At 43.2% G+C, this 116,586-nt stretch overlaps 4 protein-coding genes and 1 long non-coding RNA gene across 32 annotated transcripts; 3 read left to right on the top strand and 2 right to left on the bottom strand.

Annotated features, from left to right (window-relative positions):
• Positions 1–5,296: 5,296 nt before the first annotated feature.
• Positions 5,297–70,031, bottom strand: CANX (calnexin). Of its 3 annotated transcripts, none has more exons than XM_075068164.1 (15): positions 69,754–70,031; positions 25,218–25,403; positions 24,689–24,762; positions 24,052–24,110; positions 23,488–23,629; positions 22,535–22,616; positions 20,659–20,851; positions 18,036–18,225; positions 15,619–15,732; positions 13,651–13,807; positions 12,910–13,125; positions 12,034–12,153; positions 11,792–11,930; positions 11,506–11,606; positions 5,297–8,789 (listed from the first exon to the last, which is right to left on the bottom strand). In XM_075068164.1, the coding sequence occupies exons 2-15, from the start codon at positions 25,398–25,400 to the stop codon at positions 8,754–8,756; spliced, it is 1,806 nt and encodes a 601-aa protein (XP_074924265.1). In that variant the 5' UTR covers positions 25,401–25,403; positions 69,754–70,031; the 3' UTR covers positions 5,297–8,753. The 3 variants fall into 3 exon arrangements, with proteins under 3 accessions (XP_074924265.1, XP_032628159.1, XP_074924264.1); XM_032772268.2 differs by lacking the exon at positions 69,754–70,031 and adding an exon at positions 38,340–38,518; XM_075068163.1 differs by lacking the exon at positions 69,754–70,031 and adding an exon at positions 36,896–37,062.
• LOC116820064 (leukotriene C4 synthase-like) lies at positions 58,208–64,898 on the top strand. Its single transcript, XM_032772279.2, has 5 exons — positions 58,208–58,399; positions 61,957–62,056; positions 63,350–63,420; positions 63,682–63,763; positions 64,410–64,898. The coding sequence occupies exons 1-5, from the start codon at positions 58,342–58,344 to the stop codon at positions 64,534–64,536; spliced, it is 438 nt and encodes a 145-aa protein (XP_032628170.1). The 5' UTR covers positions 58,208–58,341; the 3' UTR covers positions 64,537–64,898.
• CBY3 (chibby family member 3) lies at positions 62,029–83,692 on the top strand. 2 transcript variants are annotated; one of them, XM_075068183.1, is made up of 3 exons: positions 62,029–62,056; positions 63,350–63,763; positions 83,168–83,692. In XM_075068183.1, the coding sequence occupies exon 3, from the start codon at positions 83,207–83,209 to the stop codon at positions 83,690–83,692; it is 486 nt and encodes a 161-aa protein (XP_074924284.1). In that variant the 5' UTR covers positions 62,029–62,056; positions 63,350–63,763; positions 83,168–83,206. The 2 variants fall into 2 exon arrangements, with proteins under 2 accessions (XP_074924284.1, XP_032628169.1); XM_032772278.2 differs by lacking the exon at positions 62,029–62,056 and having other exon boundaries at positions 62,078–63,763.
• LOC142047131 (uncharacterized) lies at positions 76,446–85,368 on the bottom strand. 2 transcript variants are annotated; one of them, XR_012656317.1, is made up of 3 exons: positions 85,260–85,368; positions 83,552–83,744; positions 76,446–81,872 (listed from the first exon to the last, which is right to left on the bottom strand). It is a non-coding gene; the product is annotated as an uncharacterized LOC142047131 (long non-coding RNA). The 2 variants fall into 2 exon arrangements; XR_012656318.1 differs by having other exon boundaries at positions 76,446–81,858.
• Positions 85,369–85,524: 156 nt separating this feature from the next.
• Positions 85,525–108,447, top strand: HNRNPH1 (heterogeneous nuclear ribonucleoprotein H1). 24 transcript variants are annotated; one of them, XM_032772273.2, is made up of 16 exons: positions 85,525–85,652; positions 86,501–86,615; positions 90,915–90,992; positions 95,312–95,347; positions 99,505–99,639; positions 100,527–100,682; positions 100,884–101,027; positions 102,648–102,786; positions 103,854–104,032; positions 104,228–104,299; positions 104,400–104,512; positions 104,610–104,745; positions 105,153–105,236; positions 105,371–105,421; positions 106,875–106,961; positions 107,655–108,447. In XM_032772273.2, the coding sequence occupies exons 2-16, from the start codon at positions 86,567–86,569 to the stop codon at positions 107,771–107,773; spliced, it is 1,578 nt and encodes a 525-aa protein (XP_032628164.1). In that variant the 5' UTR covers positions 85,525–85,652; positions 86,501–86,566; the 3' UTR covers positions 107,774–108,447. The 24 variants fall into 24 exon arrangements, with proteins under 24 accessions (XP_032628164.1, XP_032628163.1, XP_032628161.1 ...); XM_032772272.2 differs by having other exon boundaries at positions 104,379–104,512; XM_032772270.2 differs by having other exon boundaries at positions 104,373–104,512.
• Positions 108,448–116,586: the final 8,139 nt, after the last annotated feature.

The following is a 116,586-nucleotide window of genomic DNA, read 5'->3' as shown; positions in this document are numbered from 1 at the left end:
ATATGCTCCTTAGATGCATAAAGCAGGGAAACCTAAGAGAAGAGATTGCACCTCTATTTGGCATGAATACAACCACGGCTGGAATACTATTACCAGTTCTAGTGTCCACAGTTCACATAGGATATTGAAAGAGTAGGGTGAGGTTCAGAGAAGAGTCACAAGAAGGATTAAAAGGATTAGAAAACACCTTACGATGACTGAGCTTTGGGTCATCCACTGATCAGGTTTTAAGTACCCCTAGAGAGAACAAATATTTGATAATAAGCTCTTAAATCTAGCAGACATTTTGTACTTGTGAAGAACACACCCATTCAAAAAGATGTCCATCCAAATAGCATATCCTGAGGGGAAGCATGCATGGATCAGGATGGCTGATGCTGCCATGGTGTCAGTAGAGCAAGGGAAGGGAATTGGGGGGCATGCAGACATGTGACGGAGATTGGGAAACCAAAACTGTCCAGGCCAGTGTGGAGCTATCAGGATAACTGTGTGTGTCCTGTTTGACCTTGTGTGGTACCCACAGTATCAGCAGGAGAGGAGGGAAGACAACTGAATCGATCTAACCAGGGTAGGATGAGAGCATCACACTAAGGGCTGCTCCAGACCTCCACTTGAGCAATATGCATTCACAAAAGGATGCAAACAAGTCTCTGGTCAGAGTTCCACATTTGTTGAAGATGGCTTGTAGTACGCTGTCGTGGAGTTCCCCATGTAGTTGTTCACGAACTGTTTGCTAAGCCAGTCTGCAATCACTTCAGTGTCCCTGGGGGAGAGGCTGTAGACTAGATTATCTTGTGGTCGATACCCCAGTTCCAAAGGGTGATTGCTTATGAACACAGAACTGGTGACCTCATACTCAGTTTGTTGATGTAGCACACTGTCGTGGTATTGTCCAACACAGTAAAAATATGGTGGGAACAAATGCGAGGGAGAAGGGCTTGGCATGCCTTTCTTACATCTTAGCACTCCAGAATGTTGATGTGCATCCTGGATTTCCAAAGGGTCCATGTTCTGAGTCATAAGTCCATCCATATGTGCTCCCCACTCTAAAAAGGGAGGCATCTGTGATAATAGTCCTTTCCAGGAAGGTGGGGTGGGGTGGGGGGGAGAAGGGAACTCCTCCTTCACAGACCTGATGAGGTTCCCACCACCACTGGAGGGATGAGAGTACCTTTGTGGGAGGAGGAAGCTGTGAGCTGGAGATCCACAGTATCATGAATGACAAGTAAACCTTCTGGTGCCACATCCTGAGGTTGTGAAAAAGTGAAGATGAGCAAAGGCGGTGAGATGTGCACAAGGCCATGTAATCCAAGAGGGAGAGGAAAGTCCTGGCCATGACTGACATGGTTCAGTTCTTGCAGAGTTATGAGTTCTTGCAGAATCTGGAACCTGTCCCATGGTAGGTAGGCTTGAGCTGTGACCGAGTTGATTGTGGCCCTTACAAAGTGTAGGCGCTGGTAAGTTTTAAGGTTGACTTTTCTGTTTTGATACTGACCCCTACGGAAGAAAGGAAGCCCAGCAACAGAGGTTGAGGCCTGAGCTTCTTGTCTGGACTGCGCTGCCAGAAGCCAGCTGTCGAAATGCAGGAATACAATAAGTCCGTAACGTCTTATGTGAGCTGCCACTGAGAAAAGCTCGGTGAACACTCTGGGAGCCATCATGAGTCCAAAGGGGAGTATTCTGTACTGGAAATGTGAGCCCACCATAAATCTGAGGAACCATTTGTGGGACAGATAAACGTCTATGTGAAAGCAGGCATCCTGCATATCAAAAGCTGTAAACCACAGGCCTTTTTCTAATGAGGATGATTTCAGATGGTAATACTAGCAGCAATCTTAGCTTCAGGATGAATTGACTGAGAAAACAAAGATCCATGATAGCCAAGAAAAAGGGCGGATGGAGACCTATCAGGAAGTAAGTTGAACAGAACCCTGTTCCTCGATATTCCAGAGGGATATGCTGTTTTGTTCCTCTCTGTTGTAAGGAGCATACCTCCTGGGTGAAGGTGCTGTTGTGAGATTGATCCCAGAAGAGGGATCAGGACGGGGGGCTGTGGATGAGGTAGCATGCTGACCTCTATCATATAGCCATGGTGGATGACATTTAGCACTCGTCTGTTATTGCACTCCAAACTGAGAAGAATACAGATGACTCCCAAAGGGCTAGGGTGCTTGTATGCAGTAGGCATTGTGTGATTTACTGCTCTCTCTAGTTTTTCTGAAGTACTGTCTCTCTGGTGGTTCCATTTGGGAAGCAGAAGAATGCAAAGGTAGTCCCAGAGGGTGTGATCTGAGTTTTCTGATGCTTGCGTGGCAGTTCATAGGACCTCTGATGGAAGAGCTGCTTCGTCCTGTTGCATTGTGGAGGTGGAGGTGGGTGGTAGAACCGGCACTTCCATGCAGGCGTGTACATACCCAGGGTATGCACTGTAGCTCTGGAATCCTTGAAGGTATGCAAGGAATAGTATTTTTGGGTTAAAAAGATGGGATTTGTTGAAAGGGAGATCTTAGATGATATTTTGTACCTCCCTGTGTAAATTAGAGGTATGGAGCCACAATTCCTGCCACAAACTATACCCATGGCCATGGACCATGCAGAAGTGTCCACTTCAATCAGCTGAGGATGCAGCAAAGTCCTCACCAGTAGTTTACCCTCTTCTATGATCACTTGGAGTAGGTGTACACACGGCTGATGTGTGCCAAGCTGTCCTAGGCGGCTTAAGCAAAGTGTCGTTGATGAGTAGCTCAACTTTACCCAGTGCCAATGAATAAAGGATCTCCAGGAGCTGGTGTTGGGTATCCTGTACCTCCTCCAGTGGGATGTAAAGCTCTCCTGCCACCCTCCTTAGGAGATCCTGAAACTGGCAGAAGTATTCAAGGAATGAAAAGGACACCGAAGCAAGTGCCACATCCAGAGAGGAAGATTGAAATCTCTCTTGCTGTGTTGGTCGGAACCAGGCTGAGCAGCTATTCCTCTATCCCCGGTTCTGAGTGTCTTCTGGAAGGCACGCAGGACAGGAAAACTGGAGAAATATATCTCTTGCCAAATGTGTGGATTCTGACGATGAGTATTGTGGCCCCAATAGGGCTAGTATGACTGATCCCAAGGGTGTTGAAAAGGACCCCCATGGAGTGGGAAACCAATGACTCTGAAGCAGCTGCAGCCGAGGATATAGTGCCACAGCGTAGATGGCTTCCTTCAGGAGTCCTGATAGCAGTATGTGATGGACAGGCATGCCCCTTATCTCACTCATCTGAAGAAGAGAACTCTAAAACAAGTTCTTTAGGTGGCACCATCAGAAGCATGTGGATTGCTGGAGTGGGAGGTGAGTGATAGGCCAAGTGTGGCATGTCTATAGGGGAAGGTACAGTCTCCTAGAAGAGGAGGGTCTGGACAGGCATGGAGAGATTAGGTCTCCCAGTGCAAACGTGTCCTGGGGTTCTGGTGCCCTCCCCAGGAGGGTGTCCCAGGTGTCCAGGTGTCCAGGTGTCCCAGGAGTTAAGGGCACTCTCTCGATACTTGGTGGACTTCCCCACAGCGGAAAGGTATCATCTTACGGGGCGCTAATGCTGTTGGCGTCAGTTCTATCCCTGGTACCAGCAGATCAGTCCTCCTGTGGGACCTCTTCTCATGCTTATGAGGCTTGGCGCATGCTTTTTCACCATGACTGGAAGAAGTGGAAGGAGTGTCTCCTTTCTTGGCCTTGAAGGAATGCTTATGACTGTACTTCTTTGCCCCTTGAGTAGGCCCCAGCATAGGATCCATAGTGCTGGTACCGCTGGTCCCGGACTCGGATTTCGTAGCAGCAGAGGCACTCCACTGTCTCAGGCCAACGTACAGGGAGGTTCCCCAACCTGATTCCAAGGCCTCATGGCAACTTCCGTCTTTAGGTGGAGAGTCAGCCTTCAGGTACAGCTTGAACCTAGATGCAACATGGCCCTCTCCCAAGCAGTAGAGGCACAGTTGGTATTTGTCGCTGACTGAGAAGGAACATGGGCAGGAGGCAGAGATTTTTAAGACCACGGGGTGTTCAGCAGAGTCCAGTACACCTGCGTATGGGTACAGAGACAAAAGAAAGGCCCCCAAACAACTCTACTCTAGAACTACTAGAAACTACCTAAAAACAACAGTAAAAATCTGTAAAAAACTATATACAATTTTAAAAAGTGTGTCACAAGCAAATGGATACCACTCATTCTGACCAAGGCCACGTGGCAGTGAGAAGGAACGGGAGTTGCAGTCAGTCCACCCTGGCCCTTCTGACTTCGGACTAAACCATGAGGGGAGTTCAGAGCCCATGCACAGACTAATGGACACTACTACTTTTAAATTCTCTGGCTCCGGACATATGGTGTTCATGTGTAAACCCTCAGTGGAAAACAACAGGGACCACCACTTGAAGAACCATACATATGAAAGAATATTGCTGAATTAAAAGTGAACTCAGTTGTAAGCAAGCTGTTAGTTTGTGTAGGAGAAATATACAAGTACAGCAGGTTAACTGCATGTGCAAGGTGGAAAGATGAGGTTGTACTACTTTCCAAGTCCAAGGCTTGGAGCAGTCCAAATCACACTGCTTATTAAAATGCAATGAGACTGCAGGCTCTGGCTATTAAAAAACAGTCAACTGGTGGAGTTAGGCAATAAGGTTGGAACAACTTAAATGCACAACACAAGGGGCACATCTGAATTTTTAACAGATTTCCAGAGATACCAAATCCTTGGATTCAGTTTATTATCTAGCTTTAAACTAACAATTTACACACCAAAGATTTTACTTTTACCATCTTAAAAATATAATTTACAGACTTCATTTCAATGTTTAGGATTCACAGCTTTTAGCAATGAATGCAATGTTTAAAGCAGAGCTGGCAGATATCATGGGCTGCCTATGCCCTGCAGTTAAGAGCATAAATAAAATGTTAGTATTTTATTCAAAATTAAAAAAACAAAAAACAAGACAAGACTAATTTACTTTCATGATCCAGTGCTAAAAATAGTTAAACATATCCAAGGCTTCTGGGCCAAATCATAGCTACTGGCTTCATGACGACACAACATTTACTAGCTTTTCTAATCAGATTGTGGGCCTATAACAAATCCCATTTGGCATTCAGCTCCAATAGCTACCCCTTTCTCCAGGTGTTCTGTAGAACCTCCTGAAGGCACTGTGGCCCTTTGCTCAGTTGTCAGAGTAGCCATTAAGCAAGGCTGCAGCTCCCTTCACCTCAATACTGAAAACCCAGAGATAAAAGCCTTTAGCTATTTTTTAGGCAATTAGACAAAGAAAGCTGTATAGATTTAAGTTTCTTTATTAATCAGAGTAAACTTACATTTATAACTTATCCAATATATTTATATATGCATACTGCATCTACAATTATCCTTTTTCAAACAGACAGATAGGACTTTTCTGTGAGAGAAGTCACAATTCTCATTTAGCAACACTTGAGGATTTTGCTTTTGAAACCATTTATGGAGGCAATACTGGCATTTAGAGATAAGTGCATATGGGGATAGCAGAGGGGTGCAGAGAAACTAGTCACTGGCACCATGTTTGCTGCCACAGGTTGAGTGGAGCCATATGTAGAGGAGATAAAACTTCTTTACCAGTAATGAATATTTGTAAGAATACCCTCTCCATCCCAGAGATCCAAATCTTAGAGACACTGTCAAATACATTTTAAAATCCACATTCTCAAGTTCTATTAATTCACTGGATAACCAAACACTTTGAAAGACCAGTTTACATCCCCACTTACTTCTTACTAAGAAAATATCAGAAAGTTTGCTATGTTTCCTTTACCGCCTTTCATTGATTACAATTCCAAGATGACTATTTTTCAGTCTTTCCAAAATACTCTTTACTATTTCAGATATTAAAAATGCCAAGTGAACAGTGACACTCAAATCTATGGTAGAGTCTGTTGGCTCTGTAGAACCAGTTATCTAACACATTTCTTCATTAAAAAGGAGAGAGAATTTTTGCTATATAAAGACCAAAAGATCCTTTACAAGAAGTCCATTTACCACTGCACTTATGTGCAGTCAAACTGCATTCCACTTACTAAAATGCAGACTTCTTTCCAAGTACTTTTAAGAGTCACTAACTGTTCAAGTCACAGGTGGGAGACAACTGAAACTTCAGGTAGTCAGAAAATACTGTTAGCCTTAATATATTCTCCTTTTACCTGGAAGTGGATAGCTAACAATGACAACCCTTTTAATGAAATTGGCATTTTATCCTTTTATCTATTCAAAAGAGGCTTACCGTTTAAACACTGGGGGCAAAGTTAGATGCCATGACAAAAATTAAAACTCAAGTTTTCTATCCATTGTGGAGATTCACCATTTAATGTAGTGACTATTTAAAAAATTTACACTATGGGACCAAAGAAAGCCATCACATGCAAACAGGAGACCCTTTCAAAGAGGCCCAGTAGAAGCAGAAAGACTTGTACATTCAGCTTTAATGCAATACCATTTAATAGCTGATGTCTGAAAAGCATTTCAGAATTTCACTTCTAGTAGTGTCTTGGAAGAGAGGGTGTCTGTAGGAGAAAGTACTGGAAATTAAGGCAGTTTGAAGATAAAAACAGAAGATAAAAACAGTTTGAAGATAAAAACAGAAGATAAAAACAGTTTGAAGATAAAAACAGCATTAAGTGAATTGCATTAAAATAGGTTTGTAAATTGTGCCTGAGATGGTAGCTGAACACCAAAGGCCATCTATGAATTGGCAAACCTACCTACACCTATTTTTATCTGGGAGGGACTAAGTCAGGAGTAGTACCGCTCCTCTATAAAAGCTATCTGGAGAGCCAAGAAGAATTAAATTAAAAGCAGTGCCTATAAAACATGACAGCTTCCAACAGCAGGGCAGAAGCTATTTTGGAGAGGCTAAGATGAGGTGTTTAAAAAAAAAGTGAAGAGATGTCCCATTTCTAGAAGTAAGTTTAAACAGAAGTCTAAATTTACCATGTTCTATTTGCACACTACAGAGCAGTCAAGCAATCCTGCTACGCATTTACGATCACTAGTATTAAAACAAACCAAACCACCAACTCTCTTGGTTAAGGACAGGCAGCCAGAGTTTTTGTTTTTAAATGTTATACATTGGTAAGATGGTTTTAAAAAACTGGGGTAATGTTTTTTTCTAGAATTGTTCTTCACTTTCTATCCTACCCTAAATAAAAATACAAATGGAACATGGAGTGTTTCTGTTCAGTGCAAGGAGAGCAATTTAGGACATTTAAAGTTATTTTGAACAAAGGGCAAAAAGCTAGTCTATGTAGACATTAACCTTCCCTCTTTAATACATTTTGGTACACTAATGAAAGCATCAGAGTTTACCATCCTAGAGGTATGCTCTGGTGGTGGTCACTTGCATTCCACAAACAAACAAAAACAAAAAAAAAAAAACTTTTAGAACAACAGTATAATATACTAGACGTGACTTTTTTTAAAAAAAATTTTATTTAACTGGATTTGGAACCCCCTATATTCACAATATAATTTAGAATGCAACTGTTACATGAAAAGCAGATGAAAGACTCAAATGGTTACACATACCAAGTAGGTTATTCCATGTGCTTCTTGCCCATCTACAAATACTGACATCTTTGCTTCTGATATGAGTCTTTAGGTCTACTTGTCTATTCTTTTCTCACCTCCCTGTCTCTATGCAGGAGTTTACATATAGGGCAACAATAAGGAGATTAGGGACACTGTCGTATCCAGTGTTTGGACCCTGGAAAGAAGTAGGTGTAGCTTAAAAAACAAAAACACACCCTTTTGCCCCACAAAACACACAAACAAAAAAACCCAACACACCTATAAAAGTTTGATAGTGAGCCAAGCATAAAGTAGTTTTCAGCAATGGAGGCCAACCTACACTCTGAAGAAGCTGCATAGTAGCAGAGAAAGCTAGGGCCGGAGGAAGGGAAAAGTATTTAAAAAAAAAAACAAAAAAAAAAAACCCCCCAAACAACCACTGCCTACTGTGAAGAGCTCAGGAACTAAAGAAATCAGACATCCGGCCTCTTTGAGTCTTGCAAGACTAAGTACCGTAGTTAAACCTACCCCCACTGCCTTAAGCCAATTGTGAACACTTAGTGGGCAACAGCCATGGGCAACATGCTTATTTCATTGCTTACCTATGCTTCTCCCTCAACAAGTAAATGAGAGGCCTTCTTGGGAATATCAACACATCTTAGATAGTTTCTGGGACTTTAACTTCCTTCCCATCCCTAATTTCCTTATTTGAGAGGGTTTTTATTAAAAAAAAAAAAAAAAAGTGTCAATGTAGCCACTGACCACCAAATTTAAGGGATATACAGGCATTGCCAGTAATTTCCATGTTTATAAAAAAAAGTTATAAAAACTGCATTTCATCAACTAGCATTTTTCTAGATCTGTTATTTTTCATTGATCAATTAATACATTAAATTAAGCTAAGGTTGAGAGACTGGCAAAGTTCTACCAATCTATTTAAAAACAAAAATAAAAGGTTAGTTTTGTTACATTCCAAAATCCACAGCCCATTACATTAAATGCATCTTTCTACAGGAATGGCGTTCTTTTTAAAGAGATGATTGCAAATATTTTACTGCTAGACACTCAGTTACATTGGATAGTGTGACTGGAACCTGCGGATGGTGAAGTCTTGAGGTTTGTCTGAGTTTCAACATAAAGGTATCCAAGGTCCTCTCCCAGAACCATGTTGGGGGAAAACAGAATCATAGTTGAAGTTCTTATGATTTTTTCAATCTATTCATGCTTTCTTCCTCCTGCAATGTTAAAAGAAAGTGAAAGTGTGGTTATAAAAAAAAAACAAAACAAAAAAAAAAAAAAACAGAGTCTGGTCTTCTCTTCTGAATTTGCTATTAAGGTAGGAAATACTCTAAAGCTAATTTACAAATTAGCAGTTGTAAACTACTGCAATACTACATTGGAAATAGAATGAACTTTTCACAAAAACAACAACAGCAAAGCTTCCACTTTGTTTTTTTCCCCTGTAACTGCTGACATACTAACCCACTCTTCAGGGCTGATCTACAGTATTTACTCTGAAGTTTAGATGAACTGATCTTTTGTTTTCACAATGAAAGTTCACTTTAAAATTTGGTTCTTATACTACGATGCATTCTAAGAGGAAAATAAATACTTTGCTACCATGAATGCACGCACTCCAAATTCCCTATGACTACAGCAGAAAGTGTGTGTCATCTTTTCTTGGCTTACTGGTTTTATGCTCTGACATTTGTCTTTTACTGTAATTGTGCCAACCACAATTTCTTGTTCTCTCTACAGGGCAGCTACTTACTAACAGACTTCTAATTTCTGCAGGCTGCTGCCATTATTACAGTCCACCTCTTTGCAATATTAAAGGATAAGTTACATTACTCTACAGATCAGATATTTGGGTACCAATGTAGCTTTTAGTCAGATATTAAATACAACTGCCACATAAACAAATAGGCTAATGAGCAAGTGTATGAGCCAACCCCCCCCAACATGGTTAGGCAAAAAATAGCAAAAACTGTATGACCCTTTCATAAGCCGGCTCTGTATTTCAGGGGCTGGCAAACTTTGGCTCCTGGCTCGTCATGGTAAACTGCTAGTGGCTTGGGACGTTTTGTTTACCTGGAGCATTCACAGGCATGGAGCCCCTCAGCTTCCAGCGGCCGCGGTTTGCCCTTCAGCTGGGAATGGCAAACCACAGCCACTGGGAGCTGAGGGGCTCCATGCCTGCGAATGCTCCAGGTACACAAAACAACAACGTACTAGATATTCAATTCAATGATTCCACAGGGTTTTAAATCAAATTTTGGTGTAGACCTGTTTATAAGCCGACCCCCACTCTTTGATGCATCACTTTTTTACCAAAAATATTTGGCTTATGAACGAGTATATACAGTACTTCAAAAAGCCACTGTAGCAGTAGGAATCCTTGCTGGTTGCCTGAGTACAGCAGCAAGATGGTTGAGGGCAAGATTTTCCAGAGTGTTCAATGGAGTTAACTACTTCCACTGTCTTCAGTGGGAGTCTTACCATAGATTCAGTACACTCCACACCTACTATATGGCAGCAGTCAGGCTAATAAGGAGTGCTTTTGAAAAAAGCCACCCAAACACACTGTATACGAAGGCTCAACGTTCTTTCACCTCTAGAAAAGGTCCCTCCCAAAACAGGAATGAAACATATTGGTACGGTAGTGCTTTGCTGCTGCTCTGTATAAATTGGAGGATTTCATTCCACATATGAACATTAGTCCAGGGGTTCTCAAACTGGGGGTTGGGACCCCTGAGCGGGGTCACGAGGTTATTACATAGGAGGCGGCAAGCTGCCAGCCTCCACCCCAAACCCTGCTTCGCCTCCAGCATTTACAATAGTGTTAAATATATTTTTTAAAAAGTGCTTTTATCAGGGGGTTGCATTCAGAGGCTTGCTATATGAAAGGGGTCACCAGTACAAAAAAGTTTGAGAACCACTGCACTAGTGATTCTGGTACTGTTCAAAATTGCAAAGTTTATATAAGATTTAAGGACCAATATTGGATCATCTTGTCCATCCCAGTGCCACTGTTACAGATTACTGGATTTTGTACTAGCCAAATCATGAACACCTCAAAAAACTGCACCCCATGAGTACTGGAACCCCCTGCCCAATAGAGTCCACCTCCTGAACCTGGTCCTTCACTTCCTCTGTGCAGGCTCTATCTAGCAGAAGACGTTGATGATCCCAGGCTGAAGGGCTGGAAGAGGTACAGATTGTGTCAGTACTCCTTGGGTGCACCCTCTGGCTCTCTGCTTGTGGACTACCCGTGCCCTTCCTAGCAGAGGAGCTTAACTATCAGCTGGGTAGCTGTGGCAGTGGATGAGTGAGCAGGGCAGGGAGCTTGGCCTGACCCCTGCAGTGAGGTCACCCACACAAAGAATTAACTGTTTAAACTTGTCAGACAAAGCCCCTTCCCCTTCACAGCAGTCCCATAAGGTCCTTGCTCCCCCAATAACCTCATTGTGCTGCTCCTGTGGGGGGCATGCCCCTCCTGTTTGGGAAACTGATATATGTAAGTACAAGAGCTTTATAAGTTTACCCATGTTCTCATATCCTGCCCCATCACTGTAGTAGTGCAGTGACTCTAGGCAAGTGTCCCCGCTTATGGCTTCTCCAATATTTCAGACAAAGCCCATTAGAACCCATTTTACTATAGAAACTAGTATAGACCAGGACACAGGGGTTATTCCCTTTCCTCTGTTTTCATATCCTTAGTCTCAAATTCTTATATTAGCACTGCCTCAAACTTCAGAGTATCCATCAGAATTTTTTAAATCATCATGGACTAAGCTCAACTACACTTTTGTCACATGCCAGTGGAGTTGGATCATGTGTTTTAAAAGTTGCTTCACTTTTTTTAAGCAAGCTATGCAATCATTAAATATCACTAGCGGACCACCTATATGATCACTTCTACTTAGAAGAGCACCAAAATGTTGCTTTTACCTCTGATCTGGGTTTTCCATCTTCTTCTTCTTCCTCCTCCTCCTCCTCCTCCTCCTCCTGACTAGCACTTCCAACATCAGCATCACTCTTTTGCTTCTCTTCTAACCAAGCAAACATCAAGAATTAAATTAATTTATATTCTGTTGTCTAGGGAGAAATGATTCACCTTAAGTTCTCCACTGACTTCAGTCTAGCTCTACCAATAGTACTACCCTCACTTTCTACATGAAAAAGTAAATCAATTCCAAGTTTCTACTCCATTTCAAGACACCTCCATTTTGCTTACCCTGCTTGTCCTCATTTGATTCCGCTTCCTCCTCCTCTTCCTCCTCTTCCTCTGCCTTGTCTTTTCCCTCCTCTTTCTCCTCATTCACATCAGGCTGAGGAGCATCAGTCTTTTTGTACTCTGCAGCACTTGGCTGTTTCTAGAATTTGTCAGAAGAGTCCCACAATAAACCACTGCCCGTTTCAGGTTCTTGTACAATCCCATTTTGACTATTTCTAGGTATTTCAGAAGGAAATTCATACCTTTCCAGAACAGCAGAAGAGGACAACAAGGAACACAGGAAGAGCCACAGTTAGGATGTACACCACCCACAGCCAGGGACGCTCTTCAGCAGCTGCCATCATCTGGCCCACAACACCAGGCTAGAAGATAAATTGAATCCTGAAGGCTTGTGTATTTAGCTCTCTTACTCCTGTACACAGCAAGTTTCATGGCTACTGGTGGGGACTGGTAACTGTCTCCAATCATACTTAGTGAGGACAGCCTCATAATATACAGAATTAGTCTGTTATTGCAAAAGCTAATTATTTGCTTTGCTGTAGCACCTAGGAGCCCTAAATCATGAACCAGAACAACACTGTGCTTGCCACTGTTCAAACAGATGGTCCCTGCCCCAAGCTTAGTCTTCAATGAATGATTTTAGTTTTCTGAAGTCAGAAAAGTATGTGGAACAATATTTGACAATCTAAAATAAAAATTAAAAACATGCAACAGTAGGCTATGAGGGTGGTCATTTGTCATGGGCAAGATGAAAAAAAGTTATGTTCCCAATAGTAAAAAGACAGGAAAAGGAGGAGTCCAGCATTCGATGAAGGCAGCATGCCCCACAAAAATTTTTTTTTAAAAAATTTACTAAAATACATTACATTTGAACAGGAAAAATCCATAAGAGGTATTTATGTAGCCTGGTTTTGGCAGAGAAGATTATATCCTTCAATTTGAAAGCTTGTATCAGTTCATGTTTGGGAAAAAAAAAAAGTTATCTTTAAACAAGGACTAGCAGCATAGTTTTTTTTTTTTAAGAGCGAAAACTAGAGGAGTTTGAAGCTCTTCTAGACAGGAAACAGATACCATTGTTTAATGTTAGAGGTATACAAAAATAAACTTTTGCTCCTCACCTCAGCAGCACCATCAGCTGCCTTTTTTAGACCCCAACCATCATTGGCCCAATCTTCTGCCACAGCTCGGTCTGTACAGATGATAAAGTTGTCAAAGAAGATGTCAGAGGTCATTGACCATAGTTCAAGGCCCACAGCAGTGAAGGGAGTCATTTTGAAAGGTTCTAGATCTTCAAAGAAATCTGGGTTTGGGATCTTCCTGGGCTTCCAGATTCCCTGGAGAAGGCAAAGAATACTCAGCATCATGCACCACACAAAATTTGTTTTTCTATTTGGGTCAAAAAACTTGGGAGAGGAAAAAAAGTTAGTTTCCCCACACCTGTAACAAAAAAGTTGCATTCCTGATTACAATGGCTAGTCAGTTTAGGTAAATCTTTATTATGTAAAGAGGTTTACAAACCAACTACAAATCTTCTTGGGAAAAATATTTAGAAGAGCTTCTCCTCCACTCCATCCCCATTTAAAGATTCCCCTGCCACAGCAGCTGTGAGCTTCATTTTTTTTTGGCTTTCATGGGTAAGTTGTGACATTTGTTTAGTAAGGGGAATAAAAAGCTGAACCAGTCCCCTTAGTGTGCACAAGGATTGAGGTTATGGGATTTGCATTCCTGGCTATGCCATCACTTTACGGAGACTACGAGAAGTCTCTTGTCTTTCTGTATTGCTTAGTAAACTGGTATACCCTAAAAAGGAGCAGTGTTCTGATTCTGGCCAGCAAGTTACCTAGAAGCATGAGACCTACCTGGTAGTTGGGGTTATCAATCATAGGAGGCTTCCATTTGCCTTTGTAGTTGGGATTGTCAATCATAGGTCGTTGCCACGTACCACAGCCAGGGGCTGACTCACATTTGGGATTGGCAATCTGCGGTGCCTCCCATTCTCCATCCATATCCTCATCCCTGGAAAAGCAAACTCATTAGGGGAAAGAGGGGTTTTTGTTTGTTTTTTTTTAGACCTAGAACAAGAGGTGTGGGGGTGACTCCTCACCATTTCTACATTGTAAAGTATCATCCCCATCTCCAAAGTAAAGTAGTAAAGAGTTCTATGGATGGAAAGCAATGTGAGGGCTAAGCATTAGTCATGTTTTAAGAGTACAGTTATTGGCATTATAACCACACCTAAGAGCCTCAGTCATGGACCAGGATACCACTGTGCCAGAACCAAAAGATGATCCTGCCCCAAAGAGACCACAGAAGGATACAGATGGAGCACAAGAAAACTAAACACTGACTATATGTTCTGTTCCTGCTACTCAGATCTGTCTTACTCCAGCACAAACATAATTAGCAACTGTGACACAATGTGCCCACAAATGACACTCTGCACCCCATATTCACCATAGTGATATAATTATCATGTATCTTGTACAAAATGTGTCACATGAGGTGTCAACGGAAAAAAGTTATGGTTTGCGGAATATTATCCTATTTGTATGGATGTATAATTTTTGTATCTGGAGTTATGAATATTGACTATGCATCTGTATTTCAAATGTGCTTGCTCTTGGGTAACTCCCACAAGTTAGTTTACATTCAGTCTAGCCAGCACATTGGGAGTGGAGTATTCAAGATAATGACCCACTGATGAACACAATGGGCCATGGGAAAAGCTTATTTTCACTTGATGGACTTCCCTGTGAATGCTTCAGCCAGTATATGATTAATGGCTGCTATGACTCATCGAAGCATGTAAGGGCATGTGACTAAATCATGTGATTCTGGACTCCATCTTGTGCCTGTACTTTTCCACAAACCATGCAGGGAGATTTGCTTGGAAATTGGAATAAAAGTTCCCTCCACATGGAAGATGCTATAAAGGGGAAGGTGACATCACCACTGGGGCTCACTCTCCCTACAAGTCAACACCTGGAAACACCTTAGGAACAAAAACTGAACTGAGGAAGGTAGTCCCAGGCAGGAAAGAAGGAATCCCAGCCCAAATATGAAAGATCTGTAAACTGCTTGTACTATCAGAGTGAGATACTACTCGATTCAAATCTTGTCTAGTGTATAGAATTTAGATTGCAATTTTGTTTATTTTTTAGGTAACAAACTTTGATCTGTATGCTATTACTTATAATTGCTTACAATCTTTCTGTAGGTAATAAATCTGTTTTATATTTTTATCTAAAACAGTGTGTTTGAAGTACAAAAAGGGAAATCTGCTCAAGAGCAGAGGCTGGTGCATTGTCCTCCCCATATTAGGGGGGTGGGGGCAGGAGATACAGGGGGGACGACTGGGAAATAAACTTACACTGGTCAGGCTTTTGACCAGAGCAAGACAGTACAGCTCTGGGGTCTTAGGCTGGGGAGGGGGATTGGATGGAGCCTCTATTGTTAGCTCATTAGTGGCTAGGAAAAACATTTGTGTAACTGCAGCTAGGGGTGTCCCTGCCTATGAATGTTTGTGTAACAGCAGGATCTGGAGGAGTCTGCAGCTTGTCACAGCATCACACTGAGTGACGGAACCCAGGATGGTGAGACAGAGGGCTCAGTGGTACCTCAGTTCCAGGATGCACCCTAGGGAAGTCCATCACAGCAACACTTTCCCATAACAGTTTATGTCTGGTCCATGCTAGCTCAAGTGTTGCATTATACCCCTGAAACCCAGTCAGTGCCTTTGGGTCACAAAGTGAGTATCTGATAAACTGACGCACAGTAATTACTGCTTTCATACAAGCTAGACAACTGGAAGTCTAGTAACAGCATACCAGTCCTCTGGTTTCTCTGCATCAGGATCAGCTACATATTCTGGCTCATCATCCAGCCAACCTTCTGGCTTCACAGCATCATCATCTGAAATCTTCGCAGGAGCATCCTCATCCCTTGGGAAAGAGATACAAGGCTGCTATTATATATTCCTGCCAAAAAGATTTGGCACCAACAAAAAACAAAAAACAAAAAACACCCCCGCAACCCATAAGGCTTAAGACATTGTTGCACTAGACACAGATCCTCATCTAGCCTCATTCCTAAGACAATGAGTATATGAAGAGGACTACCAACTGACTGAGCAATTATGTTTTGAATATGAAAGGCTAAGTACTAACTGTGGGAGGCTTTTTGCTGCCCCACCACGTTAGTCAGAGGACGCTCCTATTCCTTTATCTGTCTCAGGGCACATTCCTCCCAACACAATGGAGAGAAGTGATAACATTTCATGTATCCTCAGAAGGAAGCAGCCAGAGAAAGCATGTTAATGAGCAAATAGGTGATGTATTGTACCCAGTAAAAACATGTTCTCTCTCAGGAACAAATTCTATTACCCCTGAACTTTTAATTATTTACCATATCTCTAGTCAAATTGACAAGGGAACACTAGTCAAAATTCAGTTGTGTTGATTTAGCATTTTATGACTATCAAGAACAGAAGACAACATACCCCCTTTGATTTGGATAACAGTGAGGTGGCAAAGTTTGCAGATGATACAAAGCTAACTACAAAGAGTTACAACAGGATCTCACAAAACCGGGTGACTGGCCAACAAAATGGCACACTTAATTTAATATTAAATGGATAACAATCCCAACTATGCACACAAAATGATGGGGTCTAAATTAGCTGTTACTACTGAAGAAAGATTTTTGGAGTTATCATGGATGTTTTCAGAAAACATCTGTTCAATGTGCAGTGGCAGTCAAAAAAGCTAACAATGGTAAGATCCACTAGGAAAGGGACAGATAAAATAGAAATCATAATACCATTATATAAATCCATGGTACGCTCACATCTTGAATACAGAAAAGGGCAACAAAAACGATCGGTATGGAACAGCTTCCATACGAGAAGAGAAGTAAAAAACTGGGACTGTTCAGCTTAGAAAAGAGATGGCAGTCTATAAAATCATGAATGGTGTGGAGAAAGTAATACGGAAGTATTATTTATCCCTCCCCAAACACAAGAACCAGGGGTCACCAAATGAAATTCACAGGCAGCAGGTTAAAGACAAGAACATAAATACTTCTTCACAACAACATGCAGCAAACCTGTGGAACTAGTTGCCAGGGGATGTTGTGAAGACCAAAAGCATAACTGAGTTAAAAAAGGAACTAGATAAATTCATGCAGGAGAGGTCCACTTATGGCTATCAGCCAAGACAGTCAGGAATGCAGCCCCATGCTCTGGGTTTCCCTGAACCTCTAACTACCAGTAGATGCATCTCTCAATAACTGCCATGTTATGTTCATAGCATTTAAACCATCTGGCACTGTCCACTGTCAGAAGACAAGATTCTAGGCTAGATGGAACTTTGACCCAGTATGGCCACTCATGTTCATAACTGTCAATCTTTCAATGGCTATCTGGATTGAAGGTGTCAGATTTCAAACTATCCATTTGATCCCCATCACAAGACCTTTTTTGCCAAAATAAGCTCCAGGTATTCTTTACTTAAGAGTTCTAGCACTTGATCCTATGCTTGATCAGACATCAAATGAAGCACATCTATGGCTAAGCAAGGAACTTCATGTAAATGTTACTTGGCTTGCCAATATTAATTAGTGCTGAACTTCATTCTGACACTTATTCAAGTGCAAGGGCATGGAATCAATCTGTAGTCTACTACCAGTCAGATACTATGGTTAGGCTTGGAATAACTCATTTTTTACATGTAACTATCTAAATAAAACATTTACCATGCACACAAACTGACAAAAATATATTCCAATCAAAATAGAGATAGACAAAGAAAAATGTTGCTTCAGAACTTAAAGTAAATAGGCATAAATTAATGTATGTTTTGATGTGTGTTAACAGTTACAGCATTAACCTTTTCAATCTCAGTGTCTACTCATTAAATAATTGTCTGCCCCCATAATTTCCACAAATTGTGAAAACTGAAATACAAATTAAAAGAAAAAAGTCTTTAAAATAACCATTCACCCAAATTATAAAAAATATAAAAATTGAGTTCTGCCAAGCTTAGCTATAGTTTAAACAGATAAATAGCTTAACACACAAATGACTGCATATCCAGTGTCAGATTGGTCAAAACTAGCCAGTTAACTTGAGTACAGGGGACTAAAAAATAAAAATAAAATGGACAAATGATTAGCTAAGAACTGTTTTAGACCAGCACTAGGTTATCTAACAACAGCTTTCCCCAATTCCACCACCCAAGCTACTCACCAATCTTCTGGTTTAACAGCATCTGGGTCTGGGATCTTGGGTCTCTCATCCCAGTCCTCTGGTTTCTGGTCATCTGGGTCCTCAATCTCTCGGGGTGGATTCACAGCAGGAGTCACATCATTTAGGAGATTCCCACTATTCACCACAGTCTGATCAACCAGGATTTCAAAACTATTATCAGGATTCAAGACTGGATGAACAGGGACAGGGAGAAAGAGTTAATGGAGCCTTTTTGGCTAATATAAGGAGAAAATTGAGCTCCACAGAATCTCATTGCCACTTTCTATTCTACTGCCCTTTTCTAAACCTCAAAACTATTACAATCATCCTTCTAGCTGAAGTTACCTCCACAGTAAACACTAATGCCCAAATGGGGTTGCCAAGGGGAAACAAATACCTATTTAGTCTTGTGTCAAGGAATAAAAAGACAAAAGATTTTTATAGAGGGTCCTACTCTGGATACCCAATAGGCATGAGTATTACATAGCCCCCTCAAATCAATTACATCTGGAAAAAAGTTCTGCTCTATACACACCTCAGACCTGTTACCCTAATTATAAAGAGAAGAACCTAGAATAGTGAGATTTATCAGGCCCCCCCCCCCCCCAAAAGTGGCTTTGCCACTTCTAGTTTCTTAACAGAAAGGACAGGAACTTTAAAGACTGAGAAGTGTAAGTCCTTATTTACTTGAAAAGTAACTGTGGCAAAAACCTGCACCGCTCTTAATGGATCTGCTCTGTATAAATTCAGGGCCCCATCTCTGGCCTTTGTGAAATTAAAAAGCTTTTTACTCCTTTTAGCCTTGCACAGTCATCACATGTAAAACTAGCAGAACTGTGGATTCTATTCTGCCCCATCCATCAACAGAACTGTTTAACAAGTTCCCAACTGTCAATGGGAAGGGGTGGGGGAGGATTGATAAATTCACCAAGGATATCTTTATTACTGGTAATGATGCATGAAGTTAGACAAACCCAGTTTCAATCTGGACCAGCAATCAGAGTCCTTTTTATACATATATCCTTCACATTTGATAAAGAAATAATTGAGACCACAATACACTGGACCCCATTATGCCTTTATTTTTTTTAAAGTCACTTTTAAGACTAGATCCCACACCTGCCCACACTGCTTAAAAAGCTCCCCCTGCAATTAGTCAGCCTCAGAGCACAACTCCACGTTCTATTCTGCACAAAGAAGAAATGCAGAAAAACCAAAACTCGGTGTTTAATCTTAAAACCAGTCAGACAGCAGCTCAGAGTTTCTATACTGCTTTTATTCATGAATTCAGGAGCCTTGTTTCATTACTAGCCACATCCAGATCTAGCAGCAAAATATCTAGAAAAGCTGATGCTAAAGGAGAAGATTCGGCTGTGCAGTTGTAAGAGTCAGAGCTCCAAAGCCAATAGCTACCTAGCAGAGTGTAGGCCCAAGCTAAGAGTGTAAGATCTTAGCAAAAAGAACAGGAGTCCTTGTGGCACCTTAGAGACTAAAATTTATTTGAGCATAGATTCTATGCATCCGATGAAGTGGGCTGTAGCCCACAAAAGCTTATGCTCAAATAAATTTGTTAGCCTCCAAGGTGCCACAAGGACTCCTGTTCTTTTTACGGATACAGACTAACATGGCCGCTACTCTGAAACCTAAGATCTTAGCAGGATTCAGTATTCATATGGCCAATAAGAACATTCAGAATTAGGATAACAGGACTAAGAACTAAACCAAGAGTTCTGAAAGGAGTAACTCCTTCATAGTTAAGGGCATAAGCTAGCTTTCAACAGATAGGTGTTAGGAAGAGACTGTCCCTATAAGGTAAGTTATTTCTACTGCAGGGCCCCTTGAACATTTCTCTGGGGCTTCTGAGGAGCCCCAGCTGTAAACAGAATATTGTACCACAACCACTAATCTTATCTAGTGTGGCAATTCTTATGCTCCTACCTATCACTATTTTAACCATGAGTGTGACCAGCCTTCACTCTCCAATGCATTTTCCCTATCTGACTTTTTCAGCTCTGAAAACCTCAGTGGAACAGCCAGTGAAAATGAAAGCCAATTAAAGTGACATATTGAAACAGATGACTGAAAGGAGGGCTTCTAACACTTTTTCTCAGGGAGACACAGCATTGCTATTTCCTCCATATAGTTTAGAGCCTACTGTCCCAAAAAATTAAAGAAAGGATAGCTATGCACGCAACTAGAGAGCACGTGAAATCCCAAGTCAGTAACGGAATGCATGTAATTATACTATAAGTTAAGGTATTTAAGACCATATTTGGAAAGCCAATTTTCCTTCACCTACCAAGTTCAGAGTCCCATATTTTCCCTGCAAGAGTTAAGACTCAAAGCAATGCATGCTCCTTTATCAGATTTCTTGCACAGAAGAATAGAACAAAGAACAAACAATTTCTGCATGAGGATTTAGAACGTATTTTTTAGTTGCATGAAGTCCACGTACATAGTATATTCAGTTACTGTTTTAGGACTCCTTTCCATTTCTCTTGCACCAAAGACACAAAATAAATTTCCACCCTCAAACTTTGAGATCTGCACCTTGTTTTAAAAACAAAAACAAACAAAACAAAAAAAAAAACACTCCCCTCCCCCAAGTTTATGGTTGCTTTACCCAGAGAATAGAGGTGGGTCTTCTTATCAGTAAAGTAGGTCTTCAGATCTGCATCTGGACGCTTTGCATGCTTCTCTTCGTATTTCCCCGTTTTGGGGTTCTTGTGCCGAAAGATGAAGTGTAATTTATAATCTTCTCCACATTTATCAGGACCAAACATGATTGTGTAGGCAGTTTTGTCATGAAACTGATCCTTTAAAGAGTACAGTTGGAATAAATCATTCTAGAGTTCAGGTTTAGACAACACAGTGTTCACTGCAAATGCACTTCACTCATTAAGCTGCCTAATTATATTTGAGATCAAAACCAGCAACAGTTGGTTGATACAGTCACAGAAATTTGAAGTGGAAGAGGCCAGTTAAGACAATCCAATCCATCTCCCTACTACTGCTTAGCTGGGCCCTGCATTTTCCATCATCCTGTCCAACTGTCTTTACTTTTCTTTCATTAGTAGGCCATTTTCAAGAGTGACAGGTAAAATTAAAAGCATTAAGCCATAAAGTTGCACAAATGTAAAATAACCTGTTGGAATTTTTTTAATTGATGTCTAGCTAATCTAAGTCACAGAAACCCCACAATGCAAAAAATTTTTGTTTTTAAAACAAAGTTATTGTCAACAGCCATTATCAGCACTGAAAGAAACTGAAATCTTTACTGTGCATTTGACATTGCTGTGTCTAGTCAGTCTCACAGTTTCCCAGTCTGGGTAGTTCTCTCTCACAACAGGGAACATAAGAGGCATTAACAGAGTAAACTCAGCTGAAAAAGCACAAAAGTTAGTACCAAGCATAGGGCTGATGTATTATATGAAGCTTTTAAGAATTAACTAGATGTCTGATAATGCCATCCCTTCAACAAAAATCATTGCAAGCAAGCTTGTCTACACTCACTGACCCTATTCACGCATTCAGTTCAAAAAGAACTGAAGAAGTGATTGCACAATCATTAAGTGGCCTTTCACATCTTGAATGGCATATCCTGGTCAGATGTGGATCTGTATCAAGAAAGACTCTGACAAAACAGTGAAGGGGAAAGAGTCGGGACAACAGTTTTGACTTCTGTTTCCATGAGGGGAAGCCTACGGAAAACTGAAGGGCTTTGATCAAAAATATCCAGTAGCTGCTGTACACAAAATTCTCTCCATTTTATCTCTTTCAGATAATACTACTGGAATAGTGGCCCATGGGCCAGGTACAAGATGTGTTTAGTCCAAGACATTTACTGAACATAGTACATCCTGCTAGCCCATCCTGCTAGCAGCAAGTCTCTAGTACTTCAGACACCACACTCCTTACAAGCACATTGAAATGTAAGAAGTCTGGTGTAGAGAAATATGATTAGGATCATCTTAGTCTATTTCTCTTTGCAGACTCTCTCTGGAACTCACTTTAGAAGACAATTGTCTAAACCCAGTCAGTCAGCTTCCCTCCACATAAAGAGCATAGTTTAATTGTGGAAGGGCTAAAGTGAAATTTACAAGATATACAGTTTAGCGTGCCCTCTACAGACCTCCCATATGAGATGGCTCCTCTTATAGTAAGGGGGGAGGGAGGGGAGAAAGACATCCCAGAAGTGTGTGGCAGTTAATAAAAAAAATGTTGTGGATTCTTATGGGGGAGGAGCAGGAATGCTCACCACCTACAGCATCCCAGAGAGTCAATTGTGGTAACTAAATTTTCAGAAGAATTCAGCATCCATCTGCTCCCATTCAGGACAATGCAAGCTTCTGGGTGCAGACTACTTTAGCAAGTCTGCCCCTAAACACGAACAACTGCCTTCAGGCCATTAGGATCATAAGAGTTTCTTTGCGGAGGAGCAAGACAAAGACAGGCTTGTCTTTGGGGAGGAGTAACTAAACAGCATGCACACCACTCACCAGGTTCAGCTCGGTGGTTTTAGAAAGCAGCTTCACATAGGCACCGCCACACTCAATCCCATTTTGGAAATTCACTTCATACCTGATTTTCATTTTGGGCAGAGAAGCAGAGGGCACATTATAGTACATGGAATGAAGTAGACAACATTCCCTTCATACAAGGATGTAACAGAGCTTCCATACAAATTAGAAAGGTTTTTTAAATGAGTGTTTCCTACATTTCATAATGGACCTTAGGCAGATACATATGAACCACAAAGTAAACAGCTAGGCAACCGGCAGAATGCATGAGATAATGAGTTAATCAAACTGATGAGCTGATTACCCTCCTTTCTTGCTGGGAAAGTCCCACAGATCAACTACTCCCAATAAATCTGGATTCTTATATGTCTGCCATGACCAATCTAACAACTGTTGCTAAATTGGACAAGCTTTGTGTGTCCCATGGCAAAAGAGCTGAATCAGCTGAAGACCACTAACAAGCTAGGTTTGCCTTGCTACCAGGGAAAGAGAAAGGACAATTTGCTGGAAAAAAATCTATTCACTCATGAATTGTCTTTACACAGTCCCTGCTAACTGTTTGACTCCTCCTGTAAATCACAACAGAGAAGTCAGTTCACTAGGCCGTTGCTATTATAGCTTTAGCATAGAAGTGGAAACAACCGTAGCTGGCAGTGTCACACTGCAAGGAAAGGCTAATTTCCAGAAATTCAGACAGCTAGTTTATTCAGATGGAAAAAGCAGCATCTCCAAGAATTTGAAATGGAAAGTTACTGTACACTAAAATACCCCTTTATTTATTTGCACAGAAGAGTGGTAGCCAATATTCTGTGTGGTAATGGGCTACCATGCTTTACTACGGTTTGGTCAACCAAACTATGTAATTCTGGAACAAGCCGCTAACAGCCACCTGCCCTTTCTGGTGCAGTAAACATTAGTTATTTTCCACTTACTGTACAATGAGGGGTTTGGTATTAAATACGAAGGGTTTTGTCAGTTTGGCAGAGATCGCATGATGCTTAGCCCGGGAAACCAGTACAAGTCCTTTGTCCCCTGGAAGTTTAGTGTCCTTCATTTCCTCTACTTCCCATTTACCTGCAAGGAACATACACCATTTCATTACTATTAGAACCCACAATTCCTTGTTTTCTTATTTTAATGAACTTTAACAAGAAACTAAAAATTGTTATTCTATACAATATGGGTTATAGCAGCATTTCCAGACGTCACATTCAGTTATATTACTCAAGTTAGAAATTGGTGTACAGACTAGCCTTCAAAAGATGAAATTTTAATTAGGAACGGAACACATTTCAACACTCAGGAGGACTTGCTGCAAAAGCCACAGCTCACTGGACGTCAGTAGGAAGAAACAACACCCAAATGCCCACCCACTTTTCATATGTAGGATATTCTCATGTGTGTTTAGTCAGGGTAAGATTTGCACCTTAAGTCTAGCTCTGCAGTACAGACAACCAAAAAATATACCTTCTGAACAAAAGCTAGATGGCACTCACCATCATATTTTGCAATTTCATCATCTGTGTCATCCTTCTTGGCCTTGGAAAGAACCCATCTGAAATGATATCCCCAGCAGAGGTAAGGGACAGCCATATAGTTACAGACTTTTATACAAAGTCAGTTCTAAAGAAACACCCAGCCACTGCAACTACCCTTTAACTAGACCCTACTGTATTCTGAACCCCATCATTGATCAGTCTCTTTGGGAGTTCTGCGCTAAGTTCTCCAACACATGAAGCAAATTCAGAAGTAGGCAAAGTGGCTTTGTACCAGTGTTCCTATTATCAGTACTCCACTAGGGCTAGTGCTTGTAGCGCCATTATCTCCATCTTGTCATATTACCAAGAGAGGCTACTGAAAACCAGCTTACGTGATTCTATATGTATACATGGTACATTGCCCCTCTTAATGGGCACCTAACAAATGCTTATTTGAACATCCTTCAAGGTTTCAAGAGATATGAAGGTTAGGAGAAATGTACAGTAAGGTGGTTATATATGGGATCATTTGAACTCTAGTCATATTAACAATAGCTATTCAAGAATGGGTGCTCTGGAAAGGTATTTCATTACACCTTACTGAAGGTCCAAACTGACTAATTCATTTATATTAAATCTTGAAGATTACACTTACCCTTCCAGGGTTCCCTTATCAAAGTTTTCCACAAAATAAACCTCTCCTGTTGGTACTGGGGGCTTATAGGTAACCTATTGGAGGAGGAAAAAAAGTTTACACAGACCTTTAAACATCTTTGCTGCCCTAGGAAACTACAAGGCTTTGAGTTCATCCCACTTTTCCTGACTCAGACAAGTTTTCTACTTGAACCATCTTAAGTTATTTACACTCCCCAAAATCTGGATGCCATTGCTTGAAAGTTATAATTTTATTTTGAAGATAAAAATACCAAAGTCTAAGAGGACTAGTACTGCTAAATCCTGGTATCACATCACAAGATTCAAACGGCCTTAAAGAAATTTTCCTATGGAAGAAGTGCAGCTCAAGTGCCTTTGCAATGCTTCTTTAAAATGAATGCAATTACTCTGTTGGCATATTGAGTTTTTATGCTCAAGATAGTCTCCAGATCAGACCAAGATGGGACAGGTTACAATAAACACACTACCCAAGTATAATTCTGTTTTATCATTGTAAATTTAAGTTAAACCTTTGGGGATGGAGGAGGGCTGCTGGCTTCAGGCTTTGTCTCTTCTACGTCCTCAACACCATCTTCCAAGTCATCCTCAATATCGATTACATCATCACCATGGTCATCTTCCTCATCATGTGTCTGGACATCAACTAATCCAAGTATCAGCAATGTCGCACACAGCAGCCACTTTAGTTCCATGGTCTGTACACACAGGAAAGATCAAACATTATAACCCTATACTCACTAGCGAGATAAAGGGTACGGTCTTCCGCAGTTCAGTGACAAGTACGCAATCGCAAATGAGCAAGTGCAGTACAGAAGAGAACTTCATGTTACATTTCTCAAGTCTCTGTACTTTGTAAGCCTATTAAATTTTCTCTCTCAGTACACTATGTTGCTTTTATCTTAGCGCTGTGCATATCCTGTTCTGTATATGGCTTGTAGCAGTGTTAATGAGACAAAACATCTGGAGTATACTGTATGAAATGCTACAGAAGCAGCAATTGGTATGTAGGGATTACACATACTCTTCTACAGCATGAAAATAGGAGCCATAGACACCTGCCTGCTAAACGCTATTTTCTTCTTCCTGCCTCCTCTATGAAAGTTGCAGGCCTTGATCAACTGACCAATCACAGTATATTCAGGATCACTCTTGAAAAAGATACTTTCTTTCTCTAGGATGATGCACTGTGGACTGCTCTGCAGCTCAGATCTCACAAGCAGTTTCATGTTTTAACTATTGCTTACACCACCACCTAACAAGGTGGTTAAAAAGACAAAAAAATTTAAAAGTACAGATTTTTTTTTAAAAAAATCAAATTTTTAAATAGATTTAAGTTCTGATAACCTATGTTAAGGCCTAAACTTACTATAATAGATTAGTGACAAGCAAAAAAATTAAAATACTAAGCAGCACATGTTGACTGCCAAGTTTTAAAAGGAACTCAAATGACTGAACTGGTGAAAGTCACTGGCTAAACATGTGGAACCAGAATTTGAAGTACTAAGCCAACTTTTGACTCCAATAGCCTCTTCTGCAGGTGCACAGAATCAATTTTTTCTTTTCACATATTCAGCTAGTTCAATTCAATGACTTGCTGATTCAAAGTTAAGAAATCAATTGGGAGTTTTAAAAGTTTTTTTTGCTTTTTCTCTCCAATATATGCATAAAAACTAGGCATAAGATGATGAGATCTACTAGTTCTAAAAATCTTAAATGACATGGTGATCAGAAACAAAATCAGTGAGTTTAACTACATATGCTTCCTTAGTTTGAAATCTAAAGAAAAGTGTGTTTTGGTAAGCTTTTCTTTCCTATGTATCAAGAACATTGAATGTCATTTTATTTAATAAAAGCATTTTAAAGTGCTGTTTTTGCACATAAGTGAATTTTAATTTACATCACAATTAGAAATATTAATCTAGTAAATAAGTTAATCCACCATTTTCAAACAAATAATGTAAATATTAAGGATTTTAAGTGAGACAAGATGGTTAAGGTAAAATCTTTTACTGGACCAACTTCTGTTGGTGAGACGCTCTCCAGCTTGCAGAGCTCTTCAAGTCAACACACCCCTTGAAGGCCTGAAGAAGAGCTCTGTGACAGCTCAAAAACTTGTCTCTCTCACCAACAGAAGTTGGTCCAATAAAAGATATCACCTTAATCACCTTTATTGGTGCATAACCTTTCATGGGCTAAATCCCACTTCATCAGATGCATGGAGTGGAAAATACAGTAGAGAGGTATAAATACACAGCATATGAAAAGATGGGCGTTCCCTTACCAAGTGGGGGGGTCAGTGCTAAGGAGACAATTCAATTAAGGTGGAAGTGGGCTATTCTCAACAGTTGACAGGAAGGGAGGAAATTCACTTTTGTAGTGCTAATGAGTTCAATGTAATCAAGGTGTCCCATTTAAAACAGCTGACAAGAAGGTGTGAGTATCAGCAGGGGGAAATTAGTTTTTGTAGTGACCCATCCACTGTGGCCTTGGTTACACTGGAGAGTTGCAGCGCTGGTAGTGGCTTTACAGCCTGGCAATTTATTCCCCATCCACACTGGCAAGGCACATATAGCACTGTATCTCCCTGGCTACAGCGCTGGTTGTACTCTTTATTCCTCTCATCCATGTGAACAACGCTAGTGCTGCAGCGCTGGAGTGCTAGCGTAAACAGTGATTAATCTTACTACGCTGTAACTGACCTCTGCAATCTTCCCATAATGCTTTTAACTAAAGAACTCTGTTTTGTTATGATGCCTCTCTTTGTTTTGTTGTGAACTCGGGGCTCCCAGAGCTGCTTATCTAAAAAAAAACACACCTACTGTTTGCTCGAACAGAGGCAGGCAGGGAATGTCCACAGCTAGTGTTTGCTTGAGGAGACAAACAGCACGGCGGGGGGGCAGGAGTCCGTGGGAGCAGCTGCTTATCTGGTCTGAAGGCTATTTGCCCTCACGTTCCCTGTCACACTCCACCCCACCCCCCTCTTTTGAAAAGCATGCTGCAGCCACTTGAACACTGGGATAGCTGCCCATAATGCACCACTCCCAACACAGCTGCAAATGTGGCCACACTGCAGCGCTGGTAGCTGTCAGTGTGGCCACACTGCAGCGCTTTCCCTACACGGCTGTATGAAGACAGCTTTAACTCCCAGCGCTGTACAGCTGCAAGTGTAGCCAAACCCTCAGTCTTTATTTAGACCTAATTTGATGGTGTCCAGATTGCAAATTAATTCCAGTTGTGTAGTTTCTCACTGGAGTCTGTTTTTGAAGCTTTTTTGTTGAAAAATATCTACCAATGTGATGTATGCCATCATGTGCCAACAATGTCCCTCTGCCATGTATATGGGCCAAACTGGACAATCTCTACGCAAAAGAATAAATGGTAACAAATCGGACATTAAGAATTATAACACTTCAATTTCCCTGGACACTGAACAGACTTAAAAGTGGCAATTCTTCAAGAAAAAACTTCAAAAGACAGACAGACTCCAATGAGAAACTGCAGAGCATAAGATAAAGACCAATGTTTGCTAGACTCTCAGAGCTGTAGTTCAAAGGATCTTACTGGTTGAGAAGGATATTTTGGGGTGTTGTAAGTATTGTTTTACTTCTTGAACAGAAGAAACAGGGATGGAGAATGTGCAGTTCCCAGGTAAGTAGACTGACACAGGGAGTTGATGGCAAATCCCTGACAACTCTATATTAACAGGTGGCCAAGAGTTATCCATCCCAACCCATCACTATGGTGCCTAAGTGCAAAGCGGAAAAGTATTCCTTTTAGGTAGTCTTACTACATTGTGTTTTTACTAGGTGTTCTCCGAGTCTAGATAAAGATTCCAACTTCAACTATAAATCCTGCCTTATCCCCCAGTCTCCCCCCAAAAAGCTTGTAACTTTCTGCAGCTCACATACAAAAGCATCTCCCACAGCAGACACTATTGTTTCTTTGAATCAAGGACATGGAATGTCTCCCTGCATAGAAGGATACCGCTACTTCAAAAAACTATGTTTATATAAAGTTGACAGATCATTCTGAAGACAGATACAAGGCAGATGAACATTTTGCATTGCCATCATCATCTGCAGGTATTCCATTACAGGAACAGTAGATTTTGAGCTTAAAATGCATTCCTATGCACAAGTACAGCAATTTAAATTTTTTTTTTTTTTTAAAAATCCCATCCCTCCTCCCTCAACAAAAATCAACACTTGAGTCATTGCAGAAAGCTAAACCAGTTACTTGTTTGAACAAGTCTGCAAAGCTACATCAATGAGTTTGTTGGCCTGCAAAAACCCAAGACAAAAAGCAAATCAAGAGATTTTGCAGTTCTAAATATGACAGTACTGTAGCACTGCCAGGCATTTTGTAGGTCATCATTGTCACATCACAAAAGATTCAAAGGACAAGTTTCAGCATAATGTCATTTGTTGATTGCTCATACAATACCTGTTACACTGTGCACTTGTTTACTTACACTAAGTTATGTCTCAGCTTCCTTCTAAAATTAAGCTGCAATTGCAAGGCCAAAGAGACCACAATTAAATTCTTCTAAAAATGTGCTGTTCCATATTGAAAAGTCTTATATGTGGGCAATTTGACAGCATGCTTGTAAACAATGTTATCTGGTGCACATATATGCTTGAGAACAAAATGTTGCAACTTTCTAAATAAAGTCTTGAGAACATCAAGTCTTTTCAAGGGGGAAAAACTGAAGTTCAGATTTTACTATTATATGCAACATTTAGAGAGTCTGATCAGAAAAAAAGCAGGGTAGACTCTTTAAGCAAAAATGGAAAGGGAATCTCTAAGACTATAGCAATGTTGTATTTCTACAGTCCTGCACTAAATCCATCTTCAGCTTGTATTATATGCTTTCTACCTATAGCAACATACCATCCAGACAGCTGCTGCACCAAGCAGCTCTGTGCTAAGCAGGATTCAGTTCATCCAACAACTAAAAGGTAGAAGACATTATGCATCACTATGCAACAGCCAGATTTTGTGTTTGTTTATTTTTTCTGAGCTATGCATAAACCACACTCAGAATCTCAGAGAGGTCACTGACCTCATAGGGCAAGGGTAGTCAACAGGTGGACTGACTGCAGGCCAACTCCAGACCACCAGACTTTTTTTGAACAGACCATTAGATCTATTTATTTATTATTATGGGGGGTGGTTTTTATTTTTTTATTTCTTGTCTGTACCCTAAGAAATCTGGACCTTGATAAAAAATAATAATTGACTACCCCTGTCATACAGTATGCCTACGCTGTAATTGAACACCCATGGCTAGCCTGTGTCTGCTGACTGGTTTGGGGGACTCGGGCTATGGGGTTGTTTAACTGCAATGCAGATGTTCAGGCTCCACCTGAAGCCTGGGTTCTGGGACCATGCAAGGGTATTACTTGGTAGGCGCACAACCTGAGTCAAGTGTCTGTCTTGTGACTGAAGAACCACAATATGAAATCAGAGGAACAGAGTTTATAAACCCACAACCACAAAGCAAACACTGCTATCCTTAAAAGCTCAAGCTCTGTTTTTGGTAAGCAATCTGGTCTCTGTGCTAACTCACTGGCCACTGTTGGGAGTGAGTGCCCAACAGGATTTTACAGAGCATACTGCCCAGTAGAGAAGCAAGAGCCTCCAACATTTCATTTGGAATGCTGGACTGAACATCAGCAGGTGACTAGAGAGTTTACAGGGAAATGCTTCGCTGATCAGACCAAGAGTTACCAGGAGTCAAATTCTGCCTTGACTCATTGTCTGCTACGGCATTTAAAATTAATGCATTTGTCTGAGGTATAAGTCAGGCCAAATTTTAGCTCTCAAGTTTCCACCTCAGGTATAATCATTCCAATTTCAATATTTTCAGAGTTGAATTATGATGAAGTCCCTACTTAAAAGATGCCCAACAGGGTGGATAAAAATCAATGATTTAAAAAAAGATTTTATTTAAATCAGATTTTTGATAAAATGCTTTTCGAGGAAAAAGCAGTCTAAAGATAAAGATACATTATACCTCATATTTCATAATGGAATAGGGATTATACATTCTAATTCTATAGTATGACACAACATATTCACGTAATGTTTAAGGAAAGTTTTGTAAATTAGTTCCAATAGTTCATGGATTAGGGACCCAATCTTATGGCGTTCCAGGTGTTTCTGTATAGAAAGATCAGCCTAAATAAGCTATCTACCCAATGGGACTCAGTGCTCAGTCTAGAAGATACCATCAGAGATGCTTAGTTTTGCAGTTCTCAAACTGTAGATTTGTGTCTCCAGAGGTAACATGCTTGTTAATAGCAAAAAAAGTTTTTAAATAAATATATGGAGGTGAGAAATAACAGACCTCAACCCTATTGTCCTTCTGCAAATTTGTGTACAGAGTCAACCCTTACCTCTTTCTAAAAGTGCAAAGTTTCAAAAAGTTCAACGAATAGAAGATTGTTGGAGGCAGAATAGATCTGGACAAGGAGAAGACTGGAGATAAATTTGAGAAGGAAGGGACAGGCAGTAGAAACAAAAGTGAAGCTGTCTGAGCAGCATATTCCAGAAGTCTTGAGGTCTTTCTGAGTGTAGCCTTCATTGATTTGAGATCTACCATACCATTCTTTCACTAGAAGGGAAAACAATAGCAGCAGGCCATAAAAGAAACCCAGTTTGGGAATATTTTAATGAAGTTCCTCTACTTGTGAAGAATATGTATTAAGGTAATAACAACCAACAAGAATGCACTTTTATGTAGAAATCCATGATTAAATCTAGTCTTCCTGACTAGTGATTTAAACCAATTTAAATCAAATCCACCCTGATGCCCAATTTAAAAAGGTACATGGTTGTCAAGCACAAGACTGCCTACCTATTTTGGGAAAGGTCACAGTTCTTTATACTTCCCTCCCAACCACCTCCTGTAAGAAAAAACAGTGGCTCCCGGTTGGAGGTGCAGCGTAGCTGCCACTAAGGCAGGCTCCCTGCCTACCCCAGCCCCACACCGCTCCCAGAAGGGACCAACACTCCCCTGCAGCCCGTGGGGGCAGGCAGCACATAGCTCTGCATGCTGCCATCACAGCTCCCATTGACAACAGCCCCCTGTTCATGGCCAATGAGAGTGGCAGGGGCAGCGTTTGCAGGCCAGGGCAGCCCCTGTCCCGCCCCCAGGGTGCGCTCCCCCACCCCCAGCACTGTCCCTGCAGCTCCCATTGGCCGGAAAGCAGCCAATGGGAGCTGCAGGGACAGCGCTTGCAGGCGCAGGCAGCACACAGAGACCCCCTGCACCTCTCCCCCCCCCGGGGCTGAAGAGACTTGCCCCATCTAACCACCTCTTCGCCCTGACCGCCCCCAGACCTCCCCTCCCTTAACTACCCACCACCACCCCCTCCTTCCTGACTACACCCACTGCCCCATCCACCCCCAGTCTCCTTGTCCCCTGACCGCCCCTGGAACCCCCACCCCTGACTGCCCCATCCAGTCCCTCCTCTCATTCCTGACTGCCCCTCCGGGACACTTGCTTCATCCAACCACCCCTTCTCCCTGACCACCCCTGCTCCCATTCAATCCCCGTTCCCCACCCTCTGACCATCCACAGCCCCAGCCCCTGATCGCCCACCGAACTCCCCTGCCCTTTATCCCAACCCCCCTCCCTGTCATCTTACTGCACTGCCTGGAGCACTGGTGGCTGGCGGCACAGCTGCACCAGGACAGGCAACTGTGCCACCCAGCTGGAGCCAGCCACGCACCACAGAGCACCGGATCAGGCTGGGCTCTGCAGCTGTGCTACCCCAGGAGCTCACAGCCCTGCTGCCCAGAGCACTGCATTGAGGCCGCGGGAGAGGAAGGACAGTGGGGGAGGGGCTGAGGGCTAGCCTCCTGGGCCAGGAGCTCAGGGGTCAGGCAGAATGGTCCTGCGGGCTGGATGCAGCCCGTAGTTTGCCCACCTCTGGTCTAGAAGATATACACAAACAGACACGCATGCAAGCTTTGAAATGCATGCACATCTGAACATACTAATGAATTTTGTGCCCAGCAAGTACACATTTCAAGCTGTCAGCAGATAACTGTTTAAAGATTTTACACACTAAGACAGGAAGAAAGTGAAAATGTGTTTCAGAACACAAGTATTTGAAAGTTTAAAAAAACAGGAAGGATGAAGTTTAGTGTATGTGCTGCAAATGGTGTGTCCCAATTATTAATGTAAATATTTGTAGGGTAATAGTTTTAAGTCTACAACAGTAAACTGTTTAATCAAAGGAAAAGTCTTATGTGGGGATTAGAGATACTGTTTTCTTAAACGCAGAGGTGGCATTGTTTTCAGTTGTTTTAGTTCTGCAGCAAACCATACTAAATTCCATTCATCAAAGCCTTAATCTACTGAATACTTCCCCTCCTAAGTCCATCAAAATAAGCCCTGATATTTACCCAGAGAAATTAAGATTTTTGCACCAATTTTCACCTGTTACTGTAGTAATAAGCACTGATAAATTCCTGGGAAAAACTAAATAAAATAAAAACTGAAAATGAAGGGCTCTGGGTATGCTGGATTATTAACTTGTTGACTGACAGTCCCCCAGCAGCCCTAATGTTTCTTAAATAGAGGCTTTACAAAAATTCTTGTAATACACATTTGAAATAAAAACATCCCTGATGACCTACATTAGCCCCATCATGAAAGTCTTGTTTTCCTAACCAGGAAAACATTCTTAAAACCATTATGACAATCCATGAGGGAATCTGTCTTTAGTATCAAGACTCAGTATTATGTGCAGTTAAGATACCTAAAGAATGAATGCATATAAATATTAAAGTGTTAATAGCTTTGCCTTCATAGTCTGTTCCATAACGATGAATTTTAAACCACAGCAAATTATAGTAACACCATAAAAGGAGTTCCAATCCTTGATGATCCCTCACAGCTGAATGACTGACTGTGTAAGTAGAAATAGGAACAGTAGGAAGAACTTCAAAAGGGAGTCAGGGTGCCATAATGCAGGAGTTCTCATACTGGGAGTCAGGACCCCTCAGGAGGTTGAGAGGTTATTACATGGGGTGTCACAAGAGGTCAGCCTCCACCCCAAACCTTACTTTGCCTCCAGCATTTATAATGATGTTAAAATGGTTTTAATTTGAAGGGGCGATTACACTCAGAGGCTTGCTATTTGAAAGGGGTCACCAGTACAGAAGTTTGAGAACTACTGCCATAATGGAAATACTGACCAGTTGGTGTAGTTAAAATGAAACCATGTGGACATGCAGAGGAAAGTACTACTCCAGAACTCAAAGCAGTAGGGCTTTCTCTTAAGCTATGTACATAAAACAAGGACACCTGATAAAGCCGTTTGCTGAACTCCTCAAAAAGCCCGCAGACTCAAGGTAACACTGATCCCAGAAAAAGAAGACCAATAGAACAGAATTTATTTGTGTCAAGTTTACAGTGATCACATAATTGAAAGCTTCAAGTTGAAAGCCATCCTAAATTAAATGCCATCCTAAGTCAAAATTCAGCTGATTTGGTTAATTGTCAGTGGGGGACACTGGTCAGCCTCTGCCTTAGTTCAATTTTCTTCCTACTTTTCCTCCTCAGCAATCTGCCTTATGGAACACCACTCAAGTCTTTGTTGTCTTGCATGTATGAGACCATAAGCTCTTCAGAGCAAGGAATATTTTTATAAATGTACATGAAGTTTTACAACACTAAAAATGGTTAATAGCCCCAGAATTTTCCCTGTTACAAGGCATCTGCACTTATTTACTGGCTGCCCAAAGTTCTGCCCATTTGATACAGCATTTCTTTTTACAACCAAGTCAAGAAGAGCTGATAACAAGTGAAGTTTTGGCCTATAATCAGCTTAATCACTGCTTAGTATCCTTTGCATGTGTAGCCTATAAAAAAGGAGGAAAGATGACTATTGTTGTGGCATCAGATTGGGACTCATGAGACCTACATTCCACAGCAAAGTTGGGAATGGACTTCTCACAAGACCTATGCCAAGACTTGCTCTCTTGGCCTCAGTTTCCCCATCTATAAAATGGGGACACATTTTCCACTCTTCCACCCTTTGCTCATTGTGTTTATTTAGATTGTCTCCCTATTTCCTAATATAGCACATAATATGATTGGGCCCAGACTTCAGCTGGGGCTTCTGGGGGCTACAATAATAAGTAACCCCCAGACTACTTGACTTAATGCAAAGAACATGTAATGTTGATTAGTTGTATGAACATTCAGATTTATTCCAAAAGACACTGATGACAAATGCAGAAATCACATGTACTTAGCTGCAGAGAAGAGCAATCAATCAACCATGACAGAAGGGTGAGAGAGTTAAGTGATGGTATGAGAAGAATTATGGCACAGTATTTTGCCTTTGTATAGTACTTTGAGTGTTCAAACATTCAAAACTCTGCAATTATAGGATATCACACACAGTAAACATACTCATGGGTAGACAGACATACCCTGCTTCCACCTGCTTTGTACAAAAATCTGAACCCAGGAATCAGGTAAGTTAAATTTTCTCTCTTAAATTTTGTTTAATGGAGTCTCTTTCCTACAATAGGCCACAGATTGGCAATCTCCACCTAGCATGTGTTTTGGAGCCGTTCTGCTCCAATAAACTTCACAACTATTGCCAGGTATCCAGAGCTTTGCTTGGAATCTTCAAAGATATTTCCCTTGAAGAAGAGTAGTCTTCAAATTTGTGCCATCATGAGCCTAACAATTAGTTCAGAAATGACTCTTAAAAAGAAAGTGACAACACCCAATTAAAGCCTGTTTTTAGTAAGAGTGTTTCAGATACATCAGCTTCCAAAAATAAACTGCATCAATGGAGATATAGGAAGGGAAAGGAATTCTGCACTACTGCATCAGCAAAACAAGTAATTCATGCATATCTGGAAGCCCTTAGAGATCAGTGGCAGAACTGCAGACTTTTTGACCATTAAATCAAGGCAGATAGGCTTGTAGTGCTTATAAAAAAAATTATGGAGATACCTCAAGATACAAGAATTCTTTAGTGGGAAAAGCACACTTAGTAGTGTTGCTGTCATGTTCACAAACCAACTTGAATTTGCCTTGGGATCAAAAGCAACAGCTTTCCTTCCAAATACAGAGTTCCTCCAGTATGTGGCCAAGTTAAATGGATGAAGATAAGCACTGAAGAAACAAGAGGATGAATGCCAAGATTTTGGGCAGGGGAGCAGTGGGAGTGACAAAGTTAACAGTCTATTTGGGAAAGATTAAATATATGTTACATTGGATTCTTAAGAGCAGAAATCTGTTGAAATGGGAAGGTTTTAAAACTAATGCAGGGATGCTGTCACATTATGGAGTACTTTTGAAAGATTCTTAGACCTGCTAAGAAAGATTGGTGTTTGTATTTACCATTACTCATCTTAAAATGAGAAACCAAGGCAGCTTTACTTAACATCTCAGACCCTACCCCATTCCTGTAGTATTTGGATTACAAAAGCTGCAGAGAAATTTTAATATGTTTTATTTTGCACGCCACATTTCTATTGAGTCTCTTTAAGAAGTTTATACATACATCCTGAATCTGGGTCCAAATTGCTTTAAAATTATGTTAAAGTGCTTTGGCTAAATCCAGGTGATATTACGGCTGGATTCCAATTGCAGTATCTTTGGAAGAGACCATTATGAGAGTTCTGCAAGTCAATTCTAATTGACTGCGTTCAGTCTGACGGAAATATTTCATTGTTCTCAATGGCTGTTATTCAGAAAAAAATGTATTATCCTACACAGTGTCACCTCTCCAATTTCACTAGAGCACAGCTGGTCACTGACATTCTGCCTACAAAGCATCCCTTAAGTGCTTTGGGGCACCACACCCGGAGGCGGAGAACAATATTATTGCCAAAACAGAGTAAATACACACACTCTTCTATTCAAGAACACTCCTAAGCCTGATTTTCAAGTGCACACAAATATCTTCATACTAGAATGATTTGCAGTTTAATACAACCCACATGGAAAGAATATGTGCAGCAACTAAAGAGCACTGTTAACAGAGATACGCCAATTACCTTCCACGTTTTAGTCAATATTTACTATTACTGCCTGGTATTTGCAATGAGAAATTAATTCATGTTATATCTAGACAAGACACTTAAAGGCAGTTGTCAACTTAGCTAAAGCTCCAAAAGCAGATGGCTGCTTACTCCACAATCCAATCACCTGCAGCATTTCTTGTTGTAGGGTCCAGAGAACTCCACCTCAACTCTGAATGGGAAAGTTTGTTCTTTTCAGAATGATTGGCAGGGAGTAAGATAGAAAGCATCAGCTTCAATCCAAGGTTTGTATGAGGGCATATCCAATGTTGAACAAGGGCTAAGGTCCCAGTTACATACTATTTTGAAAGAGATGATAACAGCCAATAAAGTTGTTTAAGTTCAGGAAGTATACATTTTAAGTTTGCAAAATGTTAAGGAGGTGCTGTTGAATAGTCTGCACTTTGTAAGTCACCTTTGTTCTCCCATGCTTTTTACTAAGTATATTGTTTAATTTCTGTTTCCTCCTCCACACCTGATGGCTCTTACGGCTCATTTGAACTCTTCCCTTCCAGTAACTTGCAACTGCTTCCCTCCTCACCCTAGCTCCATTCATATTGCTATAATCTTGATATTATCTTTTATCCTCCACATCCCCCTCTGCAGAACTGTCTGTTCAGAAGAGCCATTTCTGAACATCCTGATTTTTACAATGAGCTAATACTAGTGACTTTACCTCCCACATTCAAACAATATTAAAACCCCACCAACTCTGCATCCATCTTACATCCCTCTCACCCAAACCCATAATCTTTTTCCCATATCACCCTGGGATGACTAAATGCCACATTAGCTTCTCCCTGGATGGTCTGTGTCAGTCACATTGTCTACTCACCCCACCCATGAGATCAGGCAATCTCAGAATCTACCAGAATGGACTAGCTGTTCTCAGCCACAATTGTTTTAAGTCTAACAGCGTTTAATAAAAGCGCATGGGTCACTTACGCTGCTTACAGAGAGTCCTGTGGGCACAATGGACTCGGCTACCTGTGCTAAGATCATCGTTCCGCTCATGTTTCTGGGCTCCCAATTCAGCCTAGCCTCTCCCTGGCTCAGTCAGTGTGTACCCAACCACTGCACTCCCACTTGGGCGTACCCCTCCCCCGGGGGATGTCCTCGGACACCCTCACCACACCGCCCAGGGCTCCATGCTTCCAGGGCTGAACCACACCGACTCACCAACCCCCGGGCCTAGCCACACCCCGCACCCCCGTTACAGGCCCAGCCCCCCCGCACCCCAACAGTTTTCTAAGGGGCCTAGACCCACCCAAGCTAAGTCTCACCTACCTCCCACCCCAACCTATGCTCTGCCTTTCACACACACCCCCAATGCGCCCCCCCATCCCAGGCCCTGCTACGCCCCACCCCTTCCAGTCGCTGCCTGCCCCACTAACACAACCCCCTCCCCAAACACTCAGGCCTCCGTGCCCTCACCCCGCCAATACCCCAGCATGCCCCGCGGGCATGTTCTTTCCCTCAGCCCCCGCGGCCGTTGCCCAGCCTCCCGACGGGCTTGGAGGAAAGGCGGGCCCTGCCCCCCACTTCTACCGGGCGGGGGTTACAACACTCACCTCGCCGCGCGCCCCCCACAGCCGCCGTCCACAGCCCCGACTCCCCCGTCACGTGTCCTAGCCAGAACTGGTCAGCCACCCGCCCGCCTATCTACCGCGCGCCAGCTGCGCCCCACCCCGACGTGCCCATTGACTGAGCGATCAACAGACCTCCCGCGCCAGAGCTTATGGCGCATTCCGATTGGCCAGCGGCACTGCCACTCGCCTGTTCTCCCGCCTTAAACCACGCCCCAACGGCGCTGCCTTTCGTGGAGCGCAGCGATAGGCTGGCCGGCTACGCAGGAAGTGTGCTCTGACTGGCTAACAGGAGAGAGGCCCTGGAGTGTGAGCAAGAAAGAATCAGATTCCTGCATAAGGAAGCGTTGCGCTTCTTAAAGGAGCAGTGCCTGAGTTCCCCCCCCAACTTTAAAATACCCCAATTTAAAAAACGTAGTAAGAGAACGAGAGAAGAGCCACCATAGTTAAACAACTTAAAGTAAAAGACGCAGTGAGAGGCAAAAAGGATAAATCCTAATGAGGAAAATAGAAAACTCTATTAAACTTTTGCAAATGAAGTGTAAAAATATAATTAGCCCAAAAAAGAATTTGAGGAACAGCTAGCCAAAGACTCCAAAAGTAATAGAAATTTTTTTTTAAATACATCAGAAGCAGAAAGCCTGCTAAACAACCCGTGGGGCCTCTGGACGGTCAAGATGCTAAAGGAGCGCTCAAAAATGATAAGGCCATTGCAGAGAAACTAAATTCTTTCCATTGGTCTTCACTGTTGAGGATATGAGGGAGATTCCTAAACCTGAGCCATTCTTTTTGGGTGACAGATCTGAGGAACTGTCTAAAATTGAGGTGTCATTAGAGGAGGTTTTGGAACAAATTGATAAACTAAATTGTAATAAGTCTCCAGGACCTGATGGCATTCATCCAAGAGTTCTGAAGGAACTCGAATGTGAAATTGAGGACTATTAACTGTCATCTGGAACCTATCATTTAAATCAGCTTCTGTATCAAATGACTGGAGGATAGCTAATGCAATGCCATTATTTAAAAAGGGCTCCAGAGGCGAGCCTCGTAACTGCAGGCCAGTAAGCCTCACTTCAGTACCAGACAAATAGGTTGAAACTATTGTAAAGAACAAAATTGTCAGCAGAGCCGTAACAAGGAATTTTTGCCCCCAAGGCAAGGGTTGGCTCCAGGCTCTTCGGTGGCAATTCGGCGGCATGTCCCTGAGTCCCTCTCGGAGGGAAGGACCCACCACTGAACTGCTGCCGAAGAATTAATGAAGCGGCAGCGGCAATTCAGTGGCAGGTCCTTCTGTCCAAGAGGGACTCAGGGCCCGTTGCCGAAGAAGCGGTAGCGGTAGAGCTGCCACCGAAGCACCGCTGATCGCAGTAAAGATACGCCTTTCCGTTTTGTGCACCCAATGCAAGTGCCTCACTTGCCTCGCCCTTGTTACAACACTGTCAGACACATAGATGAACATAATTTGTTGGGAAATAGTCAACATTATTTTTGTAAAGGGAAATCATGCCTCACCAATCTACTAGAATTCTTTGAGGGGCTCAACAAGCATGCGGATAAAGGAGATCCAATGGATATAGTGTATTTCGATTTTCAGAAAGCCTTTGACAAGGTCCCTCACCAAAGGCTCTTAAGCAAAATAAACAGTCATCGGATACGAGGTAAGGTTCTCTCATGGACTGGTGATTGGTTAAAAGATAGGAATCAAAGGGTAGGAATAAATGGTCAGTTTTCAGAATGGAGAGAGGTAAATAGTGGTGTCCCCCAGGGATCTGTCCTGGCCCCAGTCCTATTTAACATATTCATAAATGATCTGGAAAAAGGGGTAAACAGCGAGGTGGCAAAATTTGCAGATGATACAAAACTACTCAAGATAGTTAAGTCCCTGGCAGTCTTCAAAGAGCTACAAAAGGATCTCACAAAACTGGGTGACTGGGCAACAAAATGGCAGATGAAATTTAATGTTGATAAATGCAAGGTAATGCATATTGGAAAACATAATCTTAACTCTCTATATACATAAATTAGCTGTTACCACTCAAGAAAGAAATCTAGGAGTCATTGTGGATAGTTCTCTGAAATCATCCACTCAATGTGCAGCTGCAGTCAAAAAAGCAAACAAAATGTTGGGAATCATAAGAAAGGGATAGATAATAAGACAGAAAATATCATATTGGCTCTATATAAATCCATGGTACGCCCACACCTTGAATACTGTGTAGAGATGTGGTCAGGGCCGGCACTTCCATTTAGGCGACCTAGATGGTCAACTAGGGCACCAGGATTTAGGAAGGCGGCATTTTGCTGACCTTGGCGGCGGGGGGTCCTTCCGCGCTCTGGGTCATCGTCAGCAATTCACTCCACTCGCTCCGGGACCCGCCACCGAAGTGCCCCGAAGACCGGGAGCGCGGAAGGACTAGCCCTGCTGCAGAATTGCTACCAACGACTGGGAGCGCGGAAAGACCCCCGCCTAGGGCGCCAAAAACGCTGGTGCTGCTCCTGGATATGGTCGCCCCATATCAAAAAAGATACATTGGAATTGGAAAAGGTTCATAAAAGAGCAACAAAAATGATTAGGAATATAGAATGGCTTCTATATGAGACTGGGACTTTTCGGCTTGGAAAAGAGATGACTAAGGGGGGATATGATAGAGGTCTATAAAATCATGAGTGGTATAGAGCAACAAAGAGTCCTGTGGCACCTTATAGACTAACAGACGTATTGGAGCATAAGCTTTCGTGGGTGAATACCCACTTTGTCGGAGTATATGCATGGGGCCAGTACTGAGAGGGGTGGGGGGGGCTAACAGAGGCTAGCAGGGCTGGATTAACCTTTTGTGGGACCTCATAGAGGCAATGGAGCATGACGCAGGGAGATCAGTGCCCAAAGTGAGGGACCAGCCAGAGATAATGGGGCATGGCATGGCAGGGGAAGCCCCGCTCTGCCCAATGCAAGGACACTATTTACAAACTGGCAGTTGCCAGACACACAGTGGCCTGCCCAGCCCTATGCTGCCAGCGTGTCCCTTCCCCTCGGGGGCAGGCCCATGCCACACCACACAGCCCCTCCTCACCCCATCCAACACCCCCCAATTCCCTATGGCTAGAGGCCCCCTAGACCCACCCACAAATGCACAGTGCCGTGCACAACACCACCCCTGCCCACACCCCACCACAACTGCCCAGCACCCCCCACAGAACCCGTACTATAGGGGCCACTTCTGGAAGGCATGGGAGGGTTGGCAGAGGCCAGCACAGGAGCCAGGGGCAGGGGGATTGGTAGAGGCCAGCATAAGGGCTAATGCTTGGGGAGGGACAACCAAGCAACCAGTTACATCCATGGTCTATTCCCTCAGCCCAAGTCTGCCCCCCTATAACTGCAGGACAGTTATAGCAGCTTGATAACACACCTCTCATTGCATCTTTCACACCCTCCCCTTCCATCCTGAGCACTGTACCTGGCCCAGGAGCCACCCATCAACACATAGCGCTGTGACCAATGGTGAGAACAAGACTGAAAAGAGGATGTGCACTATCTAGGCAGGCCATTCATTCAGTTTTAAGCCAGACAGTCCTGTGTTCAGCACTGACAGGTGATCATGCTCTTTAAAATGGTGTCCTCTGTGCAGCATAAGTTAGCACACACTGTGCTTGAGAGGTCATGCTGGCGCAGGGCTGGCCCACAGTATTCTGGAAGTACCTAGATGGCCAGTATTCTGGGGATCTGACAGTGGTCATCCTAGAACTACACCTGAGGCCTGGGTATGATTTTTTTTAAATGGAATTTTTATACCTGCAAATATTACCAGATTTGGCAACACTGTCACTCCACATGTATCATTGTGCTGCACACTACTTAGGACTTTACTGCAACAGCAAGGACAGAATTCCCACCCTTCTGTTCCACATAGGGTGACCAGACAGCAAGTGTGAAAAATCGGGATGGGGATGAGGGGTAATAGTAGCCTATATAAGAAAAAGACTCCAAAATAGAGACTGTCCCTATAAAATTAGGACATCTGGTTACTCTAGTTCCAGAAGTATGAACTAAAAGAAGAATCTAGCAGAGCACAGGGTCTGTGACACACAGTTGAGCAGTTCTGATTCTATCCAGTAGATGGCAGTGACGTACATACACAGGCTTGTTTATTATAGTAATGAGTGCCATTGAGACAGTGCTGATGTAAAACAAACTCTTGCTGGTTGCTTAGATAGGTTTTGCTGAATGATATAAAAAATAAGCAATGTTGTATTAATTTCTCTGAAACAAGGTGACACTGCAGATGTAAAATGTTTTGTTAATGCTAAATATGTTGCAAATATGAGCTTCATAATTCTCCTCCCAATGCTGTGAAGTGGGGGAAGTACAGTCACCCGTTGTTTAGACTGGGAAACAGAGGCACTGAGCAGGTAAGCAGTTTGCACAAGATCACACAACAAATTATTGGCACAGCAAGGATGAAAACCAAGAAGTCTCTGGCTCCTATTCCCTCTCCATAACTTATAACAAGGTCAGTGTAGGCCAGGGGCAAATAGAGATCTCAAATTAGGGAGAGCTGAGACAGACTGCTAGTATCATTAATCCTTTTAGGCGGTGTGATGGGGAAGGCCAGATGGCTACAGTAAAGCACTGAGGAACAGGTATGTTAGCCCCGGCTAACCAAATCCCTAGGACTATTGTAACCAAATGGCAGTTGCTCCAGGTTAATCAAGACACCTGGGGCCAATTAAGATCTTTCTAGAAGGCAGCGGAGATAGCTACATTGATTGAGCCACCTGAAGCCAATCAAGGGCTGGCAGGAACTAGTTAAAAGTCTCCCAGTCAGTCAGCAAGTTTGGTGTGTGTGAGGAGCTGGGAGCAAGAGGTACAAAGAGCTCAGAGTGAACTGCTGGAGGACTGAGGAGGATAAGCATTATCAGACACCAGGAGGCAGGTCCTGTGGTGAGGATAAAGAAGGTGTTTGGAGGAGGCCATGGGGAAGTAGCCCAGGGAGTTGTAACTGTTACAGGAGGCACTATAGACAGCTGCAATCCACAGGGCCCTGGGCTGGAACCTGGAGTAGAGGGTGGGCCTGGGTTCCCTCCCAACTCTTGATCTGACACAGGAGGAGTTGACCCAGACTGTAGGTTCCACCAGAGGGGAAGATCACTAAGGTAAGCAAAGCTGCTAATAAGCACAGGACCCACCAAGGTAGAGGAGGAACTTTGTCACAGCAGATACTACTTAATGACCTATTCTAACAAAGTCTGGGTTCTAGACTAGCAGTATTGGATTTTATGGCCCAGGTGAGCCTGTAACAGGATTTTTTAATGTAAAAGTGTTTTAGGATGACATGATGAATGTTACTAGGGAAACAATTCCACAACACTGAGCAAAGGCCCAATACCAGGTTCTCTAGAAAGGCACTAACATGGCTTCAAACCTCATTGTGGTTAGTCCCAGAGACTGAATACACATTGTGGCTAGGTGTGCAGAGGAACAACAGCAAACAATTAACACAAATATGATTGCTTTTGAGATTAGGGGGCCTTAAATGCCAAAAAAAACCTTCCAGCTCAATACTTCTAGCACAAGGTAGAAGGGAACACCCAACAGAATCATCTGAGAAGTCACAAATCCTCAGAGACCTCCCAAGACATAATAGTGGAGAGACTGGAGTTTAGGTAAGATTGATGCACAGTAGACAAACCAGAGGGAGGGGAAACAGAAGCACACACCAGAGTTTTGGCTGATTTGGTGGTTAAGCAAGCACAGGGTATTGAGATCAGCCCAAAAAATACAAGGGAGAAGCGTGGTGGAAAAAAAGACCACAGGGCAAACACGACTTTGTGACAGGAGGCTGTTGTCTGTGTGCTTAAATGCTTCCATCAGGAAGGTTACCTGTGTTCACTGATAAACTGTTGTCTAAAGGAATAATTGCTGGCTTTGAAAGTAAATTATAAGGACTGTAACACCACAATGTGGTGAGGGGAGATGAGCACAACTGATGATGAGTTAGAGTTCAGAATCTTCCTGTAAATGCATGAAATTCAAAAGCAAGAAGAGATTAGCCAGCCCCTGGAATAACTGGTTCTCCATCTGATGCTACTTCTTCTCTAGCACTACCTCAAGATCAGATACAGAGCGGCAGCACCTCTTTTCCTCCAGCTACCTCCCATTTTCAGTTCTCTCTGGATCACTAACAGTGAAAATTTCCTGTGTCCTGCCCACCATCTGCAATACCATTGCTACACCCCCACAGACTTTGAGCTCTGTTTTCACTCCAACTGACAGAAACAAAGCTGCCTGGATGCATTCACTCCATTGCTAATCGGCAGGCAGCAAATGAAAAATAAATCAGACCAAGAGCTGTGGGGCCATCAATGGCTCTGTGCACTGACAGGCAGCAGGAAGTAAATACAACTGAACAGGAGGTGAAAATTGACTTTTGCTCACTTGAACTTTGCTCTGGGAGAGCGAAGAAAAGCCCCTTTCCATGTGTTGGGCAATAATCATAAGCTCCGCCAACCATTCTGTTGGTGTCACTAAGGATAATCCTAAGTAACTTAAAAGGTAAAAGGCAATAAGGATATACAGTCTCCCTGTTTAGGCCTCAGATGAGCAAAAGTTCTTCCATGTTTAAATTCTAATTGACCTAACAGGCCAATAAATAGAAAAGGCCAGCTGCAATGTCCCTTATCAGTTGCCATACAGTTCTAACTGGTCTAAAGCAGAAATAATAAGGCCTGTGCACCTTTAGCAGAAGGACAAGATAACTTGCAGAAGGAAAACTTACTAATGAGCTGCTGTGGCCAAGATTACTTAATGCACCTGCGCTTACGTAACTGCTACAGGGGGAGGAAGGAGGAGATGGAGGGGGAAGACAAAGAAGTGTGTGAGAAAAGAATGCTGAAGCTGGACAGAAGAGGGAGGGGAAACGGGGGGGCTTGCTAGTCAGCAAGAAAAGTTCTCATAGATATAAAGGAACAGACTGCTTGTTTTAGGTGTGCTGGATTTGAGGCATGTCAAGTCTCCCAGCACCACTTTGAGAGATCAAATAAACTTGTGTTTTGTTTCTCCACCCCGGTGCGTTCCCAGCGTGCACCACGCCAATGCAACGGACCCCCCTGCTGTTGCCCCCCTCGGGCACTTTGTGCTGGCAACAGTTCCATGTAGAATAATGCATGACATGCTATTTCTGTAAAGAAGTTAGGCAAATACAGAGACAGCTCCTTGCAAGAAGAGGGTAGAGATCTAGGAAGGCAGAGAAAGATAAGGAATTTTATAGATTAGTTCTAATGAATGGAGGAGGGAAAGGGGTAGGTGTTAAAAGGAAGAGGCAACTGAGGTCCAAGGTCAAACCAGCAGTGAACAGAAAAGAGGAGACAGGGAAAAGCAGCAGTCAACTGCAGCTGGGTGGAGATAGGGGACTCCTGTCTAAAAATACCTGGAATTAAAGGAACCCCCCTCTCCCCAAGAATAACAACTTTACAGCCCAGAGCACATTAAGCTCATAAAGCTTCAGACTCACCCAAGCAGAGGGGAGAGAGATGGGATCAGTTCCTATGAGAATATCACCATTTGCTACCTTTTTAATATCCTCAACCTGCCCACAACACCCCTTCACAGGAGCTGCAGCTCTCTGAACACACATTCAGATATAGCCACTGGCTGGATGAGGAGGAACACAGTTGCTACAACACCCATACCCTGAAGTTAGACGTCTCCACTGCAGTTAACATGAAACTGGCAGCTCCTTGAAACTCAAGCAGCATGAGAGCTTGAAATAAACAATGGGGTCAAGTTGTTGTATTAAACAATCCTATATGCTTCCAAACATAGAGATAAGGAAGGGAGTTTATCCTGGCACAGACACTCTGGCTAGCATAGGGACAGAGTTGAGGGGGCTGCCTTGTGCCTGTCTGAATCTGTATCTACCTGGGGCCAGTTTGACCCAGGCAATTGCGAAGTCAGTCCTGAACGCTCCCCTAAATTACACCCTAGCTTTCATGACTCGTATGGGCATTGTGGCTGCATGGGATTAGCCAAGGTACTGGATTGCTCCGCCCATGTCCTTCCCACTTCCTCTGGCCCTTGTTCTGCTCCAGAATGCCCTCTGGGCCAGTGGTATTCACTGTGAGAGCCTTATGCCTGCATTACTGTACTTTTGTACTAGTATGTTTATCATAAGAGGTCAGAGACAAGCATAAATCAGTCTTCTGCTAAAATCTGATTTACTGTGAACTCTGCTCTGGAAATCCAAGGAAATGCAGTGCTGGATTCCCCCTTGGGTACAAACACAGTAGGAGTCCTCAACTGAGAGAAGCAAGAGACATCCAGATATAAATAATATTATTACTTATTTGTTTATAGTGCTTTTGATTAGTAGATCTCAAAATGCTTTACAAAGGAGGTTAGTATCATCCCCATTTTACAGATGGGGAAACTGGGGCACAGAGCAGGGACATGACTTGTAGTGGGAGTCTCTGAGCTAAAGAGAATGATGTGACGAGACAGTCTTTCAGTGTTAGCTCACTAGTTCCAGTTTGGCCCAGGCTGATAATGACTGACAGATGCTGCCATCTGACAGCTGTTCAGTAGCTTAGGTGGAATGAACTGGTGGTCTCACTGTAGTTTCTAGGAAACTAGTGTCTGCATCAAAGAGCACCACCACAAGTTGTACCCTGCTGTTGCCTGGAGAGCTGGCTCAAAATATTGTGTTGAGAATATTTGAAAATTGAAATTTTCTCCAGATAAGCTTCCTTTCTTATTGAGAAAATGGAAACGTTCTTTTTTTCCTGACCAAATATCAAAATGTCTCAATTTCTGACAACTAAAAACATTTGGTTTTAGAAGTCCAAAAAAAAAAAAAAATCACTGAAGACCCAAAACATGCAGAGTGGTTGTGCGGGGAGGGGGAACTGAACTGTTTCCCTCTCCTGAAAATAAAAACATTTCAAAACCAGCTCTATAGTGAACAGGTGCACAGACCGAACTACTGGCTTCACTACAAGCGGTTGACCCAGGTCATGGCCAAGTCACATTAGCAGGACTGTGTGATCAAACCAGTCCCACTGTCAGGGTAGTGCCAGGGCTGCTCCCTAACTTTAGAGTCTCTGCTGCAGAAGTTGAAAACTCAGAGCCAAGTTCATTTCTGGTGTAAGTCATTGACTTCAGTATGATATCATCCTTCAGCAGTTGTCTGTCTGCCCTACCTCATCCAGTACTTAGAAGCAAGTAGGGGTCCATGTTAGAGCAGCTGCATTAATTTCATACTATGTAATGAACACAGACATTACCCTGTACCCCCAACCTATCCTAGTCCTGCCCTGCAGCACACAATAAACAATTGGACAATTTACAGTGCTAATACACTGAACTCTTTCCAAACTCTGAGCTGTTTTCATTAGACCTAATCCTGGAGCTGGACAGGCCATATGTAGGCTGTGTCTACACTGCCACTTTCAGTGCTAAAACTTAGCTGTTCATGAAAAAACACACTCCTGAGTGACAAATGTTTTAGCACTGAAAAGCATCAGTATAGACAGCGCTTCTCCCAGAATAAAGCTACCACACCTCGTCTAGGGTGGTTATTTTTTTTATTGCCGGGAGAGCTCTTCCCTGGCGATAAAGTGTGACTACACTGCCCACGTCACAGTGCTGCCACGGTCGCGCTGTAACATGGGCAGTGTAGACATACTCTACACTGGCAAGTTTCTGCACAACAAATTATACCACTTTTATTAAAGCGCTGGAATTAAACGGCTGTTGCATGTCCATACTGTGCTGCTTGAGATGGTGGAGCGCATCCCTATTAGCAGCTCTTGCAATGGCAAAGAGAACAGTGCATTGTGGTTGCTATCCCACTGTGCAACTGGCCACAGGGTGCTTTGGGAAAGGTTTGCAATGCCTCATGGGGCAGGCACAGCATCACATGATGCAGGTTTCCCAATCTCATTGTTCCATAGGCATCCTACTACATTGCCAGCTGCTTTTCAACTGAAGAGGGGGTGGGTGGCAAAGTGGGTGACAGGGAGTGTGTGTGTGTGTGTACAGGGGTGGGTGGGTGGGAGAGACAGTGTTTTGGGGGAACAGAGTGTGTCAGCATGCTGTCTTGTAAGTTCAGACAGCGGCAGGAAGCAACCAGTCCTGAGGCAGGGGAACGGGGAAACCCCAGCATCAGTCCTCGCCTCCCTCCCCAGCTCTCTGCACAGCAGTCTGTCTTTCTCTCTCACACACAGGCTTGCCTCTCTGTTCAACAGCAGGAGCATTCCACATTAATGGTTTGCCTTGTGTTCCTGAGCAGATCAGCACAGCACCCAGAAACGAGCTTTGAAAGCACTGGAATGGGTTACCTAGGGAAGTGGTGAATCTCCATCTTTAGGGGTTTTTAAGGCCCCACTTGACAAAGTCCTGGCTGGGATGATTTAGTTGGTGTTGGTCGTACTTTGAGCAGGGAGTTGGACTAGATGACCTCCCGAGGTCTCTTCCAACCCTAATCTTTTATGATTCTATTAAAGGGGAGGGGCACATGTCTCCAGGGCAGCCAAGTTCAAACAAATGAGCAGAGTGTCCACTTGTGGGATTATGGGACACTTCCGGAGGCTGATTGATTGGTTTCTGCGCAGTAATGTGTTTACACAGCCAATACAGTGTTGGAGCCTCTGCGCTTTAAGGCTTACGACTCTCATCGAGGTGGCTTTTTTGCAACGCTGCAACTGAGGAGTTTCTGCACACAAAGTGGCTTGGCAGTGTGTACACCTTGGGAGTTACACTGCAGAACGCTGCTTTACTTCACATTAGCTTGCCAGTGTAGACAAGGCCTTAGAGGGAACTTAAAGATTTGAATAGTTCCCCTGAACCTTCCACGTAACATAGCTCTCTCTGACAAATCAAAATCTTGCCAACCACTTCCTCCTTCTAAAGAGGACAGACAACCAAATGTGGCTAGTGCTGGAGGATGAAAGAGAGGTTTCTGAGGCTCTGCAGTGGTTCATTTTGGACGCATAGTAAGTCACTAATGTGAAGAAGGGACTCAGTTCCAATGAAGTGGACCTTATAGGCCACAGAATTTGAAGCTTCACACTCCTATTCCCCACCAAGCGTGAGATTCAACGAAGGACACAATTTACATTTTCTAGCATATACATTTGGCCAGGGCACTTCAAGTCCATCTAGAGGAGGTTTCAGTAGCTGAAGTGAAAGACTGAATTTGGGTGGGTTCTTTTAACTTGATTAAAGTTCTGGCCATCCCCAAGGAAATTTGTTTATTTGCATTTTGTATCTAACGTTATTATATTTTAATATTTCCTGGTGAAGAGGTGCAAATATTTGCTTGCAAATCAGAATTGTTAAAGAATGATTGGCAGTCTTTGGGTATGGCTACACTTGAAATTTCAAAGCACTGCCGCGGCAGCGCTTTGAAGTGTGAGTGTGGTTGGAGCTCCAGCGCTAGGAGAGAGCTCTCCCAGCGCTGCATGTAAACCACATCCTCTACGGGTGTAGCGTGCTGCGCTGGGAGCCATGCTCCCAGCGCTGCAGCACTGATTACACTGAGGCTTTATAGCTCTGTATCTTGCAGCGCTCAGGGGGGTGTTTTTTCACACCCCTGAGTGCGAAAGTTGCAGCGCTGTAAAGTGCCAGTGTAGCCGTACCCTTTTATTTTTAACTAGCATCACCTAGCCAGTATCATTGTTGTGGTCACAAAGGTGAAAGAGGGCGGGAAAGCTCTTCCTGGTGCTATGCAATCCATCCCCCATCCCTGGGCAGAGTTTTTGTTTTCCAGTGCCTTGTTAGGCTTACTTTTAAATGCCTAAGTGGTGGGTGTTGTCTTCATTCCGTTCCACTACTTTGGGTGTGTCACCTGAATTAATCTAGTCGAAGGGAAGGTCCCAGTGCACTAAGTGTAATATCATTTTGCTCTGACTGGTGGCCACATCATCTTTGGAAAGATTGTTACAGGCTAGGATTCCCTCCCTATTCAAGCAATTCATAATTTACTACCCCCTCTGGAGCTGCAATGTACACAAGCTAGAAGCATATTGCAGAGGGTTTTACTGGGCTTAGCACATCTTGCCCCCTGCAGCTTTTGTCTGTGAGATAAAGCAGATCACTGTGGCATTTGGACATATAGGGTCAGAAATGCCCAATCTAGATTTACAAGGCAGGAACTATGCATTTAATTGCCCCAGGAGGCTCTTTTACAGTTACTTATCAAACAACAATAAAAAAAGTTATCTCTGTAAACTACAACCCGTAGTAGTTATTGATGGGTTTTCGAGGGGTGTTCTGGAAAATGAGGGATTGAACCGGGGAAAAATACAAGGGCAAGTGTGATGGAGTGAATGGCCTTCACCTGTTCCTAACATTTCTCCATTAGGGAATCAGCATGAAACTGGTTCTGCTACAGCTCCCAAATGTTTTCAATTTGCAGCCCCTTACTGCTTTCTGGTATCAAGAATGTGTCAGTGTCTCCCTACCAGAGCAGCTTCCCCCCACCCAGTATTTGCTACTGCTTAAGCTTCACTATGTGGTTTTGGGCCAAATTCTGCCTTCTTTGACAGTGTTGAGTGGCCCTTTACTCCTCAAGGAGTTTAATTATTTGCAAAAAAGGCACTGTTCAATGTGAGTTAGAGGAATATGGGCAGCATCAAGACTTTTTATTTGTATATTCTAAGGATCCCAACCTGCCCTCTGTCTCTGTGGGTGCCAAGGATAAGAACCCAGCAGAATTGGGTACAGAGTGCAGAAGAATGTCTCCCTAATATTGCATTTGCAGGTAAAACTGGCTACTTTGTATTGTTTATCAAGTCCATCGATTCATTTACATTTCTTCAGTTAAACACAAACATTGCATTTTGTACCTGTGATAAAAACATACCTAACTGATATCAGACTCTGCTATTGCCTCAGTTTCCCCATCTTGGGGTTCTCAAGAGACTGTCCCCAGACTCTTGTACAAATAACACCCTTTTGTGGGGTCTGGTTTATTAAAACAATACAGTTTAATTGACAACTTAAACCAAAACCAGTCTTTCCCCAGCTCCACAGTTTCTTCAGCTCCTGGCTGGGCTCAACAGTTCTTTCCCCAAATCACAGGTGCTGCTGCCTGACAATTCCTTAAGCCTCTTCAGGCTATTTCTCTTCATACAGTTTCTGTTGCTGCCCTTCACTGCATGTCACTCTAGCTAGGCATTTTCATCTGGCTGGCATAGAGAGCCCCATTTTCTCTACCCCAAAGTCCCATGCAGGTTTTTCTCCTCTCAGTGATGGAGTAGGCTCCCTCTCACAGGAAGTCCCACCCATTAGGCCATCAGGTGATCCTGGTCACTTGACCCAACCACTGTCCTCTGGGGCCAGAAAACTAGCTACCCATGTTGGGCTGAGCCCAACTCCCTAATAGGGTTAGCCCACCCTGTGACAGTAACCCATGAGCTTAGTGATGTTTAAGCACATGCTCCAAGCATAACTTTGAACTAACTAACACATCTATGTCCACAACTCCTCCCAGTACAGAGCCACAATGGTTTTGGGACTGAAAGTCTTGTTGAACGTTCATGGCAAACCTGAAACGCTATCTCCTTCTAACAGAGCCTAATGATGGCATACACAGCTGCTTGCACAATCTCTCAGGCATTTTCTCATGGTCCCATGCAATTTCTGTCCCTGACTTCTGAACACTTCGTTCATTACATTACAAGAACCTACCTTAAAATCTCACCTTAAACCACCCCCTTCTACCTCGCCTACACCTTCTAATTCCCACCTACTCCCTCTGTATAAGAACTTGTTATTCTCAAAAGTCACCCTTTACTGACTGCTGCAGCCTTATTATTTCACTCTATAGTGCATTTTGAGAGTGCAGTTTGCGTGGGAGAAGCTGTCAAAGACAAAAGTTAAATTCTTCAGCAGGATGCTTCACTGTATTGATAATACAATAATAATTAAAAAGCTGTTGCCTTTCATTTCCACTACAACATATCACTAAAAATTATGCAGATGCATTTTAACTATATTGCTGGGTGTTTCTTCCTAGCCAGAAATGTTGCTGCCATTGTGTTATTTTTTGGTTTGCTCTCTCTGGTACCTACTGAAAAAGCAATAGGAAAATTGGCAAAACAAAGGGAAAAAAGATGTCCTATATACACATAAAACCCTCTTGATAGCACAACAACTTTGGCTTTTTTAAAAGCTTTGAATGGGGAACATTGTTTTTACTGTATGTCTCAAAGGATGTAGATAATCCACCTTTCATAACCTATGTAAGTAACTTCAACATTGTATTTTGACTTTTTAGCCATGTTATGTGCAGGCAGTGTGGGGTTCTATTCATTGTATTGTCTCATGAAATACACAAAGCATACTTTATTCCACAGTCTTTTACTGTCCAGGAACTCCTCACTTAATGTTGTGGTTATATTCCTGAAAAATGCGACTTTAAGTGAAATGATGTTAAGTGAATCCAATTTCCCCATAAGAATTTATGTAAATGAGGGGGTTAGGTTCCAAGGAAATTTTTTTCCACCAGACAAAAGACTAATATATATATACACACAAACGCACAGAATATAATTTTTTTAAACAAACAATTTAATACTGGTACACAGTGATGATGATTGTGAAGCTTGGTTGAGGTGGAGGAGTCAGAGGGTGGGATATTTCCCAGGGAATGCCTTACTGCTAAATGAACTAGCAATTGACTGAGCCCTCAAGGTTAACTCTCATAACACTCTACAAGGCAGCAGGAAAGGAGGGAGGGCAGACAGAGATGCACACCCTGTGTGTGAGAGAAAAAATGCACATTTCCCCTTTAAATAGCTGACCCCAGGCTTAAGTATTCTGCCTTGTTAATTAAATTAGCTTGAGGCAGCTACTGCCTAGAAGCTCCCTCCCTTCATCGGGTGTCCCCCCTGCTCTATGGAAGATGGGGTAAGCAGGGTACAGGAGTAGGGGGGAAGGGGAGACACCCTAACATTAACCCCCTTTTTGCCCCTTCCCCCTGTACAGCAGGCAGGAGTCTCTGGGAGCAGCTCCAAGACAGAGGGCAGGAGCAGCACATGGCAGTGGGGGAAGGGACAGCTGCTGCACGGGGAACTTAGGGAGCTGATAGAGGGGGCTCCTGGTCCACCCTGGTTCCAGCCAACCACCAGCTTGCTGTAACAAGCTGCTCTTCCTGCAAGCAGTGGACAAAATAGGCAGCTGCCAAATAATGTTAGAAGGGAGCATTTCACAACTTTAAACAAGCATGTTCCCTAATTGATCAGCAACTTAATATCGAATCAATGTTAACTGTGAGGACTTTAAGTGAGGAGTTCCTGTAGTGAAGTCGTCCTAGTTTTCCTGCAGAAAGACTTGTTGGGTGTTTTCTAGGTTTTTGTTTTGTGTTGTTTTTGTAACCATTTTAGCTTTTATTTAAAGAGGAACAATAACTTTGATAACTCAGATGCCTTAATTAAACAAACACCTGCTTGAATTAAATGCACTTTGAGCCTGAATATTATCTGTCTTTTTAATTTCATATCATTCCCCCCCTCTCCCTGTTCTACCTTGTATAATGCTCCACATCCTTACTCATGAATGGGATTAGAATAATACATGTACATTTTAACTAACAAGCCTCTTCTTTTACACTTTTATTTATTATCTGAGCCATTCTCTTATAAGAAATTGTATAAAACTTGTTTTACAGCATAGTATATACACACAAATTGGCCTAAGGAACTTTCTAATATTGTATTGATTAAACTGGTTATTGGTGACTTTCTTCAAGTTTATCATATTGATCACATATTGTGTGGTTGACACTTTTCTACTCTTCATCTTTTGTCTTCTCAGTTGACCGTGTCGGTCTGAATCTTTCATAATCTCATGTTTAGGTCCAAACTTCTGCTTTTCTTATACATCTACATGTAGCCTATTTATTAGTTGACCTATCAAAACTCTGCGTAATATTATGCTTTTGTCCTTTTTCCTCTCATCTAGTTTCATTAGTTTTATATCTTAAATTTTAGTTTAATTTTGATTATTACTGAAGATGTTTCTCCTTTCCTTAGTATTCAAAAGAAGTTCTAAACAAATCAGGTTTGGTAGCGGGTGGTGACCATCTTCTAGCAAACTCTAAAAAGTTCCTCCAGATTTCTTAGTAGTTATCATTTGGCCTTCTCTCCTTTAAAGCTGACTTGATAAGTTAATTTTTCTAGTACCGGAATTTCCCACACTTTTGGATAGCCGTCAGTAGCTTTAGGGGAGTCACTCCTCTTCCACAACCTTGCTATAGTAATTTTAGCAGCAACTACGAGATAAGCCATAAATTCTTTATGGGGTTTTTTAAGACACTGAGTTTTCTGGACAATTTAATTCAAATACCAAAGGGTTATCTGACAGTTGACACCCTGTTATCTCCCTTATGGACCCCAACAGCTTTCCAAAATGTCTTAGTTTTGGACCCATCTACCATATATAGAGAAATCCTCCCAATTTCATCACATTCTCTCCAGCATTTAGCAATCCTGTACCATAAATGTATTTAATTTTAAGGGGAGTTAAGGCCCACTGATAAAGAAATTTTAACATAATTTTATTTTATTAATGTATTTATTGAGATGTAGGGGGCCATTGCTCCATATGTTCTCACATTGTTCAGTTTTGCTTGTCTATGCCCAGGTCAACTTTCCTTCTTTTCATAACCATAGGTTGTCTTCTCTAAGTAACAGAGATGACTTTTTGTATAGAATGGACAGGAAGCCTTTCTGTTTCATGGATGTAGGGAGTCGTTTCTCAAATTCTTTCAACTTTCTGCCTTTTTGTAGGGGTGGGATGAAAAGTGTCTCAATGGTAGGTATTGATATACTGCAATTTCAATGTCTTTTGTGAGCTGTTGTATTTCATCAACTGATCTATATGGATTGTCTCTAAATAGTTGCCCAAAGTTTGATATCCCTATACATTCCCACACTGCAGAGGGAGGCAAAAAACAAACAGACCAAAACAACAACAAAAAATTCCAATGTCACTGCCAGTCTGATCTGAGGGAAAAATTCCTTCCTGACCCTACATATGATGTTCAGTTAGACTCTGAGCATGTGAGCAAGAACCAGCCAGCCAAGCACCTGAGAGAGAGAGAATGCTTGGTGCCACCTCAGAGCCCTGGCCCACCCTGCCCAATGTCCCGTCTCCAGCCGTGGCTGGCCCTGATGCTTTAGAAGGAGATGAAAAACCCTCCAACAATACATTGGGGTGGAAAGGAAGGGAATTCCTTCCTGACCCCTGGTGGTGGCTGACTGAAATCCTGAAGCAAGAACTTTAGGAACGTAAGAAGTAAGCCCCAGGGCTGTTGAGCCCTGCCATCTACCATCATACAACCCCATCATACAATTTAATTAATAAATTTGTTTAGCTCTCTTCAAACTAATTGTTTGCACTCACAACTCCCATTGGGAGACTGTTCCAGAATCTCACCCCTCTAATGGTGAGAAACCTTCTAATTTCCAGCCTGAATTTGTTCATGACCAGTTTATATCCACTTGTTCTTGTACCAACAATGTCCTTTATTTTAGATAGCTCTTCACCCTCTCTGGTATTTTATCTCCTGAGATGATTTCTCTCTATAAACGCATCTCCTCTTGGCCTTCTATTTGCTAGACTAAACAATCCAAGCTTTTCCAGTCTCCTCTCATAAGGCCTCCATTCCCCGATCATCCTTGTAGCTCTTCTCTGCACCTGTTTCATTTATCTTTCTCTAACATGGGCGACCAGAACTGTACACAACAGTCCAAATGAAGTCCTATCAGTGGTTTGTACAATTACATTAATACTTCCCCTTCTACTGGAAATGTCTCGCCTACTAGCCCCTAGGATCGCATTTACCCTTTTCACAGCCACATCGCGTTGGTGGCTCACAGTCATCCTGTGATCACCTACGCACCCAGGTCGCTCTCCTCCTTTTTCTTTTCCAAGGGATGACCCCCAGTTTGTAGCGGAAATTGTTATTAGCCCCATATGCATGACCCTTGCACTTTGTACTATTGAATTGTACAGTGAGAATTGAAAAAACCTTTAGCATTTTATTCTATCTGCATAGGGAAGAAAGGGGTAATGCCCATTATGAGGCTAAAGGTGGCCTGAAGAATTTTGGCTACTCAGAAATGTATTGATTGATTTTGCTTCTGTTTAATATTAAAATATCAGACCCTGTTTTTGTTGGATGACTGGACAATTGGAAGGATTATGATGTCACATGATATTGAAAGGTTTTTTTAATTCTTTAAAACTCTTCACACCTGATTCTCTTCTCATTTACACTGAATTTATACTTGTAGAACTCCACTGATTGCAGTGCATATTGTTGTGATTTTACAACAAAGCAAGTGAGAGAGGAACCAGGGCTCTGATTTTTGTTTGCTTGTTTTTATTTCCTGTTGTTAATAGACTCCAACCCGATTAACAGTTGGTAGAAACATTCTTTTTAAAGATTAAAAGACTCCAACCCCTTGGACTGAGGTCTGAGAACTCCTACTACCCTTCTTGTTTCCTCAAGAAAAGCCAGAGATTAGAAGACAATATTCCTAATACTTCTAAATTAAAACAAACAAGCAAGGACATTCCTCTGGTATTCTTATCCCTCATAAAGCAGCAAAAAAGGGCACCAGTTTATCTGCTTCCTTTGCAGTTCTATCATTAAAAATATATATATTAGAAAATGAGAAGCCTGTTCATGTTACTTGATCTTTTGTTTAATTCCTGTCAGCTAGATTGGGTTGGCCTTGTTTTCTTCCATAGTCACATTTAATGATCGTGTTATCTTATTCCTCTCTCCTTTTCTGTGTTTGGATTGAAGGGAAACTACTCAGCAATAGCATGGAGGAAGGAAACAAAGGGCTGAATTAAGCTCACATATGCCAATTTTACATTAGCAGGAGGATATTCATTTCAGTGGAGTTGTTCCTGATTTACAGAGGTGGAAATGGCAGCAAGAATCAGTGGGATTTTTTGCTATGTCCTAATGCATCCTGCAACCTTCACTCGGATAGAACTCCCACTGATGTCAATGGGAGCTTTGCCAAAAGTGTAAAAACTGTGGGTGAGAATTCCAAAGCCGACTGGAGGATTGAGGTGCATGACTGACTCCCATTTGTTTCACTGGGAATTGTGTGTCTAGAGCTTGTTGGTGTCTTTGAAAATCTCAGCCTGCAAGATTTAACAGAATCACAGAAATGTAGGGCTGGAAGGGACCTCAAGAAGCCATTTAGTCCACACGCACCCTGCACTTAGACAGGACCAAAGTAAAGTATTACCCTGCAAAATAGATTCTGTTTGTCTTTGAACTTCCCTCACCATCCAATGCCACCATTATGGCAGAATCATCACATGGGAACTTTATTTATTAATTATTATTATTTTGATGTCACAACCATTAGTAAGTTCTTGTTTTGACAGTTATTTTTGAGGATGAGTAATCTGAAATTAATTAGTATTATGAAAATACACTGGCAGTGTTGCATCACTATTATCCAATAAGCTGCAAGATACATGCACACTGGATCTCAAGGAGAGTGGTGTTTTCATCTGCGATACCAGTAGGAAAAGCATCTTTTGGCCATCCCTGGGTATATATGTGAGAGTGGTCAGGACTTTTAGTTTTAATCAGACATCTTCTAGGCAGCTGATTGTTGGGATGGTAGTGCTTATCTTCCGGTCCCAGCTGCTGGTCCACACCTTCCCCCATTTCCCTACCATACATTCCCAAAAGGAAGAGAGTAGGGATGGAAACTCTGAGCTGGTTAAAGACTCCTATCACATCCTGTTGCTTCACTTTGCGTGTTGTGTGTGTCAAAAGGAAAGGCAGCAACTGCCCAGTTGGTAGTATCAATCTCTGGAGCTTGCATAAGATGGCTAGGAGCCAATCTTTCCTGCTTTCTATAGCACATACTGCCCACCTGATCAGAGGAGAGTGAAATTAACTAGCAGACCATTCTAGCACAAAACAGACACCCCTAGTCTGGAAGAGACAACATGCTGGATCAGATTCACTTGCTGGCTGCTGTGACAGTCCTGGGAGTCCTGGAGCAAGGTATAGTGATTGAATATACATTCCCCACAATTGGATCAGCCAGTTTACATCCTTGCTGTTCTCCTCCTTTTATTTGCATGAATTGATAGCTCCTGTGATGGGGTGGCTACCTCACCAAAGGAGAATTAATGTTAGTCTGCACCTGGAGGAAACCCAGGGCTAGGTCTTAATTGCTGGTGAAGTCCAGGTTGGGGAGGAGCTGGGCAGGATCTATAAAGAAAGGAAGCCGATAGGCTGAGGGAGTAGGAAGATCCGCAGCTATACTCCTTGATGCAAGGGGGCAAGAGTAGGAAGTGGTAATGATGGCCTACGAAGCAGGCCAAGGAAGGAACAGTAAGGGCTGGAAGAGTAAAAACTGAGAGCTGCTGGATTGAGGGTCCCTGGACTGAAACCTGTTGTAGAAAAGGTTGCCAACTTTCTAATTGCACAAAACAGAACACCCCTGGCCCGCCCCTTCTGTAAGGCCCTGCTCCCCACTCACTCCATCTCCCTCCCCCCTGTTACTTGCTCTCCCCCACCCTCACTCACTTTCACTGGTCTGGGGCATGGGGTTAGGGTGCAGGAGGGGGGGGTGAGGGCTCTGACTGGGGGTGTGGACTACAGGGTTGGACCAGAAATGAGGGGTTCAGGGTGCGGGAGGGGGCTATGGGCTGGGGAAGGGGGTTGGTTGTGGGAGGTGATGTGGGCTTTGGAGTGGCACTGGGGATGAGTGGTTTGGGGTGCAGGAGGGGATTCTGGATTGGGGTCAAGGGGTTTGGAGTGTGGGAGCAGGTTCAGGGGTGGTGCAACAGGGGGTGCAGTCTCCTGCTGGGGGTCTGGGCTCTGGGGTGAGGCTGGGGATGAGAGGTTTGGGGTGTAAGAGGGAGCTCAGGGATAGGGCAAGGGGTTGGGGTGTGGAAGGGGGTGAAGGCTCTGGGAAGGAGTTTAGCTATGGGAGGCTAGGGTAGGGGACTGGGGATGAGGGGGCTCCGGGCTGGGGATGAGGGGTTTAGAATACATGAGCAGCCTCAGGGCAGGGAGTTGGGGTGAGGGAGGGGGCACAGGCTCCAGCTGGGGGTGCAGGCTCTGGGGTTGGGCTGGAGATGAAGGGTTTGGGGTTTCGGCGGCAGGCCCTTCAGTCGCTCCACATCTTCGGCAGCACCGAAGGGCCTCCTGCCGCCGAAATGCTGCTGAAGACCCAGACCGCCGCCGGGCCAGGGCTCGCAGGGCCCCTGCAGGGCCTGGGGCAAATTGCCCCATCCCCGGGTGCCTGGAAGGAATTCCCTAGATCTGGTTATGCACTGCTGGTAAAACCAAGTGGCTGATAAGGTTTTCAGAAATCAGCGTGCATGGTTTTCTGGCAGGTCCGACTTGTGCTTGCACAGTACACAGGATTATCTGATGACATTGCCATTTTTACATGCTTTCTAATGACCCTAGCTACAATGGCTCCTACATAGGATACACACATGCACATTACTTCTTCCTAAATCCAGCTCACTAGATCCAGGGTTAGAAAGTCTGATGTGTGTGGTTGCATGGTGTGATCAAACAGGAGTGAAAGTAATAGTGTGTTCCATCAGATTCCTCAGTACTAGGAACTCTGGACTTCAAAATCTCTTTTCTTTCCTTGGAAAATAAAAGGCCTGTATATAATATCACACTTTGCTCTGAGTATAAGTAGATTGTAATGAGTCCCCTTTGTCAACATAGTTAACTTGATGGTGGCCAGGCTGATTGTCTAAGAGTAATTGATCTACATGGTGTTTTGTGCTGTGTAGATGGGGCCACTTATCCATGCTGTGTAGTTGGGTTCACTTCCTTCATAATGAAGGGCAGGGCTTGGATGTCCTCAGTGCTTTACGAATTCCGTTGTATGAACAGGCCAGACTTTGTAAAGGCAGCTATGTAGTGGCTGCCCATGATTCTAAGACTGCCTCAAATTCAGGTGACCTTTTCTAGGGAGTTTCTCACAGTGTGAGGTATTTGGATTAGAGATAAGGATGGGACTGAGTCTGCTGGTTCTTCCTGTTACATAGGTACTGTCTAACATAACTGAACATAGGGAGTGAGTCCTGGAGAATCTGATTTCTGTTGAGCCTTGACACATAGTGCTAAGCACTTTGTATCTCACAGACGTGGAGGAAGGGCATGTGGACCCAATTATGAGACATAGGAGGTCTATCTATGTTGCAGAAGAACAGAGCAAAGACAGTCTCACTTATTCAGAAAATGGATTAATTACTTACATAAATTACACTATAGCCTTGGTCGCAAAGTCTGAGCATCGTGTAGCCCACCTCATTGTGAACCATCCATTACCATGTTTTTATACATAGATGTGCATCATGATGGTAATCAGCCAGTTAGAACAGGTGACACACATGGCAAAATTATAGCCAAACAGACAATCACCGGAAATTATGCCCTCAGACCTCACAATGGACAAGTCTGATAGAGGACCTGTCCTAAAAATGTTGGTCCATTGATCATTCTAAGTAAAAATCCATACAGAAATGAAGAGAGTGTTGTCTAGAGCAGAGTGGGGTAGTCAGAAGATGCGGTGAAATTGGGCTGGAGTGTATTACAGGTCTGAAACTGGAGAAAGGGGAAGTTTGGACATAAGAACCTCTTCCTAGAGTGATTAGGCAAAGGAACAGCCACCAAGAGCATGCGAATAGTCAAAGGACTTATTATATGGGTTTGGACTTTATGTATAGGAAATTCCTTCCAGATTTGTCATTGATATGTTGCAAACTTCAGTGTGGATCACCAAAAAATTGGGCCTGATTTTATTTACACTAAAACCAATTTACTCCACGTTTATCGGAAAGGGTCTTGTAGCCACTTTAAGGTTAAGTTGGATATAAGTCCCTTTCCAGAAAGCGGGCGACGGATGGTTTCCAGTAAATGGAGTCGGTCTCTTCATTCTTTGTGAAACACTTGTTCAAGAGGTGCAAGTGTCCAGAAGGAAGGATGAAGGATTAGGAATTGATTTGTCTTCCATTTTAAAATATTGTTTTCATCCTCAGAACAAGATGGGGAGAGATGACCATGGGTAATGACACTATATCAAGTGCACAAGCTGGAAAATTTGTATTATATTTGTTCCTGAAATTAGACAATATGGCTAGTGTAGCATAAGTCTGTCACTTCGCTGCTCTGGCGGCCCGCAGGTTTTTTTGTTTGTTTTTTGCTTGGGTGGCAAAAAGCCGAGCCGGCCTGGTGGAGCTTGTCAGAGCTGGAGATATCTCTCTTGGAAACTCTTGAAAATATTCACTAGTGGAGAATCTGGTCCCTTCTAAAGGCATCGCTTTTTTTTTTTTCTCTTCAGAACTATTTGTCTGAGTCCTGGGACCATAATTATTTTATGGTAGAGATAATATAACAATAGCGGCATAAGGTGTGGAGGGAATGACTCCACTGCATGCAGGGACATTACACCAACCTTTTCTTTCATGTAATGGTGGAATGTTAACAAGCCCTTGTATCACAACACTGAGGTCCATCATCTGTGACAGTCTCCTGGTCTCCATGAAAGCTGCTAGGATCATGGTTTCTTGTTTCTTTCTTTGCAGCTTACTTCTCCCTCCAGGTGATCTATGCCAGACGGGCGTACGGGATCTCTCCTCCAAAAGTCTCAGGGCCACCTGATTTTGAGAGGGTCTTTCGAGCACAGTAAGACTTTTTTTTTTTTTTTTTTTAAATGACCTGCTCCATGGGGCCAAGAGTAGCCTCCTATGTCATCTTTGCTGGCAGAGTTTGATCAGTTTGCTCACAAGACTTCCTCCCAGAATGCAGGTGGTTACAGTATTGGGAGGCCAGAGAGAGGGAGCTGTAGGAGCTATATGGCTGACAGAATGGCAATGACTAGTCACGCTGCCCATCCCCCTGCTCTATCAGCCTGCTGTCTTGGTGGAAAGCTTGTTGTGTTTTAAACAGAGGGGACTGATTATTGGTATAAATCCCTCCTACTCTGGCTGGTTCAGTCTGGCACTGATGCCAGAGTTCCATTGCAGGGAGGACCCCACAATGCCAGAGTCACATGGATGTATTAGTGTCGATGTTAGGACTGCTCAGAAGTTAGCCACTATGGCTCAGTTTAAGACTTTCACTTATACACCTTTCAGCTACAGATGGCAGAAACCAGCCTTGGGCACAGCACATGGAATGGAGTAGGGAGGATGATGGGGATTCAGATCTAGATCTCTGACCCCAGACTGGTTTTATGCCAACCCTGACAAAGTTTAGAGTAGCCTAATTGTAGCTCTAAACTCCATCAGCTGGTAACAGTTCCCAAGAAGAGATTGTCAGCTGGGAATAGCCAGAGTACAGTGCCCCTTTGCCAGGTACTGTCATGGGAAGAGACAATGGCCTAGGAGGCTCTATGCTCATTGGTATAATCCCTAGTTAAGGAGACGTGGCCAGTTTCCATCTCCTTTGCATCACCAGAGCAGGGCTGCATGATCTGATCCTATACATGGAAAAAACCTACTGGATCATTTATTCCATTTCCGTGACAGTGCAGGAGATAGTCCTCAGATCTGTAATCTCAGACTAGATCATTAGTGAAGATGGCTGCAATGGCTAACAGAACACACAACCACAACTTGTAACCAAAGTTGCCAAGGAAAACATAAGGGAAGGTGAGGAGGAGGATGCATATATCAGGAACCAGGCTCACCACTGCCCATGGTGCTGGGTGAGAGAAAAGTACTCTGAAAACTAATGGGAAGAAACCACAGTAATTTAATATTATGGCCCACATTCTGCTCTGAGTTACTTCATAGAACCCCATTAGCTGGGGTTAGATAGGAGATTTATTCTGGAGACCGGGACAGGAAAGGAATGGGTGCAAGCCACTGAGCATTGCTTTACAGAGAAGCAGTCTGTGGAAAAGCAGAAGCCCGGAGCCACTGGAAAGCCTCAGAGGCACAGAATGCTGACCCTATTCTTCCTCTTTTCCTCCAGGGTGAATTGCTCTGAGTATTTCCCCATTTTCTTGGCTATTCTCTGGCAGGCTGGCCTATTCTTCCATCAAGGTGAGACTGGGTGGTTAGTTGCTTAAACAGGGCGGGGGAAATGCTGGATCTGTTCAGCTCCATGTGTTTATGTGCTGGCCCAGTGGGCAGAGTCAACAGGACTTGCTTCCTCAGCTCTCTGGCAAGATTGCACCCGCAATAGAGAGGGAATGGTCAGGATCTTCCCTGGAGGCTTTCGCCTTAGAGAGACAGGCTGGTCAAATAGTTGCAAAAAGCTTTTGGTGTCTGCTACTGTAATTTGTCTCCTCCTCTCAATTTCAGGTCTGACTGCTGCCTTGGGCCTGCTGTATCTCTACTCTCGCTACCAGTATTTTATGGGGTATAAGGAGTCCTCCTCGGGAAGGTAATGGAGCGCTGCTATGGTTGGGCTTGGATTTTTTGGGGTGTATTTGGCATGGGATTTAAAGCACTTGGGGTGTGGAAGAGTTTGGTTTCTGAGACTCCTGTCCTTCTGCCTATTCAGGATGCAGTAGGATCCCTACATCTGTTAGAAAGATCAGCATGAATCAGGACTGCCAAGAGTTCTCTTCCTGGAATATAAAAATACAGTTAGATTAAGGGCTGATTAAGGGAATTAGAGCCCGCAGAAATTTATAGGGGCCTCTTTAACATCACGATGTCACAGCAGGTGTTTGAGTACAATGTTAAATATTACAGGGAGCCAGTAGTCATTAATATGGGCTTGGGTATAGGAGTAGGGCTAAGTGTACAGAAGAACACAAGGAGAGTTTTCTGCTTCCTGGGGTTCTGAGTTTCCTCTGATCATATGGGGTATTTGTGTGTGTGCATGCACACACCTGGGGTGAGCTAGAACAAAGGGAAGGGACTTAGTACAGATGGGAGAGTTCTAACCTAGGGGGCATAGGGAGGTGGGAATGGGAGACTGATGGGTTTCACTGTACCCTCTCCCCACTTCTCTCTCTTGGGGTATATTACTCCTCTTGTAAGAGGCCAGTGCTTCTAAGTCTGAGCACTCTGTCTCCCTCCAGGTTAGCCCCAATGTATTTCAGTGCTGGAGTTCTCTGGATTCTTATCGGACTCGCAGCAGTTGGGATCTTGCATTTCTTGCTCTCTCACTATGTGGGGATTAATGTCCTTCTATTCACTAGCTTGTGAAAGGAGCGTCTCCTTGGACAACACCCTCCTTCTTGGCCCTTCTGTATGTGTCCCCTTTCATTAGGTCCACGTAGCCTGTCTCCTGCAGGCAGTGGTGAGCTGGAGCTGGTTCGCACTGGTTCGTGCGGACCAGTTGTTAAATTTTGAAGCAGTTTTAGAACTGGTTGTTAACCTGCTTCTCTGTGAGGGGTCGCTGTGGCTTTGATGGGCTCCGGCCAGAAAGTGATGGGGCGGGGCGCTGTGCTGCGGGAGCCATGTGGGCCACTGCCTGGCCCTGGGCACAGGCCCTGTTGCTGCTGCTGCTCCACCGACCTCTGGCCCTAGGGCTCCTGCTGCTGCCTGGTGGGTCCCTGGCTGCTCTGCTGGGCCTGGTCTGCGTCCTGCTGCTCGGGCTGCTCCGAGCCGCTCTTCCCAGGAGTACCCTCCACCCTGCCTGGAGCCAGCCCCTGTCTCCTGCCAGCCCTGCACCCCCTGCCCTGCCCTAGGGTGACCAGATTACATGAACAAAATATTGGGACACATGGGGGCAGGTCTGGAGCGCCACCAAAGCGTCCCCCCCCACAAAAAAAGCCAAGCCGGAGACCCGCACCCCCTGCCCTGCCTGAACTGGAGCCCCGCACCTCCCTGCCCTGCCTGCAGCCAACCCCTGCCGCACCCTCCCTGCAGCCCTGCCCTGCTTGAAGCCAGCCCCTACCTCCAGCCAGCCCCACACACCCCGCTTCCACCCAGCTCTGCACTCCCCGCCCTGCCCACAGCCAGCCCCACACCCACTGCCTCCAGCTAGCCCTGCCCTATGCCCCTGTCTGCAGCCGGCCCCACGTCCACTAGTGCCCTGCAGTTCCCAGGGTAACCCTGCACACCTGCTTCAGTGAGGGGGGCAGGGAGCAGCTGAGATCCACACATATGCACACCCTAGGGTGACCAGACAGGAAGTGTGAAAAATTGGGACGGGGTGGGGGGTAATAGGAGCCTATATGAGAAAGAGACCTAAAAATCGTTGAAAATACGGATATATGGTAACCCTATTGGTACAAAAAATAAATACTGTGGCACATCCCTTAAATCAGAACTTTTTATAGGGAACCGGTTAAGATTTTGGCAGCTCATCGCTGCCTGCATGCCTCATATGCCTGCTAAGAGAATGGCTGTGCATAGCACTGCCCTCTAGTGGTGTAACATTGGACACACTCGGTGTCTGCATTCTAAGCACTTCACTTTCCTGACCAGAGCCCAGTCCTGCTCCTACTGAAGTCAGTGGAAGTTTGTTACTAATGTCCATGGCAGCTGAGCCCAGGTGGCAAGGGAATGGAGCTACTTTGTTTCCCTGTTTGTGGCAGCTAATGGTCATGGCTGCATTCTGCATCATGGGTGTGTCTATGCTTTGAGCTGGGGATGCGATTCCTAGCTTGAGGAGACATACCCATACTAGTGCACTAAAAAGTAGCCAGGGTGGTGCAAACAGCAGGAGGAACTAGTTATCCTGAGTGTGTGTCCATCAGAGACCATAGCTATGTCCCCATGATGGCTGACTTCTCCCATTGCTCACACTGTGGCAGCTATTCTCTAATTCTAGCGTGCTGGCTTGATCAGATCTACCACAGGTATGTCTCCTGGACCTGGGAGTCTCACCCCCCAGCTCCAGGGTGAAAACACCCTGTGGGGGTAGCTGAGGATGGTAATGGCTGCAACCGCAGATGGCTATGTGCCTACAGTCTCGTATATCGGGTACAGTGCTCTTCTGTTTTGGGTCTAGTTCACCAAATCCACTGCTATTTTGGAAGCTGTTTGGGATCCTTTTCCATTGTGGAGGTTTCTCCAGAGGTGGTTCAGTCTTGAGGACTTCGAGATATCAAGTCCCAATGTCTTGTCCCAGGGGAAAATAGTTTATTCTCCTCAGGTGTATTTTCTCATAAACAAAATGGAGCTATTGCCTAAAATGTACTTAGTTAATATTTGTGCAGTGCTTTAAAAACATAAAGCACTGTCTAAGTGCTACCTGTTACTCACTACCTAAAAACTCACTAGTTCAGAGTAGCTGGCTGGCCATGCTCGTACCCTTCCTGAGCGTTGAGTAGACCTATATTTAAACTCTGAAAACTAGCCCGTAGAGAACTATGGTACACACCAACCCCAGCTCCACCCACACAACCTTAATTCTGCCCCTTGAAGCTGACAAGATTCACTGGAGATATACTTTAAGTAGGCTTCAGCCAGGGCAGCTCTATAATAAGTAGATGTGAGGAATGATAGAGGAATGTGGTATGGTGTCCTACAGAAGTGTATTCACTCATTCAGTTGCAGGCACTCCCCAGCTTCCCTTCAGTGTTAGGGACAGCTCTAAAGACTGGTGCAAGGAGTACATTGCAGCAGCGTGATACAGTGCTGCGGTGTCTAGGGCACCACTCAGAGAGCACAGACTTAAATTTGTGGGGCAGGGGCTGGTATGTATCTTAACTCTGTATTCTCTGGTTTTCAGAGGTGCACTCAATGCCTGGAAGGGTGGGAGGTGCTGCCCGTCACCCTTAACTCCACGTGAATAAAAGATTTTTGGACAATGAATTTCCCCCTTTTTGACAGCCGATTTTTCTAAGTGCTCTAAAACCCACATGCTTACTTTGAGTGCCTTGAAAATTGCTGTCAGTCAGTTGCAGGTTACTAGAGAGATGAGGTAGGTGAGGTAATGTATTTTATTGGACCAGCTACTGTAGGTGAGAGACACAAGACATTACCTCAGCAGCCTTGTTACTCTGGCTCATCCGCTTGGCCTGAGCCACACTCTAGATCCAACTTCTACCCTGAATAACTTCTAAAATATTGCTTCCCCAAAGGGGCAGTGGGTGCCAGATGCAAGCTGAGATCAGCCTTAGGAGGGTGATCTCCGCTGGCATATGTTTGGGGAAGATCAGAGCCATAGGTGAGCCCTAGTTGTATGCAAAAAATATTAAATCCAGAGAGATCTAATGACTGCATTCCTGTATGTCTCTCTAAACAAAAGCTCACTGCTGTAATGTTGTTTTGGTTAATATATATATGGCAAGGATTTGTAAACTTATTAATACTTCCTTACTAAATAAATAATATAGAAAGTGTGTGTATATATAAAAACTATAGATAATTTTGGATGTCACTTGATTTAAGTAAAGTTTTTATATCAGGAAACCTTTGTTCTAACAATCTAAACTGTGTACCACTAACTCCATCCTGGACCTTGGTGAAGAACAGCAATTTTCAAGGCAGTCAAAGTAAGCATGTGGATTTTAGAGCACTTAGAAAAATTGGCTGTCAAAAAGTAAACTAAGCTCAACCGTACTTCCAGTGGTGCTGCTGCCGCCACCCCACCGTAATAACCATTATAGTACATTCTCGCTCCTCTGCTAAGGCTGTCACTTGACTGTTTTTTTAGTTAGGCATTTACTGTTTCATATCTTGAGAGCCACGCTGTCTCACAGGACCACACTTGAGAAAGGTATTCTCCTTGTGGTCACTGAATGGCTTTTCTTTTTTCTGGAAAATGCCTTGGTTCACAGATTTAAAAAAGGCTTGTGTGCTCATAAGAAAAATCTACATTGAACAGTTCAGGTGGTGATCGGCATCTTTATGGCTGTGAAATAGTCTGGCCAGAACTTTGATAGAACACCCTCTCCTTGTACAGATCAGGAGACCAAAGGAGAGTTTACAAATATCCCCCTAAAGGGACAATAACCCTATCAGTTAATAATCTTGTCCCCGAGTGGGATGGTCTGTAAATCAGACTGAGTAACTCTATAGCAATTTTGTTGTGTTTATTTCAAACATTACCATGCAACCATATGTATGTAAACCAGCTGCAATAAAAATACAGGAGGAGGAAAAAAAATAATTTGTGATGCATTCTTCGAGTCCACCTGAAGCACAGAATAATACAACTAGACTGTCTGGTCTTGGGCAAAACATATGAGGTCTCTGCCTCCCTTTTTCCTACCTGAAAACAGGGCTACTTTTTACCTCCAAAGGAGGGGTTTTGTGATGCTTTATAAATTTGAGCCTGATTGCCAGATGCCCTGAGCACCTGCAGCTATTGACGTCATCTGGAGTTCTGGAGGCACAGCCCCTCTGAAAGACAACCCCAAAGGATCAGATTTTGGAGAGCTCAGCAATCATGCTTGAGGCCAGATTTTCAAAAGAATTCAGCATCCAGTGTGCTGAGCTCCTTTTGAAAACCAGATCCTGAATCTCAATACTGTAGCTTTAAAAAACAAATGCACTATAGATGTGTTAATATTAGTTACACGGGGGACTCCACCTCATTTCCCCAGTGCAAAAAACCATTAACATAGCATGCTGTCAAATAATAAATCTTACTTAAAACCCACTTTCCTGCCTGTGTAACATGTAACACCTAAGATTATGAAACTCAAAAGGTTTTTTTTAAATGACTCATTTCACAATTTTTCTAGGCCCTGCTTTCTTGTATTTCACTCAGCTTGAACAGTAAAACTGACTCACTTTAGAGAGACCTGGTGTGTGAGGTGATATCTTTTATTGGACTCACTTTTACTGGTGAGAGAGACAAGCTTTTGAGCTGCTTCAGAAGAGCTCTGTGTGGCTTGAAAGTGCTCTCTCTAATAGCCATGGACCAACATGGTTATAACAACGCTGCATACAACAATGGAAGATGATAAATCACTTTCACTTTCTGGCTTTCATGCGCCTCCTTGCAGTGTCTGGGGTAGCAAACACTTGCAGAACAAGGTTCAAATGCAGATAATAACAGCTGCACAATGACCTAACACAATATCCCATCCTGACAGAGATCACTGGGTGGGACTGCAATAGAAACAACAAAATAGTTTTCTTCTAATAGTTTTTATAAAAATCTTAAACAAGACGGACATTGACATTAACACTGACAGTATCTTTTTAACTTAAGTGATGAACAGATATTTTACATCATCTGTCACCTAGTGAGATGTTTCTTAATTCTTTATACCAACAAATGACATATTTTAAACTTTATCCCACCCCCTGTTGTAACCAAAATAACCTACCAGTTCTAGCATTAAAACAAAATAGCCAATTCCAGACTGCCACTGCAGCTCTCCTTTCTTTGTTCAAAGTATTGCTGCCTGATTTAAATTCAATGTGTGGTGCTCACCACTCCTCCAGAGGCCAGTTCCATCTTTCACATAATCAGCCAGTTTTACAGCCCAGCCATCTCAGTCTGCAGATGCTACCCACCTTGAGTTCTCCTGCTTGTCTTTTCCTGGTTTGTCAGACACAGCTGCAGAATGACTCAGCAAAAAGAAGTTAATGACTCAGCAATATGAAGCACTACAGCAAGCTTTCTTCTTCTCCTCTCTTGCTTTGTGGGAACATAAGAAGCACAGCATGGAGCTGAGGGGCTTTGACACCAGCTACAGTGTGTCTCTGAATCCCATGGAAACACCTTCTAACCCATTCTCCCTTTAAAGGTGCTGTGACTTAAAATTTGTGTCTTACTGTCCTGTGTATTAAGTACCCCGTGCAAACCAAAAGCTCCTCCCCCTAACAGGGCTACCACTCTGAAACCTGACATCCAGTGATGTTTCATCCCAGTGCTGCTTAATGATCTTTAATCAAACGACAGGACTCAGCATGAGACTGAGACACAATCTAAAAGCATAACAGGCACCATGGCGATAGATGTAAAAGAACAATCAATGCAACACAGTCTCCTTGCAATCATGTAACCAATATGTGTTTTAATGCCATCCACAAGCTACTCCAGTGTCTCCTGTCCCATTCATTTCAGGAGCAACAGCCCACATCCTCAAAGGTGTTTAGGCATCTATGTGGACCTTTCTGCCTGTCTGAGCACCTCTCAGTCTTTAATGTACTGATCCCATTTTACAGATGGGGAACTGAGGCACAGAGGGTCAGAGCCTCATAAGTATTTAGGCACCTAACTCCCCTGAAAACAATGGGAGTTAGGTGCCTAAATACCTTTGGGGATCTGGGCCAGAGAGAATAAGGCCTTATCTACTCAAAAAAATTGTACTAATTGGTAAAGTTGAAGCAGTAAAACCCCTGCATGTGTTCACATAGTTATAGCACTAAAAAGATGTGTTATATCAATATAATTGCACACACACTCAGGGTTTTTCACATAAAACTATTTCAGTAACCAAAATAGTTATACCAGTACAATCAGCATGCAGTGATCAGGTCTAAGTGATTTGCCCACAGTCCCATAGGAAATCTGTCACAAATCAGGGAATTCAGGCTAGCTCTTCCATGTCCCAGATGAACATTCTCCCCACTTCACCATCCTTCTACAGTTTAAAATGTTTTTACAGCATGCATCCTGTCTCTTTCCTGCTTCCCTCAGCTCGTCTGTTGCCAGTCTCCCCTCTCTCCCTTCTTGTGATACCTTCATCTTTGTTGGGGCAAAAGTTTTCTCCCCTGCAGTTCCTGACACAAGTTAGCTGGAAGACAACTTTCTTGTATCTCTCCGCCTCACTGAGTTCTTCTTTTGAGAATAGAGAGGCCATACAGCCTAGTGGTTAGCACACGGAACTGGGTTACAGCCAGCAACTCCTGAATTCTGATCTTGGTTCTGCCACTGACTTGAAGTATGACACTGGCCAAGTCACTTAATGGCTTAGTGCCTCAGTTTCCCCATCTGCAAAGCAAGATAATGACTTATTTGCTAACACACACAGGTGTGAGGATTTTCTAGTTTGTAAAGTATTTTGAAGATCTCCATGTTCTGTGTTGCCAGCTTATAATTTTATTGCAAGTCTTGCAAGAGTTGATGTTTGTTAAAGCCCCAGCTCCTGGAGTCAGGTGATTATGGGAGAATTACAGCTTTCATTTAAAAAAAAATACATTTTCTACCTCACGTGGTTGTGAAGAAAGCTTGAAAATGTGACCCTATAAAGTCTCAAAAGTCAGAAGCCAAGTAAAAAGAACTCAAAATGAATTATTTTTAAAATCTCTTAATTTTAAGACAATCTATTTTTTTTTTTGAAGCCTGATGTGATTTTTTGAGCCCTTGAGATTGGCAATAAGAATTACTGTACTTTTTGTCCTTAACTACAACTCTTAGGCTATGACTACTCTACCACTTATGTCATATAATTTATGTCACTCAGGGGTGTGAATAAGTCACCCCCCTGAGCGACATAAGTTACACCAACCTAAGTGCTGGTGTGGACAGTGCTGTCAGTGCGAGAGCTTCTCCTGTGGACATAGCTACTGCTGCTCACTGCGGGTGAATTAATTAAGTCAACAGGAAAACTCTCTCCCATCGGCTTAGAGTGTCTATACGAGAGAGCTTACAGTGGCTCAGCTGCATTGGTACAGCTGCACTGCTGTAACTCTCTAGTGCAGCCATGACCTAAATGTCTGTTCTCCTCAGCTGTTGGTCTTATAACTGACTGAATGCTTCAATATTATTCAATCTACACTATCTTTTCAGAGCTGTTTTCAGTCTCAAACTGTTGGCTTGTAAGTTTTAATAGCTAGGTATGGCATTACAGGAGACTCACTATATCAAATACAATTTGATATCTTCCACTATTGTTTGCAGTGTTGTAGCCCTGTTGGTCCCAGGGTATTAGAGAGACAAGGGAAGTGAGGTAATATATTTTACTGGACCAACTTCTGTTGGTGAAAGAGACAAGCTATTGAACTACTCAGGTGGTGTTGGTAACGACGAGGACTGGGTTCAATATCTCAGGGTTCTTCTTAACAATACAAAACAGAACCAGATTGAGTCCCCACCAAGTAATCTGGAAAAACTAACACCACCTTGGGTGCCACTAAGAGGCCAGACTTCCCCCCTTACAAGCACCGTATCTATGTATAACAAAAGAAAACTTATATTACAAGGAAAAGGAAAACCAGCATTCATCTGGGAAAACACAACCATGATTCAAAAACATGTATCCATAAGAAAACACGCATCCCGCAATATGTTGGGTGGTGTTCTTTGCTTCAGTTTCTTGCCTTGTGGTGCGAAAGTTTTAACAAAGGAATGTCCCTTTAACATGCCACTCCCTGTTCCCTCTGCTGCACCCCACTCACAGTTGGTTATTCTTGGTCAGCGAAGACCCAGAGTTCAGAAGTGTGTTCACCTGGGTTCACCTCCCATCCCTAAAAGGGACAAACCCTGAAGATCAGTGCTGTGCATCACGAATGTTTGTCCAATAAAAGATATTACTTCACCTATCTTGTCTCTCTGATGTCAAATAAAGTTGTTTTCTAATGTATTTTACCGCATGCTTTACACACTGCACCAACAGACATAGAGGGGCTTTAGGAAAAGCCTCTGTAGAGGTTGCAGTGGCTAGAGAATTAGAAGGCTAGAAGTAGGTATGAGAGCACAGGGGCAGGGAGGAGAAGCCAGTTTCTAATCATAGTTGATATGCATTCTGAGAATGTGACATTTGCCTACATTAGAATACAGGTGAAAAATAAAACTATGTTCCTCTGCGGGTTTGGGACAGACCTTTTCCTTGACACATTCTCAGGGCCTGATCCAAAGCCTACTGATGTCAGTGGGAAGACTCCCATTCACTTCAATGGGCTTTGGATCAGGCTCTCACTGTTTGCCCTAGGGTGACTAGCTGGATGGTCTATGATGAACATTAAGGGATAAATCTTGGTTTCACTGATGTCAGAGTTTCAATGGGATCAAGGTTTTGCACTAAATCTGTTAAAACATTCTTGTACCTCCATCCCTCCCCTTCCTTCCTTATGGCTTTGTGTTGTTAATCAATTGTGGGACATAGTCCCTCTTTCCTTCTCTTCCTATAGAAAGTGTAAAAAACTCTCAGAGATTGAATTGGAGTCTTTGACCTTTCATCCCATTTAGGCCCTTTCTACACTTGGAACATAGTGGTGTTTGGAAATTGTAACAGGATTTAATAATGATACACAACAGTGTTGCCAAGTCTCACAAGTTTATTGAGAGTCTGGTAGTATTTGGTGTTTTAATTGAAGCTGCAGTTTCTAGAGTCAAGTGATCACAGAGAAACCTAGCTTCCATTTTAAAAATAAGGAAGTTTCTAGTTCTCGTGGTTGCAGAAAAAAGTTTGAAAATGTGACCTGAGTGCACCCTAAAGGCTCAAAGACCAAAAGGGAAATAAACAGTCTCATTATTTTGGGGGCCAGAGTCACGATTTTTGAATGTGTAGTGTTGGTAACACTGACACAATTTTATAATAAAGCCAAAGCCTCAGAAGTGGTGAGATTTGTACTCTACACAGTGTGTGTCCTTTGTTTCAGAGCAGGGAAGGCATCTGCTCATGGTATTATCTTCATTTTGCAGATAGGGATACTGAGACATAGAAATTATTTGCACAGTGACAGAACTGGGAAAAAAATCCAGGTTCCTCTGTTCTTTTCTTACCGAGGGAGCACACTTCCACCTCCACAGCTTCTGACTGCCAAAAGCTGCTTTACAGATGTCTCCAAAAAGGACATAAGGGCTTGGCTACACTTGCAAGTTGCAGCGCTGGTGAGGGGGTTACAGCGCTGCAACTTACCAGGTGTCCACACTTACAGAGCTCAGCCAGCGCTGCAACTCCCTTCCTGCAGCACTGGCTGTACACCTGGTCCGCTACGGGTGTAGCGGAATCGCGCTGCTCATGCAGCGCTGCTCATCAGGTGTGGACACTCACCAGCGCTGCTGTTTTAGCCTCCGTGGTATTAGAAAGTATCCCACAATTCCTGTATACCAAACCAAATGTGTACTCCCCGAGCTACTTATCTAAAAAACACAGCTGCTCTTGCTGCAGCCAGTGAGCCTAGGCTTGGAATGTTCACAGCTGTTTGCTTGAGGAGACAAACAGCACGGCGGGAGGGAGAGTCCGTCCGGAAGCTGCTTATTGGTCTGAAGCCTTTTTACATTTAAGAGTGATGTTGAGAGAGGGGTGCTCCTGCTTTTGAACTTGGCAGGCGGGAGCTGTCACAGTGTCTGCTCCAAAATCCGCTCTCTCTGTCTCACCGCGTCCTGTACAACTCCTCCCACCCCCCTCTTTCTGCACTTGCAGGCAGGGGCTGTCACAGTGTCTGCTCCAAAAATCCACTCTCTCTGTCTCCCGCAAGCTCCCTGTCACACTCCACCCCACCCCCCTCTTTTGAAAAGCACGTTGCAGCCACTTGAACGCTGGGATAGCTGCCCACAATGCACCACTCCCAACAGCGCTGCAAATGTGGCCACACTGCAGTGCTGGTCACTGTCAGTGTGGACACACTGCAGCGCTGGCCCTACATAGCTGTACGATCACAGCTGTAACTACCAGCGCTGCAAAAATGTAAGTGTAGCCATGCCCTTAGTTTCAGCAGAAATCTACGTATGCTGTTTCTGCTGCTCAGTTTGGGGATGAGATAGGTGGGATCAAAAGGCATTTGTGTGTCTGCTTTGAATGACTTAGGGTATGGCTACACTCGAAACTTCAAAGCGCTGCCACGGCAGCACTTTGAAGTGTGAGTGCAATCGCAGCGCCAACGCTGGGAGAGAGCTCTCCTAGCGCTGCACATACTCCACATCCTGATGGGGTTTAGCTTGCAGTGCTGGGAGCCGTGCTCCCAGTGCTGCGGCACTGTTTACACTGACACTTTACAGCACTGTATCTTGCAGCGCTCAGGGGGGTGTTTTTTTCACACCCCTGAGCGAGAAAGTTGCAGCGCTGTAAAGCGCCAGTGTAGCCGTGGCCAAAAGCTCTGGCCAAAGCTGGCTATTCCCTTTTTGGGGCTGCATTAGGGTCAGCAGCTCACCAGGTGGCGCTGTTTATGAAGTCACAAAGGCTACTGTTGTTGTGTGGGAGGAAAGATTGACAAATATGTTCCTGTAAAAAGCATTTCATGATTAGCCATGCTGACTCGGGGAAAATGCCGTTATTTTGCCACTGAGGATTAAATCCATCCAAGTGCAGAGGGCTTGTGCAAGGCCCTATTATGTGTTATCTCTTTGTTACACACCAACCAAGCTCCCCATAAACTCTTAACACAAGGTTTTTAGAGGTGACTAGGGCCTAATTTCAACATCAGAAATGTGTGTGTGTGTGTGTATTTTCATACGCCCATATGATTTAACATGCAAGTGCATGGGTAAACAGGCAGATATACACATGCGCACACAATCCTGTTAGCTTTCAGTCAGCTGCCCATTGATAAACAGCCACTAGCAACACAATTCCCCTAATCCTGTGCTACAGGATTTGGTAATGGACTATATCCAAGCAACAAAGAACAGCAATGCAGGACCCTGAAGACACAGCTGGGTGGGACAGAATGAGCATATCCTTGTGCTTCCCCTGGAAACTGAACTGCTAACTTTCTAACTGGGTGTGTTTGTGAAAGAAGCCTGCTGTGAAACTGAAAGCAGTAACTGATGCATAGGGCTCATTTAATGAAGATCTTCCTTTGTGATGCCTGCATGTTACACAGGTTACCATAGTAGCAGCATCCATATCAAACGGGCCAAGAAGTAGGTCAGTGTGGTCTAAATAATACCCAGACATGTCAGTTTCAAACTCATCTTGATCAAGGGAAGAAAATGAAATCCAGAGACAAGATTAAAATATATGGCTTCAAAAGTGCATTTCTTTTAATCAGAGAAATACACCATGAGCAACTTTTTAAAGCTACTTATCTTTTGTGTTATTACGAGAGATGGGCCTGAATCAAACACCAGAAACCAGACCACAAACTATAAGAGAATATGGATGCCACTTTGGACCCCAGCTTCTCAGCTGGTCTTTATTTTTCTAATGGCCCAAATTAAAACTCCCACACTCTAGCTCCATGAAACTATGATGAAGTTCAGATCTGGACCCAAATTTTGCAGACTAGCCCCCATATTTAGTTACTAACTTTGCCTTATTTTTATCTCATTAAATCAAATTTACTTCAAGGAGCAGAGAAAGGAAAGGAAGTCATGCTGAAGTTATGCAATGTACATTTTATTTCCTTCTGTGGCATATAGAGGCGTCAGTGTTCTCATGCTTGGTTTGAACTCTCTGTATTGTAATGAGATACATTCCAATATCAATTTTACAGATTTAAAAGCAGAATGTTTCAGATAGGCTTGCTGAGGGCTATACCATCACTTTCAGGGGGGCTCTCTCCTTAACATAAGGTATAAAACCACACAGGGAAAAAGGGGTATTCTTACCTCATGCTAGCTAACGTGGTAAAATCCTGTTGAGGACAAGGCAGCTTATAGGTTTCACACTAGTTAGCAGGTCAAGGTAGAGATTATATGGGAGTATAGGGTTTACCTTGACTTGCTAATGTTTATTACTGTAACGGGCATTGCCTGGCCTTTGCTAGGATTTTACTTCATGTTAGTTATGATGATTAGTGTACACAAGGTCAGAATGAACATATCTTTTTTCCTAGTAAAGACAAGACCAAAGAGTTTAACAGATGCATAAGGCCTTGTGTTAATTCTCTGCTTATCGGTGAATTTCCTTGAGAGAGAACCTTGAAACAACTTAGCCATTCATTGCACTAAAATTTGGAAAAATTGTGTCTTTTCCCCATCCAAACAGTTAACATCACTGTTGTACTGTGGGTTCTAATATTTCTAGTTTTTTAACAAATGCTTTAAAAGTAATAATTACATAAAAACTGCCAAAGCAGGATTCATTGAGCAAGAATTAAGAGTCTTACAGACAAGTCCTTGTAGAAAAGGATAAAGGAGAGGGAATGGGGTGAGGAAAGAACCTCAGTTAGCTTGACAAAAATACAGATGTTCAAGGCACTGACATGTTATTTGCATCAGAAGCATTAATTAGGTATCAAATTACCTAGTTTAGCTACATACTTAATCCTAAATATTTAAAGCTCTGAGTTACTTGCTGGTAACTGAGAAGTATAAAAGTGACCACTCAGATATCCCTCATGTGTGAAAATATGACTAGCTGAAACAGGGCGATTGTGAGTCACTGCAAGCAAGGTGATGAGGTTGAGCCAGGCCAAACATCCAGAGTGGTAGCAAACAAGCAAGCCCCAAGCAGGTGAGCTCCTGAGCGAGCCCTTCCTGAAGGTTTACTGAAGCGAGAATCAATTCTGTACTTTGGTGAGTGGCTGAAACAAAGGGCTGGTTACTGAGCAGGATGTGTTTAGAACTGGATCAAAGCATTTTAGGTCTGGTTCTGGACCTATGGAGTAATTGGGAGTTTTGCCATTGACTTCAGTGGGTCCAGGATCCTTTTTGAGCTGACTGGTGACCTCACAGGTTTGTTCTGAAAGCTCACTGTATGGATTGGCTGAGTAACCAGGCCTTTATGAGTCACCGGCAGAGATATTACCTGCATATAACAACATGAGATCAGGCCTTGGTTACACACAAAACATATGCCGGTATAGTTATAGTGGTACAACCCCACTCCCTCAGTGTGGATGTAGTTATACTGGTATAAATGCGCTTATATCACTCTTTATCTTCAGGCTCTGTGTACACTGTGCACCTTACAACAGCATGGTTGTGCCACTAAGCTGCACCATTCCAAGGGGTGGTAGCTTTGTCAATGGCAGAGTGGCTCCTGCCGATGAAGTGCTGTCCACACTGAGGCTTTTTGTCATTAAAACTTTTGTTGTTCAGGGGAGTGTTTTTTTTCACACCCTTGAAAGACAGAAGTTTTGACGATGAAAGTGCAGTGTAGACATGGCCTTACTCTCTTATGGGAAGAGGAATAATCTATACTTGTATTAGGCAGCTTTATATTGGTATAACTGTGTGCACACTAGGGATGGACCCAGTATAACTATATCAGTAAAAATGTCCCACCCTTAACTACTACACGGTACAAAATGTGTGTGTAGATCAGGCTAAGTTTAACTAATGAATAGAAAAGCAGCAGACAGAGGAACTCCCAAATAAGTGCAGAGAGATCTGAGAAAAAAACATGGTGGATAGAGGTGATCTTCTCAGATGCTTCAGGTCCCAAGTGAAAACTGATGCTGGAGACAACTCTGGAGATAAGATGATGGTGTAAAGAGGAAGGTTGTGGATTCAGTAAGCATAGAAATGGTTTCTGAGATGAGAGATGACTGGATAAGCAGGTCAACACTTGAACATCACCCCCCCCCCACCTCCCCCAAAACAGCCTCAAAAATAGCCAGGCTTATTAGCGAATTTCAGTTTAGGACTATTGGGGCAGGGGAGTTCTCATCCAGTTTCAGTAAGCAGACAACCTTCTTTCATGTAATTAATAAGAAAGAACACATACTCTGTAAGAAAAGGGGAAGAATAAGAATATAAAGGTGCAATGGACGCTTGAACCTTCATCATTTGCACAAAATGAATGGGAGGCCCATTGTGGATTATCTAATTTTGTGAATTAGCAAAAAGAAGAAAAGACTAGCACACAATACACATTTTTATGAGTATGGTTCTGCTTTTACTAACCATGACAACGTACCTTAGGCTTGCTCCAAAGCCCATTGACCTCAATGAAAAGACTCTCACTGACATTGGGGCAAGCCCATGACACTTAAAAAAAAATCCCAAAGCAAAAAGGGGAGTAGAGATCTCCCTGTATCTCCCTGCTTTAATCCTCTCATGACAGATGGAGCAATGTCAGACTGTCAGAGTTTTGGTGAGAATTATTCTGGTTTGCAGATTAACTAAGGGCCTCTCTACATTTAAAATGCTACAATAGCACAGCTGTGCGGCTGTAGCACTTCAGTGTAGACACTCCCAACGCCAATGGTGGGGGTTCTCCTGTCAGGGTAAATAATCCACCTCCTTGAGAGATGATAGGTAGGTTGTCGACCAAATGCTCTCTACACAGGGCCTTGCGTCAGCTTTTGGATTTTTTACACCCTTGAACAATGTAGGTGGGTTAACTTAATTTTCTAGTATAGACCAGCCCTAATTGAGAGTTAATGAGGTTTAACTTTGCATTAAGTGTCCATACATAAATGCAGGGAGCAGAGGGAAGCAACACAATCTAGAAGTGATTCCCAGCAGTGGGGAGAACCACTTAGTGCACACAGCTGAAACATGGTGGGATGATTCTCATAACTAAGGTGTGAACGTTAGTTGGTACAAGCTATGTAAGAAAGACATAAAGGGAAGGGGTACAACAGATAATGAATCCCATCATCTTTTAAGGAGAAGATTTGTGAACACTGATCAGTTCTCCTCCTCCCCAAAAGGGTGGTTTCTGACACATTATGTATTATTTGTATTGCAGTAGTGCTGAGGATTCCCAGTCTAGGCTCAGAGTTCCATTGTGCCAGGCACTGTAAGAGAGAGAGTCACTTCCCCAGAATGCTTACAGTCTAGGTATCAGACAGGGTAGGACAGATGGACAAAACAGACAGAGTGGGGATGGGCTGGGAAGATAAATTAATAAAATTAACAGGGTTTAGTAGAAAAATAGCAGTCTGGGCTTGCCCTTTTCCCAGTCAATGCCACGGGGCAGTGATGTGAAGGCATCATGGAGGAGGCAGGTTTTTAGGAGGGAGTTAGAAGAGGATCAGGTGGTGGATTTACACACAATACTTAATTACTTGTAGAATGGCCTTGATTTGCTAGAGCTGCTGGTTCATGCAAGACAATCCTAGGGTGACAGCGAGATTTTTTTCACTTTTGTTTTATACTGACTTTGTCTGACCTTCAAATAAGAGAGGGGTAAAGCTGTGGAGGCTATTAATAACCATGTCCTGGGCCAGATATCTCTTCCATGGGAAACCCTAGAGAGAGGAAATAGCTGCAAAGATTCTGAGCCGATTTTTCCATCTGCAGCAAGGCACAGCCTCTTCATCCCTCCACCATGGGGCCTTCCCCTCAACATGGTGGATCTCCAAGTGTCTGGGGCAGGTGAGGGGTATTTGCCTAGATGCCCCGCTTACTCAGCACTGCCTCTTTGGTCCCCAGTTTGCTGGCAGTATGGCTTCACTGCAGCCATGGTCCCAGGGATCTCCACCTCACAGCGATTGCCTCTGTGACTCTGGGAAATAGAGAAACTTCATAAAAAAGCTAGTACAGCCTCATGCTGTATTATCTTTCCCAGGCAATCACCACAAAGATAGAGGATGGATGATGCATGTTGTTGTCTCCCAATCACACATGCCTCTTTCCCTTCCTCAGTGAAGACCTGCAGAGCATCCTCTGTTAGCTCCAGAGGAGAGGGGAGCAATGCCACTTATACTGACCCTTGCTTCCGCATTGATGGGGGGAGAGCCACAGATGTTAGAGGCCAGTGTGGGGGGATTATCTGAGCATGTGATTTCTAACTTCAAGGTGCAGTCTGTGTAATTCTTACTATATGGACATCTAATGCTTCCAGTACTAAAACATTCTTGAAATTTTTAAATATTATAGAGAACAATTTACTAACTCAAAAAGTGTTGCAGCCAACATGGGGGAATTCTATATTAGACCTTGTCTTAAAAAACAAGAGGAATTGATCATAACAATAAAAATGAATGGCAGCTTAAGTACAAGTGATCATGACTTGATCACAGTTATAGTCTGCAAGCAGAATAAAGTCCAGACCACTAATATATACACTTAGAGCTTTAATAGGGTCAATTTCACAAAGCTGAAAACAATTATGAGACAAATGAGCTGGAAAGAAGTAGTTAATCAGAAAAATTTGAATGATAATTGGGAATCATTTAAGAGCATCTTACTAGTCGCCCAAAAAGCCACTATCTCACAATCGAGGAAAAAGGCCATACTGGTTAAGGGCATGGCTACACTTGCAGATGTAAAGTGCTTTGAGTTAAACCAGCTTTTGTAGAGCACAGCAGGTTGATAAAAGTAATAGTGTAGATGTAAATAGACTTCTGTAAAACATCTGAATTGGTACTGCATGAGATTTTGTTTAAAAAACTAAAATGATATAAAATTAACATGGGACACAATAAGGGGATTAAAAGCCAGCTAACTGATAGGTCTCAATATGTAACTGTAAATGTGGAATCGTTACTGAGTGGGTATGTTCCCAGTGGGATTCCACAGGAATGAGTCCTTGGCCTTATACTATTTAACATTTTTCTCAAAGACCTCAAAGTAAACATAGAATCATCACTGATAAAGTTTGCAGATGATACAAAAATTGGGGGAGTAGCAAATAACGAAGAGGACAGGTTGTAAATAAACAATATATGCTTATTTCTGTATCAAGGACCTGTCCTCTTCATTATTTGCTACTCCTCCAATTTTTGTATCATCTGCAAACTTTACCAGATAAACAATATGTGTTTTAATATGGCTAAATGGAAATGTGTACATTTAGGAACAAAGAGTTCAGTGACTCCGAAAAAGATTTGTGGATTGTGGTAGATAATCTGCTGAACATAAACGCCCATTAGGCCAAAAGGGCTAATGCAATCCTGGAACACACAAACTGGGGAATTTTGAGTAGGAGCAGAGAGGTTATTTTACATTACATTTTGCACTGATAAAGCTGTTGGAATATTGGGTCTAGTTCTGATGCCCCAAATTCAAATTGATAAATTGGGGAGGGTTCAAAGAAGAGCCACGAGAACAATTAGAAGATTAGAAAACATGCCATACAGTGACAGACTCGAGCTCAATCCATTCAGCTTAACAAAAAGAAGGTTAAGGGGCGACTTGATTACAGTCTGTAAATGCCTACATGGGGAACAAATATTTAATAATGGGCTCTGCGGCATGGCTAGCCCCCAGCTCTGCCCCTTCTGCGCCCCGGCCCCCAGCAGGAGCCACAAGCCCCCTCACTCCCAGTTGCAGGATCCCCGAGCTGACCGCAGCCTGGAGTACCCCCCACCTCCCTGGCTGGAGGAGCCCTGGGCTGGCTGCAGCCCAGAGCGCCCCCTCCCACCCTTGGCTGGCCAAAGCCTTGCCATGCCTCCCCCCCCCGGACCCAACTCCCACAGGAGAAAAGTGTCGTTAAGATGCTTTTGATATGCCTCATGCAGGTTCTGGGGCAGCTGAGGAGGAGGTATGTGCCTCCTCAGCCGCCCCAGAACCTGCACGGGGCATAATAAAACAAAAACTTCACCACCAAACCCCGCAACCAGGTGGCCCAGCGGGAGTGGCAGCACCAGCGGAGGCAGAGCTTCCCCTGGCCTATTATACCCGCCACCCATGCTCTGCAGTCTAGCAGACAAAGGTATAATACAATTCAATGGTTGAAAGTTGAAGCTAGACAAATTCAGACTGGAAATAAGATATACATTTTTAATGGTGAGAGTAATTAACCACTGGAACAATCTACGAAGGGAGGTGGTGGATTCCCCATCATTCACAATTTTTAAATTAAGATTGGATGTTTTCTAAAATATGTGCTTTAGGAATTAGTTTGAGAAAGTTCTATGACCTGTGTTATACAGGAGATCAGATGAGATGATCACAATGGTTCTTTTTGGCCTTGGAATCTATGAATCCATGAAAATGAAAACTATATGCTTGGATGCCTACTCAACCTGTGCACCAAAGCTCCATGGTTCCTGTATGATTTTCATGTTCAGTAAAGAGATAAATAAAAAGCTAGCAGATATAATTTTATGATTACTCTAGACACAATTACTTTGGCCAGATGGCAGTCTCTAGAGCCTAAGTTTTAGCTACTGGTTCTAATTCAGTGCTGTCCTGTCTGTCCTCTCAGTTTTGTAACGCACGCTGCAGGTTGGATTTGTATTCCACAACTTTCTGCTATAGGTTTCTAGACTGATCCCCCTGCTTTCATCCTGCCTCACCATGAATACCATCGCTAACATAATGCAGGAGCTGCGTGACTACTGGGCAGACCATTTCTCACGCAGATTTCTACCTAAGAGGCCTCCCCTTCGCCGAATTAACTCCATTTCCACTTTCTACCTCCTGGACTACAGAACCCGGCAGGCTGAACTGGGTTTGGATTACGGCCCTCCACGGGCTCAGCTGAGTGATGCCAAGTTTGTCTTCCAGGATGGCAAATGGCAAGGTGAGAGTGGCCTCTCTCATCGGCCACCACTGCTACAGTTATTCTCCTCCCATGACCGGGAGCAGTCCTGTAAGGTAATGAAGAAGGAGAACAAGGCTCTCCTGGAGGAGAACAATTACCTGAAGCTGCAGCTCGAGCTGCTGATGGACATGCTGACAGAAACCACGGCCCGACTGCACAAGGTGGAGAAAAAGATGGACATCCCCACATGGCACACCAAGATCAAGAAGCCAAATAAGGTGTTAATGCTTAAGTCCTAGCAGGAACCTTGGATGCAAGACCAGGGAGTTTACACTGCTTGGTTCCAGAAGTCTAAAAAATTCCTGAATCAAATTAACTTGTAGAGTGATTTTTGCTTTAATTGTATGTATTAAGTAAATTAGAATTTATTTTATGACTGCCAATTAGACAGCAAGAAATCAGTCAGTACAATTCATTACACTTCAAAACCAAACCTGACTGTTCATGGATTGTGTCATATAAACAACAGAAAAGCAGTTTTACCCATTATTCAAATGCAGAAGTTGGGATTTAAGAGTATTCTTGAACTTAAAATCACTTTTAACTAACAGTAGAATAAAATAATAAAACTTAGCACTTTTACGGTGCTGTTCATCTATAGAGCTCAAAGAACGTTAAAGGAAATATCATTACCTCAATACTACAGTTGCAAAACTCATGGCAGATAGAGAGGAAGGATGATCCAGTGGTTAGGGTGCTTAAGACTCAAGAGACCTATGTTCAATTTTCTACTCTGCCAGGGGCTTCCTGTGCATGATGACGTTGGTCAAGTTGCCTAGTCTCTCAGTTCGCCAAATGTAAATGGGGGTGATACCTCCCTTTCTCTCAGCGGGCTGTGAGGATGAATACAGTCTTTTTAAGATGGTGAGGTACTAAGGTGATGAGGATTCCCTAGGAGTGGGAGCTCAGCCTTTATGATACTCTTCAGGCTGAATCACCTGCGTATGATCTGGGTCATGGTATCATCTCTTCTCCCTCAGGATCTGCTGGGAGTTATCAAGACCCAAGCAGAATTATTTCAGAATTAAAAAAACCCTTGTAGTCTTCTGAGCTCAGAAATATTTTCACGAGACTGTAGCAGGTCCACTGTAATATATATATAAAAATGAGGCCGAATTACCATCTTCGGTGCAGTTTGTGCAGCCTGGCAGTAAGAGGGAGAGCTCCCCCCGCAGACCACCCTGTGGCTATACTCCAGATTCAGGAATCCATTTGCCTTTGTGTTGCTTTGTCTGTCTGTTGCACGAGGAGAAGAATGGCCAGTGAGTCTGTGTAATGGCAGATAAGCTAGCCCCACCCCTAAATCCCCCTACAATGCAGCAGAGAACAGTGCCCCCCCCCTCCAAAACAGGGCTCCACGATGCTCTCTCTCTCATGAATTTAGTCTCACCCAGTGTAGTGGACCTGCCTGCTGCCCCTAAATGACAAGCTGTCGGTCGCCAATTTTAGCACAGCTGCCTCACCGGATTCTAAGAATAAAATATTTGTAACGTTCTGCTTTAGCATCAGAGACTCAGGGGCCAAATAAGCCACTGATTTACATCTCATGCAATCTCTGCAGGATAGAGACCACATCTACCTTTCTGTATGACCAATGCCTGCTAAATCAGGAACCCGATTCCGGTTGTAGCCGGTGGCTGCCATCATAATACAAATATAAAAAATATTTCCGCCTGGCGTGGGCTACATCTTAATACTATGAACTGTGAGCCGCTTCTACTCTTCCTCTCTCATTTACATTCATGCCGCTCCCCATTACTCCTCCCATTGGCAATCGGGCAGCCCCCCTAAAAATGCGCAACCCACCTCCCCTTTGCGCGTGCGAGACAATTTTCTGGCAATTGCTTACATAGGAGTATTCCGTTACTTTTCACTTTTTTGCGGCTGGTTCCTGAGACTGAGGGTGGCTTCCATTTCCTCTCCTGCGCTGGGGCCGCAGTGATCAGTGGAGGCAGCCAGACTGTCTTCCCCCCACCCCGCGGCTGTTTTCACAGGCCTCCAAGTTCCTCAGCCGATGCAATAGGGTATTAGCAAAAGCAAGTGAGAGCCAGAAGGCGGAGCCAGAAAGCACATGACGCAGCCGCTTTCCTCAGACCGATTGCAGCCATAGTGGATCTTTGCCCTCCCGGTTATATATCCCGCCTTGCTGGGTGGTAGCGGCTCCTTCTGCGGGACCGAGTGCCTCTGTCGCAGCGCGTTGTAAGGTTTGCGGGGATTCATTCACGCGTGGGTATTGTGGCCGACGTTCCGGGGAGGGCTTTGGGGCGCGGAGGTTTTGCCGCTCTGGGGTGCGGGGGGGGCGCGTGGGCAGGAGCTGCTGCTGCCTTCAAACTCACATTTTCTCCATGGAAAAATTTCACCGAGCGGCCCCGCTGCGTGAGTGACCCCCCCCCCCCGTGTTTGTGATACTGTGTGAACGGTTATTGCCCGGGCTACGTGGAAACCCTTCACAGACGCCGCAGCCATGTTGTGTGTACGTGAGGGGACCGCGGTTAATAACACTCCTGTGCCGAGCGCGGCTCCAGCTCTGACGCCAACGGCTGGGCGCTACAGCAGCCTCGCTGCCCGTCCCCGCTTTCCCCTCCCCCATCCGTGGCGCTTTTCTTGCCGCTTCCCCACTTCGGTTAGTGGCTCTCTGCAAGGCCCGGCCCCTTCCACGGCAGCAGCGCGGCGCTGCTGAGTTTCACCCTCTGAGCTCGGCTGCCTTCCGGGGCGGGGGGGGAGGGGGGTGCTACCGCCATTTTACACTAGGGGCTGCGTTTTGCCTCTCGGCCGTACTGAGCCGCCGCAGTACCCACCAACTGATTGGCCGCGCGGGCGAGGGGCGGGGTTATTTCACCTACGTCACAATCCTGCAACTCGGTAACCAGCTATTTATAACCCTGTCCAGAAGCCGCCCGCCTGTGGAGGGAGAAGAGCGGTTGGGGCTGGGTCCGGAGATAAACAGTTGTACTTTAAAGAAAATAAAAAAGGAGGGGGGGAAAGCGCGAGCACCGAGGCTGCTGTTACTGGGGGGTAGTCTGACGCCCTCTGCCTTCGTTGTCTAGCGACCGAGCCTTCCGCCTGCCGAGTTTTTTTTTTTCTCTGCGAGCCCCTGTGAGCGCGTGGGCAAGATGGACCCTCTCCGCAGCGAGGAGACCGAGGGAGAGATTCCCGGCCTGGGTGAGTATCCGCTGGCCAGCGCGCGCCGCGGGTTCCAGAACCTTCCGAGGCGCGGCCTCCCGGGGATCGGCCCAGCCTGGGTGCCGCGCAGGCCCGGAAGTGGCGGGTTCGAGGCCTTGGACGCCGCGGCCTTCTCCTTCTGCCCCTTCCCAGCCTCGTGGCGCACAAAAGAGCGGGGCAGCCCGCTGGGGAACGTACCCCCCGTGCAGAGGGACCCCCCACGGGCGGTCTGTGTCAGCCTCCGCTCCCGATTGCGGCGGATGGGCCCCGATCTCGGCGCTAGGCCCTTGTCGCGGCCCACAGGCTGCCGCCGCGGTAATGGAGCGCGGCTTCCGGTGCGGCCTAGGCTGTGCCTGGAATCGGGGATGCGCAAAAGCCGCTTCGCTCCCCCCCACGCTTCTTCCCGCCTGTTGAAATGCCTGGCTCCCAAGGTGAGCCTTAGTCCCGGGAATAGTTTCGGGTGTAATCGGGAGCCCTAGATAAGAGGAAACCGAGAGTCGCAGGCTTCCTGGGTTATGTCCGCAAATGCGGAAAATGGCGGGGGGTAAAGAGGCCCGTACAGTTCAGCTGGCTTTGTTATCCCTTCTTGCGGTTATTTTCTGCATTTTTAGAAGAGTGCTGGTCGTTCAACACGCTGGCCGTTATTCAGTAAACTTTATGCTTTAAAAATATTCAGTCGTATTTGCTTGGGTGTCCGTATAGAAAGCTACATGTTTAAGAGTTCATTGTGGTTGAAATATTAATTCCAGTCATTAGTTCATGTATTTAGTTAGTCATTAGCATAAATATTGTGAAACATTGACTCCATAATGCAGAAACTAACTGCAGAAGTTTTTGGCACCTCTAACCCTTGTTGCTTAAAGTGGTGAAATATGCCAATTGTGAAATCTTGGGTTTTTGATGATTTTCTAGTTTCTGGATTGTCAGCCATTGGTAGTTAGTTAACTTTTCTCCCCCTGACTGGTAAACACTCCCTTATCTTAAGTTCTTACTGATGAACTCAGCTTGGTGCTCTGCCGTTGCCCATCTCTGGTCAATGGTATAGCATACTGGCTGGTTTCTTATGCAAGTTAGCAGGCTCTGAGATTCTTGCTTCCCCCTAAATGCAGTTGATTGTTTGACTGGAAGACAGGCTGGAACCCTAGTACAATTACAGAGAAGGCTCTGAACCATTGTTCAGAGTCTTTTTAGTGGTGGAAAGGAAACTAATACTGAAAGTGACTGCTTCAGCAGCGCTTCTTCTGTATCTCCTACAAGTAAATAGGAGATACTGTGCTGAGGGCGGGTGGCTGGCTGGGAATTGTTCATCAGGCTATGTTTATACCAGGGGTTCTCAAACTTTATTGCACCCCAACCCCTTCTCATAAACATTATTACATGGGAGGGGAGGACTGAAACCTGAATACCACCACCCAGGGCTGAAGCACTTGGGATTCAGCTTCTGCCCCAGGTGGTGGGGCTCCGGCCCCATGTCCCAACAAGGCTAAAGCCAGCAGCTCTGGGATCCACAGTTTGAGAACTGCTGGTCTACACTAAGGACCTTACAACAGCAGAGCTGTACCACTGCAGCTGTGCTGCTGTAAGGTCTCCTATGTACCCACTCTATGCCAAGGTAAGAGAGCTGGCCTGGTTAAACCACCCCCCGTGAGTGGTGGTTGGACATGGCGCTCTTATCAGTGAAAGGTATATTGGTCATATCTTTTTCTTTCTGTCCCTGCCCCCTCTTACTGGCAAAAGTGCTGTCTAGACCAAACCTTAGTCCTATCTGCCCGAACACACAAGGCCTTAACTTCTGTGTGGCATGACAATAGGGCATTTGCAAGAACAGTGCATTAATTTGTCTGTTACAAGAGACATCTGTTTGCCTCTTAAAACATGTAAAAAGCCATGTTGGTGTAAAAAGTTTGAGGCTCAAACAGGTTGATGAGTGAGTTAGGGGAAAAGGAAAATGGTCAGATGCAGAATCAGGGCTAAAGTTAACATGGGCTAAATAGCAACCAACATGAGGAGTTTCATAGTAATATTACACCACTGAGTACACTTAATTTAGTTACGTACATCAGTCTAGACTTGGGGTTTCTTACATGGTTTCTTTAAAATTGCAGATAGTCTGATCATTCTTATTAATCTTTAAACATGAAGAATTCAAAAAGCTTTGACCTGTTAAATGAACTCTATATGATTGAAGTGTTTAAAAAACAAACAGTTACAAGATTATTTTTTAATTATTTGTTACTGTGAAAGCTTCCATAGTAGCTCTGCCTATACATACACCATTGACCTTAAAAGCCCCTATTTGGCTTTATATCATAGGATTTTAGCACAGCTGCCTTGCCTCACCTCACCATTTAGAATAGAAGTCTATTCTAAATGAGTAACAATGCCCTGCTGGTCCTGCCAGAGGAGGAGCAGGATGTGTGTTTGAGGGAGAGGGGAAAATCCAGTTTTTAGCATGCTGGATGGAGTAAGTATTGGGGCTTTTAGATAGCTATACAGAGACTGGAAATATATATTTAAAATGAGAGGTGGGCTTCACTTTAGGGGGCGGAGAATAGAATATGAAATTAAAGTAGCTTTTATCCTACTGTTTTCCCCCTCCTCTTCCTATAGTTTATGGTATAGGATTCTTGTCTAACATGCAAGATTATTGTAGTAGATGGGTATCACCACATTAGTTAAGTATCTTTTTGTAAGATCCTAGTGGAGACAGGCTAAGCAAGTGTAATGTTGATCTTGCCTAACTATAGTAGTCTAAACGACAGGGGGCTTGTTACCTCTGGTGGAAAAAACAATTGGCAGTGAAGATAAAGCCTTGTTGCTTAGTGGAGATATGACTGAGGAACCTCTTAACCAAGAGCCCCCCCCAATAATCCTGTGTAGGGGAGTCATCTCACTTCAAAGTAAGGGACTGGGAGGTGAGGGAAAATCTGGTATTAATGATAAATCTAGTATGGCTTCTGCTATTGGTTTGCTGTGTAGCCTTAAGCCTTATCTAGAGTAGGGCCGAAAAACCATTAAACTAGCTCTGGCTACCTAGTAAAGGTAGTAAGCTGTGTAGACAGTGGTCAGTCAAATTAAATTAACTCAGTTGGGCTAGGTTGATGGGAAGGAGAATGCATTTTTCCTCCTAGTCAATGCCATAGGGTCCAACTTTATGGTGCTTAATATCCAGGTTTCCAGTGCAGTCACCTAGAGTTGTTGTGCCCTTAACTTTTCTTTGCCCTAACTATCTGTCTGTCCCCTGTCCCCTTCTCCTTCTCCCCCCCCCCCCCCACCAATGCCTCCATCTTCAGACAGCTAGTAAAGTGTTTTATAATGCTATCTGATAAGCAATATCTAAGGACAGTGGTGTGCACTAGAGTCACAGTCCTTGTGTAGAGGAGACCCAAACAGATCCTATTACTTGTTTTGTTTTTTTTGTTTGTTTTTTTTCCCCTTCTACCCAGTATCTGGCTTAAATGAAACTAGAAGGTAATAACAAGGGAACAAATGCTGACAATCCCAAGAGTTTTAACTATTTATTGTAGCATCTAGGGACCCCAGTCCTGTTGCGGTAGTCTTTGTACAGTACTACTGTAATCAGACAGTTCCTGCACTGAAGGTCTTGCACTAGAGACAAGAAAAGGGGGTGCATGGTATGGAGTTCACTATAAAACTTAATCACCATTGTCAAGGTTTCTGTAGGCCTTGTGGCAAAGGGGAGTCTTGAGGACAGTGGTAGCTTGTAGACATGTGACTTTTCCCATCCCTTTATAGGTAGTGTACAGTTTTAATACAAACTCTTTGTCCCTAAAACGTAGAATCAAACTTAAGTCATAACAGACTGAGTTTTAAAATTTGTCCCCAAAGCAGATTATCAACACTTGAAACCAAAGATACTGCAATTTGTAAAGTACGGTTTTAAATTTTTAAAAAAAATAAAAAGAATCACCAGTTTAGGCTGACAAGTCTTGGTTGCTTGCTTCCTGCTTGAGCAAACACTCATCCTTGAGTGAAAGCCATTTCCTTTAACAAAACTCTTAATGCTTACTGTAGCTTTTCAGTGCTTTTGCTTAATCTCATCATTTTTTAAGTCGTCTCTAACATCTAAAACAAGCACTTCTTTGGGGGTTGCCAAAATCCACCCTGCAAAATAAAGAGGTCCATATCATACTCTTAGCAGGATATAAACTTCTATTTAAACTTTGTAGCCCTTCTGGTTGTGAGGGTCCGTGTCCAGGTATGACCTGTCATACAGTCTGCAGCTAGACTTAAACAATAGTAAGAAAAGGCATGAATTGTCGCATTTTTTTCTGTTAGATGTTAATGCTGATCCTGATGACCTAGCTAGCGAAAGATCTTTAATTCAGTCGCAAGGAATGACTTCTGTGGATGCAGGTATGTACTGGTCACTCTGCATTCTGACGATAGTACCCTCTATTTTAAAAGGGCTTATCACACTAGGGAAAACTCATTTTCAGTCCCTTCTGTGGAAACTCTTTCTGTGGAACACTTGTCAGATTCTGCCCTAATTTTGGGAGAAAGTGGGAGAGTTCTTGAAATGCTGATACTTTCTGTCTTCTCTTGCTAGCTAAGTGGATTAGTGTATATAGTAGGATGCACTTGTAAAGCTTTCTTTGACAAGTTGCCCACAGGCTAGCAATATTTTAAACCTGTAGAGCTTGTACTTTACCTTTAGAACTGACTGTAACAGGGTGTTAATAACTAGCTTCTCTCTTGTTCTTCTCTACTCTTCCCCTCCCCCCTTCCCCCCCTTCAAAAACAGGAAACAGATTCCAAGTACCATAGTAAAAACCTGAACCAGAATTCTAACTTGCTTTTGAAGACGAAGTCTTCCTCAGTAAACTAATACAGGAAACTCGTCTTCCCTCATCATTCCAAACCTGAGCAGGCAGACTAAGCATTCTCCAAATTCCACAATATAGGGTACACTCCCTTCTGCTGAAATATTTGGGTCATGAGTTCAACCCTGTATTAAGTTACACTTGAGAGTGTAGATGTTATAATTAGTGCAGTCTTGATGTGTTCTTGCTGGATTTAAGTGATTTATTTATAAATAGTAATTTATTGCTATTCTATTCTGAAATGACTTTCTGGTTTCAACTGAAAAGGAGTTCTGAGTGCTAACCCATCAGAAGCATCCAGCAAATACATGTCATGGCAGCAGTTTCTGCAAAAAAGATAAGGACTTCAGGCAGTTGCCAAGGATTTAAGCATATGCCATATACCCCCCCCCCCCCGTGGATTTCAAGCTTCAATAAAGAAAAATGTAAAACTTATAACTGAACACACTTCTAAAACTTTAGCACCCAAATAAATAAAACTGAAGACTCTAGAAATCATATGGGGAATCTGGATACTTTTTTGCAGAGCTCACACCTCAATGTACAGTGAAAATTCTTATATAGGATACATCCTGCAGAGGCTTGATTGCTGGCTCCCCACCTGCTTATCTTGAAACTAGGATTAATCTTTAAACACCAGTTCAAATATTATCAGGTGGCCTTAGTTTAAATGTGATCAGAGGTTCTCACCCATATGATAACTAGAATATGCTTGGTAAGCAACTACCTGATCAGCCAGCCATTATGGAAGGGTGCAGTAGTGGAGAATTGGACTTCTGAGAAGGCTCAAAATCTTAGTTCAGATTACAATTTTTAAATTTGCAGCCTTTCAATTAGCTGAAGGCTCCACACCTCACTTAGTAAGGACATTAGCTAGATGTTAATAGTGCAGAGTGAAATAGTCACAGCCCATTTAAGTGTCAGCTTTAAGCTAAAGTTGAAAGTTTTATTTGGATGAATATGGTACTTAATGCCTTATGGTACAGATTTTTGACTGTAGATAACTACTGCAGCTAACCTGCTGAGGGCTATCTTTGCTTCCAGAATTGAGGGGATCTTTTTCTCTGAGCTGAGAATCTTTCACTCCCATTTAGGCCTCTAACTTTTCAAGTGAAATGTTATTTAAGGAAGTGAAACCAAAATGCCAAAGGGAGACCCTGAATCCAGAAAGTCTCAGAGTAGACTTCAAACCATGTGGAAACTGGGGGAGATTTACCAAAAAACCCTCCATTGACTGACTTGGGATTAGTGTTGATGGGAGCTGTAGTGTATGTAGACATGGCTGAAAACTTAAAATAGCTGAAACCAAGACAAGTTGCAAGTTCCTTCTGTAAATGCAACTCTTCCCAGCAGAACTGTTTTTTCGTTGTGGTCAGTCCTATGCAAAATTTAAGTTTCAATTAATGTCATACTATCTCTGGGACTTCTAGAGTAAAATGGCTTCAGCCCCTTAAGTAACACACCATGTCCGTTTACAGGAGAAAGTCTTAACTTGATTGTCATTTCATGAAGTCACATTTCATGTTTATAGTGGAGGTTTTCCAAATACTCCAGCTCAGTTCCTTGCTCATCTTCTGTCTCTTGTCTGCAGCTTTTCCAGCATTTCTGCAAGAGTAAACAAAGAGATGTCTCAAACAACATTCATCATGTCTCACACTAAACATCTTGGCATAATAGCTTAAGCAATGCATTGATAACTTACAAATTTTTCTTAAATTAAGTCTCAACAGGTTATTGAAATGTCAAGCCATAGTTTAACAGTTGTCCTTACTTGCAGTACTAATGCATTAGATGTTTAAAACTGCATTTTTTTTCATCTGTTCACCATTTAGGCACTTCCTTTTTGCTAGCAGGCTTCCTTTTTTATTTTTGTTCGCAGTGTTTGTCTCTCTAATATCCTGAGACCATGGGGATGAGGTAATACCTCTTTTGAACCAACTTCTGTTGGTGAAAGAGACAAGCTTTTGAGCTTACAGACCTCTTCGGGCCTGGAGAAGTTACTCAGTGTCACATAGCTAAATACAAGTTTGTTTAGCGTGCGGAATGGACATGTTAGTGCATAGTTAACAAACCTACAGTCCTAGGACAAAGGAAGGATAGTGGGTCATACATGGTTGTAATGAGCCATAAATCCAGTATCTTTGAGTCCATGATTTCTGGTGTCTAACAGTTAAGAATTTAAGCTTCGAGGCTTGTCCTTTGAAGGGTTTTTATTCTTGTGCACTAAGACATAAATACTATAAGAACATCTGGTGTTTGAAGACAATCCAAATTAGAAACCCAAATACTTTTTTCCATTGTCCTCCATCTTAGGTGGATGAAATTTCTTTTGAATGGGATATCTAATGTGTAAATCTAATTTCTCAAGCAGTCTAGCCTGAACGTATGACTGTCAGGTTTAAGTGATTTCAGACTGATCCTGACTAGTCTATATACCAGGGGGTCGGCAACCTTTCAGAAGTGCTGTGCGGAGTCTTCATTTATTCACTCTAATTTAAGGTCTCACATGCCAGTAATACATTTAAATTTTTTAGGAGGTCTTTCTATATGTCTGTAATACAGAACTAAACAGTTGCTGTATGTAAAGTAAGTAAGGTTTTTTAAATGTTTAAGAAGCTTCATTTAAAATTAAATTAAAATGCAGAGCTCCCCGGACTGGCGGCCGGGACCCGGGCAGTGTGAGTGCCACTGCAAATCAGCTTGCCTGCCGCCTTCGGCATGCATGCCATAGGTTGCCTACCCATGCTATATACACTGTTATATTTTTTCCCCCTTGGTGTTGTCTCCTCCCCCCCCCCCCCCCCAAAAAAAAACCAAAACAAAACACTTGAGTGAACAGTTTGAGAACCCACTTACTCTAAGTGTATGTTTCTTCACCAAAATGGATTTATGGAGATGTGTAAAATTACAGGTCTTTTTTATTTTGTTGCATACTACACCTAGCAAATGACTCAGAAAACCACAACTGTAAGTTTTCTATGACAGTTCAGGGTCCTTAGCAACAGTGGCAAATATAGAATTTGCTGACATCAGAATTGCAATTCAGAAAAGAGAATTTTGAGTAGAATTAATTAGTCTGTGAAAGAACTAGAGACTAGCTGCTGTTTGTAAGTATGCAGTGGTGTTCTGTCCTTATGCTTGCTTAGTCTTATTTCTAAATTGAGTTTGATAAATGTACATACTTGGGTTTGTCTCAGTAGGAGTGTAAAGTACAGTATAATAGGATAGTGTCCTATCTTCTCCTCTAGAAGTTAAGATTCATGTAACATGTTACAAATACTAACTTTCAGAATGCTGTTTGCTTAGTCTTCCAAATTAATTAAAACCCTACCACCTGGTGTCAGACTTTCAAAACCACATGTTTTCATGAGCAAGAGTAGTTCAAGTTGTGTGGAATTTTGTTGAAATTGGCACAGGCTTCCAGTTCTAGACTAATTTGTATCCCTATCTCACTGTAATCCCTCAATGTTCATGTCAAGGAATCACTGCCGTATTAAAGTTAACCACTGGACCGCATAAATGCTGCAAACAAGCACTTGTGTAGTTGTCCATGTACAACACATTTTCCTGCTCTAACTCTTGAGGATGGAATGTTTTCAGACAAGAGCTAAGAATTTTCTTTAAGCAAATGGGCAGTTTCTGTAGAAAACATTGGAGAGCAAAAATCCCTGGGAAGACTGCATAGGCTCAATGACACATGCAGGGTCACAAGAAATGAGTCATATTATTGGTGATGGACCTAGACATTTTAGATGTGCAGATGAAGTAATGGTGTCAGAGCAATAATATGACAACCTGTTTTTTCCCCGAAAGCAAATTAAAATTTCATCATTTCCATCTACTTAATTTCAGGGTGGGGATACCCCTTCCCGGGGAAGATTGAGAAAGGTATGTGGCCACATCTATTTTAGTATTTAATTTTAATGAAATAAAACCTGATCTACCTCTAGCCATTAAATTAATGTCAGGGGTAGGGGAGACAAAGCATAATACTAAAATGTTGAGAATATCCTGGTGTTTCTCAAATATTGAAACTCTCTGTTCACACCCATTTCACAGCCCTTATGTTACATTTACTAACACTTAATCTATGTGCTGAACCCAAAACAAATTAAGAGTTCAATTTCTATCTGATCTTGTATAGTAAACCTAAAATTACTACATGGTTGTCTGATGTGTGATAACTTTAAATAGCCCTAAGTGAAAGGAAATATATAGGTCAGACTGTATGAGATGAGCTTGACTATTTTATATTTCCTGTTTTACAAGAAATGGCAATCAGTTCAAGTTTTTTCTGGTTCAGAAACATCTTGAAATGGTTATTTATTGCATGATATTGATGAGGAATTGTACCTCAGTTGTAGTTCAGAGGAAGATGAAGCCACTCAACTTGGTCTGATTCAAACTGGTGCATAAGCCACAGAGGCCAATCTTAATAAATAGCTCACTCTGTTTCCTTGATGTTTCCAGACTCAGATTGGAAGCAAACACATGCCTACAACAAAAAACTCATTTTTATAATCTGATGTGGGGGTGGGGAAGAAATTTATAGACTGCTTGAAAAAGCTTTCTAAAACAATTAGAATGATTGAGAGCACTGGTTTTCAGGTGGACAACTGTTAGAAATGCATCCCATAACTACTACCTGAGACTGTCTGCATGTGAAAATAAATTTATATTCTACCATAAGAGTTAAACATAGTAACTATTCCCAAATATGTACATATGTAGAGAAGCCTTTATGGTGTTACATAGTACTGCAAAATTGGGTAAAAATGCTTGCTGCTATTTTTTTCCTAGTCTTTAGGAAGCAGCATATTGCTCCTCTTAGTATCAGAGTTGCAAGTATGATGAAGTGTACTAGCCTTGCTTTTTATTAACATTCATTACTCATTAGGTTGTTTACACAACACAGGTTCATTGGGCATTTCACACTTTAGTTTCAGTCTGCAAAATATCCCTGGCAAGAAAAGGCTTTTACAGTTCATAACTAAAGTCATCAGACTCTAAATTGGTCAATGGGATCAGAAGGAGAGAGAATAGATTAGGCATATATTTATTGCTATTTCCACCACATGAAGATGAGGGTTTGTCTGTGAGGAAACTATTGACAAATAAGCTAGAGCAGTGGTTTTTCACTCTTACGAGATGTGATAGGTCGTGGTGGTGGTGGGAAATTCCTAAGAGGAGTATTTGAGCATTCTCTGTAACTTTTTTACATTCTTGTTTGAGGAGACTATAAGAATCTGTGGGTTTGTTTCCCCCTTAGTTGGGAAGTGTGTTCTGGACACTATCTGCTTAACTTGATTTATTTCAGCTGCCTTGTGTGAGAACTAAGAATTTACAGTTTCTGTAACATGTCATTATTTCAGCATTTATGGCATCTTTGTAATAAGTATGCAACAAACCCAGATCCCCCTCCCTTAGAACATTCACTGTGTGGGTGGGTGCACAGGTGTGCTCTGCAGCCTTAAAACTGCACTTTCCTTTGAATGGATAACTTTTCACTGCACCCTGAAACTTCTGCTTTGGGAAAAGGCAATGGTTACTTTCTTTCCCTGGTTTTAGAGGCTTTTAAATGACAGCTAGCATCTAATATAGAACTCATGGGATACTGTTAGCTGCAAACCTATTTAACTAGGGATGTTAGACCAACTTCTTTATCTGAAATGTCTACGAATAAATAAGCAGACCAAACAGGAATGGGTTCTAAAATGCCTGAGGTTGTTAAAACTGTACTTAAAAGTTCACAAATCTGGAAGTCATTGTCTGCCTTGCTGTCCTCCATTTTAATTGTCTTGTCTGAAACTTTAAGTCTTACAAAACTGTTTACTGATAGATATATAAAATGTTTCTAATCAGAATCTCTGCTTATTTTGTGTCCTCCCATTAGTGTGTTACTGTCTGTAATGTTTGCCACTACACAAGTGCCACTGAAACAACTCATTTGAAGGAATTGATGGCATATGCAGCACTTGCTTTGAATAGTGAAATTTTTACAGCTGCTGGGAAATTCTCATTTTCATAAGGGTGTTAGGAAGTGCTTGGAAGGCAGTGTATTGATATGTGGAGCGGGGATTAAAAGCTGTGGAAGATGTTTATCTCTGCCTTTGTAGGAACTGTTCCCTTGCATGTAAAAGGAATATAGTATTTGTAGCACTTCTCAGTTCACAAGACAGTAAATTTAGGCTGCCTTATTTACAGTGTGATTAGGTGGAGCTGAAATGGTGCTGAACCCAGACTACAGCTAAGAACTGTTGCCACCATTTTAGAAACCATGCCTTAAAAATAGAGGTGGGGCTTAGATGCTGCCAACACTGCATTCTTTCTTAAGAGCTGGGGGAGGAAGAGAACACACAATTGCTATGCATGTGCAACAGAGCAATGGAGAATGAAATGGGTGGAGTCCAGGAAAACTCATAGCTGAGATCAAGCATTATCTGCAAGATTACCAGAGTTAAGTACAGAAGGACTGAGGAGCCAGAGTGTCACTTAAAGTATCTGTTTTGGGTCAGTAACAGAGGAACTAATTCAGCAAGCAAGGATTCAGATTGTGTGAGAATCTTATTTAAAACCCATAGTAGGAATGCTTTTCTTCTTCTTATAGAAGAAATCAGGGCTTTTGCCAGCTGGGGTCCTGGCCATCACCCTGCTCAGCCTGCTGCTGGCCTAGGTTTCTGATCACCCAGGCAGGCAGGGGGCTGAGTGGGGCCAGTGGCCAGGATGCCAGCTGTCAGCAGTGTGCCAGTAAAAATCACCCCCTGCAATAATGGATTCCCTCGTTTATTCCCCCCCCATAAAGTCTAGTGTAGCCACCGTCTTAGATACATGTGCTTGTCCGGTGTGACGAGGGGTTCTCTCTTGTCACCTGATTCTCTTGTGGGAAACTCATGGTGAAATCTAGAGTTTGCCAGAATGAGCTGGGCAGAGTAATTGGCCCTCTGTGGTCTGGTGGCTTTGACCCATGTCTCTTGCTTACTCTCCTCCGAACAAGAGTGTAGGTAGTGAAGCGAGCAGGCTCTTTCCCGCGGTGTGGGGAACGCTAGCGCCCCCAGATGAGTGCCCCCTCCCCTATGCTGCGGTCCCCACCTGGCGGGGTTCAGACACGCTCAGCTCCGCCTGCCGGTTGAGTTGGGCAGGTTCCTTAACCCTGTAGGGGCAACGGGGGGATAGGGCGTTGGCCGGGGGTGAGAGCCCGCGCCCAGCGCTGGGACCGTGTCAGCGGGGCCGCGTGTACCATAACAGAAGCGGTTGGGGTTATTCAAGTGTAGCTGTGTGGAAAAGTGCGCAGGCTGGGCCCATGAGCCGCGCGGGGTTGAGGGCCCTGGTTTTGTTTACCACAGAAAGGCGAACGCTAGAGAGGAAACGCATGCGCGTAGGGCCGAGCGGGGGCGCGAGTAGGGCAGGGGAGCGGATGTGCAGAGGGCGCCTGTTGCTGCGAGAGCATGCGTAGTTGGCTCGCAAAGGGGGGGAGGGGTTAAGCCATGCACGTATTGCGGGTGCGCAGTGTACGGTCTGCTTGTTCGCACGCGCCGCAGGCCTCATTCGTAGCCACGGCGCCGCGCAGTTTACAAACTGATAGCAGCGCGTGCTGCTCCCAAGTCTCTGCTGGCTGCTGTCCTCTAGCCATCCCCGCAGCGAGCGGGAAGAGCGCACGCTGTGCAGCGCAGGGGGCCCCGGGCCGTCTGCTGCCCGGGGCGGTGGCTTGGACCTGTCGTCTTTGTGCGGCGGCGGAGCCCGGCCCAACGGAAGGGGGGAGCACGCGCCGCCATTTCCTCGCGCGCCCTCGCCACAACCTCATCCGCTTGCTGCTGCCGGACTGGGACTAGGCCATCTCCGGACAGGATCAGACTCGTACCATGTGTGCGTGTGTGGGGGAGGGAGCTGGGTTACGTCGGACCGGGCTGCGCTCTCGTGGGGAGGGGTAGCTAGGCACTGCACCGGGCCCTGCGGGAGGAGTAGGGAGTGCAGGCCAGGGAGCGGGGGGGCAGCGGTGGGAAGGGCGGAGGGCGTTTTCCCCCCCTCAGTGAGTTGTCTCCCCGCAGCGACGGAAGGCGAATCGGAGCCAAGTCTTGCTTCCAGCATGATGCTGAACACGGAGGGCGGCGAGGGCTTCGTGGTGAAGGTGCGCGGGCTGCCTTGGTCCTGCTCCGCCGAGGAGGTCCAGAGATTCTTCTCCGGTAAGTGTGCGAGCGTAGGGGCCGCCTGAGCGCACATCGAGAGCCGTCCGGCGTGGAGCTGGCCGCCTGGTGGCTGGTTGCATGGGGGAGGGGCGGGGTTCGTGGGACTTGTCCCTCAGCGAGCCAGGAAAGCCGGACAATCAACTTTGGAGATAGCAGAGGAGATGATGAAGTAAAGAGAGGCCCTGTGGGGGCAGCGCTTCTGTAAGATAAGGGCAATGGGGGAGATCAGTATAGAGTACCCTCCCTACTAAAAGTAAGTTGATTTTTGGAAGTATTTGTTTAATTACTATATATTGGATGCTTAAAGCGAACAAATAGCTAGCCCTTTTGTACTTTGATATTCATTATAAGAGTTGGTTTACAGTGTAGTTTAGTGTTTGCTTGAAAGAGTGTGCTCCTTACTTACGCTTAACTGAGCAGATTTTAAGCCCCATATGGCAACTGGTTAACTCTTGGTTTACCAGACTTCAGACTGATTTTTTTTTCAGATGGGATAAGCATTCTTGCCATCTCAAACAAGACTGAGTATTTACAATTAATTAAAATAAAAAAAGCCAACAATATGGTGGACTTTGGAGGTCTGTAAGAAGGATGTAGCCTGGATTCTTTCACCACTCAAAATGTATCTTGGGTAGCGACTGCCTTCTGTTCAAGATATATGCTGACAAGGAAGCTTTCCATTGCATCTCATGATGGATTTCAGTATCAGTGGTAAATTTAAAAGAATACTACGAATGTTAAATTCAGTTTAAAAAAAGAAGGAAAATCAGCACCTTGTATTATGGTAGATGGATATGTATTTAGGATTAAACTGGTATATTTCCAGGAATAAAAGATATGAATCACTGCTGTTGAACAATTGGTGTTCTGGTTTTATCTCCTAGAATGCAAAATTCAAAATGGAGCTTCAGGTATCCGTTTCATCTATACAAGAGAAGGCAGACCAAGTGGAGAAGCTTTTGTTGAACTTGAAACGGAAGATGATGTGAAATTAGCACTGAAGAAAGACAGAGAAACAATGGGACACAGATATGTTGAAGGTTTGACTTAATTGGCCTAGTAATTGATTACATGTTTGTATTGACTTTCACTTTTTTGTAACTTGTGGTGTTTAAATGCATGTAAGTTGATTTTTAAGTGAATTTAGATTATACCAGTTGACTGACCTTCTCAAATGGCAAATGACTTAAAATGGTTTATGCTGCATTCCAAAATTCATTAATTCTAAGTGCCTCTTACAGTTTTCAAGTCAAACAACGTTGAAATGGATTGGGTTCTGAAGCATACTGGTCCTAACAGCCCTGATACTGCTAATGATGGTTTTGTACGTCTTAGAGGACTCCCATTTGGCTGTAGCAAAGAAGAAATTGTACAGTTCTTTTCAGGTATGTGGGGTATAAATATTAACTGTAGCATTATGGGTCAGTGTGGATCGCACTGGCACTGAGCTCTTGCCCATTAGTGCTTTCAACAGGCCAAATGGTGCCACAGTTAGTGTATTAGACTGTATTGATCTCTGATGTGTGCAAATAAATCCTAAATTTAATCTATCTGGGCTGATAGCTTAATCGACCTAAGTTAAATTATAGGTTATCTAGATCATACTTACACAAGTTTGTTTTACTTAGCATCATAAAAAAATCAAGTTTTTTTTTGTCCTTCGGATTGAAAATTAAAGTGGATACTTAAAAATTGGAGGATAATTCCTACTTACCATTTTAGCCATTCCACACATGCTGCTCAGTCGAGCACATAAAAATGATTGAGCCTTTTTATTGCTGGACTGGGTAAAATGGGTGGAATTTGTAAAGGTGGCAAGACTAATGTTAGGTTTAAAATCTCTGAACTCAAGTATTGATCTACATGACTTGTAGAGTCAAATATTTTACAATAATTTTATCTTTAAATGCAGAGTAGTTGTGGTGCAAAACTTCAATTTTTGTTTCATTTACACTAAATGAGTATTTTATGAACTTTGTTGAGGGTTTAAGACTGAATTGTAAAGATTAAAATGACTTGACTTGAGCTTGATTTCAGACTCTTGCCAATTTGTATCTAATGTTTACTTCCTGTGTTGGGAATTGGAATGATATCTACAAATGCATACAGTCAAATCTAGACAGGGCCTAAACATGTCTCTCTTAAAGCAGAAAATATCAACTTCTAAATGTGACTTATGCTTAAGTTATAAACCTGAATATTAGAATGTATGACAAAATAAATCGAAAGAACTTTGAAACATTGTTATAGGATTAGCAAGGACTCTTTTTTTATTTTTAATGTAGACTGAATCTATGCCTGTTCTGATTAGAATGCAACTAAATTGTTTTGTGTATTTTGGCAAAGTGATGTATTGAACTACTTTTTTTTAAAGCAAATAAATGCACTATCACTGTGTTCACGTGGTTAATAACTTATGAGCAGTGGTGATAGAAATTGTATACGTGTACCTAATATGCAAAGTGCTGCTTTCAGTTTAGCAGTTAACACTTCTGAGATCATTCTTGGATTTCTCTTAGTGAAGCAGTACTCTACAAATATTAATACTGAATTTAGTGAGATTTAAAATGTTTACATAAGAGTATCATTGTCTTACATGAATGTTTTAGTAAATACTAAGATGCTGTGTAAAGCTATTTTTACTGTTTGACTTATGTTGTGTGAATTTCAACAGATTGAAAAATTCTGTAAAGTATTCTTAAGAGTCTCTAACTTATCTTCTTAACACACCCTGCACTAAATAAATGAAAATTGATTTTACTGCTCCCAAAGTAAAAGCTTTTTTTCCGCACAGCAGGATGGGTTAAGAATCTAAACTGAATGGTATGTAATCATGAAGCTTCATGTTGACATGCTTTCTGCTAGAATGCTAATGTAGAACTAGCATACCATTCACTTACAAGTATTTAACTTTCTGGTGTATTTAAAGCTATAAGAAAAATTCATGACTGGGCTTGTGATGTTAATATTGCCCCCTACTGGGGTTATTTGTCCTTGGGTTGAAGGGTTGGAAATCGTGCCAAATGGGATAACATTGCCGGTGGACTTCCAGGGGAGGAGTACGGGGGAGGCCTTCGTGCAGTTTGCTTCACAGGAAATAGCTGAAAAGGCTCTAAAGAAACACAAGGAGAGAATAGGGCACAGGTGGGGATGGATGGTTGGTTGGATACGTCACTTTTCTTATGGTAAATTCTAATTAAATCCATATTCTCTCTTCTTAAAGGACTGATCCTTAAACCATTAAAACTTAGTCTAGTATTTTGGTCCCTAACTTACTCACAAGTAAAAGTATCGTTACCACCTTGTTTCATGTGTACATAGTGCATACTTAGTAAAACTTGTTCAGACTGTAATACAAAATTGGAAAATTAAGTTAAATACCAAATGTTAAGAGTAAATTCAAACTGTAAAATTGATAGCTTAAAAACTGACAAAGTTGAGAGATTATGGCTTTAAATGTCTCAAGTAGCACCAATAATGTCTCTAGCTGTAAAGACACACATAGTATCTTATTACCATAAGAAAATGTGGTGATTTCTAAACTTGTTTTTATAAGTTGAAATGTAACAAATTTTCTTATTGTATTTAATCTTCAATGTAATAAGCATAGCTTTCAAGAAATTGTCACAAAGGGTTTTTTATTCTATTTTACTTGTGACTATTTTTCATTGAAGCATGCACTTTTTCCTATGCTGAACTACTGAAGCATAGGGTGGGTTGACTAGCACATGCAAAGCTTTTTTTTTGTAGACTTCTGATGGGTTAAAATCTTGGTGGAGACTAGGTTTTTAACCTTCAATATGTATTGCCACATGAGCAAAACATGAAAGTGCTGAGTTGAGTGGACTTATCTCCCTCCTTTTTCTTTTTTTCTTCTTTTTTTTTTTTTTTAAACATGATTAAATTTAAACTGTGGTGGGGGGAACTTAACTTGCTCCCCCACCCTTAAGGTTGGGATACTGTGAAGTATGAGGAGCCTATAAACCCTTCAATAATTGTAATTTCTTGAAAATACACTATTTTGAAAGTAAAATAGTATTTGACTAGAATTTGTCATTGCCTGTATAATATAAAGAAATCTGGCGTAAAATAGACTGCCAGTTTCAAGGCTATGACTAGAATGTCTTGTTCTAGTATGGTTTATACTGATTTAATATTCCTATGTGGGGAATTAAAGATTGACTGTCTTTCTTATGTGGAAAACATCCTAGGTATATTGAAATCTTCAAGAGTAGTCGAGCAGAAGTGCGTACTCATTATGATCCTCCCCGCAAATTACTGGCCATGCAGAGGCCAGGTCCCTATGACAGGCCTGGTGTTGGAAGGGGTTATAACAGTCTTGGAAGAGGAAGTGGTTTTGAAAGAATGAGACGTGGAGCTTATGGTGGAGGTGCGTATCATAAGACTTTCAGTTATTTTAAAACCATAATCATTTTGCATGTTCTGCTGCTTCATACCTGTTGGTACATAGATAAAAATTCATGGAAAAATCAAACTGAAGCCAAACTCCTGCTTCTAGAAATAATTTCATAGTATTTAACATACTAGGAAAGGCATTTTAATATGTATTCTATCTGTTTTACAGGTTATGGAGGCTATGACGACTACAATGGATATAGTGATGGCTATGGCTTTGGTTCTGATAGATTTGGACGAGGTGAGACTTCTTTAATGGGGGTGGTAAACAATTTTTAATACATATAAAAAGTAACTTTCAATACATCTGAAAGATCTAGAATGGACTCTTCTCTCCACAGGCATGTCCGACCATAGATACGGAGACGCAAGTTCTACGTTCCAGAGCACAACTGGTCACTGCGTACACATGAGAGGATTACCTTACAGAGCTACGGAGAACGACATTTATAATGTGAGTTCAGATACTTTTGTGCAACAGTACGTTCTCCTAAATCTGCAACAGTATTTTGCCAGATGAAGACAGTCTTACGTAAATATTTTTTACCTAGTTCTTCTCACCTCTGAACCCTGTAAGAGTCCACATTGAAATTGGACCAGATGGCAGAGTGACTGGAGAGGCAGATGTTGAGTTTGCTACTCATGAGGATGCTGTGGCTGCCATGTCCAAAGACAAAGCAAATATGCGTAAGTTTGACTAGTTTTAAGGAAAAAACTGTGGGCCTCTATCTTAAAATCAATGACCAAAATATGGTCTGACCAAAAGTTAAAACATACCCGCTGAAAGCTTGTTTTAAAAAAAAATCTGCTCTTCTGTTTTCTAATGTGGTAGAATAGTAGTTACTTGAGACAAGACTGTCAGATGGATTAAAGTCCTAACTATAACATGTAACGTATTTGAATCGTTCGCATCCTCCATCGGAGTGACCTCACAGTGAGACAGATTGGATATGGATTCTGTAGGAATTAATCTAATGTCAAACTCCCTTAGACTACTGGGCTATCTTAAGTTGAAATGAGGCACTTTTTGTATCACGTGTAGGGTTAATGTCCAGTACGTTTCAATGCTCTGTTAAACATGCTTTTTCTTTCAGAACACAGATATGTAGAACTCTTCTTGAATTCTACAGCAGGAGGAAGTGGTGGTGCATATGGCAGCCAAATGATGGGAGCAATGGGTATGTGTGACTAGTCTAACTGCATTTTTATTCCAACACTTCATATTTAACGAAGCTGGTAATTTTATACAGCTCCTGCTTATTCTATGCCTGGCATAAAAACTGAAATTCAACATTCTGTCTTAATCACACAGTCAAGGAATCGGAAGGGGTAGTTCAAGATTGGAACACTAGCACACTGCCAGGTATATAAACCTTTTGGGAATATGTTCAAACCATTAGGTTAAGTAAATTGTGCTGAATGTGAAGAGTGTGGTGATATGACTGCTTTCTAGGAGTGTGTGATGTTGCACAAATGACATGGGAGATTCAAGTCATCCTTGTCCTGTTTTTTGTTTTCTTTTTTCTTCTTCTCTCCTTCTCTTCCCCCCCCCTCCCCCCCAGGAGTTGATAGAGGGCGTATCAAACTTTAAACTTATGCTTTATCTCATGAGTAAAGTCTCTTCGGAAACAGGGAGCAACAAAGCTCTACTCTAAAACTTGAAAAATCAACACTAAAACGTTACAGCAAGCCTAAAATTACCAAATTGAAATATGAAATGTCCATTCTAAGTTAAACTAAAACTCGTTACTGCTATTCAGAAACGGTTTTTTCCCCTAGATGGCCATAGAAACTTTGATGTGACATGCAAAAGTAGATACTCCTCTTGAAATTTAATTTACTGGTCTTTTAGGATAAGAGCTTAAAGTGGTGGTTGATTTCTATATCTGTTCTGTGGTGGGAGTGTGTGTGTGTGTGTATGGATGATGCTTGTACAGCACCTTGATTGTGGAATGAGATTGAACACTGTAATGTTTTGTTGGTTAAAAGCAAACTTCATAATTTCAACTGTAAAGTTTTTTGCAGAGGTATTGTACTCTAGCAGATTGTGCTCTTCAAAGGTAGCTTGAATAAGTTCATTGAGAACTTAGCTTATTTTACAAGAAGATTAGTTTTAGTTGCTGCTGACTCAATAACTTATCAAGTTCTTGTACAAGTATGGAAACTTTCCCATGTGGTGCATGTAAATTCAGGATAGGAACAAGCCTCAGACTATCTGGAGGATTGACATTCCAAATGTTCTGGTATTGACTTCCCCCATGCCTCTGAAAGCACATATGCTGTTGTGGAGGACATCAGAGGTCTCAGTTGGCTTACCTAACAACTTTTCAAAAATTGCATTATGGATTTTTACTATGCACTAAAAGTCAGAAGTAAATTTCTCCATTGTACTTCTGAATAGTGGGCATTTGGGGGTGGGGATGTAAAATCTAGCATCCCATTTAAAGTTTCTTGTCACTTGTAGCTGAGTGGAATATTTAAACATCTTAAATTCTCAGACATGACTTACTGCAGTGAGTGAACTGATGCTCTTCTGGTGAAATAGGGTAGGGCACAATATGACTTTCCTATTTTTAAGTTAGACTGAAAAAAACAAATTAAGTACCGTTAGAATCAGAAGCATGAGCACAAATATCTTGCTCTTGGCCACTTCCACTAATGAGAAACCAGAAAAAATATCTAATCAGAATGGTATCTAAATAGATATTAGCCCTCATGGTGACATGCATAGCTGTTAGGAATTTCATATTTAGATCTGTTGTTTGGACAAATTTTTGGCAGTCAAGGTGTTAACATTCATTTCCTTAACTTGAAAGGAAACCAATCCACTTATGGTGCTAATCAGCAGCTGAGTGGGGGTTATGGAGCTGGCTATGGCACTCAAAGCAGCATGAGTGGATATGGTAAGTATTTATTTTAAAGCCTTCGGCTGGTGTCTGATACATTCCTACAAAGAGATCCTTGCACATAATGTGCTGTCCAGCTGTAAGGACAAACAAGGTAGGCTGTTGGGCAGCACTACCTTAAAATAATGCTCCATTGTTGGCATACATTTTCAAAGTGAGTCTCAGTGCCAGTATTAGGGGAAATTTGCTTTCCAAGATGAAATCTTCTGAAATGTGAAGAAGCTGGGAAATTGTATTTTTCTGCTTATGTAGATACACTACAGAAACTAAGTAAATCCGTGCTTTACAACAACTACAAGCTTATGGCTTGTCTTCTGCTCTCTCGCAGGTATAAATTGGGAGTAACTTCATTGCGGTTACTAGTTATACCAGTGTGAGAAAAGGAAACCAGTCTTGCTGTTTCCCAAAATAAAAGCAGTATGTACTAGAACTGTAGTGTCTGAACTTAGTCTTCTTTCATTGAAAGACCTGGGAAGCTTTTGCAGGCTTTTTTAAAGACAGCACCAACTTTCATTTAAATATCTGGAAGGTTTGTCCTTTTAATAGCATCGGAGCACGTGCAAGATGGTGGATCTGAGTCTCAAGAAGTGGGCACTTGAGAATAAAAGGGGTGGAGTTGAATCTCGCCCCCAAACTTGTACTGGCAATAAACTGGAACACTTCATTTACCTGCTTGATTGTTTTTTCCAGGTAATCAGAGCGCAATGAACAGTAGCTACTACAGCAGTGGAAACCGTGCGTCCATGGGAGTGAATGGAATGGGTGGGATGTCCAACATGTCCAATATGAGTGCTGGCTGGGGAATGTAACTGACTTTTGGTCAACCTTTTTTTAAAAAAACAAAACAAAACAAAAAACTAAGTTTAACAGTTTTGCAATACAAGCTTGTGATTTATGCTTTACTGTAAGTGAAATCAGGATTATTTTAAGACTTCAGGTTCAGTATTTTTGAACACATGGAAGAAATAAACATTCACTTAGGATGTAATAACCAAGTTGAGTAAAGACTATAACTGTTAAACAATTTTCAGCTTTTTCTCAAGTTAGTTTCGTTGTAGGAGTGTATTTAAGCAGTAAGCGTATTTAGGTTAAAGCTGTTTCAATTATGTTAAATGTTGCTCTTATACCATATTACATCCAACATTGTTTTGAATGCATGTTGAAAAACATGCTTTTTTGTAAACTGAACTATAGGAGCTGTGTCTGCAATTCGAAGTGAACATTTGGCATGTTAGTTCTAGTTTATTTCTTTTAATATCCTGTAAGGCACGTTTAAGGTTCTGTTGTTTTTTTTTGTTTTTTTTGTTTTTTTAAGTTAATGGGGGAACATGTTGAGATGTGATACAGCTACTTTAGGATTTTGGTCTTGGTGTTCGTATAAAATTCTGAGGCCTTGATTTAATCTTTCATTGTATGGTGATTTCCTTTTTAGGTGTATTGCGCTAAGTGAAACTTGTTAAATAAATCTTCCTTTTAAAAACTACTCTCCACTTAATAATCCATGTTCAACATCCTTTGTAACTACAAGGGTGGGGGCGGGACAGTGAGGGGGAAGTTGTAATAAAATTTGCTTGTGTGTGTGCAAGAACGTTAATGCCATAACATCCACCCATGGCATAAATACTGTACGTACTATCCTATTTGTACTAGTTCTAATTTGAGTGCTGCATGAGCTGTCAAAGGTGATGAAACTTCAAATTATAGTATAGCATTCCTAACCTGGAAAGTGGTCCACTTGCACTGCACTCCTGGAAAAGACTTGTTTCTGGCAAGTGACTCTTCTTATCTCCTAGAACTAGAAAGGACCTTGAAAGGTCATTGAGTCCAGCCCCCTGCCTTCACTAGCAAGACCAAATACTGATTTTGCCCTAGATCCCTAAGTGGCCCCCTCAAGGATTGAACTCACAACTCTGGGTTTAGCAGGCCAATGCTCAAACCACTGAACTATCCTTCCCTGCCTCCGACACAGGATTCTGGGGTTTACAGTAGGGTTTGAAGAACAGCAGTGTAGACCATTGCAGCTCAGGCCCTGAAGCCCCGTACTGGTCTTCAGAGCCTGAATGTCTACACAGGTGATGGTAGCACTGTATTACAAGCACCATGATCTTGAGTCTGTAGACTTGATCTCTAAGACCCACAGCAGAGAGTCTTAGGGTATGTCTACACTACAGGATTATTCCGATTTTACATAAACTGGTTTTGTAAAACAAATTGTATAAAGTCAAATGCCTGTGGCCACACACAGCACAATAATTCGGTGGTGTGCATCCATGTACTGAGGCTAGCATCGATTTCTGGAGCGTTGCACTGTGGGTAGCTATCCGGTAGCTATCCCATAGTTCCCACAGTCACCCCCACCCATTGGAATTCTGGGTTGAGATCCCACTGCATGATGGTGGAAAAACAGTGTCGTGGGTGATTCTGGGTAAATGTTGTCACGCTTTCCTTTCTCTGTGAAAGCAACAGCAGACAATCATTTCATGCCCTTTTTCCCTGGGTTGCCCTAGCAGATGCCATAGCACAGCAACTATGGAGCCTGTTTTGCCTTCTGTCACCATATGGGTACTGGATGCTGCTGACAGAGGCGGTACTGCAACGCTACACAGCAGCATTCATTTGCCTTTGCAAGGTGGCAGAGACGGTTACCAGTTCTGTACCGTCTGCTGCTGTCATGGGTGCTCCTGGCTGACCTTCACTGAGAGTGGCTGGGGGCACAAAGACCAAAATGGGAATGACCCCCCCCCCCGAGTCACTTCCTCCTTACGTTCTATCTAAAAATAGTCCTGCCTAGAATATGGGGCAAGTGTACTAGAGAACCAGGGCTGGTCTACACTAGGGGAGGGGAGGGGAGCAATCTAAGATACTTCCACTTCAGCTACGTTATTTACATAGCTTAAGTTGCTTACCTTAGATTGAATTACTTACCATCCTCCCAGTGCAGGATCAATGTTCGCAGCTCCTCCTATTGACTCCACTACCGCTGTTCACCTTGGTGGAGTTCCGGAGTCAACAAGAGCATGTTCAGGGATCGATTATATCAGGTCTAGATGAGACACGCTATGTCAATCTCTGAGAAATCAATTGCTATGCAGTGGGTAGTGAAGACATAGCCCCAGTCTGTCAGAACCAAAGAACACAGCTGCTCCGTGTCAGATCCCACAGAAATGATGAGCTGCATGCCATACTAGGGGGTGTCCCTGCAACAACCCCACCTGTTACTTCCCTCCTCCCCCAACCCTTCTGGGCTACCATTACAGAGTCCCCCCATTTGTGTGAAAAAGTAATAAAGAATGCAGGAATAAGCAACACTTCACTTTTTAGCGAGAGAAAATGAGGGAGGCAGCCTCCTGCTGCTATGATAGTCCAGGCAGGACAGAATCTTTTCTTTAGATATGAAAGGGGCGGGGCAGGTGGGCTGATGGAGTTCAGCCCCCAGTTGCTATGATGAGGACGGTTACCAGCCGTTCTGTACCATCTGCTGGGAATAACGGAGTCATTCCTATTTTTACCCAGGCGCCCCTGGCCAACCTCACCTGAGGCCAGCCAGGAGCACTCATGGGCTGATGACAAGGACAGTTACCAGTACTCCTGCACTGTACCATCTGCCACCGGGGAAGGGAGGGGAGAGGATGGTGCTGTTCATTGCCCCAGCACCATGTCTACCAGCAGCATGGAGTAGACATATGGTGACATTGAAAAAAGTCATCAAATGATTTTTTCCCCCTTTCATGGGGCGGGGAGGGGAGTAAATTAATGAGATATACCCTGAACCACCCTGGACAACAGGTTTGACCCTACAGGGAGTGGGAGCTCAGCCAAGAATGCAAATGCTTTTTGGAGACTGGGATAGCTGGAGTCCTCAGTCCCCCCCCACCCCTTCCTCCATGAGCGTCCATTCGATTCTTTGGCTTTCTGTTAACGCTTGTCACACAGCACTATGCTGTGGACTCTGCATCATAGCCTGGAGATTTTTTTCAAATGCTTTGGCATTTCATCTTCTGTAACGGAGCTGTGATAGAACAGATTTGTTTCCCCATACAGCGATCAGATCCAGTATCTCCCGTACAATCCATGCTGGAGCTCTTTTTGGATTTGGGACTGCATTGCCACCTGTGCTGATCAGAGCTCCACGCTTGGCAAACAGGAAATGCAATTCAAAAGTTCGTGGGGCTTTTCCTGTCTACCTGGCCAGTGCATTTGAGTTCAGATTGCTTTCCAGAGCAGTCACGGTGGTGCACTGTGGAATACCGCCCGGAGGTCAATACTGTTGATTTGCAACCACACTAACCCTAATCTGATATGGTAATACCAATTTCAGTGCTGCTACTCTCGATGGGGAGGAGTACAGAAACCGATTTAAAGAGCCCTTTCTATCGATATAAAGGGCCTTGTTGTGTGGATGGGTGCAGGGTTAAATTGATTTAACTCTCCTAAAATCGGTATAAAGGCATAGTGTAGACCAGGCCTTAAAGACACACTGTAGATGTGCTGCTCGAGGATAGAACAAGTTGCTGCTTCTAAGTAGACTAGATTCTGCATCTAATTCCATGAGGACCAACATCAAACTTTTATGTTCACAAGCAACCCAGATTTTATGTTAACATGCAGATTTTATGTTAACATGCAACCCAGATTTGTTTCTGGGCTCATATTTCTACCACAGTCGATATAGCCCTTATGCTGACTAAACATGGTTAATCAGTACTGAAATACTCAGCTGCTATATAAGTATGTCCTATGACTTCCAGCCAACAACTGCTGTTGTACTTAGCTTCCCCACTCCCCTGGCAGGCCCTCTGAAAGATTGCCATCTATCAGCACAAACATGCCCCTGGGTGCCTCAAATGGAGGCAGGCTTTGTTCAGACTTGGATAACTCACTATTCAGGTGCTGTGCAAATGAGGGAGAAGGCATTTATCTGCCACAGAGTTTCATACTAGAAACATGCACTAGTTTAAGTACATTTTTAAAAAAAATAATGCAAACTTACTTACATTATGTGCACCTGTATTAACAGTGCTTTAACCATTGTTTTGTATTGATTTGATCAGTGCAAGCTAACCCAGTTCAGATGTCTTAAAGTCCTTCAAGCTCTTCTACAAAGCTAGTTTGCTTGGCAGTGTAGATTCCAATTAATTTATCCCTACTGCTAGTAGAGCTGGGGAACATTAAACAGTGCAGGTAGTTTACATGACCTTATGCTACAGTAAACAGCTTTTCCCTCTGACCTACAGAAGGTGCTTCATGCTTGAATAATTAGTGGGGACCTCAGACAAACAGCTGAGAATCGAATGATCCCCTTGCTCTATGGCAAAACTACGTCCCATCTTGAAATGGCCTCTGATTCCTGAGGGGGTGGTCTAGAAACTGACCTCTCATCTGTACTGTTGCAGACCTTTCAAGGTGTAGTATCTTGGTTGAGCAGAAACCACTTGCTAAGTATGGAAAGTGCTCAAGCTGCTTGAAACTTGATAGGCTGCTTTAAGACCTTACTGTTGTGTCCCAAGGAAATGTAAACTTCCAATTGAAATGTGGCCTAACTTGCAGGAAACTCATTGGCTAAGGCCCTCCTCCCCTTTCAGCAGTGAGTTAACATCATCTTCTCAGTAGCTTGTTCTCTTACCATCCTCAAACTTGCATAACCTGTAAACAGTCTGAACTTGTACATGAAAAAGCAACACAGCATCAGGCTAGGGCCTGCTATATCACACCTTGCCATGCTCCCTTACCACCAACAGGGAGTGGAATTGGAGGGCTTTTCCTGTAACAACAACCAGTTCAGCTCCAAGAGCATGCCTTCAGAGCTGATTTGGGATGGCTTGGTTTTCTAATCATACCCATTTACCACACACCCTTATGCCTCCCTGCATGATACCATCAATCTTTCCCTCTGGCACCCTCCACTGGTTCTATTTCCTGCTTGCTTTCACTTTGCTAACTCCCCACCTCTACTTGTTACTCTTTAATTCTGCCTTCCGCATTCTCTTACCAGCACAGCTAGGTTCCCGATCCACATCTGAACCACCTTCCACCCATCATACCATTCCTTCCTGCTCCCCACTGCTGGCTGTGGAATAACTGCTCTAAAAGACAACTACTTGTGATCTCTTCATCGCACCAGTTCCTGGCTCAAAGAACTGGATCTGACCCTGCCTCTGTATGTCTATACAAGGAGATGGGGTGGTGGTGATAGACATACTGTGAGCTTGATGAGAGCTAGTGTGCTAAAAATAGTGTAGCTGTGGAGGCAGAGGCTGGCTATGCCAAGTGCCTACAGGGTCCAGGTGGGTTTGTAGTTGGTATGGGTAGCCTGTGCCAACACAGCTACGCTTTTTAGCGCTCTTTTTTGAGAGCATGAGTATATCTACATAAATCAAGAATCTCACCTTTAACAGTAAAAGCAGCAGAGTCCTGTGGCAACTGATAGACTAACAGACGTATTGCTCATGCTCCAATACGTCTGTTAGTCTTTAAGGTGCCACAGGACTCCTTGCTGCTTTTACAGATCCAGACTAACACGGCTGGCTACCCCCTGATACCTTTTAACAGTGCAGACCTAACTTTAAGGAGGCATCTATCCTCATACTACCTAGTCTAGATGGGACCATAGTAGTAGTGGTCAGCTCCTTTCCTGCTGCTTCCAACTCCCCTTTGAACAGCACTCTTGTCCCCTACCCTGCTGCTGTCAGCTACCATTCACCCACCTCAGCCTTCCTCTGTGCTTTCAGCTCCTGGCACTCAATCTCCAACACATCCTGACTAGACTTAACACACTGCATATTTTCTCATCTCTATGTTCAACTTGCAGCACTAGCTTCAACCCTCTCAACTCCCCATAAGAGTCAGTCATTCAACGTATCTTCAACGAGTTCTGATCTTTTGGCATCACCCATAAGCCCCTTGATCATCCTATCAGCTGGCCTTTCCTTGATTTCTAATTCATCAGCATTAATTTGTCTGCATTCAGTCCTCTCCTCCCTCCCCTTCATTTATATGGCTGATTTTCTCTAGCCTTTCTGTTCTTCACCCTTAACTCTTGTTACCTTTGCCAACTTTCAGCCTTTGTACTCAACATCCACTTCCTCTTTTGCCGCTGTCATCCTGCTGCATATCATGGGGTTTTTGCCAGATACCTTGACTTCCTCCATTACATTTATTCTCTCTCTTCTGATATCTTCCTGTCAATTGAATCCTAAGCCTGAAATCTCAGCCTTGTTTTTGCCACTTTTCACACACTTCTTTAACCGCATACTTAATGATTTTTCAAGAGAATGACAAAATACATGACCCCTAGGCATCCCCTCATACCCCTCATCTTTCTGCCCTATCCCACATACAAAAATTTGTGTGACCTCTACTTGGTCCAGTAACCCCATCCCCATCCACTTCCTGATTGCCCTCCTGCCCACTCTCATCCCTTTCCTTCCTCCCTCCCTCACACAGTACAAGCACACGAGCCTCTATCTACCCCCCAAAATACCCACCATAAACAGCAGTGACCCCACTTGCCTTTCAAATGACCACTCCATCTCCCTTTCATCTCTAAGCTCACTGAATGTACCATCTACAATCAAGCCAATATCCCTCTCCATTCTATTTTAGACCTCCTCCAGTCTACCTTCCAGCTCTTGCTCTCAGTCAAAATGGCTCTTGCCCAAAGCACAGAACCAGTCAGTACTCCATCCTCATTCTGTCGTATTCCTTTGTCTTTGACGACTGTCCTTTCCTGATTCTCCACCATCAATAACTCCTTCAGAAGATGCTCCCAGTCCTTCCCCTGTCAACTTCCTGTGGGCATTTCATAGGGTTGTGCCCTTACTTTCCTTCTCTTCACCCTTTCAGTCTTTATTTTTGAGTACTCATCTGCAGACATTCAACTACTATCTCTATGCTGCCAACTCTCAGATCTACCTCTCTACTCCAGTCCTGTCACCTGTCTGCACTAATGTCTGACAGCTCAAGCTCAGCATGGCTAAAACAACTTTTAATCCTTCTCTTCTCCCTCCTCCCCGCCCCCTTTCCTCAATCACAGCAGATATCATCCTGCATGTCACTGAGGCCCATAATCTGATCTTTGACTTGAACCAATCTAGATCCTTGCATCCAGGCTGCATACAGGTTTGCACATTCTTTCTGCATAAAATCTGGACTCTTCTGCTCTTCCTGCAGCTCATGGAGGTGGCTCAATGTTTTGGCATCACAGTCTAACTATGACCCTGGCTTGCTACCAAATTATCTCAATATGCAGCAGTACACAGCAGATATTTCTTTTGCTGCTTCCCTTACACCTTCTATTTTAACTTTGGTTCCCAATTTTTTGGGCAGAGGGGAGCACTGTTCTCTCCCCTCAGGAATCCTGCTTCTCCCTGCTTGCTCTTCTGCCCCATAGAGGCATGGCAGAGCAATTCAGAATGCACTGGGTCAAACTGAAGTGGTACTCTCAGAGAGAGCTTCCCCAGGCTCAGCAGACAGCGCGTTGTGCCCAGCCTTATTCCAACCTCCTGACCGACCTCCCAGGGCTGGGAGTGAAACAGGCACATGGGGTCCCCTAACAACCCAGGCAGTCACAGCTCCAATGGGGGAGGAATGGACTAGGAGCACTGCTGCAGGGCAGAGAAATGCTCCAACAGCAAGGAATGCTTCACTAGGTAAGTCCCAAGGCACCCATGCAGAACAAAGAGGGAAGGACTTTTGGGCAACAAGTCATCCCCCTAAGTCCCCCTAAAGAGGAGTGCCTAGGGGAAACTGGCCAGCCTTCTAATCAGCCCCCATCCATCCCAAGCCAATCAGGAAGCTTGAGCTGGACAGGTTTTTCCCTTCCAAGGGGAATGGAAGCCATAACAGGAGGATTTTGAAGTTCTCTGCTTCCTCCCGTATTGAGGAAAAGGTGTGTCTGGCTCTGAACATTGAGCAAGCTGTTAACAGTAAGCCCCAAGAGTACATTTCTCCCCTCAAAAAATCCATGAGGCACCAATATCCCTCAATTCTCCTTTGAGCAAGTGATTAGGGAAGGAACAAGCCCGAGAAGGGAAAGGATATGAATAAGAGCAACCTCAGGCTCTGTAACGTTCAAGAACCAAAGGGCTCTAGTTGTGAGGCAACAAAGGTTGATGCCACTGTTCCCTCTGAAGAGGAATTCTACCATAAAGAATCCACAGATAGAAAGATTGAGGCCTTTCTCAAAAAGGGCTTTGAAGCATCTTCCACCACTCTCAATTTGCAGGAGCTTCACTTTCCTGGCTGGAAGATCTCCGTCCTTACAGGCTTTGAGATCACCCTGACTTTGGCTCCATTATTTAAAAAAAATAAAAAATAAAATAAAATTAAAAAGTCTAGCAGTAGCTGCTGTAACTCTTAGTAAATCTCAAAGTACTTTATTAAAAGAGGTATATGCAGAGAATCACATAGTACCTTTTTAGACTAATTTTTCACCAGGGCTCAAGGTTTGACTCTAATGGGCTCACTCAAATAGCATCTATTCACAGCCTTTCCAGACAACACTGACCTACAGGGCCTAGGATTAAATACCAGTGCATTTTCAGCACCAAGGGTAGAAGTTGGATTAATCTCCTGTAAGGCCTATTCTTAGTAATAGCTTTTTCACAGAAACTGCCCTCAATTG

This window comes from Chelonoidis abingdonii, chromosome 7 (genome assembly GCF_003597395.2).
Source record: "Chelonoidis abingdonii isolate Lonesome George chromosome 7, CheloAbing_2.0, whole genome shotgun sequence".
In the NCBI taxonomy this organism is placed as follows: domain Eukaryota; kingdom Metazoa; phylum Chordata; order Testudines; family Testudinidae; genus Chelonoidis; species Chelonoidis abingdonii.
Note: the sequence above shows the minus strand (reverse complement) of the source record. Positions and strands in the feature narration are given on the sequence as shown.

Excerpts from the sequence above, each read along its gene's own strand:
- LOC116820064 (XM_032772279.2), top strand. The coding sequence starts at position 58,342 with ATGCTGGATCAGATTCACTTGCTGGCTGCTGTGACAGTCCTGGGAGTC. Across the intron at positions 62,057-63,349 it reads GAGAGGGTCTTTCGAGCACA|GGTGAATTGCTCTGAGTATT; the intron begins GTAAGACTTTTT and ends CTTTTCCTCCAG. Across the intron at positions 63,421-63,681 it reads TGGCCTATTCTTCCATCAAG|GTCTGACTGCTGCCTTGGGC; the intron begins GTGAGACTGGGT and ends TCTCAATTTCAG.
- CANX (XM_075068163.1), bottom strand. Across the intron at positions 24,763-25,217 it reads GCCCTCCTCCATCCCCAAAG|GTTACCTATAAGCCCCCAGT; the intron begins GTTTAACTTAAA and ends CTCCTCCAATAG. Across the intron at positions 11,931-12,033 it reads TCTTCTGCTGTTCTGGAAAG|AAACAGCCAAGTGCTGCAGA; the intron begins GTATGAATTTCC and ends GACAAATTCTAG.
- CBY3 (XM_075068183.1), top strand. The coding sequence starts at position 83,207 with ATGAATACCATCGCTAACATAATGCAGGAGCTGCGTGACTACTGGGCA.
- HNRNPH1 (XM_032772270.2), top strand. The coding sequence starts at position 86,567 with ATGGACCCTCTCCGCAGCGAGGAGACCGAGGGAGAGATTCCCGGCCTG. Across the intron at positions 86,616-90,914 it reads GGGAGAGATTCCCGGCCTGG|ATGTTAATGCTGATCCTGAT; the intron begins GTGAGTATCCGC and ends TTTTTCTGTTAG. Across the intron at positions 102,787-103,853 it reads AAGGAGAGAATAGGGCACAG|GTATATTGAAATCTTCAAGA; the intron begins GTGGGGATGGAT and ends AAAACATCCTAG.